The 116563-nt window shown below is 57.7% G+C and overlaps 4 protein-coding genes across 9 annotated transcripts; 2 read left to right on the forward strand and 2 right to left on the reverse strand.

Moving 5' to 3' along the window:
• Positions 1 to 21910: 21910 nt before the first annotated feature.
• On the forward strand, positions 21911 to 27291 carry GPR37L1 (G protein-coupled receptor 37 like 1). The gene is made up of 2 exons (XM_027665744.1): positions 21911 to 22789; positions 26007 to 27291. The coding sequence occupies exons 1-2, from the start codon at positions 22106 to 22108 to the stop codon at positions 26814 to 26816; spliced, it is 1494 nt and encodes a 497-aa protein (XP_027521545.1). The 5' UTR covers positions 21911 to 22105; the 3' UTR covers positions 26817 to 27291.
• Positions 27292 to 29017: 1726 nt separating this feature from the next.
• ARL8A (ADP ribosylation factor like GTPase 8A) lies at positions 29018 to 44886 on the reverse strand. Its single transcript, XM_027665745.1, has 7 exons — positions 44674 to 44886; positions 35352 to 35432; positions 34319 to 34392; positions 33267 to 33360; positions 32041 to 32108; positions 31025 to 31095; positions 29018 to 30911 (listed from the first exon to the last, which is right to left on the reverse strand). Exons 1-7 carry the CDS (start codon positions 44794 to 44796, stop codon positions 30862 to 30864), a joined length of 561 nt encoding a protein of 186 aa, XP_027521546.1. The 5' UTR covers positions 44797 to 44886; the 3' UTR covers positions 29018 to 30861.
• Positions 44887 to 48763: 3877 nt separating this feature from the next.
• PTPN7 (protein tyrosine phosphatase, non-receptor type 7) lies at positions 48764 to 62275 on the reverse strand. Of its 4 annotated transcripts, none has more exons than XM_027665735.1 (10): positions 61975 to 62275; positions 56162 to 56389; positions 55617 to 55800; positions 55102 to 55186; positions 54406 to 54482; positions 52417 to 52554; positions 51564 to 51674; positions 50820 to 50977; positions 49828 to 49941; positions 48764 to 49294 (listed from the first exon to the last, which is right to left on the reverse strand). In XM_027665735.1, the coding sequence occupies exons 2-10, from the start codon at positions 56290 to 56292 to the stop codon at positions 49201 to 49203; spliced, it is 1092 nt and encodes a 363-aa protein (XP_027521536.1). In that variant the 5' UTR covers positions 56293 to 56389; positions 61975 to 62275; the 3' UTR covers positions 48764 to 49200. The 4 variants fall into 4 exon arrangements, with proteins under 4 accessions (XP_027521536.1, XP_027521534.1, XP_027521537.1 ...); XM_027665733.1 differs by having other exon boundaries at positions 56162 to 56452; XM_027665736.1 differs by lacking the exon at positions 61975 to 62275 and adding an exon at positions 61168 to 61316.
• A 7701-nt stretch (positions 62276 to 69976) lies between these two features.
• Positions 69977 to 109563, forward strand: LOC113957902 (receptor-type tyrosine-protein phosphatase V-like). Of its 3 annotated transcripts, XM_027665764.1 has the most exons (40): positions 69977 to 70001; positions 75871 to 75950; positions 76922 to 76985; positions 78891 to 79157; positions 80589 to 80858; positions 81403 to 81669; positions 83158 to 83430; positions 84157 to 84417; positions 84892 to 85164; positions 85600 to 85869; positions 86399 to 86668; positions 87117 to 87389; positions 87648 to 87920; positions 88341 to 88610; positions 88986 to 89258; positions 90101 to 90373; positions 90849 to 91121; positions 92149 to 92418; positions 92872 to 93150; positions 93381 to 93515; positions 93627 to 93831; positions 96024 to 96091; positions 96443 to 96569; positions 96837 to 96884; positions 97311 to 97404; positions 98251 to 98341; positions 98829 to 98905; positions 99722 to 99856; positions 100397 to 100519; positions 100965 to 101125; positions 101480 to 101615; positions 102181 to 102260; positions 102991 to 103078; positions 103552 to 103642; positions 104295 to 104371; positions 104705 to 104839; positions 105348 to 105470; positions 105978 to 106135; positions 106598 to 106733; positions 108977 to 109563. In XM_027665764.1, exons 2-40 carry the CDS (start codon positions 75885 to 75887, stop codon positions 109034 to 109036), a joined length of 6813 nt encoding a protein of 2270 aa, XP_027521565.1. In that variant the 5' UTR covers positions 69977 to 70001; positions 75871 to 75884; the 3' UTR covers positions 109037 to 109563. The 3 variants fall into 3 exon arrangements, with proteins under 3 accessions (XP_027521565.1, XP_027521567.1, XP_027521566.1); XM_027665766.1 differs by lacking the exon at positions 81403 to 81669 and having other exon boundaries at positions 69978 to 70001; XM_027665765.1 differs by lacking the exon at positions 69977 to 70001 and having other exon boundaries at positions 75542 to 75950.
• The last annotated feature ends 7000 nt before the right edge of the window (positions 109564 to 116563 follow it).

Raw genomic sequence — 116563 nt, forward strand, 5'->3', positions numbered from 1 at the left:
CCCTTCCCTCTCCCGTCAGGCTCCCTGGGAGTCTGTACCCCTTTCCTTTTGGTTCCAGCTCCTCTGGGGCTGCTGGAGGCTGTGGTTTGCTTTTGCCTTTGTCAAAACAACACATTGTTCAGTGGCAGCAGGCGTGGGGACCGGTCCGGCGAGTTCCCTTGGTTGGGACAGTTTTTGCTGGGGTACGAGGTAAGATTTTGACTGGATGAGCTCCAAGGTCTGCTCCCTGAGGAACAGGGTGTCCCCACAAGTGCTCTGGGAACACACACTGGGGACACACACTGGGTCCAGTCTGACCCCCTTGGGCTGTGCTTGGGTGATGATTTCATCCGTGTGCACCCGATGGAGCGTGGCTGTTCCCAGCCTGAGGAATGAAACGAGTCGTCCCCCGCGAGGCCAGCGGCGTCAGCCACTGTCTTCTATGCTCCAGCAGAAACTGGCTCCAGTGCCATACACCAGCCCACCTCTCTCCTGTATCCATGGAAGCTTGACAGGTGCTGTGGGATGGGGCATGCTGAAGCCAGAGCTGGGTGGCAGCTGCTGTGGAGATCTGTGGCGGTGGTGGTGAGTGCCTGGCTGATGGATGACAGGGACAGAGCCAGCAGTGTGCCATTTCTGTGTGTGCTTGTTGCCCTCTCCTTGTGCTGGATGTCACCTCCTGGTTTTTCAAAGCAAATCCTGTCTGTGCAGGGTCAGTGGAGCGGGGACATCTGCTTGTTTGACAGATAAATTCCCCAGGGCCCAGGGCATGAGCTGGAGTCAGCAGCCAGCCCCTCTGTCAGTGGGGTGTGGGATGTGGGGGCCCATCTCCACACACCCCACCCTGCTCTCTCTCCCCACTGTGCTCTAGCAGAGCTATCTCCAGGCAACCCAGCCAGAGCAAGGAGAGTCTCTCCTCTGCCAAGGTGAGCTGGTGCCACACATACCTCGCATAGCTGGATGCAGGCATCACCAGGAACACTAACCCTTTCCTACTCTCTAGGTAGAAACTACAGCTGGGTGCTGGTCCCCCAAGGGCACTGCTGGCCTCCTGACCCAGTCCCAGCACCCTGAGGATCCAGCACGATGTAGGCAGTGCTGGCACCCACCCAGGCAAGGAGTCAAGGGCCTCCATAGTGCCAAAACTTGGCTTTGCTCCCCGTGCATGTGTCCTTCCAGCCATGAGCAGACTAAAGTGCAGCTCGCCATGCTTGAACCCTGTCACCTGTATTCTTCTATCACCCCTCTGGCACTTTGACTGCACCTCCCTCCAGCTTCCCCTGGGACAAGGATGCTCCCACCTGCCCCAGAGAAGCAGAAGTTATAGAATCATGGAATGGTTTGGGTTGGAAAGGACCTTAAAGATCATCCCATTCCACCCCCTGCCATGGGCAGGGACACCTTCCACTAGCCCAGGTTGCTCCAAGCCCTGTCCAACCTGGTCTTGGACACTTCCAGGGATGGGGCAGCCACAGCTTCTCTGGGCACCCTGTGCCAGGGCCTCCCTACCCTCACTGGGAAGAATTTCTTCCTAATCTCTAAGGTAACCCTGCCCTCAGGGTTTGAAGCCATTCCCCCATTTCCTATGTCCTAAGTCACAAGTATATCATGATGTATAGGGTCCACTGCAGGTGGGGGGCTTCCCAGAAGATCTTTGTCTCCCCTAAGCAGTGCTGAGTTGGATCAGACTGGATTTCTGCATGTCTCCAGGATGCTGAAAGGTCCACCACGCTCCCTGCAGCATCTCCCACTCCCAGATGCAGCATGACCAGCTATCCACTGGCTCTGGTGGCTGCTCCCAGCAAGCACCTTCCCCGTGCTCAGGCCGGGGGATCTGACTGATGGCCTGCACCCAAACCTGGGACATGCAGGGGTGTTAAGAAGGGAGCCTGGGGACACCTGAATCCCAGCCCCAGCAAATGTGGCTCTTCTGGTTCAGTGCAGACCTCCCAGCCCACCCTTCACATCCCTGGAGGAGGAAGGTGTCTTTTCTGCTGGAATCTGAGGTCCAGCTGAGCCCACGTCAGAGCAGACACGAAGCTCTTCATGCATATCTGGGACTGCAGGTGCTGTGTGCCCATTTTGGCACATGTGTGCCTCTGTGTATATCCCTCAGTGAGTGGGAGTCTGCATCTAGCTGGGTGCCCAGGGTGCTTTCAGTTGTTAGGGTGTTGTCCTGGCCCTGGGTGCTCTCTGCAGGGATGGATGCATGGAGAAGGGAATTACATTATGCCTCTCCAGAAGCTGCAGAAGCTCTTCCACCACCAGTTCTCATTGCAAGGACTCACACGATCTCCTTTGCTCTTCTCTCTGTCAGATCTTGCTTTACCCACACTATGAGCTCCTCCTGCATCATCCAGCCTGTCCATGCTGCAGAGTCTGACACCCAGGCACTGCCTGAGGTGAATCTTCCCCCTGAGCCAACCTGCCCATCCTGACCATGTCCAGAGACTCATGCCATCCAGGTCCACGTTTCCAAGAGTCGTCTATCCAAAGCCCAAACAATCACAGGGCTGTGGGGGGTGGTCTGGATGCCTTCAGCATCCCTGTGCAGCTCCAGCTCTCCACAGATCTGCTCAGGCTGTGGTGGAGCAGGAGGTCTACAGGATGGAGCAAAATCAAGAGCAGGATGTTCTGTGCCTGAGACCAGGGAAGGTTGTGCTTCCATGGTCCCAAGGTTTGAGCAATGTGTTAGAAGCAGGTGAGGCATGGAAGAGAGAGCCTGAGCATCAGGACAGTCATGGCTCTCAGGGATACTGGGCATTGAACTCACAGCACAAGCAGTGATATTTTGAAGAAAAGGGGATGGCCAACCATGAAGCATCCCATGAGATCGTGCAGGTGCCTCTGGAGGACACTAAAGGTGAGCTACATGTACAGGCAGTACCCAGCACACACTGTGCTCCAGGTCCTTTGCTTGGTAGAAGGGTGGGATGGAGTCTGAGATGTCCAGGAGTGCCAGGAGATTTGTGGTTGTTTCCTGGAGAGGTGGATCCCAGGAGACTTAGGGGACTGCTAGCCCAGGCTCTCCTTGGCTGTGGGTTCTGCCCACCAGCCCTGTAGCCCAAGAGGCTCTGCCAGTTGCTGGCTGGTCCAGGCTGTGCCAGCCTGAGCACAGCTCTCACCACCAGCACACTCTGGCTGGTGGGTATTTTGCAAGAGTCTAATAGCAAGTGCCCAGCTGACAGGGCTGGCGCTGGTCCCCGAGGGCAAGCTGAGTTGACCTGAGCTGGGGATGCAGCTCTGAGTGACAGAGCTCTGCTACAGTGCTGAGTCCTGGGGACATGGCAAAAAGGTGAGCAGGGAAAGTCAGGCAGGGAGCTCGGGGCACCTGGAGCAGAGACAAGTCTGGCACCTATACCGTGTTTCCATGTCCTCAGGTGTTACTGCTCTTCCAGTATTGCCTGCTCTGGAGTGAGAGGAGTTCAGGGAAACCCCAGCTTGGTGACGAGACCAGATTTAGATCTTGTGGCTAATGAAGGAAGCCTGCTCCAGGGCATCTTCCAGCACCATCACCCAATCTCAAGCAGGTTTCCAAGCTGAGGGGCACCTTGCTCAGTCCCAGGCAGGATGGCTCCTGCTCAGCAGGGCTGCTCACAGCCACGGGGTAGCCCTATGCTGGGAGAAGCAGTGGGTAGAAGGACCCAGGGTGATACACAGCAGCACGTGCAGAGCCAAGGGATATGGAGATTCTCATGGTAAGCAAACCAGTACAGCAGAGGAGGATGTGACTGTGGGATTCACCTGCCTGAGACAGAAATGCCTGGCAGCCCCAGGAGCTGAGCTGAGCCTGCCCATCACCTCCACCTCTCCAGGGCTGTGCACACAGGAGTGAGCTGGTGGCTACATGGCACAAGTCCCCTTAGGCCCTGCTGGGTGCTGGGGTGAGCCAGTCCTGACTGACCCCAGTGATGAAGGACTGGGGGCCCAGCTGAGCACTACTGCCAGGGAGGGTGTTCCTGCCGGCTCAGAGCAGCAGAGCCAAACTCTCCAGGCAGAGCAAGCAGCATGCCTGCATTTTTTTTCTGAGCTGAACTTGGAATGTGCTTGAATAAGAGTCATTTCCCTCTCCCAGCAGCATTGGCTGACCCTGGGTGCAAATCCTGGGGGAACTTGGGAGGGATGTGCTGCCAAACTTTTGCAGGGTGGAGAAACTGCTCCCAGCTCTGAGACCCCTCTGGAAAGCTGAGGGGTCCTGGACATGCTATCCTCCCCATGTGGGAGTAGTGTGTGATGTGCTCAGCCCTGACGAGGATGTGTCTGATTGGCCTGTCCTCTTGTGGTAAACTGAGTCAGCTGCCTCCTACCCGGCAGCCTTTCTGCCATGGCTGGGGAAACTGAGGCACATGGAAGCCATGACTCACTCCCGTTTTCGGGCAGTGCTGAGGAGGGGCTGGGCCCTGGCACCCCACAGGAGAGCAGACCCGCAGTGGTGGCACTGTGGAGAGGAGAGGGCAGGATGGCAGTGAAAGGAGCAGCCTGGAACACAGGGTGACTCAGCTGTGATGTGTGGGGGGTGAGGCTCAGCCCAGCCTTTCGCAATGTGTTTACCAGCACCTGGGCGGCCACTGCCTTCCAGGATGTGCAGCCCATCCTCCCCAGCCCCGGAGCTGCCAGCCAGGCTCAGCCGGGCAGAGGAAGGACCTGTAGCCACCCCAGTCTGGCTGGCTCACGGTGGGCAAGGAGCCTCTGGCCAGCCCTCTGCTCCATCACTGCTGCTGGCACACAGCCCCTGCCCAGGGGACAGCGATGCCCCACGCTGAGGTCAAGCAGTGTGCTCCCAGGGCAGCCAAAAACCACAGGATGCACTGAAACACAGCCCCAGACCACAGTAAGGTGGTGACATGTCAGAGCAGTTGTATCCACATGACGTCGGCCCAGGGAGAGGGACAGAAATTCCTCTGTGTTCCTTACGCCGTTTGCTGACTGCCATCCCAGCCACGTTCTGCCAGCTGCCTCAGGATACGTGTCCTGCATGGGCAAGACACAGAGAGTGGGGGGGGAAACTCCCTTTTTATGGATGGTTTCAGAGCTGAACGTGCTGTTTTGAGAAATTTCCCTAGAGGAAAGTCAAGGACAACAGACCCAAAAGATGTTTTGTTTTATTTCATTTCAGCTTCTTGTGGAGCTTGAGATGGGAAATGCCGGTCAGAGGCAGAAACACCAACATTTCCTTCTGCAAGGGGCTGGGAAGGAGGGTGGCAAGAGGGAGGCAGGGAAGGAGGCCCATCTCCCTGCTTTCTGCTGTAGGTGAACTTGGCTTTGCTGCTGCAGCAGTGCCAGGGATGGACACTCAGCACGATCAGTGCTCCTGCTGCAACTGAAACCACTTGCTGTGCCATGGGCAGGAGCACCTGGCACGTGACGACTGCAGACAAGAGGTCCTGGAGCCGTCAGTGGAGGTCTCAGGTGTTTTCAGCAGGTCCATGTTGGTCCCCACCACAGGGGACATAGGGCACTGCAGAGCAATGCCTGCTGAATCCTGCTGGTGCCTGACCAGCCAGGACCCTTGGCCACGCCGAGCAGGTGACCTGTGTGCAGCAGTTAACCTCAAAACACCGTTCCCAGTTAACCTAGTTTGGCTCTGGGCAAGGCTGGGCCTTCCAGAGAAAACCACGTGCGGGCTTGTCTCCTGTTGGCCTCTTTGCTGGCTCGTTTCCATCGCATGATTCATGTCAGTCCCCGATGCCAACGGCTGAGAAGGGACCTGTGTCACTGCATTGTCCCTGGGATATTTACTGCTTGGTTACTGGTCAAAGTTCAGCCTGGCAGGAGCTCGCACGCAGGGCAGAAACCGGTGTCCCCAGTGGGGCAGGAGCTGTGGCGGGGTCACAGTGGGCAGCTGGTGCTGGCTCCTCCAGCATCACAGGGCTGTGGGGCTGGGTGGTGAGAGGCAGCTGTGCAGTGCCACGGCTGGGCATCACTCTTGCTGCCTGGGGGAGGCTCAGCCTGTCTCGCTGCCCTCCGGGCTCCTGCCAGGCACTTACTCCACCCCGACGGTGCCCCAGCGTTCACCCTGACTGCTTGGCTGCCCCAGCTCCACAGCAGGAACATCAGAGAGGGCAGGGCCCACACATGAAAGAGAAATATCTTCACCCACCCCATGCCAGGAATATCTGCCCACAGGGTATATGCACTCATGGGCACAGCAGGTTTTGCCTCAGCTGATTCTCTGATGGGTCCCCAAACGCATATCCAGCCCAGCCTCTCACCCTTTCCTCTCTCAGGCTGACCTGCTGCAGCAGCACCTGGCAGATATCAAACTCTTGCCCCCATTCCTGGGTTCAGAGGGTACCCAGGGAGGTGGGGAAGGTGCCACATGGCACATGCAGGAGCCACCCATGCCTGTAAATCAGTAACGAAGCGACAGGTCCTCATGTGACTTCGCAGTCTGTGGCCTCTCCTCTCGATGGCGGGCAGGAACAGGTGATGATGTGGCTATTGACTGCCACACACCCCTGGCTGGCACCGCCCTGCAGTGCCAGGCACTGGTACGTGCACCAGCGGGTGTGTGGAAGCGGGGCAGGGGATGGGGCAGCTCCTCTGCCCCGGGGGTTGTGCTCACCTAGTACTCCCAGTGCTGCAGAGCAGGCAGCCAGGGCTGGGCATGCTGAGGACGTGGGCTCAGCCCTGGGACACACACCTGAGCCTCTTCTCCTTCTCACAGTCCTTGTTTAGGGATGCCCCTTGTCTGGGACCTGCTCTTCCCTCACCACGTCTCATCACCCTGTGTGGATGTGATGGGAACCTACTCAGCCCCTTGGTGGTCTCGGGCAGATGACACCCCCGGGATACACCCAACTCCAACAACCTCCAGGGCCCAAAATGAAGTTTTATTTCAATTATTGTATTTATAACAGTGAGAGAGAGACAAGGGTGGCACCAAAACCCCCAGTTTCTATGGCAACCAGGAATAACCTCCTTGGAGACAGTGCTGTTTCTGACAATCTCCAGCCCAGACCCTGCTGATACAGGGCCTTGTGAAGAGACAGCCAAAGCAGGGTCCCTCAGCTTTGGAGCCCTCCCATCCCCAAAATGCCTTTTCTGCTGTCTCTAGCTGCTTCCTTTGCTCTCTGCCCTGTACTGCTCTGCAAAAAAACAGAGCCAGGAGGGATTTCTGCAGTTTCACAGCTGGAGGAGCAGGACAGGGCCCTGTCCTTGCAGAGCCCAGCCTGCATCCCACCAGCTCTTTGCTGCAGGTAAGTGCTCCTCACCAGCAGTCTTGCCCTGGATCAGGAGAGCCTCTGCCCCATCCTGCACTTCTCCAAGTTCTGATGGCAGATGATGGGGCACTGTTCACCCTGTCACACAGTGGTAGAGGTATTCCCACATGGAGATCTCACTGGGAGTCCAGCAGCCCATGACTTCTGGGAGAAGGCAGCCTGTGCTGCATTGCCTCATACCTATGTGGGACAACTCAACCTGGGGGTGCAAAGGGGTCTATCACCCATTCCTGGAGCAGCAGAGACTTCTCTGCTCCGAGGTAGCTCATGACACTGCATGGCATAGAGTCCTCCATGCCCACAACTGGAGAGAATCCTGGAAGGGGTGACCCAGGGAAGTTGTGGAGACACCATCTGGGCATGTCCTGGGCAACCTCCTCTGGCTGATCCTGCTCTGAGCAGGTGTGCTGGACTAGGTGATCTCCAGAGGTGCCTCCAGCCTTAACCTCCAGGGAGGTTTCTCCCTGCCCACTGTGTCCAAGGCCACAGAGTTCCCCAGAGCCACGTTTGGGGTGGGGGAGAAGCAGCCCAGACACCCCCTCTGGGCTCCAGGTGTGCCACAGGTCAACCATTTCAGCTATTCTGATGTCATTTTTTTCCCCAGCAGTAGGAAATTCTTATCCCGGCCCTGGCACACGTGTCACTGCTGCAGGAGCTGGGGTCACACCTTTAGGAGGCTGAGGTTGTCCCTGCTTCCTTCCTTGGGATCACCATCTGCTGGGAATGGCCATCGATGGCCATCAAGGGCCTGGGCCAAGTTTTAAGCATCAGTTCCTAGTCTTTCCTGCTCTGGTCTATGATCTCAGAACAAGCCCTGGGGCCTGGGAAAACAAAGCAGTACAGGTGGAAAATGATGTCTGGCTGCAGTCTGAGAGCTTTGAACAATATCTCTGTTTCCTTAGGAAAATAGTGGGAGGGAGGGATTCCATCTGTGCAGCAGAGCGTGGAGCAGGGCACAGAGCATGTGGGCAGAGGTAGCAGGCAAAGAGAGATGGGTGTGAGGCATCACTTGTGCTCCTTCCTACCTTGTGCTTGAATCTCCCTTCGTGGCACCAGGTGCCACAGGAAAGCAGGTTGGTCCTTCTCTGCTCCATCACACGGGCACAGGGGGTTCCTGAGGAGCTCTGTCTGAGGCACTGTCAGACACACACTGACCTAACTGCTGCTCCTGTGTCACCATAAGGGCTTCTGGAGCTTTTAATGCCACCAGCAGCACCAGCTCCAGAAAGGATCCCCCAGAGCTCCTCAGTCTTCAGGGGACATTTCACTGCCGAAATCACTCTGACTCTCCCCCACAACTTGCTGCTAAGCCGCATGCCATGGATCCCCTGCTAGGCAGCAGCCCCACCTGTGAGTCCCCAAGCCTCTGGGTGAAGACATTTCTCCACGTGAAGGTCCTGGCACTTTCCTCTCCCTTCCTGTAAACTGTGTTCTGCAATGTTCCTCTGCTGGCATCCCCATTTCAGAGACCTCCTCAACCTTCTTCACTGTGCAGAAAGAGCCTGGGAAGCCCCTGGGTGCCTCATCGAGGGCAACCATGTGAGGGATTCATCTCACTTCTCCTTACAGCTTATTTTCATGACTGCTCCTGTTGTACTCCACTGTTTGTTAATTCCAACCTCTTTGGCAGGCAACCACCTTTTGTCTACTCACAAAAATGTTTGAGTATTAGTTGTCATGCCTTTAGCAAGTTGTTCCTCAAAAAAAATGTTGGCTTGTCTGACCACGGTTTCACATTTCACTTGCCCAGGTTTACACTCCTCATTGTTTGGACACAGTTATGGCTTATTCAGAGATATCACTTTACTTCCAACAGGCTCCCACATTTGCTTTTCCAAAACATTTGCTATAACACTGCTGAGAATCTCTGTGGACAGACACGCACGTTTGCTCTCTGCCTCCAGTATCATATTTACAAAACATCCCACATGTAATAAAATATAAATACAAGATATAATGCTATTAAAGAGCATCCAAAGGAGGGCTGTGAGGATGGTGAAGGGTGTGGAGGGGCCATACCAGGAGTGGCTGAGGTCACTTGATCTGTTCATCCTGGAGAAGAGGAGCCTGAGGTCAGACCTCACTGGGGTCTGCAGCTTCCTCAGGAGGGGCAGCAGAGGGGCAACTCTGATCTCTGCTCTCTGTGACCAGTGATAGGACCCCAGGGAACAGCTGGAGCTGTGTCAGGGGAGGGTTAGGCTGGATATCAGGAAAAGATTCTTCTCCCAGAGGGTGCACAGACTCCCCAGGGCAGTGGTCATGGCCCCAAGACTGCCAGAGCTCAGGGAGCGTTTGGACAACGCTCTCAGGGACAGGGTGGGATGGTTGGGGTGTCATGTGCAGGGCCAGGAGTTGGACTCAATGCTCCCTTCCAGCTCAGGAGATTTTATGATTCCGTGATCCTCTTTTGGTTGCAAATTTTAATTTCTTAATTTCCTCTCTTTTTTTTTCAGTTTTTTTAATTTTAATAATGTCCCTGTTTTTTAAACATAACTATTGCTGCAGGTTTTATGCTGCTGGTTTCCTGTCCAAGAGATCACTGTGGTCATCAGAAGAACATTCTGGACTAAGTTTGTTGCCCTGCCTGTAAAACCACGTAACAGGTACACTGAGACTGGGATGAAGGAAGTGTGTGGGGGACTGGCTGTTGTTTGAAAGTACCAGGAGAAACTCTAAAGATGAAATTGTGAGCGTGTCCTGCACTGGGCACAATCAACACCAGGAAGATGCTGAGCAATCTGGTGTTTACATCAGCCCAGATGGCTGTGCTTTGATAAGGGCTGGAGTGCAGGAGTCTCATGCTTTGGTAGTGGAAGGATGGCAGCAAGATACAAACACATCCCTTACATCCTCCTCCTCCCCCACACCACCATGGCACCTCTAAAAACACTCGCAACAAGGACACCCAGACAAAGGCAGCAGTCCAGCCTGAGGCTCTTGGAAGGTGGATCAGAGCCTCCATGAAAATGGTTGATTCTACACGTAAAGAGTGTAGAAGACCTGTCAGCACTGTTTGCTGTAGCCAGTGAAGAGGAACCCGTGGGACACAGTGAGGATCAGCATCCCTCACACCAGTGCTGCACGTGGTCAGACCCCGTGTGGGTGAGTGTGAGGATGAGTGAAACCAAGAGGAACACAGAGGGAGAGACTCAAGCAGTTTATTTTAATAAAAACCCTCTTCCCAAAGGAATTTTTATAAATTAACACTGTACCTGGCCCAATGGAAGCACAGGCTCCAGCCTTCACCCCATTGACATGGCCTTGGAGGGCTTTCCAGGAGCTGGTCCACGGTGTGGTCTTGGGGGCTGAGGTGCCAGTGGTGTCTGAGTGCATTCAGCCTTTGCCACACACTTGTGCCTTGGCTGAGCCTGTGCCTGGAACTGGGATCCCTTTGCCCTGTGCAGTTGCCTGTGGGCCAGCCAGGCTGGTGATGCTGCTTCCAGCAGCTGTTGGGGACACACTCTTGGAGATTAAGGTTGGATCCCACAGTGGCAGGACCCTTGTAAAATCCTGGAGAGCTGTAAAGAGCCACCACAGTGGCTGTGAGCTGGGAATGGTGTGCAGAGGATGGTGGCTGGTGCTGTTCACTTCTCAAACCTGCCCAGACACACAGAGGTCAACAGAGAGGGGGTCTCTGAGGGCAACCAGGACTGTGATTGCAGTTGTCCAAATGCTCCTTGAGTTGGGCAGCATCTGAGCCTCAGAGCTCGGAAGGGATCTCCTTATCCTGACTCCAACACTGCAGGAGGAGAATAATGCTCGAGAGGATCCATGCTGGTGACCACCCTGACCCTGCTGGAAGCCAGCAGATCCATGGCTGGACAGGCTCACCCAGGAGAACATCCCTGAGGTGTCACCCCAGTGCAGGGAACTGTGGCTGTCTGTGACAGGGGTGCTCAGGGGGTCCCACTGCCCCAGCAGAGGTGGTGTGTGTGTTCACTGCCACGTGCAGGTGTGGGCATGAGGGCTTGTGACCATGTCATCTGCAGGGAAAGACATCACCCACAGGCTGGGGGATCCCCTGCACCGCACCGTGGGTCAGGTTGTGCTTCCTCACCACCCCATCCCGACTGCATTCCTGCAACATGACTCAGGGTTTGCAGATACTGCCTACTCCTGCCCAGCCACCGGGGAGGGCTTGGCCCCTCCTCCTGGCAGAGCAGGTTGGCAGGACTCTGCCATCCAAGGTCAGAAAGGTGTTTGGAATCAGGGAAAGGGGGAGGCAGGAGCGTGGGTTCCATCATGGGAGGCTTGGAGCTACAGTAGAGGCACTTTGCAGTGCTCCTTCCTCCTGAGGGAGGAGACCTGGTCCCTCTGCAGTCACCTGTCAGCACGATCCCATCTGGACATCCCAGGCTCAGCACCCCTCCAAAGCAGACTCCAAGGAAACTGCAGGAACACCAAGTGGCTGGCACCCAGCAGCTGATGCTCCTCATCACTTCTCAGTCACTGAATGGGAAAAGACCAATGGGAGCAGAAGGGTCCTTCCATCTTCCAGGCTGAGGTTAGAAAACTTCAGCTTCTGTGAACACAGAACAAGAAGAAAAGTGAGAAAATGGTGACAGGGAAAAGAGAAAAGTAATTTCAGCAAATTGAGCCATTTCAACAAATCTCAGAGGAAGAGAGGCCTGAAGATGGGTCCCCAACCTGAACATGGGTGAGGGACCAGAGGTGTCTCTACCAGCAGCAGAGGAGATGAGATGGGAAGGGAAAGGCACTATAGGCTAAAGCCATGTTGGGCAGTGGAAATAGCAGACCTTTCCCCAAGTTCCATGAACAGTTTGGGACTGAAACTCTACCTCAGAGTAGGAATTTTCCCCAGTGAACTGGTGACCTGACTGGGGCCATGGCACTGATCAAACTGGGCTGGTTTGATGGGAGCAGAGGTGCAGAAGGAGCAGTGACTTCCTTCCCAGCACGTACCAAAACTCAGGGCCAGCCCTTGGCGAGAGGGGATTTCTATTTTAAACGGAACTGACTCAGTCTCTCACACTTCTCTCTGGTCTCTGTCACCCTCACAGCCACCCCCACCCCGAGGTGTTTGCACAAGGGGCACGGCTGGGCCTTCAGCCTGACACACACAGAACAACTTCAAGTCTTCTCTGCACAGGGTCCTCTCAACTGGCAATGACAAAACACTTTTGGGGCAGGTTTTTGATGCACCAACAGATACTATTGCAGGATCTTTCCTCTCCAAATATTGCTCTCCTCACCTTCCACAAGACTCAAGCAGAGCTGCTGCTTTTTATTGGTTCATTCTTATTTTGGGTGGGTGTTTTGGCTGCTGTCTGTCAAAGTGTTGGGAAAGGAGGAAGATATGGGGTATCTGCTGGCATTCCCTGTGTTACAGGAGTGGGCTGGCACTCTGGGCTGGCAGCAGTGCCCTTACACCACCTGGCAGAGTTGCCACCTGCCTGGCAGCCTGCCCTTTCCCCAGCCCCGGAGCCTGACACGGCACCAGCTCAAATATCTGCCCGTGGTATCTTATCTGCCAGCCTGCCACGCACTGGGAATGGGGAGATGGCCCAGATATTCCATTTCATGGGTTTCCTACGTCCACAGCCATGGGCTTGCCAGAGCACAGGCATGTAGGGCAGGAGCCCCCTGGCTGTGCCCCACTGGTTCTGCTCAGCACTGGCCCTCTGCTCTCCCCTCCCTTCTTTGGGGCTCCCTCAGCACCCCACAGACACAGGGATGTAAGGTGCTGGAAATCCTCCAGAGCTTTGCCATGTGATGCTCACAGGGTGTTGCCATTTGGATCCTACTCTCCCACTGCCCCCCTCTGCCCTTGCTCCCCACTGGCAGCCCCAGGATTGCTCCTATAGAAGGAGAACAGAGACACTGTTTTGTGTTCTGAGTGTCCCAGACAGGAGGCACAGACCTGCCAGCCTGGGCAGGACACAGTCACCTGCATGGCTGTGACTAGGACCATGGACTTAAGACACCCTTGTAGGACCAAGGGACCATCTGCCCCAAGCACAAATAGTCCCCAGGAGTGTGCTGGGACTGCAGATGGCCCTGGGTTGCTGGCTGCTACATTTGAAGGGACCCACAAGGATCATTCAGTCCAACTCCTGGCCCTGCTCAGGACACCCCAACAATGCCACCCCATCCCTGAGAGCATTGTCCAAACGCTCCTGGAGCTCTGGCAGCCTTGGTGCTGTGCCCACTGCCCTGGGGAGCCTGTTCAGTGCCCAACCACCCTCTGGGGGAAGAATCTTTTTCTGATATCCAGCCTAACCTCTGCTTACACAGCTCCGTGCCATTTCACTGGTCACCAGAAGAGGACGAGGGGTGCAGGGCTGTCTCTGTTCCCAGCTGGTACTCCTGACTCAGTGGAGTAGGCAGGAAAGGTCCCAGCATGATGGTCAAGGCATGCAGGCAGCAGACCATGCCCATGACCACACTGTCAGGGACAGGACAGAGGGGTGAGGAGGCTTCCTTGGAGCTCAATAGCTTCTCCCGGGGCACAACAGCAGACTTTGGACATCTGCCAGCTAAGTGATGTGTCTTACCAGCTCCTCAGCGATTGCCCAAAGCTGTGAAGAGCAGAGACATCCCCCACCTACAGTCACGAGTGCTATCAGCTCCAGGCTGCAGTTGCTGCTTCATCACCACCTCCTCGGCGCTGGCCTCACGTCACCCGTCACTTTGCCACACCTGGGAGATACCAGCAGGGTGTCGTCACCTGGTGACTCAGGGCCACTGGCTTTGGAGCTTGATTGGAGCCCCTGACCTGAATCTGGGGTAATCCTGCAGGCCTTGCTGTGGCACTGAGGAGCCCCAGCCCCCTGTGGGTCGCTGGCTGGGGGCCGTGTGGGTCAGAGACTCAGTGCTGAGCAACTCACCTCATGGGACTGAGTCATGGGAGAGTGGGGAAAACTGCACTGGGAACCTGAGGCTTTCTCCATCCTCTCCCTCTCTCTGTCCTGCTGCCACAGCCATAGCTAACAAACAGCTCTGCCCCGCAGGTGGCAGGTCTTGGAGCCTGGGATGGATGGTGCCACTTGCACTTCTGTTCTTGTGACTGGCCTTGCTGGTGCTGCAGGTGTTGGGGTAGAGCAGCTCCAGCACTGGTTGGAGTACATCTTTCCCAGCTGTGGCTGTAATGTGGGCATCTCAAGGTGCAGGGAGTCTGCAGGGTAACAAGTTTGGTAGGGAGGTTTTTCCCTCCCTGTGTCATCCTTGGAGCACGCTGGGCAGTACCACAGCCATGGAAAATAGGACTTTTAAGGTAAAGGCTTAAAAGATTATTATCTTAAAAGATTATTATCTTAAAAGGATATTCCCGTCCTGTCCTACTCCCTTCCCTGAGCCTGGTCTGTAGATATCCATGTGGTGCTGATGGAGTGAAGCTCTGGGACCTCGGGGGGGGGGGTCCTGGCCCCCCAGTCCACACAGCACCAGCACAGTCCCAGCTCCCCAGTGCCCTGCAGTGGGCACAGGTACCAACCCTGCATGTCAGAGCACAGGCAGGTGCCTGTCTCCTCCCACAACCTCCTGCATCTGAGGACCCTGGCACAACTTTTCCCCCCACTTCCTTCTCCACAGCACTGGGGATGTGACCAGCTCCAGGGGACACCCCTGGTCCTTGGGGTCTCTGTGTGGCCCTGACTGTATGTGGCTTCAGCAAAGGCTTCTCTGGCTCCAGAGCAGGGGTCCATTGGGAGGGGCGTCTGTCTGGCAAGACAAGGGCACAGCCCACCAAGGTGCATGGACAGGCTGTGGGCAGGGAGAGTTGACCTGGGGACACAGGTGTGCCCTGCGACCAGGACATCTCCAGGGGGGAGAACAGGTTTTGGGGGGGGCCAATATGTGTGATGGTGACCTCAGTGAAGGTGGTATGGAAAACCCCCAGCCCTGCTGGGGACTGGAGAAGGGAGGGGAGCCCTCATTTGCATGTGCACAGAGCAGGGAATTTTCCATCAGCCAGCAGCCGAAATTTCTGCCCAGTGACCTTTGTCCCCACCCAGGGTGGGGAGCCCACGGCAGCTGACAAATGTCCCCACTGGCAGGCTGGGGACCAGCCTCTCGGTGTGTGGGACAGCCTGGGCTGTGGCAGCCAGAGGGGGCAGAGCCAAGGGGTCTGGATCCTGTCTCCAGCACCCTCCCACTGCCAGCAAGGTGCAAAACAAGCAGGACCCCCCAGAGCTCCCTCAACATGTCCCCAGGGAGGGCAGTCCCCAGCCACCTCTGGGCATCAGTGGGGGACCAGCACCCCCAGTCCCTCTGCTCACCCTGCTGCCAGCTCCTGGCGTTGATCCCTGGCCCCACAGGAAGGGATGAGCTGTGGTACAGGCTCTGGCACAGGACCTTTATGGGGTTGCTCAGCACATCCCAGCATCAGGCCCTGGCCGCTGTGACCAGGTGCTGCCCATGGATGCAGGATGAGCAGTATCTGGTCAGGATGGTCAGGGTGAGCTCTCTGGTTTGAGGGCAAGCTGTGGGTGGACCAGAAGAGGCCGTGGAGACGATGAATATGGGCTGTAGGTCTCTGAATGGAGTGCCTGCAACAGAGAAACTTGTGGTCACCACTCCTGAACAGCTGACAGCCCCTGTGAGCAGGGCTGCCTGCACACAAGGACCCCCTGGATGCACCACAGGCTCTCCCAAAGCTCCTGGCCCACCTGTGCTCAGTGCTGGGCACAGATCCCCTCCTGGAGGGCTGTGATGCTGGCCCACTCTGCTGCCAGGCTTGAAGCCCAGCAGCCTTTGTGGGGTGCAGCACACCAAGCAGAGACTGCCCACACATCACCTCCTTCCTCACAGCTTTCTAAGGAAACACAAACCACAGTATTCCTGGTAAGCACAAGTCACCTTGACTTTTGCTCCAAGCCCTGGAACAGCTGGAGCAGAGAACGGCCCAGGGGCCTGTGCCTGGCTCGGGGCTCCACTGCTCTGTGGACAGGTTGTTTCCCACAGCTGCAGGAGGAGCTGGGATTCACTCACAGCAGCCAGGGATGGCAAAGCATCCCGAGAGTGGTGCTAGGAAACAGGGGGGATGAACCCATCACCTTCACCAGGATGGCATTCCCCAGGGTTTAGGGGACCCCATGCATCCATCACTCCACACAACACCGGAGCCCTGACCACAGCATTTGATGGACACAGCAGCAAGGGAGCATGAGGTTTACTCACAGTAGGGAAAAATGAAGGATTTCTTGCTCAGTCTCAGCAAGAGAGACTGAATTGAGCTAAGTGGAGAAATACTCATCCTGAAATAAAGGTGGTGAACTTGAGGATGGTTTGTTTTCTACACTGAACTTAGGAGTGGTTTTGGTCCAACTCATATTTTGCATTTGTGACTTCTCGTGCATTTGCAGGGAACTTGGGGGTGAATTACCAAGGGGGCTCCACCACAGGGGAGAGCTCAGGGTCTCTCCCAAGGGCCTTTTGCTGCTTCCAGAACATCTCTCATTTAGTTCCATGGCAAAATACTGCCTCTGCCCTAAGCTGACCTTGCCATGGGTTCTCAGTTCCTCCTGGAACATGTGACCACCCCAGTGCAGACAGAAGCACAGCCCCTGCTCCCAGGGCTGAGAATGCTTCCCTGCACACCCAGGGCTGCATCCAGTGCCCTGACACCAACCCACAGAGTGCCTGGATGTCCCCATGCTGCTCCCTGCAAGGCAGCCCCAGGAACTCTCCTCCTGCTGTGGCTCAAGGAAAATCCCATCGTCATTTTGGTTTTCTCACTGTAAAACGGGTTTGAGTGTTCATGTCATGCTTTACACCGGTGACCCCTGGGAAACCCACCCACAGGAGCAGAGCTGACATCCTGCAGGAGATCAAGAAGGTCACAGGCTGTGGGTTCAGTCTGGCAGTGCTGGCAGCAGTGAGCTCAGTGCAGCGTGGCGTGGTCAAATGGGAGCAGCTTTCCATGAGCTCCAGGGAGCAGGGGAGGGGAAACTGCAGCTCCAGAGCCTGCCATGGCTCCTGGCCTGCACCATGGTATGCTGGGAACAGCTGGTCAAACCCTGAGGGTGCTTCACTCCCCAGATCCCCAACTCCCATTACACACAATCCCCCCGGGGAGCAATGACATAAAAACTGGGACTGGAGTGGGTGAGTTTCTCTGACTCCTTTCTTGCCTCTGCAGGAGGTCCCTGGGACCCCCTCTCTGGTTCTATCATCACCCCCATGGAGGAACCCAGCAGGGTGGAGGTTCAGTGCCACTGGGACACTGCTGGGAACACCCAGACTGAGAGGGGCAGGCTCAGCCACACACGCTGCTGACAGGGGGCTGGGGTGGGCACAGACACTGGGCTGGCCTCAGCCCCCAGTGGGAGGGCTAGAAAGTCCCAGGGGAGTATCAGGACAAGGGGAGACAGCAGTGAAGGGGAGGTCCTTGGCAGTGCCCACCACCTGCAGCCCTCCAGCAGAGCTGCCGGAGCGCTGGGTTTCCTGCACCAGCCGTCTGTGTTTGCCATGTCCCCTCCCTGCCCTCTCTCTCCTTTCCCGGGCAAACAGGCGTGTACCAGCCTGGCTATTGCTTGGCTCCCGCAGTCAGACTGTTTGGTGGAAACAAAAGGGAACGTTTTCCTCCTCCCATCGGGTTTTTGGGTCTCGCATGCCCTGAGTCTCTCCAGCAATAGGGGATTTGTGAGGTGGCACGGGGTGAGGGGCACCTCACAAGTGGCAGGGGGTGGTGGGGGTTGGAAGCAGTGTCCCCTGCTGCTCTGTGCTGTCAGAGAGAGCTTGTGGCCACCCTGAGAGCTCACCAAAGCTTGCCAGAAGGCAGGCTGGAGCCTCACAGGGTTCTGACATTGATTCTGATTTAAGAAAGAAAATGTTCTCATCAACAGAGACAAACCAGGCGTGAAAGTGAATGTGAGCACGACCCTCCTTCAGTCACTGCCTGTTGTTTGTTGGTATGGGGGGGTCTCGCCCTGCAGGGCTCTGGGAGACCTGAGCTGGGTGTGTGCTCACTGTTGGGGTCTGATGAGGGACAGGCTTCTGACAAGAGCAGAGGTTCTGGCATCCCCAGAACCCGGGGTAAGGATGCTCTGTAACACAATGGCCATGTGGAGAGGAACCTGAGCCAGAGCCTCAGTGCAAAGGTGTGGGGGTTGGCACACACCCCACACACCATGGGGGACAGAGCAGCTTGTCCTTGCTGCCCCGCTGCCCTCCCAGCCTGAGACAAACAGCTCAGCATTACTGGGGCTCTCACCTCCTGGAAAAGATGCTCCTCATCCTGCACACAGTCAGTTCCAGGTCTCCTCAGGTGACCTCCCACCCCACTGTCCCTCTCAGCACAGGCATCACACTTGCAGGCACCTTATTACCACCCAGACTTCAAGCTTCCTCCACCTCAGCCATTCCACTGGGCTTGGATTGGAGTAAATGGCACAGAGCAATTCTCCTTTGCCCCAGAAATCCCCAAGCCAGTGAGCAGTGGCAGAGAGACCAGGCACAGCTTTAAAAAAGGCAACAGCTTTAAAAAAACCTCAGAACAGGGCAGACAGTGTGGTGCAGTGCAGGCTCAGGAATGCTCCTGACTCTTGTCCCTCTTCTATCAGAGGGTTTGGAATGTGTTACTGAGGGGGTATCCCTGTGGGCCCCAAGGTGGCCAGATGCAGGTCTTAGGTAGGGTATGATTTTTATGCAGACTTGTCCAAAACATAGATGGTTGAATGAAATATCTGAAAGGGCAGTGCAGGAACAAACCTCCCCTGGGTCACTGATGAAGTACCTCCCAGACTGCAGACCTGCAAAACACACACTCATCTCCCCAGAAACAGTCTCACCCATCTGTGAATTTGAGCTGGAGAAGATAAATGTGCATTTCCCAAATAGCCACTGGGGCTGTCTGGCCCCAGTCTGGGGACAGCCAGGGACCCTCGCTGGCTGAGAGCCCCTGGACAGAGTGAGGGAAGGAAGAGAAGCATCTCAGAGAGGCATCTTGGACAGTGATTCTGTGGGTTACAGAACCAGCCTGAGGTCACTCCCGTGCCACTGAAGTGTCACCTTGCCCCAGTGAACTCTGCTGTTGTCTTCAGGCAGCTCCCCGGCACACCCGGCCCTTGTGCAAATGAAACAAGACTAAAAATAGCTCCGGCTCGCTACAGAACAACACCTGGCTGCCAGCACCTGCCCAGACCCGTGCTCCAAGGGCTCCCTCCTCCGAGCTGATGTGGTCACTGAGGGAAGACCTCAGCCTCCCTCTCTCCTGCCCCAAGCCCTGCCTGCCCTCTGCTTGCCCTTCTCTTAGCAAGCTGGGGGATGCTGGGTGATGTTGGAGGATGTTCAGGGTATGCTGGGGGCTGCCAAGCTGCCCATCCTGGCCACTGGCACAGCGTGGTTTTCCCCCAAGCCTCACTAAGGTGCAGTAGCATCACTCCCTGAGCATAACGTGGGGACTGATGCCACCATTTCTCCTTCCTGGCCTTTGAAGAGGGAACTGGGGTTGGCACTGGGAGTTCACGGAGGAGGAAGTTCAAGTTATCCATCCTTCAGTTAACCAGACTTAGTTAAATCATTGGCAGTGCTTGGCTGTCTAAACTGCCCATGCCCTGGCTCTGCTGGCACCCCTGTACCTGGGCACAACACTGTGCCCCATTCAAACTGGACACAGCTCAGCTCTTTCTGGGGTTTGTTCTCCACTAAGTAAAAACTTGGCTCGTTTTAGGTATAGGATAGATTCCCTGCAGTCCTTGCCACCAGAGCACCTGAAGCCATTGCCAGCCCACGGCAGCCCTGTGGGATCCTCGGGCTGTTAATGAGCTCAGGCTGAGCTGTTCTTCCTCTGTCACACTCAGGCTCTGCCAAGATCAGGCCAGTGATCACTTAGAGGCGCTGGTGCCTCTGCCCCCAGGCCAGACCTCAGGCATTGCCACTGTCTGCTCCTGTAGAACCCAGCCAGAGCTAAAATCCTCCTTTTCTCATGGGAAGTTTCCAAATGATGCTCCAGAGCACTGTTGAGAGTTGGAGAGCAGCATCTGGCTGCAGAATCAGCGTGAGAAATGAGAGTATGTGGGCTCTGTGGCTGTGTCTGATCCTCTCTGTCACACACAGTGGAGGAACAGCTCCAAGTGCAGGAGTGATGAAGAGCTTGTGCTTCGCTGAGCCCACTGATCTGGGAGCAGAAACTCCTTCTGCCCCAACCAGAGTTTCTTCCAGCCCAGCTGTGGTGGCTGAGCACCAAGTGCCAGCTGAGCACAATGTGACTTTGAGCAGAGCAGGGGGCATGCCACCCTGTCATCAATGTCCTGCATCCCAGCACTGAAACCCCTGCCAACCAGTGTCCTGCATCCCCCTGAAACCCCTGTCAGCAATGTCCTGCCAGCTGTGGCCACACACACACACCTGGAAGGAGGAACCTCTTAGCCCTGGGACTCAGTTTCCCGTGCTGGCTCTGGTGGCATTGGCTGTGCCAGTACCCAGTGATGCTGCAAGAAGCCCGTGTCCCCCAGTGCTCTGGAACATCAGCTCAGAGTGCCTTGTGGCTCGGGGAGGAGCAGGCACAGTGCCAGAAGGAAATGGCAGTGGGGTCCCAGACAGGGGGAAGCTGGTGTTCACTGCTGCTGCCCTGTGCAGGACAGGAACACACTCCTTGAGCTCCTTGGGTGTGGGGCACCTCTGCAGCTCCAGGCCTTGCAGGCATCCATCCCCATGGGGCTGCCTGCATGCCACAGGGCATGTCCCCCTGTCCCCCTGGTCCCACAGGCCTGGGGAAGGGGTGACAGCATAGGGAGGGAAGTAGGGAAGCAGGAGATGAGGACAGAGCAGAGGAGGTGGATATGTGGAGAGGAGATGAAAACAGAGAAAGATGGTGGGTGTGGGAGAGACAGGATGGGTCTGGGGAGGAGTCAGAGATACAGGGATCAGGCACCCCAGTTCTGTTCAAAGTGTTGTCCCTGGGGGAAGTCAGTAGGAAAAGCAGCAACAAACCTTGGGAGAGCTGGACCATCAGATCTGACCCCTCATTGTGGCAAGAAGCATCACCTGGGGCGACCTGCCCTTCCTCTTGCCAGGGGCAGCCCCGATGCCCCTCCAGACCTGGGGTTCAGCCATTTGAGAGTGTCCTGAATCCAAGCTGAGAGTGCAGGGGATGTGCCACGTGGTGCCCAGTGCCAGACCTCAGGACTCCTGAGTGCTGCCTGCTCCAGGGAGAGAGTGGAAGATCTCCTGTGGGAAGAGCTGAGCTCATCAGGCCATGCCCAGTGCCAAGCTGTGGGCATCCCTCATCTGGCTTGTTCTGCAGGGATGTTGGGGGTGCCTGAGGGTGCTGGGGAAGACTGGAGGAGCTTGGGGGATACTGGGGGATGCTGAGGGATACCAGGAGGTGTTGGGGGATATTGGGGGTTGTTGAGGGATGCTGAGGGATGCTGGGGAGATGTGAAGGGATGTTTGGGGATGCTGGAGGATTTTTGAGGGATCCTGAGGGACGTTGGGGGAATGCTGGGAAGACGCTGGGGAATGTTTGCGGATGCTGGGGGATTTTTTGGGGATGCTGGGGGAATTTTGGGTGATACTGGGAGGATGCTGGGGAATGTTTAGGGATGCTGGGCGATTTGTCAAGATGCTGGGAAGATGTTTGGGGGTGTTCAGTGGATGCTGGGCGATGCTGGGGGGACGCCAGTGGGATGCTGGGAATATGTCTGGGGATGTCAGAGGGATGTTGGGGAGCGCAGGGGGATGCTGGGGGATGCGGAGCTGCCCAGCCTGGCCGCTGTCCCATCTCCCGGGCGGTGGGTGACCAGCAGAGGGCCCGGCTCCCCTCCCGCAGCCGCTTTATCCTGCCCAGCTCTCCCCGAGCGCCCAGAGCCGCGGCCGGAGCCGGACCGAGCGGCTGTGCCCGGACACAGCTCCCGTGCAGCCCCGGGGGCCGCGCTCGGGGCTGCGCCGCCTCCGCCACACGCGCTCCCGGAGGGTGCGGGGACCATCGCGGGGGCACCACGATGCCTTCGCCGGCGCTTCTCCTCGTCCTGCTGCTGCTGCTGCTGGCCCCGGGGGCCGCGGGGATGCGAAGCGGGGCTGGGACCGGCAGCCCCCACCATGGCCAGGGTGTGGAGGGAGGCAGGACCCTGCCCACGGTTTCCCAGGACATCCCGGGGGCGCAGGTGATGAGAGAGAGGCCGCGCCGGGGGACGGAGGAGGACTCCAAGTCGGTGCAGCAGTACGTGCCGGGGGTGCGGGTGGAGTTCCCGCGGCCCCTCAACTCCGGCAGCCTCCACCCGACCAGGGCCCTGCTGCCATCCAGCACAGACCCCTCGGAGCAGCAGCCGGGGGTCCCCACGGACAGGGACAGGCTGGAGCCCCGAGCCAACCTCACCACCGTGTCCGACAAGCGGCTGCAAATCCACAACCCCTTGTACCCAGTGACCGAGAGCTCCTACAGCGCCTACGCCGTGATGTTCCTGTCCCTCATCGTCTTTGCCGTGGGCATCATCGGAAACCTCTCCGTGATGTGCATCGTGTGGCACAACTACTACATGAAGAGTGCCTGGAACTCCATCCTGGCCAGTCTGGCTTTCTGGGACTTCCTCATCCTCTTCTTCTGCCTACCTGTGGTCATCTTCAACGAGATCACCAAGAGGAGGCTGCTGGGGGACGTGTCCTGTCGCATTGTGCCCTTCATGGAGGTAAGGGGCTGCACGGGGCCCTGGAGGGATCAAGGACCCAGCTCCTCTCTTCCCTCCTGCTCTGGGGCAGTCTGTGCTGCTGGTGGCCTGGCACAGGGACTGTGCACCAGAGACCCCCACGGTGAGGAACAGCAAGGAGCCAAGGGACAGTCCCAGTAGTGACCTTCCCTTTGCCTCTGTCCCAGGCCATTCCTCAGGCTCTGCAGCCAGCACCAGCTCTGCCAGGGCTGGGAGGAGCCCATTAGACCCTCTGTTGTCCAGCCAGCATGGGCATTTCTGTCCGCAGGGTCCCTCCATTTGTCTGTCCTAGTCCCAGCTTGACTCCCCCAAGCCTGGGGGCTCAGCCTCAAAGTGTGCTGGCCCAGAAACTGCCCACTGTGGGCTGTTGAGGGTGGCTCTGGGGCAGAGGGGTGCAGCTGGGCAGCAGTGGGGTGGGACAGCCCAGGAATTAGGTTTGGGACCTGAGATCTGTGTTTGTCCTCAAGCCTCACGCGTGACAGGCTGGCCGTGCTTGGGGAGAGCCAGGCACCCACTGAGAAGGCCACAGGGACTGGGGTGACAGAACATGGCAGAATGAGCAAAGCTGCCTCAGATGGCAGGATTTGGAATGATCCTGCTCTTGCACTGGAAACAAACCCTCACTGTGGGTATCTCCCATCCTCAGGGGAGCCTGGGGTCCAGCTGTGCCCCTCTGTGCCCTTATGGGACAGACAGATCCAACCTGCCTGTGCTTGTTCTGTGGGGTCAACGTTTATCGAAGGGTGCAAACATCTGGAACTGCTCAAAGACAGTGTCAGGTCACTGGAGACCCTCTCAGGCTTGGTCAGACTAGAGAGGGTTCAGGACCTGCCTGTCCCATGGAGCATCCACCCCAGTGTTCAGGGCTCCCAGCTGCTCCGTGCCCTGCTGGCTATGGGACAGTCACCTCCCTGTGCCCCAGTGCCTTTGTGCAGCACCTGCAGTGGCACAGGGGTCTCTGGCTGTGCACAGGGTCCCTGGCAGTGCACAACCCTAGCAGGGGATGCCAGCAATGCCCCTGAGGCCTCTGGGTGCAGGGTGATGGACCTGCACCCTGCATGTCTCGTTGGGCACAGCCCCAAACCTGCACAGCACAGCACAGCACGTGGATGTGGTGTTTGCTGGGGGAGCTGTGCAGCCCCCCTGCTTCACTATGTCCCTGCCCAGCAGGCAGGAGCTGCCCCTTTCCAAAGCCCAGCCCAGCCTCTCAGTAAATGGAGTGTTTGCCCCATCCATCCTCCACCACAGGCCTCCATCTCTGCAGCTGGGTGGACTCAGAGAGGGGCAGGAATTTGCCCAAGCAGGCTCAGTGCTCTGGGGAAGGATGGGAAGGGAAGGGAAGGGTGATACCCCCAAAGCAGACCCCAGTCCTGAGGAGGATCTGCCATGAGCTGCTCATGGGCTCCCTGTCCCTGTGGGAGAACCCTGGGGATGGGACCAGCGGGCACAGGGATTCAGCAGCACCAGAGAGCTCCTGGGACAGCTTGGTGCTGGAGGAGGCAGGAAGGGACAGGAACGATGGGATGCTGGTGCTGTGGAGGGACGAGCATGGCACAAACTGGGAAGCACAGTCCTGGGGGGGGCTACTCCTGCTCAGCCCCCCAGAACCCAGCCCTGTGCTGCCCTCCTGCCCCTCAAAGCACAGGCAGAAAGGGGCTCCAGGTCTTCACCTGGGACTCAGCTGCAGGGAGCCACAGGAACAACAGAGCCAAATCCCTGGCAAAGGGTCAGCCATGAGAGGGGGACCTGTCTGCAAGCCAATGGTTCATGTCCACCTTGAGTGGCTGAGGCCACTGAACAGACACTGTGAGAACTGGACCTCCTGGCCTCACTGTCTGGACCTCCTGGCCACAGCTGTCCAACGCCCTGTGGGGGGGCACAGAGACAGGTTTTGGGAGCACAGCTGGTTACACGGGCTCCTGGGGACAGCCCATGTGCAGGGATGTGCTTGGGATGACCAGTGGCTCTGGTCAGCATCCTGCATCCCTGCCAGGGCACTGCAGAGCATCCTATGCTCTGCAGGACCAAGGGGACCAGGAGAGATAGAAGACCCTGTGGAAGGGTGTAGAGGGAGGAGGCAGTGGCACAGCAGCACCAAGAGTGAGGGAACTGGGCCAATGTGCTGGGTGCTGGCTGTGGGGCAGAGCAGGGTACTGGGTGCCCAGGGTGGCTTTGGGCTTTGGGCAGAGGAGTTGGGACATGCTGGGAGGTGGTGCTGAGTGCAGGATGCTGGTGCTGGGCACAGGATGTTGGTGCTGCTCTGGTGCCCTGATGCTGTGTCTGGGAAGATGCTGCTGTACAAAACCAATGGTGCTGCTCAGTGCTGGCATCACCCTGATCATCAGCTGCTGGAGGGACCAGCCCAGGACCCAGGAAAAGGCTGGAGGGGCCAAGGGGGTAGTGTTCTGGGCTGCTCCCCAGGCACCACGTGGAGCCTTGGGATGTTTCCTGAGTGCTGGGAAGGTCTTTCAGCATAGGGTGATGTTTGATGGCTTCGTGAGGCCAGGAATGGCCACAGCACGAGGGGCACCAGCATGTGACTCTGCCATCATCCTGGCCAAGGGCTGTGGAACTTGGCTCCCAGCTCTGGGGCTGGGACTGGGAACGCTGATCGTGACCCTCGGTGCCTGGCCAGTCCTCCCAGAGCCACAGTGATTCCTCTGCCTCCTTTGGCCTCCTCCTTTGGCAAAGGGGATGTTTTTCCTGCCATTCTCAATGCAGCGGAAATTGCCCCAAGCTGATTTGGGACAACGGCGCCTTCAACTCCCTTGGCCTGTCCAAGGAGAGCAGGGCAGGGACGAGCCAGCGTGGGGGGGCCTTGAGAACCCTGGGAAGGTGCTGGTGGGTGTGATGGTCCCTGCTTTTCCTCTGCAAGAGCCATCCAGAACAGAGGAAGAGCCTGAGGGACAATCGTGTTGTTCCCACTCTGGCTGGATGGACAAACATCCAGCAAAGCTTCTCCCTTCTGCAGACAGGCAATGGCTGTGGGTCAGGGGACATATTGATCCACTGTCATTTCAGGAGTCACAGAAAAGTGGCTCTAACCCTGGGATGCAGCCACAGGCTGTGACCTCCCTACAACCTTGGAGGAGGTCTTGCGGTCTTGGGTAGCCAGGGGTTTGCCACAAGCCTGGTAGAGCCAACCTCCTGGTGATGTCCCTGCAGCAGGGCTCACCTGTTCTGCCTCCTCCCTCGCCAGGTATCGTCGCTGGGAGTCACCACCTTCAGCCTCTGTGCCCTGGGCATCGACAGGTTCCATGCAGCCACCAGCCCCCAGGCCAGCACCCGGCCCATCGAGCAGTGCCAGTCCATCATTGCCAAGCTGGCTGTCATCTGGGTGGGCTCCATGACACTGTCGGTGCCAGAGATCCTGCTCTGGCAGCTGGCGCAGGACACGTCACCCGTGAATGGTGTGGTGACGGAGTACTGCACCATGAAGCCCTCGTCCAACCTGCCCGAGTCTGTCTACTCACTGGTGCTCACCTACCAGAACGCTCGGATGTGGTGGTACTTCGGCTGCTACTTCTGCCTGCCCATCCTCTTCACCATCAGCTGCCAGCTGGTGACGCGCCGCATCCGCGGCACCGAGAAGAGCGAGTGCCGGGGCACCAAGCACGGCCAGTGTGAGAGTCACCTCAACTGCACCATCATCGCTCTGACCATCATCTACGGGCTCTGCACCACCCCCGAGAACGTCTGCAACATCGTGGTGGCCTACATGTCCCCCGACATGTCCAAGCAGACCTTGGACCTACTCAACCTCATCAACCAGTTCTTCCTGTTCTTCAAGTGCTCGGTGACGCCCGTCCTGCTCTTGTGCCTCTGTCGTCCCCTGGGCCAGGCCTTCATGGACTGCTGCTGCTGCTGCTGCGAGGGCTGCGGCCCCGACACCGCCTCCAGCGAGGGCAGCGCCGACAGCAAGCTCAAAACCGAGATGTCCTCCTCCATCTTCTTCGACAAGCCCCGGGAGACACCCCCCCCGCTCCTGGCCCTCGGCACCCCATGCTAAGTGCCACCGGGGAGCTGTAGAGATCGTTCCACCACCTCCTCCCAAGACCAAACGTTGTTTTGCCGTTAGTGCCCGTGTCTGGATTGTGGAATAAGCAGAAGAGACGGCTCAGGGGGCTGCGTCGTGGGCTCCGAACCCAGCACTGGGCAGGTGGAGCTTGAAACCCTGTGGCTACGTCGGTGACCTTCTTGCCTCTGCCCAAAGGCCAGTGAGGACATCAGCACCCTCCCAGCTGCCCAGCTGGGCTCTGTGGGGTTGCTGCTCTGGAGATAGAATTGTGCCGGAAAGGTCCCATCTGAAACCACGGAGGGTGGCCACGGTGGCTCGCAGAGGACACAGCAAACACAAACTGCCCTCGTCCTGTCCCCTCCCCTCCTGCCAGCCCCTCCACAGTAGGAGAAGGTCCCAGTGACTGTATCCCATGGATCCAAGCCGTGCCCTGTATGAGCTCAATAAACCAGTAACCTAGAGCACATTGCAGCTGCAGCCGCCGGCACCGCCGGGCTGAGCCCCGGCAGCCCCTTGGATGGCTCTTCCCTAAACCTGGGGGGCTCTGGGGTGGGCATGAACAGCTAAGGGGGCATGAGGGTAGGGAAGAAGCTCTGCCAGGGCAGGCAGCAGCTAGAGGAGGTGGGGAAAGGCCCCTTTGCCCCCTCCCTCTGGGATGACGCTGAGCGGTGCCTGCAGGAAGGTTCCCTCTGAAGCATCAGGCTTGGGGTGGTCTGTAGGACTTGAACTGGTCCCAGTAAAGCCCTGCCAGCCCAGCACTGGGCTGTGGTGCCCCACAGCCTGCAAGGTAGCTGTATTATGCAGGACCAAGGTGCTGCAGCTGCACAGTGCTGCTGCCTGGGGGGGATGTGGGACCATCACCCCCAGCACCCCTTGGAGAGCCTTGGGGTGAGGACATTTTACCCAAAGCGTCCCACGCAGGGCTCCTGGCCCTCATCCACCTGCCCACTGCAGGGACAGGATTGTCCAGGGAGATGGTTTCAGGACATAAGGCTTTCCAGCCCCACATCCACCCCCTGCCCACGGCTCCTCTTTGGGGTGGGGGGTGGTGGCTCGGGGAGAAGCCGGGGCTGCGGATCTGCCTGAGGGCAGGCTGGTCACGGCGGCCCATCCACCGGAGCTGTTAGAGCTCCTTGTCCCAGCTGCTGGCAGCCGCCCCAGCCCCCGAAATGCCGGGGCAAGGGAGACGGTTGCTACGGGCAGTGAAAGCGAGGGGCTCACTGTGGGCTTTGTGCACAACACCCACCGGGCTCCGCTCGGGCTTTGCTTTCACAGCTCCGTTTCCAGGGAAACAAAAGCCCCAGTTTTCTTCCGAGAGCACAAAACTGGGTTTTTCCTTTCATCCTCCTCCCTCCCCCCCCCACCCAGCGCTGGGTCCCACAGTTTGGGAGAAGAGGGGTCTCACCCTGGCACAGGGATGAAGGGGGGTGCAGAGCCCAGGCCGTGCTCCCATATGTCCCCTCGGGGTGAGCGGGGTCCCCATGGGGGTTCGAGGGCAGTGGGGGCAGTGGGGGGGGGCATCTCTCATGTGCCTGGTCCACGTAGCTCAGTCCTGAGCCTGGGCCAAGGGCGAACAAAGCTGGGCTTGTGCTGCGGCCCCGCGGGGCTGGATGGGTGGGGAGGGGGAGGTGCAGGCAGCACCATCACCATGGGCAGCACGTGGCCCCACAGCAGGCACAGCACCCCACAGGCTGGGCTGAACCCCAGGCCTGCTGCCCGGGCACCTGCCAGGCCCAGGGCAAAGCCCTTGGGAGGGGCAGGCAGGGGGCCACCCCCTGGGGACACAGAGTGGAGGGACCCCAGAAGCAATGGCCACAGCCCCCAGGGCATATGGGGCAGGAGGCCACCCCCAAAGGACACAGGGAGGGCAGGGGGACGCCAGCAGCAGGAGGGGGCAGGAGCACTGCAGCCCCCCCTCCAAATCCAGTCTGGCAGCAGGGTCCTGCAGCAGTTCTGGTACCTGACAGGGGCAAAGGAAGGTCCCTCAGCAACAATGGCCATAGATGGAGTCTCCGAGCTCGTCTTGGCACCCAGGCCAAGGAAATGAGGCATGCAGAGGTGGCTCCAGCCCCTCTTGGTGAGCATGGCCACACAGATGGTCCTGCCTGGGGGACAGGGACTCCCATCCTGGGCAGGGCTCTGAGGGACAGGTGGCAGTGATGGCGAGGAAGTAACGTGACTGCAGCCACACCCCCAACGCAAAATTGTTAATTTATTATTAGGAGGCAAAAAAAAATTGTACAGTTACAAGAATCATTCCCCAACAGAGGTCAAATCTGAGACAAAATACCTTTTTAAAAAAAAAGGGAGGAGTGGGGGGTGACAACACTTTACAAGTCATTAAATTAAAAAAAAAAACAAAACAAAAAAAACCAAAAAGAAACCTCTCTTTGTGCAATTCTGCAAAAACAAGAACAGAAGATAAACCCCTGGCCTGACGCCCCAGAGCTGAGTGGGAAGAGGCTGAGAGGGGCCCTGCAGCCACCCCAGCCACCCCCACCCTGTGCCTCAGTCCTGCACTGGGACTGACAACTGCCTCCCCCCTGCACACCCACCCTCCAGCAGCCCCTCCCAGCACAGCTGAGTCCTCAAAAACTGGCCCCAAACAATCTGGCCGGGCCCCCAGGCTGCACCTGCAGAGCCCCAACAAATCATCACACAGCACAGATGGCCACAGCCTTCCTCACCCCCCAAAACCTCCCCTCATCCTCCCGCCACCTGCAGACAAGGACCCAACTGTGGTCCCCACAAGCCCTGCTGTCCCCTGCCCCACGGCCCCCATGTCCCCCAGCCAGGGCAGCACAGCAGGAGGTGGCATGGGGAGTAGGGAATGGGGAGCAGGGCACAGGGAGCAGGGAATAGGGAGCAGAGCACGGGGAGCAGAGCACAGGGAGTAGGGAATGGGAACACAGAATGGGGAGCAGGACACAGGGAACAGGCACAGGGAGCACCTCCCTGGCTCCAGTGAGCAGTGCTGAGGGTGCACAGATGCTCTGAACGTGTCTCCAGGTGCCTCCATGTGTCCCTCCCTCCCCAGCATCCCCACGGGATGTCCCCAGCCAGAGCAGAGCCAGCAGCCCCAGCCAGGCAGAGGCGATGCCATTTGGCACATGGGGAACCAGGGCAGCCACCCCAAGAGGCTACAGGGGGCTGAGCCAACTGTGGGGCAGTTGCATGGCAGGAGCCAGCCCCCCAGGCCCCCAGGGGCTGCTGGCATTGCTGGGCCCCCTGCACTGGCACCAGTCCCCCAGATCAGCCCACCCCGAGCGTCCAGGCTGGGCAGTGGGCAGGATTTGGAACAGGCACAGGAGCAGGGGACATGTGGGGCAGGGGGACAAACGGCCCTGGGCCCCAAGGAGGGGTTGGGGCAGTGGCACATCAGCCAGAGACAAGGGGGGGAGGCTGATCACAGCGGCTTGTTACTAATCCCTGTCCCTTGGAGCCCAGGGGCAGCATCACCCCCTCCCTCAAACCCTGCCCATAGGACTGAAGCCTGAGGCAGGGCACCTTCTGACATCCCCAGCGTGGTCTCTGCCTGGAGGTAGCAGCAGGACACGCAGGGAAGGGAAGATGGAGCCCCAGGGGACCTGCCTGCAGCTGGCACAGTCCCATCCCCAAGGGCTGCCTTCTGCTACCACCCTCCTCTTCTTCCCAGCACTGACCCCCGGCCGGCCTCGGGGAGCCCCAGCTTTCCTACTGCTCACAGGGCCCAGTTTAGTAACAGCACTATCCCTTAAATTAAAAAATTAAAATATATATACATATATATATATACTGTATACACAGACAACAACAGAACAGTGCCAAAATGGAGGAAGAGAGGGAGAGAGGGGAAGGGAAGAGAGGAGAGGGGAGGAGAGGAGGGCAGTCGGACATTTTCTTTACAATAAAAACAAGGACTCTGCCCCAACATGAGCAGAGTCTGGGGTCCCCTAAAAATACCCATCTAGAGAGAGAGCTGGAGGGACAGAGCAGGAGAGAGGGGCATGGGCTTGTACAATGGCATCTTCCCGATCCGAGCCAAGCCCGCGGGATCTCAGCTTCGCCTGGACTTCGAGTGCTGGATAAGCCACTGTAGGGTGATGTCTGCAGAGGCAAGGGGACACTTACAGCCTCTCCCCCTGGCTGTCACCCCTCCTGTACCAACACCTGGGCACAGGCTGCCCTGCCCTGCGACGCCCCCAGCCCTCGGCACTCACCGATGTTGTCCTTTTCTTTGCAGGAGATGGAATAGCAACAGATCTCTCGGTCCTGGATCGCGGAGAGGTTCCTGTGGGAGAGGAGCAAGTGCTGGCTGCAGACCCTGGGCTGTGTGGGGCAGCCATGGGAGACACCTCTGGGCAGCCCTTGGGGAGGGCTCCGAAATAGGGCACGTTGAGGGAACAGAGGCTCCCCAGGAGCTGCATGTGTGTCAGGAGAGGGCACCAGCACTCCATGCCTGAGGGGCAGAGGTGGGCTGAGGGGAGCTGTGTGATGGGGCAGGAGGGACCTGATCCCACAAGAGAGCCTGGCCACAAAATTTCACAGCTACCCCTCAAGCTCTGCAGCCAGACAGGGCAGGGAGATTTTGGGAGCAGCACAGGGTTGGCAGCAAAGGAGCTGGACGTGTGCCCACAGTCCAGGGGGTGGCTGGAGGGAGGAGTTGCTGTGAGTCAGCGAAGCATCCCAGATCCCCTTTGTGGGGATGGGCAGGAGCAGTAACAGAGGCCACATGCTGGCATGGCAAAGGGTTAAGGGACAGGAATGTGGATGGTGTCACACACCAGAGCAGGGTCCAACCTCCCGGCCCCCAGGGCTGTCAGGTGAGCAATGCCTATCCCATGAGCGGTGCAGAGCCATGGGAGGGTGACCAGAGCAGCACCCCCAGGGAACCCACCCCCAGTGCCCACCGTGATACCCCTGGGGAGCCTGGTCCCACTGTCCCCAGCTGTACCCCTGGGGAGCCCAGCTCCACCGCCCAGCACCACGCTGTGCCAGGCCCACACGCCACCGTGTGGCACCCGGGACCCAGCCCTGGCACTGGTGGCTCCAGCTCCTCCTTGTCTCCACAAGGTGTCACCTCAGATGTCCTCAGCCACCCGTCTCTGGCAGCCCACTCCGGACACCACAATGTCACCCCAGATGGGCGACTGTGCTGGCAGGGACATGGCAGAACAAGGGGGTTCACACTGTGTCACAGCCCCATTGTGGCTGCCTGGGCCACCAGCAGACTCACATCTTCTCGATGAGCTCCTTCTCATCCAAGGCACCGGGCAGGTCCCGCTTGTTTCCCAGGACGAGGACCTACAGGGACAGGACACACCTGAAGCTCCCAGTTGCCAGACCAGGCAGGAACCTGCTTCTGCCACCCAGAAGCAGAGTCTGCTTGCGATTCAAGACAGCCCTAACCACTCCACCAGGATGTCCCAGCTGGAGAAACCCCCTTCAGCAGCAATCAGGAGGCAGAGCACTTCAATTAACTGCCTTAATTAGCCTGTGTACAGCATCTCCTGTGCATTCTCTACTCCCACTGTGGAGATGGCCCCATAGCAAATCCTCCCTGAAGGGCACCAGCATCTGTTGTGCCATCTAGGACATTCTCCCAGGAGCCTCTTGCTGTCTTTGAGCAAAAAGTCAAGTGACATGGCTAAACCTGACGTTACCAGCACGAGCGAGCTGTGTGTGCCGGGCAGAACCCGCTCCGCAGGCAGCCAGCGCCAACCAGCACCAGCTGCTTGCACCATCCACTGATCCCTCCTGATTTCAAGGCTGTTCACATCCTCAAAGGCATTCTCAGACCGTGCAAGGAAAATAACCACCCGGCAGGACTGGTTTGTCCCTCCGGAGCGCCCACACGACTGTCACCTGACAGGGGCAGTGCCGAGGCTGCAGGTCCAGGGTGAGCCGGGGCTCTGCAGCAACACAGGATGCAGCATCTCTCCCTTTCAATCCTGAGGCTCGTTCTCCCCAAGGAGAGCATTCAGAGGGCTACAACTGCAGCCTGGTATGTCAGGAGCTTAATTTAGCTGGCAGCGGACGTTTGGGATCTGTGGCGAGATCCTCAATTAGCTCCTTTCAAAGGAGGCTGGTTTGGGATGCTCTGTGCACATCCCACCCTGGCACGTGCAGCGTGCCTCATGCTGTGCCACGTCCCCACCTCCTGCACATGTCACAGCCCAGGAGCCACTCTCCCAGGAGACAGGACCTTAATGTCACACCATAAATTAGGTGCAAGAGGACAGACTGAATAATACATGGGGGTCTGGTCTGTGCTCCCTGCCCTAAAGCTCCCCCTCTGTTGCTTGGCCTAGCTCTGGCCTAGAAAGCTCCCTCAGGAGTGCAGCAGGGAAGGGACCCTCCCAAGAAAGGGGATCCCTGCCCTGAATCTGCTCTGCAAGCCCTGGCAGTCCCCAGCCTTGGGATGATAAGTGGCTGTGGGCACTGACTGAGGCAGCAGCTCACCGGGATGCCCTGGAGCTGCGGCTTATCCAGCAGGTTGTGCAGTTCGTTCTTGGAGGCCTCTATCTTCTCCTGGTCAGCAGCATCCACCATGTACCTGCAAGGGAAGGGACACCCCTGAGCACAGGTGCCCAGGTCCCCATGCCTTGGTGCTGTGCCCAAGGTCTGTGCCACCCCCAAATCTCCTCCCATGGCAGCTCACTGCCCCCACTGGAGACTGGGCCATGGAGGTAGTGGATAACAGGATCCTTCTGCCAGGACCCCTCTTCCCAAGGATGGCTGTGGAGCTGAGAGCCCCTCATGTCTCCCAGAGGAGTGGAGGACCACCCTGTCCCCGTCCCTGCAGGTGTCCACCTGCTGACAGCAGGGACAGTCTGGGCAAGGGAAGCCTGGGCAAGAGAAGCTGCAGGACATGTGTTATCCCCAAGCACCCAGTGAAGCTCATGTGCACATGGCAGCTCCCATGGAGACACCCAGGATACAGGACAAGTGGAGAAGGCAAAAGGAGCTGATGATGGAGAGGAGACATTGACCCAAGAGGGGGAAGGACCTGATCATCCCATCAGTGGGGTAATCTTGGGAGGGGCCAGAGAGAAAATGGATGTGAAGCTAGCAGTCAGCAATGCTGCTCTGAGCAGACAGGGAGATTTAGGGAAGGATTTCGCTCTTATGGGCTGACACTCATCCTGCAAAGGATATTAGAGAAAATTTGAACCCTGAAAGGGTGGTCAGGCACTGGGACAGGCTGCCCAGGTCAGTGGTGGAGTCACCACCCCTGGAAGGGTTCAAAAACCATCTGGGGACATGGTTTAGGGGTGACCATGGCTGTGTTGGGTTAACGGTGGGACCTGATGATCTTAGAGGCCTTTTCCAACCTTAATGATCCCATGATAATTCAGTGGTTCTAACTCAGGTGTCCGGCACCACCAGCAAAGGCATCGCAGCTCCCCTCACAGCCAGCCCAGTATCCTGGGGTGGGGCTGTGCCCCCACCCACTGGTGAGCTCAGCATCAGTGTGTGTGTGACAGTGGAGCTCTGGCTCCCAGGATACTCACACGATGGCACTCACTCCACGGCAGTATCGCTCCCACATGCTGCGGAACCGTGGCTGGCCACCAATGTCCCAGAGCTGTGACAGGGAGATCAGGGTTACTCCAGTGTCCTGTCCATTACCCCAGTGCCCCAAGTACCCCAGTCCTGCCCAAGACCATGTGGCCACCCAGGGTATTTTGTCCATGCACCAAACCCACCCCCATCCCGTCCTCTTCAGCTCAAACCTGAGGAGGAGGCTCCCGGCTCGGTAAGGCAAGGAGACACCTGAGGAAGGGCAGCTGTAGGATGCTGAATCCCCCTGTGGTATGCCTGTGCTGGCATGGAGGGACCCCCTGGCCCAAGCTGGGTGCTTCTCCCCATGTCCACCACACCTCCTGGTCTATCCCTGAGGCATTTCCCATTTCAGAACACTCAGCACACTCTCAAAAGTGTTCCTGCAGCAGCCCAAGATCCTCAGCCATCTTTTCAAGCATGTCTCACAGCTATTTCCCAGTTTAACTCAAGGCCCTTGAAAGATCCAGAAGGGGTAGAACCTTCCTCTCCCTTTGCTTCCAAGGCAGAGACCACCACTTGAAGCCATGACCTGTTTATTCCAGCACTCCCACCCTCAGCAAGGTGACCACATCCATGAGTCCCCACCAGCAAGCCAGAAGTATAAGGAAACCTCCAGCACTGCAGCCTGGACTGGCTCTTACTGCACAAGTCTGAATCTCCCACATCTCACCACCTCTTCTGGTGAGACCTGCAGGACCCTGACAGGGCAGATGGTGGAATCACAGTCCCTGGAAGCGTTCAAAAAACATGTGGATGTGGCACTTGGGGACATGGTTCAGTGGTGAACATGACTACCATGTCATGGGGGGAACAGCTTAGAGGAATTTTCCAACCTTAACGATCCTAGGATTCCATTCTGTGATTCCCAGCTGCAGTTGCATTCCCTGGAATCCTTCAAAGTCCTGCAGAAGAGCCACCAATCTCCCCTCCCTCCACCTTTCGTCCCAGTAGCCCTAGCCAGCAGTAACACCTGCATCTTACCTTGATGGTAACATTCCCCTTGGTGATCTTCCTCATGTTGAAGCCAACCGTCGGGATCATGTCTTCATTGAACTGTCCTGACTGTGAGGAACAAGGTGAGACAGCGTTAGGGGGCAGAGGAACATGGCCAGCCAGCCCACCCCAGCAGGGCAGCGAGGCTGGCAGCCTGCCTGGGATAACCCCAAAGGCTCTGCCAGCCCTGCCCTGGGCACAGCACAACCTCCAGGTCCATGCCAGGAGCACAGAGCCCAGAGCCAGGACACTGCCAGGTGGGAATGGTGTGTATCCTGGTTCCAGGCCAGATCAGCGGGATGGGGAATGGCCAAGACATCTTGTTATTTGATACCACCTAAGATCATTGCCATGGGCAAGGAAAAGGGACACTTGCTTGCTTCCAAGAAGGGCATTCCTCTCCTGTCCCTTTCCTGTAGGGAGAAAGTGGTGGGGGGGAGGGAAGTCATCCACCATTGTTTCATTGTCCCGGGCTTGGTGAGCATTTTGCATGTTAATCACCCTCTCTTTGTACACTTTTGTTATTAGTATTGTTGCTGTTACTGGTCGTTTTCTTATCTCATTGCTGTTACCAGTAAATTGCTCTTATCTCAACCCCTGATCTTTGCCTCTTGTGCTTCCAGTTGGAGGGGGAGGGGGAAGCAAGTGGTGGGAGCACTAAACTGGGGGAACACCATTCCTAAACCAGGACACTTCAGCTGCTGCTCGGGGTACAGTGAGCTCTCAGCCTCAGCCCCAGACACACTGTTGTCCCAGTGGTCAGGGTCAGGAGACAGGAGCTGCCACAGCCCTTCACCTGCTGCCTCCAGCAGCCTCCTTGGGACTCACATCAGGTTTATTGCCTGTAAAAGCACCCGGGAGGCCACACTGTGGAATGCTGGGGAGCCAACAGGGAAGAGGGTTTGCTAACCAGGTTAACATAGATGTGGGGATTTTGGCCATCAGTGCCAGAAACTTGCAGGAACTACCAACCATGGCCAAACTCATCCTAGCAGCTCTTAAAACCTCAGTTTCTTGAGGGCTTTTCTGGTTTTTCTCTTAGTTAACACGAACCTCAAAACGGGAAGGCAATTTATGCTATTTTCTGATAAGCAGATTTTTGAGCCAACGGCTCCTCCAGACCCACATCACCAGGTCCCCAGGGTTTTCCTGACCTCTTCCAATGTCTCTGCAAAACACACCACTTCCCTTTTTCATTTCCCTTTTGCATCCAACAGCAAAACCCAGCAGCCAAGGGCTGTTCAGGCCACACTGCACCCAGAAACCACCATGGGGAATGGCAGGGAAGGGTGCAGGGAGAGGAGGGGAAGCAGGCAGAGATCTGCAGGGGATGTCTCCTGTGGACTGAGGTTCAATACACAACTTGGCTTTATGAAATTAAGAAATTCACAGGCTTTGATCGGCAGACACGGAGAGCAATTGCTGAAGAGCTCTAGGAAGCTGCAGGCACCTCCCTCAGGGATCCCAGACCACATCACGGCATCTGCTGTCTGAGCAAAAGCCATCCAAGACATAGTTCAGGCAGACAGAAGCTTATTCCAGAAGGGATGGGCTGCAGGAGCCAGGAGACACCTCCTCTTTCCTCCATGGGGAAAGTGAGGCACAGCCTTGCTCCCTGCCTGAAATCCTCTCCCCCCTGCAGCACTGGTCTCCAGGGGCCAAAAGACCAACAAAAAAACCACTTGAGCTGTCCAAAACAGGCTGGGACCGTGACACATTGTGGTCCAGGATGGCCTGCCTGTGGTCCCTGCTGTCCCAGCACCCACAAAAGCATCTTCAACGTGCTGCAACGTGCTCAGCTCCTCCTGCATCAGCTGCTCTCTGAAAGCAACTCTCAGTGGTGGAAACACAGTGTCTCCTCTTTCCTCTCCAACTATCCCTGATGGTGGCACCTTTGGCACATCTTCAGCTCCCTGCAGGGTCCAGCTATCCACAGCTCCACTGCCAGGAAAGCAGAGACCACCTAGCTGGAGACATGCAAAAGCTTCACCAGACACATCCTTGTCCCCCCAAATTTTGGTCATGCAAGGGACACAGCACCCATGCTGACCCTGGAGATGACACCAAGCCACACCAATCACTTGGGAATGCAATTCCACTGGGATGCACAAAAGTCCTTGCAGGCAAGATGGATTTCGTGGCCACAACTGGCAGATCAGGTCTTTACAGGCTCCAGTTCATTGCTGATTTTGCCAGGGTTCCCCAGCACTCTGCCCAAACCACTCTGCCTCGTTGCCCTGCCTGGAAGGCAAGTGACCCAACACTTCCCAGTTGAGTTACTGGGAGAGGTGGCCAGGATTCAGCTTTTGCAGGGGCAAGCAGTCCCCCCAGCTTATGATGAGCCCCATCCCCTGCCACAAGCACAGGGACACCACATCACTTGCCACTTCAGCCATCATGCCCCACTCAGCCAGCAGCCAGGCCCTCGGCTCACTGGCACATGCAAAGAGGCCACCTCAGCCTCCACACTGCAGCCACCAGCTCTGGTGAGCAGTGTGTGGGTGGCCAGGTCCTGCTCTTCACTGTGGTCTCCACGGGGCAGAGGCAGCACCCCAAAGCACCACAGGTTGGGTGTCTCCCACCAGTGCCTGGACCATTCCCAAAACTGCCCAGCCTGGCACTCCTGAAGGATCTCCTGCCATTAAGCACTTGAGACCCTGACAAACCCTGTCCAAGCTCCAACTCAGGAGGAAATGTGGGTGGGCAGTTTCTCACCTGTAACCTCCACATCCATCCTCTTCAGCTGGTCCTGTGCCAGTGCAGAGTGGGAGTGCCTGGCAGCCCGAGCTTTGCTTGGTCTTCCATTGCTCTTCCAGCTCTTCTCCAAGAGCTAAACCAGCCCAGCTCTGCCACACAGGCTCCCATCCCTCAGCACATCTCTATCAGCCAACAGACACCTGACACTGAGCACTTCATTCAGACAGGAAAAAGCCAAATTCAAGCCAAGCCTTTACCCTTCAACAGTGGGCTTACAGCTCTCTGGGGCTCTGAGTACCACAGGGCACCTATGGCACAGAGATCCATGCCCCTGCAGAAGGCACTGGAGGGGACAGGACTGAGAACAGGGAAGAGGGGCTGCCACCTGGGCCAGGCAGGATGGAGCTACCCCAGGGGCTGGCAGCAAGAAGGAAGTGCCACATGGGTCCAAGAGACAATCCCAACTCTTGCCCCAAATCCTCAGCACACGCTGATTTCAAAAACTTCATGCAGAAGGATCCTATTGAAGGGGCCTGTGTTGGGCAGCCCCCACCAATGCAGGCAGCAGCCCCAGCTGGGCAAGCAGGGTGCTGTGGGACAGGGATGGGCCCCTCCATCCCAGGCAGATGGTCTCACCACCACCACCACTACCTTCATTACCACACATGGTCTGGTTCCACAGCACCCCTCAGCTTGGAGATCCAGCATCCCAGGCCACGAGCATGGTGGGAAACCCACAGGCCCCTCCTGGCCCTGCTCCCTGCAGTGCTTCTGCATCTGAAACAGGCTGTGCTGCCCTCCCTGATGCCATGGGCCCCATCTCCAGGGCACTGGGTATCTCAAGAGCAAAAATGGGATCTGGGGACAGCAACCAGGCCATGCATGTGCTGACCCTAGAGCCCAAGTGACAGTGGCATGGTCAACACTGCTGTAAGCCCAACTGAGCCAGGCAGGACAATCCATCCCACTCCCTGCAATGCAGCTAATGCACATATTTATTTTTTTTTAAGAGCACAGTATCACTGAAGCTCAGAGGTTTTTTTCATAAAAATTAGGTTCCTCAGATGAAAGGGAAAATCCTTGGGCTGCTTTTGCTTCTTCAGCACTGCATCAGAGCCCAAAGTATGCTGGACAGCAGCGCTGAGGCTGCGCTGACCCAACTCTCTCTGTGAGATGCTCCCAGCAGCTCCCCAAGGACAGGCAGCACAGCCTCAACTCTGAGGGGAAGCCAGAAGCTCTGTGTAAGATTTTCAGCAACATCTGGTCCCACCTCTGTCCATAGAGACCCCACAAATGCCTATAACTCTATCAGTTGCTGCCCTCGTTCAGATGTGCCTGCAGTGGGGCAGCATCTGGACAGAGGTGGTGGCCACACGAAGCACTGGTGACTCAGCTTGCTGCTGGCCTAGATTTTGGGGTGCTGGACATGTGCAGCCCCCACTGGCATCAGCACTACTTGATGGCAGCACAGAGTCTGTTACAGAAACCCTGGAGAACTGGCTGGATGGTGTTGTGGTCCACAGCTCAATGTCCAGGTGGAGGCCAGTGATGAGTGGTGTTCCTCAGGGGTCGCTGTTGGGACCAGCACTGTTTTAGAACAGAATCACAGAATGGTTTGGGTTGGAAGGGACCTTAAACACCATCCCATTCCTCCCCCTGCCATGGGCAGGGACACCTTCCCCTAGACCCAGTTGCTCCAAGCCCTGTCCAATCTGGCCTTGGACACTTCCAGGGATGGGGCAGCCACAGCTTTTCTGGGCAGCAGAGATGTCACCATCAGACACCATCCCATGACAGAATGTTGTATCTCTGTCGGTGGCATGGGCAGTGGGATCAGGGTGCTGAGGACACTGAGCTGTGTGGTGCAGTCGACGTGCTGGAGGGAAGGGGTGGCATCCTGGACCTGGACGGGCTTCGGAGGTGGGTCTGTGCAAACCTCGTGGAGTTCAAAAAGGCCAAGTGGAAGATCCAGCACCCGTGTCAGGGCAATTCCAAGCATAAACCCAGTCTGGGTGGAGAAAGGCTGGAGAGTAGCCCTGAAGAGAAGGACTTGGAGGTGCTGGTGGATGAAAAGCTTTAACATGTCCCAGCCATGTGTGCTGATGCCCAGAAACCCCTGTGCCCTGGGCTCATCCCACAGCGTGGGCAGCAGGGGAGGGTGGGATTCTGCCCCTCTGCCCCGCTCAGGTGAGACCCCACCTGCAGAGCTGCCTCCAGCACTGGGGTCCCAGCATCAGAAGGACGTGGAGCTGCTGGAGCAGGTCCATAGGAAGCCACAGAGATGCTCTGAGGGCTGGAGCCCCTCTGCTCTGGAGAGCTGGGGTTGTTCAGCCCAGAGAAGAAAAGGCTCTGGGGAGACCTTAGAGTCCCTTCCAGTACCTAAAAGTGGCTTCTAAGAAAGATGGGGACAGACTTTATTTAGTAGAGTCTATAGTGACAGGACAAGGGGTAATGGTTTTAAACTAAAAGGGAGATTCAGACTAGATAAGGAGGAAATTTTTTATAATGTGAATGGTGAGGCCCTGGCACAGGTTACCCAGAGAAGTTGTGTCTGCCCCATGCCTGGAAATGTTCCAGATCAGGTTGGACAGGGCTTGGAGCAATGGAATATGTGCCTGCCCATGCCAGGGGTGTTGGACAAGGTGACCTTTAAAGGTCCCTTCCAACCAAAACCACTCTATGATCCTATGATCTTGGAAAACCACCACTTGTCCATTTTTCCTGGCTTATGTTGACAGAGATTGCAGCAGCAAGACAAGACCATGCCCCATCCAGATTCTTCTCCTTTTCTGGAAACACAGGAGAAACCCCCCCAAAAACCTACCACCTTCTGCATTATGAAGCTGAGGTGCAAAGACACACCTGTGGAGGGCCCAGGTGCTGCACCTGGAGGCAGAAGGACCACAATGCAGCATGAGGACCCACGTCCACCTCCACCACACTCTGGCCCTGCCAGACCCCATGCCAGGGGCAAGGCCCGAGTTACTGGGAGAGGTAGGGGTCAGACAGACTGGCACAAAGGCATCAGAACAACATCTCCCTGATTCTCCCTCAGCATCTCCACCAGCATTTCTACCTCTCCAGCAAACCTTGGAGACCTTGCAGACCTGGAGCTGCACCTCCCCTCCCATGCTGAGGCACCCGAACACATCCTGCTGAGGGGGCTCAGCTGGCCAGTGAAGGGGTCAGTGGCTCTCCAGGGATGGTTGGGAGCAGGCACTGAGCTCTGCAGTCCTCCAAGACACTCTCAGGACATGCCTCCATCAGCAGTGCTGTCAGGAGAGCCACGGCATCCATCATCCTACCTGATGCCACACACGACGCTGATGTGGTTTCACAGAATGGCTGAGGTTGGAAGGAACCACAGTGGGTCATCTGGTTCAGCCTCTCTGCTCAAGCAGGATCATCCCAGAGCACGTGGCAAAGGATTGCATCCAGACTCCACACTCGCTCTGGGCAGCCTTTTCAGTGCTTGGTCACCCATGCAGTAAAGAAGTTCTTCCTCATGTTCAGGTAGAACTTCCTGTGCATCAGTTCCTGCTTGTTGCCTCTTGTCCTACTGCTTGGCACTATCGAGCAGAGCCTGGTCCATCCTCTAACAGCTCCCTGCAGATACTGACAGACTGGATAAGGTCCCCTCTCAGATGACTCTTCTTGAGGCTGACCAGGCCCAGCTCCCTCAGCCTGTCCTTGTAAGAGAGACGCTCCAGTCCCCTCATCATCTTCACAGCCTCTGCTGAACTCACTCTAGGAGCTCCATGTTTCCTCTTGCAGCACTGATCTGAATCACTTCCTGAGCAGGGCTAAAGCACAGGATGATGCCCCAGACTCCCCACCACCCAGGTCCGATACCCCGGCACCTGTGGCTCAGCTCCCCTGGAAGGCTCTAGCACAGGTAGAACGTGTGTGGTGTTAAAAAGCAGCAACACACTCTTTTGTTCTAACCATGGCCTGCACTAACAGGTTTTGGGCCCCAGCACCTCCTGAGGAGCTCTCAATGCCCTCGAGTCACCCTCATCATCACCAGACTGGGGAAAAGGCAGCTAAAAGCCCACTGGCTTCAGGTTAAACAAAGACCGGGTGTGTTTACAGCTTTCACCCCTCCTTGCAGGCAAAACTTCAAGTCTCAGCTCCCAAGAGCCAGGAAAAGAAAAAATAAGCCCTGGAAAATGAAGGTCCCCAGGCAGGTGACCCAGGAGGATTCAACCCCCGGATCATCACTGCCTTCAGCAAAACCCTCGCCTGGCACGACCACAGCTCTGACTGCTGGAGGGAACCACCCACCTTCCAGGCAACCAGAGTCCATTTCTCAGTCAGGTGCAGCTAAAAATCCTGGAACACGAGGATGGCGCCGACCCCTCCAGAGCAGCTCCAGCCCCAGCATCGCTCTGAGGGAAGGGGAGCACCTCTTGCACCCACAGAGATGTCTTGTGAGATCTCTCCAACAACCCCAAAATCCCACACTTCTCGGTTCAGGCTCTCCCCCTCCCCAGAGCCCAAACTACAGCCCAAAGCACAAATCACAGCTATTTCCCCTTCCAACACCCCCATTGCGACACCCTAAAGCCAGGCACCTCCAACCCTTCTCAGGCAGTTCCTGTCGAGTCGGCATTTTCTGTGTCACGCTGCTACTTCACTGTCCCCAATACCTTCTTTCCAGGATGCTTTCTCAAGGGCTGGTGCCCCTTTTTGTGTGCATGTGCCACAAAACATGAACTTTCCAAATTAACCGAGCTCAGCCACTAAGCCTGACTGCCCTGCAAGGGTGTCAAACCCCCCACCACAGACCTGTTACACCGGCAGGCCATGGTGGGTGCCAGCTCCAGCCGCCTCGAGAGCTCCTGTAATTCCTCGAAGTCCCTTAGCCAGCAATCCTGGCTGAGCAGAGAGAGTCCTGGTGCACGGGTCTTCCAGGTGGGGTTTTGCCCACAGTAAAACTGCCTGTAACAAGGTGTTTACTCGCAGGAGTAAAGCCCACGAAGCCCACGCTCAGACCTGTCTGTGGATGCAGCTGGGTGAGGAGGAGGCACGTGGGGAACAGGGAGCTGGGCAAGATGAGGAGCAAAGCAGCAGGAGCCTGGAGCACCAAGTGGTGACTTCCAGCAAAACAGCTCGAGACCTGGAGTGCCATGTCTCCAGGGTGAAAAAGCACTTTAGACTGTCCTTCCTCTGCCCCCAGACACTTCAGGAAGGACATTTTTGTCCCTCAGCACCTGGCACCAATGGAAACCTCCCGAAGAGCACAGCTCCAGCGCAAAGAAGCCTCCAAACAGGCTGAAAATCCCCTCTGACAGCCCAGCACCTTCCAGCACACTGAGCAAGCAGCAATAATTCCCTGTGCTTTCAAGCCATGGCACCGAACAAGCAAAGTGCAGGGACAAGGAGGGCAGTAGGGCAGCCAGGGCAGCTGGAAGATCCACATCCTCCTCCCTCCATGAAACCCTGCAGGAGCGACAGCCCAAACCTGACCCTCCAGGATCCGCCCACCTCGCAGCATCGCATCTGGAGAGGGCGAGAGCAACCCAAAAAGCAAGAGGGGAAACTCCACCAAGCATTGCCACGGGTGAAACCACACCCTGGGCTCTGGGATCCCGCTCCTGATCTGTGGCCGGATCCAGGGACCCCGTGGACAAGGCAGCACAGCCGGGGACAGGCCGGGGTCGGAGGGGCCCGAGGCGGGTGTCACTGCCACGCTGGGGTGTGGAGCGTGTGCTGCTGCAGCACCCGGCACCCACGGGACACTGCTGCCGGTGGGTGCTGCCCCAGGAAGGTCTCCGGGCAAACACCTCCTACACCAGCCCCTGGGCAACGAAGGCTGGTGGCACAGAGCCCAGCAGGGTCATCCCGAGGCCCCCCACCTGCGCGTCCCGGCAGTGGCAGGGAGGATGACAAAGCTCCTGCTGCAACCCGTACGAGGGCAGGAGCTTCCCGGCTCCCAGGGCCGAGGCTCCCGCAATCCTGGGCGGCGGCAGCGCCCACCCAGGGCACCAGGACCGGCTGCTGCCCACTGGCAGAGCCCCGGCCGGGAAGGGCAGGGGTGTTCCGTGATTCCTCCCCAGGGCCTGCTCCGGCTGCGGCTCCAAGAGCCGCGCTTCGTTCCGGGGATGTGGGGAGCAAACGCTGGGGTTTGCCTGGACCCCTCCCGATGCTGCTGGATCTGCAGCCTGCACCCCACACTGCACCCTGCACCCCAGAGTGTGCCCCACTGCCTGCAGTTCGCAGCCCACCCCACCCTGCACCCCACTGCCCAAATGCATTTCCAGGCTGGGGTGTGATAGGGCGGAGCCATTCTGGGGAGCACCCAAGGGGTGCAATTGGGGGGCTGCAATGGGGGGGTGCAAAGGGGGTGGCAGTGAGGGGATGCAATGGGTGAGGTGCAATAGGGGGGTGCAACGGGAGGATGCAATGGGAGGGTGCAATGGGTGAGGTGAAATAGGGAGGTGCATTGGGGGTGCAATGGGGGATGCAATGGGGGATACAATGGGGGATGCAATGGGGGATACAAGGCGCGGGGGTGCTGCCCTGGGGTGGCCCCGCTGCTCCCCGGGCTGCCCGGGGATGGGGGGGATGCGGGTGTTCCCCGGGGGGATGCGGGTGTTCCCGGGGGGCTCACCGCGATAACGTTGACGAAGGTGGTCTTGCCCGAGTACTGCAGCCCCACCAGGGTCAGCTCCATCTCCTCCTTCCAGAACAGCGCCCGGAACCAGTCCAGCAGCTTGTTGAAGAGCGCCAGCATGGTGCCAGGCCGGGCCGCGCCGCGCCGAGCGGGGCCGAGCGGAGCCGAGCGGAGCCGAGCCGGGCCCAGCTGGGCCGAGCCGAGCCGAGCCGAACGGGACCGAGCGGAGCCGAACGGAGCCGAGCTGGGCCGCGCCGAGACGAGCCGGGCCGAGAGGGGCCGAACCGAGCGGCGCTGAGCCGAGCGGGGCCGAGCGAGGCCGAGTCGGGGCGGGGCCAGTCGGGGCGGAGCCGGGCAGGGCCGAATCGATCCGAGCGGGGCCGAGCGGAGCCGAGAGCGTCCGGACCGGGCCGGTCGGTGCCGATGGAGGCCGAGCCGCCGCCGCCTCCGGTATTGTCCGAACGCAGCCCCCCCGAGCCCTCCCGAGGCACCGGGTGGGGCCCGAGCGCCGCCGCTGCCGCGCCCTCTCCCGGAGCGGAGGACCCGCCGCACCGGGCACGGGACATCCCGCCCTGCAGGACACCCCGAGATACACCGGGATACACGGGACACGCTGGACACCCCGGATACCCCGGGATACCCGGGACACGCTGGACACCCCGGATACCCCGGGATACCCGGGACACGCTGGACACCTCGGATACCCCGGGATACCCGGGACACGCTGGACACCTCGGATACCCTGGGATACCGTGGGATAGCCGGGACACCCCGGGATACCCTGGGACACCCTGTGACATCTCGGGACACCCAGGGGCACCCCGGACCCCCCGGGACACCCCTGGACCCCCCGGAGTACCCCGAGACACCCGGGACACCCCGAGATACCCTGGGACACCTTGGGACACCCTGGGGCACCCCGGACCCCCGGGATGCCCCGGGACACCCCCGGCCATCCCGGGCGCAATGTGCAGAGGGTGCTGGGGGCACAGCGGTGCTGAGTGGGGGTACTGAAGGTGGGGGTGTGCAGGGTGCACGGGGTGCAGAGGTGCTGGAGCACTGCGGTGCAGGGGGCAGGGATGGTTCGGGGGCAGGGATGGTTCGGGGGCGGGGATGGTTCGGGGGCAGGGATGGTTCGGGGGCAGGCTGCAGGGGTACTGCAGGGGTACCGGGGGTACTGGTGCGTTAGGGGTGCAGGGGATGTGGGCAGTGCTGGGTGGGGGAGATGCAGGGCACAGGGGTGAAGGAGATCGGGGTGCAGTGGTGCTGGGGTTGCAAAAGTCCTGGGGTACTGAGGGTGCAGGGATGCAAGGTGTGATCAGTGTAGGAGAACTGGGGGTGCAGGGGGGCGGGGGGTGCTGGGGTGTGGGGTGTACAGGGGTGGATATAAATCCTTGGTGTCAGAAGCAGGGTGGGGAGTGTGGGGTGCAGTGGATGCCAGGAGCCCCGAGCAATGTCCCAGGAGCTGATGAGCAAATTTCCACCTGGAGAACGTGACACAGCCCAAAGGCACAGACAGCTTCCTCGAAGGATGTTCCTGTGAGACCTTTATCCAGCCTGCTGCCACAGCAGCCTGTAGCCATCAGGTTGGGCCGTGCAGCCTTAAAACCTCCTTGTTTTCCCCCTGCTCAGCTCTGCTGGGTTGGGAGGCACACGATGCCTGTTCTGGCCACACCTTCACCCCGCTGTGCCCTCCCATGCCGTGCTAAGCGCTCAGGGCAGGTGCTGCCTGGCTGTGCCGTGCCAACAGGGCTCTCCATCCAGGTGGGATTTGAACCAGTCCTAAAGTGAGGACTGACACACAGGGCCATTTGCAATTCCCTTATGCTGGATGCTTTATTCCAGCAGTGGCTGGGGAGAGCCCATGTGCTTATGCTCCCACGAGAGACAAGGATACCGAATCCACTGCTAAAGCTGCCTGAGACAAACAGCAGGGAAACCGAGATGGGGTTGGATTCAACTCATAGGGAGTATCTCAACCCCTGACAAGCAGTGGTGGGAGGGAGTTTCCACCATGTGCTGCAAGTCACTGGGAAGCTGCCTTTGTTTTTGGAGACAGAAACCATTTTGCTTTCAGAGCTGCTGCAGCGTGCTCAGGATCCCCATGCTCTCAAGGGGAGGCCTGAGGAAGCAGGAATCTCATTGCTTTCTGTAATTATCCCATCACAGCTCCTCCTCATACCAGTGAAAAATTCTTTGTCCCCCAGTTCTTGCATGTAATTTCTGATTGAGGATACATTTTTTCATAGAATCACAGAATTGTTCAAGTTGGAAAAGACCTTTAAGATCATCGAGTCCAACTGTTACCCCAGCATTGCTGTGGTCACCAGTAAACCATCCTCCAGGGATGGTGACTCTACCACTGCCCTGGGCAGCCTGGGCCACTGCCTGACTGCCCTTTCAGGGAAGAAATTTTCCCAATATCCAACCTGAACCTCCCCTGCTGCAAACTGAGGCCACTTCCTCTTGTCCTGTCCCTTGTTCCCTGGGAGCAGAGCCTGACCCCCACCTGGCTCCACCCTCCTGTCAGGGAGTTGCAGAGAGCCAGAAGATCCCCTTCCATTCCTTCTCTGGACACGCTCCAGCACCACAGTGTCTTTCCTGTCATGAGGGGCCCAAAACTGCACACAGGATTTGAGGCGGGGCCTTATGAATACAGGGGGAAAACAGATTTTTGTTTAACATTCCAGCCCAGGGAATGTCCCTACACCAGTTTGGGGCTTCCCCCTCCAGCATTCCTGTAGCACTGGAGTTGTTAGCAGAGACTGCCCATGGATAGCATGGGTGTTCCTGCAGTCCCTGCTACAGAAACTGCCCATCCAGTGCTCAAACCAAACCCACCCCTCACAGCAGAGAACACAGCTGGGCCAGACTATCCCCACGGAAAATGAGCAACATCGACCCTTTTCGTGCAGTATCCCTGCTCCACCCACACTATTTACCTTATCCCCGGCAAGGGGAGGGTCTCACAGCAGCCCTGACAGGTTTGGGGACATCTGGCTGTTTCCCACTGCTTTGAACCAGGGTCCCAAGCTCTGCTCCTTGCAGGGGAGCTGTGGTGGCCCACGTGGAGATGCACACACCAGATCCACTCCCCGGGGCTGCACCCCTGCAGCTCTGTCCCCCATTGTCACCCCATGGTCTCCATGCTAGGAGTTTGGGACTGGGCAGAGTCTTGTGCAAGGCTCCAGGGCCTCTCCAGACAAGAGCATGTTTGACATTCCCAGGAGGTTTTGATGTGGTTGCCCAATCAAGTTCCTTAAGGAAACTGAATGGTCAGGGCTGTGATGGGTGATGGGTGGCTTATCCTCCTGTTCCCTGATTCAGAGTTTAACCCCTGGGCTACTGAGGACCAGCACAAACAGATGTCATGTCCCACAGTGTCCCTGGTGCTCCCACCCATCCCTCTGCTGCTGGGTCGGCCTCATCCTCTGTTGGGTTCCACCTTCTGCAGCTGCTCTCACAGGGCCTCCCTGACCTCCTGGGACCCCAGTGCTGCCCTGGAAATGTCCAAGTGTACCCTGCAATGTCTCCTTTCTGGGTGATGGCCTGGTTAGTGATCACCTGGAGTCCATGGATGCTGTTGGAGACTCACCTCTCCAGGGAAGGCAATTGGGAATCACTTGCAAACTGCAGATGCATTTGGGAATCTCCCCTGCTTGGGAGAGGGGAGGTTCAGATATTAGGGAAAATATTAAGGATATTAGGGATAATTTCTTCCCTAGACCTGAAGGGTGGTCAGGCACTGGGACGGGTTGCCCAGGGTGGTGGTGGAATCACCATCCCTGGAGGTGTTCAAGAAATGACTGAACATGATACAGTTTAGTAGGCACAAGGCACAATGGGATTCAGTAAAAGGTTGGATTTGATGATCTTGGAGGTCTTTTCCAACCTTAACGATTTCATGATTCTACTTTAGGGCAGTTGAGAAGGTGTTGGCTGAAGGTGGAGAGAAAAACAAGCCATGGAACAACAGTAGCTGACAGTGCACCTGTTGTACTAACCCATCAAGGTGTGTCTTTAGCAAGAAGAGCCTCATGGTGTGTGTTTGGAGCAAGCCCAGCCCTGTTCACAGACGATGCACAGCCAGGAGAGAGGCTCCATTTATTTCAGGGTAATTCTACCAGCGCTGCATCTAACAGAGTGAACACTTCTGTGCAGATAAAAGGCAAACTGCACTCCCCAGGCATGCAGTTCCTCTGCACAGCTTGCTCTTCTGGTTCAGGATCTTGCACCTCTCAAAAGCCAAAGCTTCTTTCCACGGGTGAAATCTGCCTCGAGGCAGCAGCAACAGCCACCTCGAGCACCCAGTGCACCCCTCACGTGAACCCACCACACCTTGCTCGTCCCCAGGGTCCAAGGCCACAGTCCCCGTGGGTTCCCTCAGCTGTGCTCATCCCGAGGGATGTTTGTGCTGCTTTTCTGTGGCCTGGCAGCATCAGGAGAGGTTTTGGTGGAGGTGTCCCCGAGGCTGGTGCAGGAGAGGTTGGAGTGGGGAGCTAGAAGCCTGGTGGGAGCCCTGTGCTAGTGGCCTCCAGCCTCTGGCAGCTGGGAAGCGTAGAGAGCTAGTGTGTGATGGAGGAACTGGTACTGCTCACTCGTCTGGATCATCCCACCTCTGCAAGGGAAAGGCAGGGCCCACTGACACTTAACCAAACCCAGAACCCCATTCCCGGCTCTCTGCTCCTGGGGCACAATATTCCTGCATCACCAACCATGTTTAGATGCCTCTGAAACAGGCACCAGAGCTGCCCAAAGAGTACGGGGGCTCAGAAGCATTGCTGGGCTGTCCAAAATGAGATTAGAAACTGATTTGGCTCTAGTATTTACCAGTACTTCTTGAAAAGTGGCCAGACGGAGTGTTTCTGGATTTAATGGCTGAGCTGGAAGGGAAGGAGCAGATGGCTGCCAGATTCAGAGCCCCTCTCCTGTCCCTCATATCCTCAAGGTCAGATCTCAGCAGAACCAGCCTGGCACTGGGAATTGTTTGCTTTCCACACATCTGCATCCTCCAGCAACCTTTCTGGTTTCCACCAAAAATAGTCCCCGTGCCCCCTTGGGATGCCCATGCCCACGCCCCTCCCACATCCCTCCTCCCAGGCTTGGCACCCAGCAGGACCCTCCAAGGAGCCTCCTGCTCTGAGCACCCACCTGTCTATGCGGAGATGGCACACGATTCCCAGGATATCCACCTCCCCCTTGTCCTTCAGCTGCTGGCACCCCATCCTGGTGGCGATGAAGCAGCCTGTGCGGCCGATGCCTGCGCTGCAGGACAGACAGACAGAGCTGTGCTGAGCACCGACAGCATCCACTGCATGGACCTCAATCTGCCTGAGCTGGATGCACTCCTGGATTGGTTTGCTGCCGTGATTTCTTCCTAGAGGGATGCTGGGGCCCCAGTCCCAGCTGCCAGACCAACCTCCTTAGCCAGGCACCAAAAGGCATGGGCTGGGGTCACTCTGCCAATGGCAAGGGGGTCTTGCTGCATTGCACAGCATGGCTGAGGCTGCTCTGGAAGCACAAAACCAGCCCATGCCCCGTCCCTGCACAGTGCAGGGGGCTCTGCAGCCCCTTCCCCTCCCAGCTGGGCTCTGACCTCCAGCCTGCAGCAGCACATGATGGCTGTGTTCCACAGAGACAATCAGGTGCTCTGCTCTGCTGTCCCCAAATTCACTTAGCAGGGGGAGAAAATAGGCAGAGGCCACCTCCTGCAGGAGGGCTGCCCTGAAACACAGCTCCACAACCAAGCTACAGGCCATGCTCAGTGGCAGAGTGAGCAGGAATCACAGAGTCACAGAATGGGTCAGGTTGGAAGGGATCACCCAGGGGTCATCTTGTCCCAGGTCCCTGCTCAAGCAGGGTCTTCCAGAGCCAGAGCTGTGGATGTACCATGGGGCTGGGTCCCAGCTGCAGACCTCTCCTGCAGCCTGCTGTCCATGACCCAGGTGCAGGATGTGCCAGGCTAATGCCTCCATCCTGCTGCCAGGACAGGGCCTGCTGGTTGACAACTCTGCTGTGGGGTTGCTGTGCCCTGGGATTTCTGCACAGGACCAGCACATGAGCATTCACATGTGGGCTTTTCTCTGGCAGGCTGACCCCAAAGTGAAGCACAGACAGGGATCAGGTGAGGTGCAAGCTCTTACCTGCAGTGCACCACGATGGGCCCTGGGCTGGCTGCAGTCTGCAGAGTCTCCTCCACCTTGGACACCAGGTGCAGCAGAGGCTTGGCTGACTCAGGTGTTTGCTGGTCCGGCCAGGAAGGGAAGAGGATGTGTTTGACCTCCCGACGTTCTCCTTCAAGCTTTTTCAGCACAGAAGAAAGAGAAATCAGGATGTAGGAGCACTGGCCAAATGAAAGCATAGTCCTGCTCAAGCAGAAGCCAAGCACCCTGTATCCATCTCAGCTGCTCTCCTCCCAAATCCCTCTTAGAGCCTCTGCCAGACACCCAGGAGAGACCCCTGGGCCAGGGAAAATGGGACGTGTCCCATCCCAGAAGATGGGAGCAGATGCAGTGTCCCAATACTGTACCCAGAGTCCAGACAAAGCAAACAAGATCCTTTAGGCTAGTGTCAGCCCAGGGTGACCACAGGGAGCCCATGGGGCAGAGCCCAACAACACAGTGCAAACAACAGTGGGCTGGTAGCACCACTCTGCCCAGCTGACTCCCTCTCCTCCACACCCCAGGGCTGGGTCCTGCTCCCTCCCAGCCCCCCTGGGCAGGACCTCTGCAGACCCCTCCTCTGGCAGGGGGCTCCTGAGAACCATGAACTCCCCTCTTTCCTATCACACAGCATTGCCATCTCACTACAGATCCCCAGGGGTGTTAGGGGCACAGCTGGGCCCCGCTGCACTGCCCCTCTAACCCCAGAGTGGGGCTCGAACCCACCTGGATGCAGAGATCCCGGACCACGTACTCCGTGCCCTCGCTCACCCCCTGCACGCGCACGGTGAAGGGGCCGTAGGTGCCTTCCTTCTCAGGCCAGTAGTGGACACATTTCTGGAGGACAAGTCAGGTTTTGAGGCTGTGAGATGCTCAAGGCACCTGCTGGATGTTTGAGCTGTGCTTGGCTCAGTGCTCTTGGGAAGGGGCATCACCTGGGGGGACGTGGGGGAGTGGGGAAGGTGGATGTGGAGTGATACAGAGGGGAAGCAAAGAAGGGATAGATCCCTCTCCCTGCATCTGCTGCCCTGCTTTCACAGCTCTCCCCAAACCCTGGGAGCTTCCAGGCCCAGCAGGACCCAGCACAGGGAGGCTGTCAGTCAGGAGAGAAGGGAGCAAGGACATGGCCATGAAAGAGAGAGTGAGTTTTCAGTTCTCAGTTCCCCCAGGCTGGTGCTGCTTGGATGGGGAGCCAGGGTTCCCAGCAAAGGCACAGGCTCCCATCCCAGCTTAATCTCCTGGCTGAGAGCTCCCAGCCCAGGGGAGAGCTGTGGGGAGCCAGAGGGGCACTGCTGCCTGCTGCTTCTGCCCCCTGCCCAGGGGTTGCTCTAATCCCTTTAGCCTATAATCCAGCTGGCAAAGCGTGCCCAGAACACGAGGCCGTGTGAGGAAGAGAAGCTTTGCTGTGTGGAACCAGGGCTGCAGCCCTGGGACCCTTCTCCTCCACCTGATCCATCGGGGAACCCTCGGAGACCAAAGCACAGCAAGCGGGTGCACAGACCCCACGCTTGGTCTCACACAACCGTTCACTGTGGCCCTGGCTGGGGGCGGTGCCCGGGCCTGGGAGGGGCGCTGGTACCTCCTTGCGCTCCTGGAGCTCGGTGATCATGACGATCAGGGGTGCCTCCTCCTGCCACACCATCTCCCAGAAGTCGGTCACGGTGTGCACCATGGGTCCCTGCGTGGCAATGTACTCCCGGGGCCGCCCCGCGTAGCCCTGCCGAGCACATGGAGAAGCTGGGGGGACCCCGAGGGCAGGGGGGGTCTGTCTCCAGACCTCTCCAACCCTTACAGGCCTTTTCTGCCTCTGCAGGTGAAAGCCTGAGCCACACACACATTATTTCCTACTAAACCTGTCCTTGAAATGCTTTTACAGACCTGATGAGGGCATACCAGGCATCCTCACCATCCTGCTGGTCCCACCATCCAGGAGCAAGTCCAAGGAGCTGGCCTTGTGCACCCAAGCTCCTGCAAGCACCCCTGGTGAGGACAGCCAGCGTGGTGGACACCTTGGCAAGGCAGAGCCCTCGCAGGGACCTGCACTCCTCACTGTGGGCATTTCCACAAGGACAAGCAAGAGTCCCAGTTTCACAGCTCCAAGAGTTCTCTGCCTGCACTGCCACTTCCTCCCCCAGCATAAAATTACTAAAGATATCTAAAAGCTCCGAGTCCTGCTCATCTCCTGCTTCATCCCCCAGCCCTGGACAGTGTGCAGCAACAGCTGGCAGGAGCTCGATGTACAAGCAGAGGTGTAGGAGATCTCTCTCCCAGGGTCAGTAACAAGTTACTCCAGCTCCCAGCTGGACATTCCGTTTGGCAACACATCAAGGAGTCTGGCACCCAGCTGATGATGCCACAGAGATGCTGGGGGAGGCACCCTCAAGCACCCCAGCTTTTGGAAAAGCGAGGACACAGGACTCCAGGCAGAGCTGTAAAGCTGTACAGCTTTGTCAAAAGAGATCTCAGTTTAAAATTGTTAAGGACTGTCCTATGAATCCTCTGAAGAATTGATGTATAAGTTCATTTGCTTATCTGCATTTGTGTACTGCCCTTAAGCCAGGCTTAAGGTATGTGTGTATGGTGGATCTCCCCAGGGAATTTAATCTAATCACTGAAGTTCAGGGCTAACTTTAATAAGACAATTGTTGATGACTGCCTTACCTGCACTACTAGGCGAGTTAAAAGACCTAAAATCTCATACTCAGAAACACTTAATGGAACGCCATCAGCAGGGAAAGCATCAGTCCCAGGTGGGGCTGATGTGATCAGGGGTCTGTCCATCACCCCAGAGGGCACTTTTTGTGGGATATTTTTACAAGTCCCACTTTCCCTTGCTGCCATGCACTCACAGTGTCTGTGGTCCCACCTCTGCTTCCCAGCACCCTGGCGAGTCCCAAGGGAAGAATGCCAAAGTGAGATGAATTGCTCAGAAAGAAGCCTGCCCTCCAGGCACCTGGCACCTGGCTGACACAAGATCCCATTTAAGGGTGATATGTGGTTCAGCACAAGTGAGGCTGCAGCCTGGAAGGGTTTGCACAGGGATGGATATCAAAATCAGGTTGTCTAAGTAACACCCTTGGGTCTGGGGATTTCTCAGTCTCTGGAAAGGGATCCAATCAGGTGCCAAAAATAAGTCATGCCCCACCTTCATTAAGCTTTCCTCTTGGGAAATTGTAACAAACCCCCTGAGCAGAGAGAAATCCCTGGATGTGTGAGGGTTGAGGATCTCTGAGCTGCCATGCTCTACTGGCATAGCTTGCCTCCCATGGCCTTGCCAGACAGTGGGCCAGTGTGTGAGGAGGAGATGGAGAAGCCCCTACAAAGCAGCCTGTCGAGGGAGAGCTGAGAGCAGCCCCCTCATGAACCTCTACCAGCAAAAGGAGCAGTGTGTCTGCCTTGCTCGGGCAGAGCTGCATCTCTCCAGCTCCAAAAGGGGTGGCAAGTTAAGACTGCTGCCCCAGGGCAGGCACAGGGCAGTGGGTGACAGTGTGACACCTGCAGACTGCCCCGAGCCATGGGCTGCAGGACCTGGGAGCCCACCCACGCTCTGCCCAGGCAGAACACCCACCGTGATGTAGTTGGCATTTATGTAGCTGTCCTCCTCCTGCTTCCCTGCCCTCCGGAGGCAGACCCGGCTCTCAGGATCTGGAAGACATGGCAGGTATTACCCCAGGGACTGACCCTACCCATCCTCCCTGTCTCAGCCTCAGGGACTGCAGGCTGAGTCCTCCCACTCTGTGCCATACTCAGAGCTGTTTGCACCCTCCCTCAGGCCCATACTCGCCCCACTTCACCCTCACTGCCCTGGCAAGGCACAGCCCAGGTATGTGCCCAAACCTGCACATACCACAGCGAGCACATGGGTTAGTTCACCTGCCGGGCACGACCCCCCCAGGACATTCCCACAGTGCCTGACTAGAGCCCAGACGAGTCCTTCCATGACATCCTCAGCCTTTACATCCCTAGGGGCATGCCCTTGGCACATGTAAGACTGCAGGGTGGCAGGTGCAACCCAGGGTGGGCTATCCTGCACTGTAGGCAGGACATCCCAGGGAGTGTCTCCCCATGTACCATCCCTAGCACTGTGTGCACCCCCTGCAACACCCAGCTCCTGCTACCTGGGAGGTAGGAACAAACACAGCAGGAACACCAAGAGCACCCCCAGGCATGCCCACCCCCGTGCCAGGGCTGCTCCGAGTCATCCCTCTCCCATGAGCAAACAAAGATGGGCAAATGGGAGGCAAAGGGATGCAGTGGCACGTACTGGGGAGGATGGTTTTGTATCTGTCCTTGAAGGCACGTCCAGGGATCTCCAGCTCCTCTGGATTCACGAAGTTGGGTGGGATTTTCTGCAGGGGAAAGAGAACAGGTGTGAGGAAAGGCTCATCGCTGCCACTTGTGTACCCTGGTGGTGGCAGAGCTGGTCCCCCAGAAATGCACAGCTGGCCCAGGGACCCACTGGCATCACCAGAGATGCTCATCCTGGGATGAGCCCTGTCCTTACCCCAGATGATGTGGGACTTTTTCCAGAGAGGCCACCTTGGGAGAAGAGCTTGTCATGGGAGGGCAGGACCCCAGGGACCCCAAGGATGTGCACCAGGGAGAGGGTGGTACCTCGAGCACCCCTGCCCTCTGCTTGCCCACTCTGCCTGCCCTGCCACCGGGGCTATGGGGCACAGCTGGGGTCAGAACCTCCCTCAGAGTTGTCCACTCCTGTCTGTCCCACCACCACCAGCCCCTGCCAGCCCTGCAGTGAGGAGGGAGAGGGAAGTATCGCACCGAAAACTCCTCCTGGAGCTGTGCCAGGCACTGGGCATGCTGTTGGAGCTCCTGTCTCCTCAGCACATGGCTGGATGTCCTCAGGAACTTCAGCGTGATGTCCCGTGGCGTGCAGACAGGCTGGATGGGCTCCACGCTCCCCAGAGAGCTCATGTCTAGCACCAGTGATACGTTGGAGCCCCTCCTGCAAGGCAAAGGGGTCTCTGGCTGACCCACTGCCACCCAGGGACAGAAGGAGAGCCCATCCCACCATATCATCAGTTAAAACCACCCCACACTGAACAAAAGCCAGGCAGAGACCCCAGTAGATGGGAGGATTGAGAAACAAGGAACGTGAGCTGATCATTTTGCCTTTTTGCTGGGAAGCCCCTGGAAGGTGGTGTTGAGATTTATCCTGGGCTGGGTGGGGGGTCACGGCTGCCTCCACCTTCAGACCTGGCACCTGCACATGCTGGTAGGTGGAGAGCTGTAAGGAGGGAAGTCTGGGGGAGCCCTGGGGATGAGCAGTGCTGTGGGTATCCCCATGAGGGCTGAGCCACACTCACCTCTCCTGGAGACGCACGTGCTTCTTGGCAGAGGGACTGGGCTTGTCCCGTTTGTCCATGTCTGCCGCAGCTGCCTGGGCTGCCAGGCTGCCCTTATGAACTCTGGAGCACACCAAGCAGGCTTGGACCATGCTGCAGCACCCACAGAGCCCTCGTCCTGAAGCACAGGGTGGGTCACGGTGGGCCCTCAACTTCTGGGGAATCACAGAGCCATCAGAGGAGAAGAGGCTGGAAAAGAAAAGGCAGATCTGGGACATACAATGAGGCTGGGTGGACTCCCCAACAGATGGTCTGCAAGCAAGAGATGGGTTTTAAGTTCTCAGTTGTCCTGGAATCAGGACCCCCAGCTCCTGTATCCAGGTGGATGGCAGAGGGAGAGCTCCCAGCACATTCACCCTCCGGGATGCTGCAGCACTGCAACCCAGCAGACACCACTGGTGACCCTGGGGATGGCACCAAGGACCACTTGCTTCCCCCAAGGGCAGGACACCCACTCTCTGTGCTGGAAGCCCCAGATGCTCTCCACCTCCATGGGAAGCCTAGGCTGCCCTATGTTTCCAGCCCTTCCCTACCATGCCTGCTTCAGCCTGGGGAAACAGTGGGAAGTGGGAGAGCTGGAACACATGAGCCCAGCAGTGTTCAGCAGGTGACACGAGGTGGGCTGTAGCCACTACAGGGAGCCTGGCCAGCTCCTGCTGCAGGGAGACACAGACCAGGCTCCCTCAACAGCCTCATGACTCTGGGAGGGAGGGATGACCCTGGGACAGCCTCCTCCATCCTGCAGGTCTCAGCAACCGTCAAGAGGAAACTGCTTTATCTGGGTGGTTGAGCAAGAGGTGATGGGGCAGCCCAGCTGGGGGAGGTGCCAGGGCTCCTCCATCACCAGCCCCAGCAATGCAGGACTGGAGACTTGTGGGTGACACTGGTTCACCTCTGAGAACAGCTCCTCATAGTGCATGCAGCACACTGGGATCCTAAGGCTCCTTCTCATCCCCAGCTCCCTCCATGAGGAGACAGGGAATGATGTAGAATCAGAGCTCTTGGTGGGCAAAGAGTGGGATCCCTGTTAGCCCATCTGCTCAGGGAGGTCTTGTGGAGAGCCGAGTCCACATGGTGGTTGGGAACACAGCTAGGGCAGGAGATGTTCTCCAAGACTCCCTGCTGCCCAGTGTCATTTCTGGGGGTGGCAGTGCCACCACTGCCATGCACACCAGCCCCATGTCCTGTGCCCCGTGCCCCATTCAGTGTGTCCCAGTATTCCCCAGTCAGGCAGGGCATGAGCAGGAACTGCAGCACCAGGAGAGACCCTGACCAGAGACAGCCCAGGCTCCCACCCCAACAGCTGTCCCTTGTGCTCCAGCCAGGAAACACCTGGGAGATGCCCTGGCCAAGCCCCTGGTTGGCAGAGAGGCACCCTAGGAAGAGCCCCAGCTGCCACTACCTGCAGGGAGGTGCTCCTATCACCCTGTCCAGCATCCCAGCCCTGCCTGGGGCTGCCTGGCTGCAAGCACATGCCCACCACCCCTGGGCACCGGGGCCGGGTGCTGCCCATTGGGGGTCTCGTCTCCAGTGGGTGGCAGGGGTGGGCTGGGGGGCTGCCTACCTGCTGCCCTGCGCTGTGGGCTCGTCGGTCCCGGCACAGGCCCGCGGGCACCGCGCGTCTCGGTCTGACACCACGGTTTAAAATGTTCAGGAAGCTGCTTATCAAAGGAGCTGCTGCCTCTGCTGCTTCCTCTCCCTCCTTCTCCCCCACCCTGCCTGCCGCCCACACACATACCGGCCACATCTCTGCAGCTCGGCTCCGCTGGGCCGCCTGCAGACCCAGCCCTGCTCCCCACCGGCGAACCCCTGTCCTGCATCTGCGTCTCCGGGCACAGCCTGGCCTCCCCCGAACCCCTGGGGTGCCTCCACGGGCATCGCCGGTGTGGCTGGTGGGGTGTGCTCAGTGCCCTCTGTGACAAGCCATGGCCAGCACTGGTGCCACCCATGGGGCACAGGCAAGACCTGGCCACAGGAGGCCGCTGGCAGAGGTTGAGGTGGGATGCTTCATGCGGCGCAGTGGTGCTACTCTGGGGGCGCCAGACCCCACCTCCTCTCCTGCGGGAAGCCAGGATGAGTCCTCCCATCCCTGCTCTCCTGCCCATATCCCCTTGCCCAGCCTGTGCCCCAGCTGTTCCTCATCCCACTGTGGGATGAGCCAGGGCTCGCTCAGTGCCTCCTACCCTCAATGCCTGGCCATGTGCAGTGTGCTCCTGGTGCCACCCCACCATCCCCCAACCCATGTCCATGTGGGGACCCAGCACCTCTCTGCACCTGTGACCATCCCTGGCCCCCTCAGGGGAAGACATCCCTCTCCAGCAGGGGATGTTTTGGGGGAAGAAGGTCCCTGGAGAGTCTGACTCAGGTAGGACAGGTCTGCCCTTATGGCACTGCACATCCTTCCTGCCGCATCCCCATCGCTCTTCCTGTTTGCTCTTGCCCGGACTCTGCTCAGACACTGCTGCTTCCTTCCTCCTCAGCCCCCACCCTGCTGGGCTGCAGCAGCTCCCACTGCACCCCCCAGCTCCCATGGACACCACATCCCAAACCCCCTCCAGACACCATGGACACCACATCCCAAACTCCCCTCAGACACCATGGACACCACATCCCAAACAACCCCCAGACAACATGGACACCACATCCCAAACACCTCCCAGCTCCCATGGACACCACATCCCAAACACCTCCCCAGACACCATGGATACCACATCCCAAACACCTCCCCAGACACCATGGACACCACATCCCAAACACCTCCCCAGATACCAAGGATACCATATCCCAAACACCCCCCAGCTCCCATGGGCACCACATCCCAAATACCACTCAGACACCATGGACACCACATCCCAAACACCCCCCAGCCCCCATGGACACCACACCCCAAACCCCCCCCAGACACCATGGACACCACATCCCAAACAACCCCGGACACCATGGACACCACACCCCAGTCGCCCCCCAGACACCATGGACACCACATCCCAAACTCCCCCCAGCTCCCATGGACACCACATCCCAAACAACCCCAGACACCATGGACACCACATCCCAAACAACCCCCAGACACCATGGACACCACATCCCAAACCACCCGCAGACACCATGGACACCACATCCCAAACCACCCCCAGACACCATGGACACCACATCCCAAACACCCTTCCCCTCATCCGCTCTGCCCTGGAGAGCTCCCAGCCTGGGCCACCTCCATCCTGGGCCAGCTCCAGCCCAGCTCCTTGTGGCCACTGTCCCATCCCTGGGATGTGTGGTGCCAGCACTGCTGCTCACTGAGCTGGAGAGCTGCCTGTCTGTGCACACCTGTGTGTTTGCAGGAGCGGGTGTGCAGGGGGGTGCTAAGGTGCTAGAACATCTTCCCTGGGAGACGCTGGCAGTGCCACCTTCTACCCAAGACCCAGGATGGGGGGAACGCAGGAGGGAAGTAGGGATGTGGTACAGGGATGTGCCATGGCCCAGGGTCCCAGGGGCAGAAAAGTCTGCACTGCTGGGATTTTTTGACCCCTACATGCCTCTGATGGTGCACGAGTGGAACCCAGTGTGCTCCCACCCACCAGCATAGCTCCTCTTCCTCCCCTCTGCTGAAGCACCAGCAGACTGAGGAGGTTCATTTGAGGGGGGAGAGAGCATGGAATGGGACACAGACTGGTGGAGACCCTTGAAAGACAAGGTGCTGGTGGGAAAAGAGGCGTGAGGAGAGGCTGAGGGAGCTGGGGCTGTTCAGCATGGAGAAGAGGAGGCTCAGGGGAGACCTCATCACTCTCTACAACTCCCTGAAAAGAGGTTGTAGCCAGGTGGGGGTTGGTCTCTTCTCCCTGGCAACTCTCAGCAAGACAAGAGGGCATGGTCTCAAGTTGTGCCAGAGGAGGTTTAGGTTGGATATTAGAAAGAATTTCTTTCCAGAGAGGGTGGTCAGACATTGGAAGGGGCTGCCCAGGGAAGTGGTGGATTCTCCGTCCCTGGAGATTTTTAAAAAGAGACTGGATGTGGCATCAGTACCATGGTCTGGTAACTGCAGCAGTAGTGGATCAAGGGGTGGACTTGATGATCTCAGAGATCCATTCCAACCTGGCTGATTCTATGATTCTATGAAGTGGGGGAGACAGACTGGATGTGAGGGAGACCAGGAGCAGATGGGCCCAGAACACACTGCTTGACCCAGGGCACTTTTCAGCTTTCAGTGCCCACTCCTGAAACAACAACCTGCCCCCTGCACCTTGTTGCACCCAGCCACGTGTCTGCTGCCCCCCTGGGAATGGCCCCTGCACCCCCAGGCTGCACGTGGTGGATGCACATCCACACGTGCAGAGAGAATGTCCCTGGTCACTCATCGGTGTCGCCCCAGCAGGCGGAGGGTGGGCAGATACCTCGAGCAGTGAAGTCCCAGATGTGCCCACACTCACACACACACACAAAAGCACTTTTGGGCACATCACTCCTGACCACCTCTGAACACCAGCTTGGAACATGATGCTGCCAGTTGGCTCCTCCAGAGGGACCCAGCTGGGTCCTCAGGGGGGTACAGCGGAGAGCAAAGAGCTGGGACCTGCTCTGGCCAGTGGTGCAAGGCAAGGGACTGTGCTTTTCACGTGCAGCCACGCTCATCCCATGTCATACCAACAGCTCTGCACCAGCTGCATCAGCCTGGCCTGGGGTGCAGAGGGGGAGCTGCTGGATTCTACAAGCAGGGACTGCTGGGCCTAGGAATGACTGGGCTTTGAGGGGAGAGAGTGTCCAGTCTGAGGGCAGATCCCAACCCAAGGACAGTTTGCTCTAAGGACAGGACCAGGACACCAGGGCAGCCACCCCCATTGCAATCTGCCTTGGGCAAAGAGGAACCTGACAATCCCCAGAGGGCAAAGCCCAGGAGGGGATGGGGGGAAGCAACGCTGAAGGAAATGGCTCTGAGGAGGAGGGTCCTATAGGGTCACAGCTGTGCCCCTCACCTTCCTGCCTCCCTTGTCTTGTGGGGAAGGAGGGGTCAGGACCCAGAACAGGAACATCCCTTCTTCCCCAGCTCTCCTCTCTGCTCTGACCTTGGTGGCAGTGGGATGTCAGGGGTTATGTGATGTCCAGAGTGGTGCTGAGACAGCAAAGCCTGGTGATGGAGGGGCAGACATTGGGGGAAGGGTCCCAGCTGTTACCACACCAGCCATGCACCCTGACCCAACCAGGGATGTGCCAGGCTTGACATCTCCTGTGTCCTGCGTCCATGAACACTTGTGCATTAGGATTCTCTGTTGGGATGTAGGGACTGGAGAGGTCTGTGCCAGAGCCTCAGAGGCCCTGAGGTATGGCTGTGGGTTTACTTTCAGCAACACGTGGGGACCCTACAGAGTTGGTGCTCTGGGAAGGAAAATCTGGATTTATCCCTGGCTGGTACTTGCTGTTGTTCACTTGCATTTTACAACTCCACTTCCATGGGATCATCTTGCACCTCTGGCCATGATCTCAGAGCCAGGTCCCCTTGTGCAAAGGGCACCTTCTAGCTCCAGGCTGGGAGCTGTTCTTCCCACTTCCCTAGCCAGTCCTTACGCCCATTTCTGCCCCCCGACCTCCTCAGCATGGGCCTCCTCACCCAGCCTCCCTCCCTTGATTCACACACCCCAGCACCTCTCCTCACCCTCTCCAAACAGCAGTGTAGCCCCAAAGTCACCTCAGCCCCGGCAGGCACCGAACTGGCACCCAAAGCATAGATGCTGCCCCACAGCCTCACTCCCTGGGATTGCCTTGTCCCGCCAGGCCCCCATCACCTTTGGGTCCGGCACTCAGGAAGGGCTGCTCCTGCTTCCGCTGGCACGACTGGGACTCAGGACGTCCTGCAGGCTTTTGGAAATGAGCCCATCTCCTCCACTGCCTAAACATCGCTCACAGGCTTGAAGGTGAAGCAGCTGCCTCGGGACTGAGCAGACTCTGTGCAAACGGGGCGATCAGCTCCCGGCAGGCGTGAGGAGGACGGCGCGATCACCCGGAGCATCCCGCAGAGCCGGCCGTGGGGGTGTGAACAGCCCAGGGACGGCACCTTTGTCGGGGACTCCGCCGCGCCGGCCCGGGGACAGCGAGGACCCGGAGCTGAGGGAAGCACCTCCGCAGATTGCTTTTCCGGAGAACAGCGTCTCGCTATTCCGGAGTCCTCCACGGGAGCGCATTCCCAAGGACAGCCCCGGCACAAGCGTCCTCCGGGCTGCGGGAGCTCAGAGCCCGCAGCGCAGCGCCGCAGGCGAGCCTGGACCCTCGGGCATCCCACCGGCGTGGAGCTGATCCTGGGCACCGAGTCAGAGGCAGCCGGTGTGTGACCTTTCTCCCCGTGGCTGATGACAGTCTGTGCAGCGTTTGCTCCTGCCTGGCTCGGGCTGGGAGCAATTAAGCAATTGCTGGTTCGTCTTGCCAAGGCATCGCCGCTGATCCTGCCAGCCCCTGTGCTTCTGCCCTCTCCTCAAGGAGAACCGGGAGGAGGGTTTAGCACCTGGATTTCTTGCTTAACTGCTGGATTTTTTTCTTCTTTCAATCACTTGATTTGTTCAGAGAAGAGGAGACTGAGGGGAGACCTCATTGCGGTCTCCAACATCCTCATGAGTGGAAGCAGAGGGGCATGTGCCAATCTCTTCACTCTCAGGACCAGTGACAGGACTCAAGGGAACAGCAGGAGCTGAGTCAGGAGAGGCTTAGATTAGAAAGGAAAAGGTTTTTCACCCAGACAGTGGTTGGGCACTGGAACAGGCTCCCCAGGGAAGTAGTCACATACCCAAGCCTATTTGAGTTCAATAAGCATTTGGACAAGGCTCTCAGGCACAGGGTGGGATTCTTGGGGAGTCCTGCATAGAGCCAGGAGTTGAACTCGATGATCCTCACGGGTCCCTTCCAACTCAGCATATTCTATAATTCTATGACTGCTGAGTAGAACCACTTTTGGTTTCTGGAATTAGATATTCTCCCACAACTCCTGCAAACAAGCTGAGCTTTCCTCCAAATTTGCCAGCAGAAAGGTAGAGCAGGTGAACCACCAGCCCTACCAGGGTGGGCTAACAATGATGCAAAGCTGGTGCTGTTGTGGACTAAAGAGGGTGCCTTGGCACAGGAACAGCTCCCCTGGGATAGGTCTCCCAGAGTAAAAGTGCTTTGTATCAGCTTGGTTTATTCCTCTCCTCATGTGGAAACAAGCTCTCCAGCTTCATTTTACAATGCAGTAATTGCATAGGGGATTGTTCCTAAGTCAAGTGCATAGAGCCACAAAATCACAGAAATATTAAGGTAGAAAAATCCCTCTGAGATCGAGTCCAACTGTTAACTGAGCACTGCCATGTTCACCACTAAACCATGTCCCTAAGGGCTGGTTCTAAGTAAAGGGGATCTAAGCCTACACGTGAGACCAGACCTCCAAGGTGCTGAGACTTTGACTCTGTAGCCAACAAGTACCAGTGGAGAAGCCACAGAAGCACAGCAAGAGCCATTGAGTGACTTGGTCACTCAGGACACACTGCTGGAGACACACCTGGCACCTGTGGCATCACCCAGCTCATCCATCTGTCACTTGGGCTTATCCTGTCCTTCCCTGTCTGCCTCTAAGAAGGCTTTGCTTTTAGAAAGGCTGCCTGGAAAACACTGTGTGCCTCAGTTTCCCCTGGGGAGTGAGCTGTTGCCTTTCTTGGGACACCTGTGGGGTGGCAGCAAGCAGCAGCTACTCCAGGCCAGGAGACACACACACATGTCCCCTCAGGAGGCTCCAGAGCACAGCACCTGCCTGCAAAACCCTGTGAGTTGTGTGGGCAGGGAGAAGTCTCCCAGGAACAGGAAACCCCCCCCAGCTCCTCCCCACAGCACACAGGGCAAAGAAGCTCTCAATGAAAAAGGCACAAAAAGGCCTGAAAATCCTGAAGACCCATCGTGTTATTCCTGTCCTGGGTCCCTCAGCACCCTGTAGCAGTGGGGACCTCAGCAGCCAGCACACAGGCTGAGCCTTTTGCCCAGCCCAGCTGGATTTGCCCTGCACGGCCCTGCTGCCCCCAGCCCAGGCTGCTCCTTTTGGGAGGACACTGAGCCCAGTTACCTCTCATCAGGTGCAGGGGCCATTACCAACAACAGGAAATGAGCTGGGCAGGAGGGGCAGGAGGGAGAGAGAGAGACTCAGAAAGAAAGGAAGCGGTTAGAAAGCAGTCACTTCCATTTTTATTGCAAGAAAGCCTGCACCCAGGCACCACTGGGCAAGGGCAAACAGTGCTGGCTTTTCTGGTCTGGGATCAGCAGTGACTTTTTATGATGAAGGCAAAGATCCTCTTCTAGCCCTCTTCTATCCTCTTCTGATAACAGCTAGAAAGAAGATAGTAAGCAGGGATGGTTAAAGCAGCCATCATCAGCCAACATCCACTGCAGAAATACCTGTGGTGAGTCCAACCAATGCTGAGTTGGTCACTGCACAGGGGTTAAGTTTCTTAACCTCACCTTGGACAGACTGTGCACTAAGGACTGCCTGTACCCTCTGGCCCCAGCACAGGATGGATCTGTGGATGCAGCTGCCTGAGGCCAAAGGGCCAGGGAGAATATACCAGCAGCTTTAATTTCAGGGAAAATATCTTCCCTGAATGGGTGATCAGGCACTGGCACAGGCTACCCAGGGTGGAGTCACCAACCCTGGAGGTGTTCAAAAGGTGTGTGAATGTGGCACGTGGAGACATGGGTTAGTGGTGAACATGACAGTGCTGGGCTAATGGTTGGACCCGATGATCTTAGAGGGCTTTTCATACCTGAACAATTCTGTGATGGTTCTTGCATAGCAAGAGGCAGAGCCCCTGACAGCCACGGCAGGTCCCACCTCTCCAGCCGAAGGACTGGCTGTGGCTCAGCAGAGGCAGCCAGAGGGCAGCAGTGCAGAGGCAGAATGCAGGTCTGCCCAGTGCTGCTCCTCCAGCTCACGCCCATGACAGAGCGTGGGCCTGTCCACTCTTGAAAGCTGTTCTGGGTTGTGCTTTCTGGCCTCAGAAATTCAGGAAGCTGCCACCATGCATTGCTGCTGCTGGGAGATGCTGTGTGATGCCTCTGAGTCCCCTTTGTCTCACTGCAGCCATAGGTCTGAGCCATGGAAGCTCACAGCACACCTGTTTTATCCCAGTTCCAGGCATCAGAAATACTCCTGTTAGCTCACGGTGGGGAAACCATGGTGCTCACGGCCACAGATGGCCCAGATCTGGAGGAAAAGCAACTGTGAGCTTTTTAGTTTATTTCCTTCTGCTGTCGGGGCTGAGGGGGGTCCCTAACTGCTGTGGGACCAGGGACACCTTTCCTGCCAGAGAGTCGAAGGATGGAGCCATGGAGCTTTTGACTCTGGAGGAGAAATCAAGGCAGCAACTGGTGCCACCAGAGCCTGGGATGCAGCACAAGCGTTGGGCTGCTTGCCTGTGAAAGCCATGCCTTGCCAGACAGCAGCTGTCTCCATCACCCAAGGCTGCTGAGCACCCTGTCCTGCTCCTTGCTGGCAGGGGCACAGGGTCGAGCCATGGGGCTGGCACCAGGGTGGTGTTTGTAGTGACCCTGAGTAAGGCACTGGGTCTGCCACCATGGGGAACAGCAGCAGATCACAGACATGGTGCCTGGTGGGCAGGTCACTGTGCAGTTCTGCACAGTCCACTGTCATTCTCTCCCCATACCTCACCTCTGTTTGTGGGGGGCATTTTGGGACAGGGTGGGTGCCTCTGTAATGCAGGATACAGCCACCACCTGCCTGTGGTGCTGGGGCCCAGGTCTGTGGCACCAGGAGAGGGTAGGAGGGATCTGTGCTGATGGCAAGAGGGGAAGAGAATGGGGAAGCACTGACAGAACACTCACAGGGGTGCAGAGAGGGGTGCAAAGCCAGTAAGCTCTGCTCTCAGCTAGGCCAGGCCATCCCTGCCCTGCCACACCACCAGCCAGCCTGGCATCACGACACTGCAGCAGATCCTGCTCCTGCTGGAGAACATGATATCTCCACCTCCTCTCACAGCCCCTCAGGCCTGTCCTGTTCCTGTGGGTCTCCTGAGCCTCTCCTCAGAAGCACTAGTGGGGATGCCTCAGCAGGCTTTGGGGTTGCTCCACTCTGGGGAGCTGGAGTCCAGCCAAAGGACCCCAGAGCCCTGGGGCAGCGGCCTGAAGCAGATGCCAGGCAGGGACCTGCTGCCCACACCAGCTGGGCAGGAGATGTCATGTGTGGGGCCATATCCTGCAGAACTGACTGGCTCTGGGGCTCTGACAGGACCCCCATGTCTGCCTTTTGCCCCATCCCTGCAAAGGGCTGGTTTACGTTTCTGTCATAGTCAGGGAAGGCTGAGCCTGTGAGGATCCAGGATGGACCCTGGAGAGGTCCAGATGGATCCTATCTCCCACGAAGAGCCAGGATGGATTCAAGCAGTGACAGCCACCCTGTGTGTCAGCATCCTCTCTGCTGCCTCTTCCCCAGTGATCAGACAGGCCCCAGGGGCTGGCACAGGCTGTCAGCTCAGACTCTGCCAATGGTCTCTTTTAACAACATGCAGCAAAGGAGGGCAAAGGTGATGTTTGTCAATGGAGAAAATATCTGTGTGTTTCCCTGGAGACCTGGTGGGATGGTCCCACCAGCCCTGGTACCCTCCAGGACACAGGGGAGGTTGGTGACAGGCAGAGAAGAAGCAGGAGAACTGGGCAGGGAGCAGATGAGTGGCAGCAGGAGCTGGGTGGAAACCACCAGGCAGGGTGACCTTACCTGTGTGCACCACTACAGACAGGCTCTGGGGGAGCAGGGATGGACTCCAGGCTGGAACAACACTGAAATTGCACACACAGGTGGGGTGCAGGGATGACAGTGTTGGAGACACTCACTCTGCATTCCCAGGAGATACAACAGGGATGTCACAGGCCACCCTGCCCTTGTCCCTGCCTTCAGCAGCATCCTGTAGAGTGCTGAGACATTCCTGACCCCCACAGCACCTACCAGAGCACACTGAGCCCAGCAATGCCCACTTCCCTGGCAGGGCAGCCTGTGGAGCCACTGGCCAGGCCTGTGAGGAGTGTCAGGCCGTGGGAAGGGTCTGTTAAGAATCACAGCCAGGCTGTGTATGCAGGTGGTATCCTTGTGCTGGGTGCAAGCACATGTTCAGGGATGCTTTTGGCCCAGAGGAGAAGGAATGGTGCTGTCTCCTGCTGCAGGTCTCCAGAAAAGGTCACAGCTGATCCTGGAGATTATCTTCTCTGACCTCTTCTTCTGCCAGGTGCCTCCTGGGTGGGGGTCTGCTCTGGGACCAGGCTCTGTACAGGCAAGTCCTCTGCCCAGAGGTGCTGGAAGGGCTCCTTAGAACACAGGAAACCACTCAACCAAAAAAAGCAGTGAAACATTCCCTTATTCTGTGATGTTTGTTGTTTTAGGCTCTCCTAGCTGAGCGACTCAAGCCAAACAGCAGCCAGGCTGATCCCACCGAGCCTTCAGGCTGTCCCTCTGGGCCCCACAGTCAGCCCAGCCCAGCTGCACTGCCCATGGGAGATGCAGGACAGCGTGGCTTTGCAGCCCAGATGACAAATGCACCGCTACTGAGAGCCCAGGAGGGGATGAGAAGGCTCAGAAGAGCTTGATGCATGCCTGTCACCAGCCTGCTCTCCCTCCCTCCCTCCCCTCCAGCAGCAGAGCACCTTTGCCTCCCAGCATGTGGATGGTAAACTGAGGCACAGCAGGTGTGTTCCAGCTCAGAGGTGAAAATAGCTTCTGCCAGTGCCTTGGGTAGGGACCAGCTCTCCAAGTCTGGCATCTGTGAAGGTCTCCAAGCCCCACAGACTCTCCATGCCCCCAAACCCTCAAACCAGGATGTTCAACTCAGTGGACACTTCATTGGGGACCCCTGGACAGACAAGGTTGAGCTCTGTGTCACTCTACAAGACCCAGTGAATGGTCCCACCATCCCAAGTCAAGCAGCAGAGGCCTTGGCTGAAGGGACAGACAAAACTGTCAGCAGGCAACAGTGGAGGAGGCTGATGCTGCATCCCTCTGCAAGCATCTCACCCCTGCTCCAGAACCGCAGCACCTGCCTGGTGAGGCCGAGCTCCTGCCAGCAAAGCCTTTGGCAATCGATGGCTGTAGGACCTGTGCCTGCAGCCAAGACATGTACCAAGCAGCAACTACTGCTGGATGGCTACAACAGTGCCCTGGGGAGCAGCCAGGCTGTGCCAACCCCAAACGTGCCTCTGCCTGGGGAGGGTGGCACTGGGGCTCCCTGCAGCTGGGCTGGGGGAGTAGAGCCCAGAGGAGTTCCCCCAACTGCTCCTGTGAAGAAGCAGAGTTGCTTCTGCTGGGGCTGGATGCAGAAAGCTGCAGGCACTGCTGACAGCGGACAAGACGGGCTCATGTTGTGTTTGGCTCCAGGAGCTGTGGGAAATGCCAGGGAGAAGCTGAGAAGCTGTATAAGCAGGCACTGCCAAGGCTGCAGCCATTCTGTGGGGACAGGAGCAGCCCTGGGTGCCACACAACAGCTCCCCGGGACTGCCATGGTGCAAAGACCTGTCCCCATGCCCTGGGACCCTCCAGCTATGGGGGTGGGCGTGGACAGGCTGTGCAAGCCTCAGTCCCGGGCTTGCAGATGGGTATGGTGATGGTGGTGTTGGCATTGCAGTGGCATTGGCATTGGCAGTGCTGCAGGCAGCAGTCTGCTCACAGGAGACGCCAGAGAGGGACAGCAGCCAGGCAGCAAGACGGGACAATGCCCTGCTGGCGACCTGATCTGCCGGGTCGATCTCCCTCCCATGCGGAGACATGGAGGATGGGCAGGCTTTGTGTTTACTCCTCCAAAAAAAGAGACCTTCCTCCTGAAAACAAAGCCTTTTGTGTGTAAATGAAGCCATCAGCAGGTTTGTTTTTATACAGGAAACTTTGAACCAGAGGCTGGGTCTGGTTTCGTTTTCAGGTGGGATTTTCAGCAGTATTCGGAAACTGAGCTGCTTTCCAAATTTGAAGGTTGGATTTTCACAGCACTGCTGAGCATGGCAGAAGTGCCCAGGGCTTCCTGTCACTGTCCCTCTCCCTGCTGTCTGCAGAGAGCTTTAGGCTGGCTGAGGCAGGGGGGACACCAGCAGTGACAGGTGCCTGTTTGCAGAAGGCTCTTGTCTGGTGGCTGAAATATGTGTGACCCTCCCTTGTGGGACCAGCTGCTACACATTCACCAGGGTGAGGATAAGAGCCATCCTGGACAAGCTCTTGGGATGCTCCTGAGCCAACACAGCAGCTCCTCTGAATCTCCTTGGATGTGGGACTGAGGAGTCAGGATGCTTTCACTTCAGGACGGTGCCTGGTCCAGTGGGGCTCAGGGCAGCAAAGCCTTAAACAATCACAGTTCACAGACACCTTCAAGGCTGGTGCACGTGCTGGATACCTGTGCTGGCTCCATCAGAGACCTGGGGCTCTCCCTGGCCCTCTGCAGCAGCAGCAGCAGCACGAGGGGCCCCTGGCACCCAGCTGAACCTGCAGCATGTGGGGCAAACCCCAGCGAGGTGCGGGGGGGTGTGAGCTGTGCTCAACCTGCAGTGTGGCAGGCAGCTCCTGGCCCCCAGGAGTGCAGACCTCTGCTCTCAAGGGGCCACAGGAGACATCCCTGTCATCCCTCCTCCCCAGCATCCTGCTGCTGAGAGCTGGGCGAGCCCAGGCGGGCCTTCCCGCCGGACCAGCCCAGACTTGAGCGTCAGGGCCGTGCTCGAGCAGAGCAAACGGCAAGTGGGAGCGTGTCAAGTTGCCATCGCATGCGCCAGGCGCACGGGGACGGGCTGTGGACCACGCCGGGGACACCCACCAGCTGAGGTACCGCTCCCATTCCTTGTCCCCCTCCCTCTTCCCAGATGCGCCGTCAAAGCCGGGATGTGTGCGGCAAGGAAAGGAGCGCGGACCCTCCCGTGCCCTGGCACAGCGCGGGCAAACCCGATGCCACAACCCCGGGAGGGCGGCAGGGGATGGGCAGCCCTTGAGTGTGGCTGTGCCAGGAGCAGAGTCTGGCACTCCACAGCTGTGCCTGCACGGGGGTATCTCATGCCTGGGCTCTCCAGCGTGGTGAAGCATGAGTGAGCACTGGGAGCTGCTTCATAGCGACTTCTTGGCTCTGTGATTGTGGCATCCTGGCACCACCAGCCACCTTTGCTGGCACCGCATCACAGGGTGGGAGCAGAGCCCCACAGGGTTCCACAGGCTGTTGACGATGGGGTGGGTGATTTTGGGACCATCCAGGTGCTGCCCCAGCACTACTTGCAGTAGGTCTGGGGCAGGCACTGTCCAGGCTGCTCTCAGCCCTCCCCACTGAGTGCCTCTTGCCTGGCCAGGGGAAGAGAAGCCCTGAGCCTGCTCAGCCCCAAGGGCGGCACCCGCGCCCCGGGGGTGCAGAGCAGGTCTGCCCGGCTCTGCCGGCTTTGGGCGTGCCCGAGTCACCGCAGCCCTGCGCTTCCCAGCTCTGCAGGCGCCTGGCTCGCACCCACAGGCATCCCGGGCTCAGCTGCCAGGGCTTCAGCAGCGAGCAGGGGGAAGCGAAGAGCATCACCCAAGAGACGGTGACAGAGTCACTGCTGCCACTCCTGGCTGTCCCCAGCCCAGACAGTGTGGCTGTGCAGGCAGAGGGGTGACATCCCCGACTGCCTGCCCACCCTCCCCCCCTGCAACAAAATGGGAAGAGCTCCAAGGTCTGGAAGCGTGGGGCAGGAGGCAGCAGCAGTGCTGGCAGGGCTTCACGTGGGAATGATTAAACGTTTGCAAGAAGGAGCATCCCAGTGCTCTAGGCTTTAGGGCTGGAGAACTACAGCGTGTGAACCTTGCAGAGACAGAAGTCCCAGCAGCACCTGCATCCTCTGCAGGCTTTGCCCTGGGAGCAGCCTGTTCCCCTTGTTCCTCACTCTCAGCCCCAGGCAGCACTAGGCACCTCAGAGGTGGCAGAGGGGAGAAATCATGACCTGGGGCAGTTCACAGTGCTGATGGACACCAGGAGATACCAAGGGAGAGGGACTGAAAGGATGTTGTTGTTGGGCTGAGGCAGGACAGGAGCCCCAGAGCTGCTCCCAGCCCAATCCCAGTGGCACCAGTGCCCCATATCATGGGAACCCTGGGCACAAGTTGTCACGGGGTGCCAGATTGGATGCACAGGGTCCTGCCCAAGGACGGATGGCAGAGCTCCCATGGGGCTGCACATCCAGACAGGGGTAGAGGCTCCTCTGTGCAGTGATTGCATTGCTCACAGCACCAGGTCATGGCTGTACCCTGAGTGACAGGTTGAGTCCCTCTGGGAGTGTCCTTACCCACATGCTGTCCTCCAGCAGGGACCCTGCAAGGCTCTGCCCATGCCCAGCCCTGGGAGCATCACTTGCCGATGTCACCTCGCCAGACCTTGTGGCACAACTGGGACCCTTGGATGCCACAGGCACGCACTCTGCTGCCCACTCTGCCCACCCTCACCCCAGCAAGTGCTTCCTAGGGAGGCATCCAGTTCCACCAGGCATGTGGGGCCATGCTCAAGCCCAGGAGATGCCTCAGTGGGGACAAGCCCAGTGCTGCCAGTTCTGAGCACCTGGACAGGAGGCCAATGCATGGAGTGCCAAGGGGGTGGACCCTTATCTGCTTTGGAGTTGGAACTGCCCAGGAGGACAACCTGGAGCCTTTGCCTGGCAGGGCCTTTGCACTGTGGCTGTTGTCCCTTAGCATAAACAACACCTGACACCACAGTTGTCAGGGGTCCCCTTTCCCGTCTCTGCTCCTGGATGATCCCTCCAGGGCATGGGGCAAGGATGATCTCCCATGCTGGGGCTCTGCCCCTTGCCAGAGGTGGTGGCTTGACTGCACAGTGCCATGGTCTCCTCACAGCTCCCAGCTCTGGCCAGCCAAGCTCTCCAGTCCCTGCAGTCGGCGGGACGTCCCCACCCCCCTGCGCCTTGTGGTAGCATTCGCTGCTTCGCGGAAAATGTGATGACTCGGCAGCCTCTGAGTTTCCAGGCCTGGTTCCAGCTGCTGGGTGGAGAAACCTTCTGCAGTCGTCTTTGGGTTTGGCACAGCTGAAGGCTACACTGTTGGGGGGACCGAAGGGGAGATCTGGCATCCCCAGCTCAAGGAGGACTCTCTCTCTCTCTTGCTGTCCCTAGCTGTGGTGTCACGGTGTCACTGGGGTGGCCGTGGCGAGGGCAGTGCTGGCATGGGATGAGCAGCTTCTGTCCCCCATGGAGGCTGCCAAGTGCTGTGGCACCAGGGATGGGGCCTGGGTTTGGCTCCCAGCAGTGCTTTGGGCTGTTTCCACTGCAGGCACAACCCAAACTCCCTGAGCTCAGGGAGCACAGCCACTGGGATCCAAGGTTAAATAAGTGGGGCTAGTTTGGAGGTGTGTTCCCATGGCAGGGGCGTGACAGCTCAGTGTGCCCTGTGACGGGTCACCAGCAGCATGCAGAGGCTGAGAAACCTGCTGGGACACCTCCTGGTCCATGCTCAGAGGCCAATCCCATCCTGGTGGGCAGCAAGGCATCTCCCAAGCCCATCCTCATGCCAAGTGGGGGGTCACCTCTCCTCCTGGATGGGGAGATGTGGGGCAGTGGCACAGCATGGCAGCAGGATCCAAGGGGACAGAGACACTGTGCTTCAGGAATCCCTGCTTGGCTGCCCAGCCCAGAGACCAGGGAGAGTAGAACAGACCCTTTGCTCCCTGGCCAAGCCAGTGTCTGGAGAAACTGCCTCAGTGGGGAAGCTGTGCCCCCACGCAAGGCTGTGACAGTAGAGGTTGGTTTCCAACAAGCTCTGGAGATGCCACATCCCACCATTGTGACTCCATCAGAGTGGCTGGAGGTAGAGATGGCCAGCTTTGCAGACAGGCTGGTGCAGGGACACCGAGGCTGTGCCCAGGCAGGTGCAGTGAGTACACAAGGGCTCAGCTTCTCCCCAGCTGGGCAGGGCAGGCACAACCCAGCTGGAGTTTCCCAGGACTCCAGTGACTGGGTTTGCCCTCTTGCTGGCCTGGGGCTGCTCTTTGGTGTGCTTTGAAGCTAGAGGAGCCCCACCTTGATGCTGTAGCCTGGAAAAACCTCCCGTCTGTGCCACTACTGAATGGGAAGTGGCCTTTGACACTGGGGCATGCAACACCTCTTCGCAGGGTTTTCCTTGATAATCAAGGGTCCCTCCTGCCCCATGCCCCTGAATCACAATTCCCAGAGTACTAAGGCCCTCCATCCTCACCTCCAACCCCTGCTTCATCAGCCAGGGACTCCTCCAGTTCAGCTCTGCCATCACCTGCCATGCTCCAGGGACACCACATGATCCCCAGCCTTCACTGCCTGCACTGCCTCTGCCCCAACCATCCTCCAGGTGACCCTCCAGGCTGCTCATGGCAGCAAACAGCTCCATGCTCCCCATCCAAAGTGGGATCACCTCTGCTGACAGCCTCTACCCTGCCATGCACCCCTGTGGGGACATCCACCAAAAGCCTCTTTGCGAATGTGTTTTGGGGACCAGCCAGCTGTAACCTCCTCAATCCCATTCTGGGCCCCTGGGTAAACCTGGCAAGCCCTCGCTGCAGCGGGGAGCTCCAGCCTCCTCCCAGCTGGCTGCAGCCACCCAGCTCTGGAAAGGGGCCTTTAAAAACAGTCCCCAGCCCACTGGAGACAACAGCAGCCAACTCCAAACCTCCCCTCGCCTGGGTCCTGGAGGGGGACTCCCTCCCCACTCATCTCAGTGGCTGGAGGACGTCGCCCCCAGTGCCCCTGAGCACCCACCTTGCACTCAGCTCCCTGTCACGCCAGTGTCTGGCAGCAGGGATGGGTGTCTCCAGAGCTGGCTGTGCACTGGTTCATGGGTCAGCCCCATCACCCCAGCTGCTGGTGGACCTCAGTCCCAAATGCTTATTTCTGAGAGGAAACCCCAGGGACTTCCAAGAGCCAGAGCTCTTTCCCGCAGGCATCCATCCATGGGAGAGGTGCACCCGTGGCATTTTTTGCATTCAGCCCTTGGGGCTCCTGGCATTAAGGGTTAAAAATCCTGCGTATGCTGGAGCCAAGGCATCACATTCTGCTGCCTCCATGATCTCTGTGTCTCTCACTGCTGAGCTGAGCTGCAGGGCCAGGGTTCTTTTACCCTCAGCCTGCTCCAGGCAGGGGACTGGACCTCTGCAGAGACGTGACTGTGACCACGGACCCGAACTCCTGGCACCAGTCCCATTTGGCCAGGACCTGGGAAATTAACTGTCACCCATGCAAAGTGAAGGGGCCTCATGCTCTCTAGGCCCTTTCCAGCTGGGTCTATCAGCCTGGGGCCTGCCAGAAGGATTGGAGGATGGACCTGGGGTTGGAGATGGGTCCTAGACCAGGTTCCTTGCGTCCCACTTGCTTCTCAATTGTGTGCAAGAGCTGAGGCTTTCCATGTCTTTGTCCAGGCACTGTGGGTTGCTCTGTCTATCACAGATCCCACTTGACAAACCTCTGAGTTTTTTGGCGAGGGATTCTGCTGTTCCAAAGAGCAGATGGGGGATGTGACCCACCCTGACAGCTTGGTGGTTCAGAGCAATGAGCAGAGTTTGAATAGCCCCTGTTGGTGGCCGTGCTGGCTACTGTGACAGACTCCCACGGCCACAAAGGCTGCACTGGCTTCCGGACTGATGCATCACTGAACCTCTTCCAGCACTGTCCCAGATCTCCAGCGCTGATGTGAAGCCAATGGCATCTCTGCTCTGAATCAGAACTGGCATCCTGCCATGCATTGCACAGACACTGCACAGCACCGCACAGCACAGCCCTGCCCGCAGCAGGGCAGGCACAGACTGCTCCCCACAGCAACCCCCCAAAGTACAGTGCCTACACAGCCCGGGCACAGGGCACGGCTCACCCCAGCCACCCCCTTAGATGGCCAAAGAGTGGTCCAGGCGTCTCTGTGCTCGCGGGATGCAGGGCCCAGGACCCCACAGTGTGCACCCCCTGTCCCAGCCTGCAGGCCGCTGTGTTAAGGGCATCGCACAGAGACACCCCCCAGTCCCTGCCCCTCGACGTACCCAAACCCCCGTTCCACAGCCGCAACTGCGCAGGAATTGATGCACACAGAGCTGAAAGCGCGAGCACAGAGCGAGCCCAGGGTGCACAGCACGGCCACACTCGTGCCCTCGCTCCCTCCAGCATCGCAGCCCGGGGATGCGCCCTCCTCCCCTCCCTCCCCGCGCCGGGGGCTGGTTCGGGAGCTCCCTCCCAGCCCGGAGCCGCCGTCAGTCCCGTCCTGTCTCCTCCCCTGCCGCTCCTCCCGCTCCAGCTCCCCCAGCTCTGCCGAGCTCCTGCTGATGCCAGAGCGGGCTCCAGCCCCGCAGAGCCCCCGCGAGCCCCCCCGCCCCAGCCCCCCGGCCGGCAGCTCTGCCCGCAGCCCGCACCCGCCCGAGAGTCACCGCAGAGGGACACGGACCCGCGGGGACAACAACAAATGCGCCCGGCGAGAGGCAGCCGCCCCCGCCGGGCTCCTCCCGGGCCGGAGGCGAGCTCTGCCCCTGCCCAGGGACAGCGGGCCCGGCCGAGGTGCCACGCTCTGCCTGGTCCCCAGTGATGTCATCTTGTCACCCGCGCTCGGAAAGCATGTGGGGACGCGGCTCCTGGCTGCCGTGGGAGAAGGGGCTGGCTGGGGACAGCCGCTGCTAAGAAGCTTGACCCCACCCCCGCCGACTTGTCATCCCTCTCATCTGCAGCCACCCAGGTCCCCATGAGGCCACCGCTGCTGCCGCTGCTGGTGCTGTTGGTGCCGCGGCTCCCGGGGACCCCGGCAGAGGTAAGCGCTTGGCTGCCCCAGCCCCTCTGGCTCCGCAGCTCTCGGGTCCCAGCTCGCGAGGGGCTCAGCACAGCCCTGCCCCGCCGGGGGCACCGTTCTGGGCTCCTCTCACCGGTGCAGCTGCGCCACATCAGCGGCGTTCGCGGTCCCGCTGCCCCCCCGCTGCCCCCCTGGCCGCAGCGCCTGGGACCGCAGCGTGTCCCCGCTGCCATGGCTGCGCGGCTCCTCGCCCGGGAATGGCCCGGCTGCTGTCCCGGGGGTCCCCCGGCCCTTTGTTCTCCTCTCCCAAAAGCCCCGCAGTCCGTGGGGAGCCAGGACGAGCCTGCCCGTGGAGCCGAGGGGAAGGAACGCCAGGAAGACGATGGCTTTTTGCGGGACAAGGAGTGGGCAGAGACATTTCCTTTAACACGGGGGGAACTGACGCCAACCCAAAGCAGGGCACACCCTGCTGGGAGCAGGCTGCGAGCAGACGGGTGTCCCCGCTGCTGGGGGAGAGTACTGGGGGCTCCGGGAGCTCTGTGCAGCCCGCGGGGGTCTGGGGTCCCTCCATCCTCCCCCCATGGTGGTGGGAAGGAGGTGTGCCTGTACAGGGAATGAGATTGCCAGGGCCTGTCCAGAGCTCACTCCCTCCCTCTCCAGACCTCCGTGTGCCCTGGCTGGTTTGGTGGGGTCTTCACCTGTGGGCATGGCCTGTTGGTCTGCAGCCCCAGGCCCCACACAAAAGGCAAGGGCAGCTCACAAGCTGTATCTGTTGAGTCTGTCTCCCTGCCTTGGCTAGGGGAGGCAGGGTGACAAGTAACACAAGCTCTCCTGGGGAAAGGGGTCCCAGCCCACAGATGCCATGTCAGGGTGGGACCTCTGCCTGGCCAGCCTGACCCCTGGCCTGGCACAGGACACCTCTCCCAGGCACTGGTCTCAGCTCAGCCCCCCTCCCTTTGCCCCTCTCTCACTTGACACCTTCAATCCCCCAGGGTGAGGGATGCAACCGGACAGCACAGGCATGGCTGGAGGGACAGGACACACGTGGTGACAGAGGTGAGTCCCAGGCTGAGGAAAGAGGAATGGTCTTTGTGCCTGGAGCAGTGAGATGAGCAGATATGCTGGGCCAGGACTCTTGAAGTTGAGAGTAGCTTTGTAAATACTCTGCTTTAGGCTTACTACAGGCTGCAGATCATGGCCAGGGAAGGGGAAGAGTCAGCCCGATCCCCCTCCAGCAACCAGCCATATGGGGGGCACTGTGAGAGATGGACAAGGCTCCAAGCTCTCTCCTTCCACAGAGCATCAGGTGGGTTCAACAACAGCACAGACATAGGTGCCCTGCTCAGAGCCCCTGCAGTTGCCCAGGCAGGATCATAGTCCATAAGGCAGCTCCTGTGGGCCTGGAGCCAGTGCGGTACCCACATGGCACCAGCCTGTGCCAGTGAGAACTCTCCTAGATGAACCACAGGCACCTGTCAGGGCACAAGGTGTACCTGGGTGAGGCTGTCTGTGATGTGGTTAGTGGAGCTTACCTGTGGAGTCAGGGGCCTTGGGGCCACAGGGTGCCTCTTGCCCATTCTAGGTACATTTGTGCTGCAGATGTGAGGAAGGTGACAGAGGGAGGCAGGCAATGAGTCTGGTGGAAACTCAGGAGAAGCAGAGAAATGTGGGTGGAGAATTCATACCTTCATAAATAAGATAAGAAAGAGCCCGCAGTGACAAACGATCCCTGCTTGAACTCCACAGGGCAGGGCACAGTCCTGTGGGCTGCCTGAGAGAGGAGGTCAGATGTGCCCTGTGCTCTGGGTGTCTGCTGACAGGGAGGGGAGCCCAGGGCAGCTGGCCCAGGTATAGATACCTGACCCATGGGCACCCAGCTACATTCAACTAACCCTTCCTGAGCAGTCTGATCCTAAATCTGTGCTTGAACTGCTCAGGGATGGCGCTGAAAAGGCCTTTCCCAGGGGCACTACCTGCTCCTATTTGTGTTCATCTTTGCCCTCGCCTGGTGAGTGAAGCTCTCAGCATTGCAGCAGGCTCCAAACCACAGGATTGCATGGAAGAGAAGTGGAACATAGTTCTGGAAGTGTTCAGATCAGTGGGAAGGACACACACAACTCCTGAACTGTGCCAAAGGTGCCCCTGCCCCGGGCTCACCCCACACTGCTCCTCCCTGACTGTGTAAAGGCCACCCCTGGGGCGACCTCTGGGGCAGTCACTGTGCTTGGTTCGAGCTTTCTTGCTGCACCAGACCCCATGTAAACCTGTCACAACATGTTGCACACCATAAATTTTAAGTGCTAATTATTGCACAAATGTCGTATTAGCACTTAGAGCTGTTCTGTCATTTTCCAAAGGCTGAGAGCAGTAGAGAGTTCATGGATGTGGCACTTGGGGACTTGGCAATGCTGGGGAAACGCTTAGAGGGCTTTTCCAACCTTTGGAAAAGTGATTCTGTGACTTACAGCTAGGCTGGGGATGGGGGTGCCTGAAAATCTGCTAGAGGCAGACATGGAGCCGTTTCCATCTTGCCCCCTTACTGGCCACTGTCTTACTTCTCCGTGGACACAGAGCCCTTCAACATCTTTTTTGGGGGCTCAAGCCAACTGAGGTGGCAAGCAGTAGATAATACCCAGCCAGGGAACTTCTCTGCCTTAAATCAGGGCTCTCTGGACAAAACACACGATGAACTGAAGCCTTCTGGTCTTTCTCCAATGGAGCAGATGCTCCACACTTCAGAGCATCTCTTTCACATCTCCCTTTGACCTTGGTCCATGGAGGTTTCTGAGCATTCTTGTGTTTTCCCAAAGGCTGTTCAGAGCCCTCGGTGTCAGGGGGCCTGATCAAAGCAGGACAGCATCCATGGTGGTGGCTGGTGCCCGTTGTACCCCAGTGAGGGTGGGTGGGCTGGGAGCTGGCTCTGCAGGCTCCCTGTTGACAGTTTTGGATTTGCCTCTACAGGCACCCTCCTGAACGTCAGCGTGAGTGACCATGGCCGGTCAGACTCCCTCCTTGTGTCCTGGGATGAGCCAGAGGAAGGTGCCAAGGGATATTCGCTCGCCCTCTCCTCCCTGGGGTCAGGCAGGCAACTGCAGAATGGGTCTGCTGGGCCCAACACCACCAGCTTCTGGTTCCACGAGCTGACCCCTGGCACACGCTACGAGATCGAGGTGACAGCCACGCTGGCCTGCATGGAGACTATCAGCCAGACCATCACAGCTCAGACAAGTAAGGACTCTACAGGGACTGCAGAGGGTCTCAGGGCTCCTGCCAATACCACTGTGCTGCTTTGGAGGGTGCCGAGCCCAGATCTGTTTGGAGTCCCACTAGTTCATGGGGAGGTTGGGCTTTTTCTCACTTCCACGAGAACTAGGGTCCTTTTGTGGTCCCCAGAGTCCCAGGGGTCATTCCCTCATCCTTGTGGAGGAAGGGTCCTGTCCCTGCACCTTGCATGGGCAGGGTTTATGCTGTGATTTCTCCTGGAATAATGTAGCTAATGATGAGCCAGCCCATAATGTGGCCTGCAGAGAGCTGAGGTGTGGAAAATGTCATGCCTGGAGGTCTAGAAAGGGCTGTGAGGAAGGAGCATCTGCTCTACAATTTTAGCACATCTCCATCATTTACAACTCACCCCTCAAGTCTTGCTCTGCACCCTCCCTGGCTGATTCCAAGGACTGGGGAAGGGAACAGGGCTGGTGGCTCAACAGCTCAGGTGAGGATAGCAGCCCTTGCCTGCACCTCTCCAGAAGATCCTTGAGTAAAGCAGTGCAGGTAAAGGTGGAAAACCTAGAAAAGGAGGGTAGAGCTGAAGGAGATTGGACAGCGGAAGGGCTGGTGTCAGGCAACAGTGGAAGGAGCAGGAGCTGGTTCTCATGGGAAGGCAGGTGGCAGGACCCACAGGGCCAGCAGGAACAGAGGACCTGTTAGCAGATGAGCTCCCAGGTAAGCAATGATGGCTTCACTGTGTGTGTTGTCCCTGACTAAGCCTCCCTGCTCAATTCAAAGTAACTGCTGAGACTGATCCAGAGGGGATGGTGCACCCCACACCACCCATGGGAGGTTGGTGAGAGGTCAGGGAGGTGATAGGGCTGTGCTTGGGGGATCCTTGCTGGAGTCCTGCTGCTATGGAAGACAGGCCGAGAGAGCTGGGGTTGTTCAGCCTAGATAGGAGAAGGCTCCAGGGTGACCTTAAGTCCCTTCTAGTAGCTAAAGGGAACTTTAAAATAGAGAGAGGGACTTTTTACATGGGCATATAGTGGCAGGACAAGAGGGAACAGTTTTAAACTGACAGAGAAGAGGTTTAGGTTAGATGTTAAAAAGAAATTGTTCACTGTGGGAGTGGTGAGGCCCTGGCACAAGTTGCTGTGGTTGCCCCATCCCTGGAAGTGTCCAAGGCAAGGCTGGATGGGGCTTGGAGCCACCTATTCTAGTGGAAGGTGTCCCTGCTCATGGCAGGAGGAGGCTGGAACGAGCTGAGCTTTAAGGTCCCTTCCAACCCAAACCATTCCACAATCCTCTGATCGCATCCTGCGGAGCTGGCTGCCAGGACCTCACCAGGCAAAGGCCAACGTTCCACCAAGCCCGTGAGACAACTCGCCAGGTCAGGCACTCCCAGGCAGCCAGCCAACACTGTCTTGTGCCATGTCATGTGTGATGCAGGTCCGTCACCCGTCCACAACCTGAGCCTGAGCAGTGGCGGGAGCTCGGCCTCGCTGAGGGCGGCCTGGACGCACGGCCCGGGGCAGCGCGAGGGCTACGGCCTGGCCCTGTACCACAGCGACTCCCAGGCGCTGGTGAGGAACGTGTCCCTCCCGCCCAGCGCCTCCACCTTCCTGTTCAACGGGTTGCTGGCCGGCAGCGAGTACGCCTTGAAGGTCAGCACGCTGACTGGGTCCAGCCAGGCCAGCACCAGTGTCCACCAGTGGACAGGTAGGGAGCGATGGGTGTGCCTGCCCCAAGGGGGAAGGGGTGGGAGAAAGGCAGGAGGCACGCAGAGCATGTGCTTGCTGGGCTCGCAGAGGTGGGGAGGAGGCTTGTGTAGGATGGCAGCAGCTGAGTGTGTTCCATGTCCCTGCTGTGAGCCCAGTGTCTGGGCCAAGGGGAAAACTTCACACCTTGGGCCTGCCTTGCAGTGCCCACAGCTTGGGTTTGTGTGTTCCCGAGGGAGAGGGGCAGTCTGGTGGATCCTGGATCTCTTGGCTAGCGAGAGCTGCAGGAATGCTGCATTGCCCAGGCTGCCACCCCCTCAGCCCTGCAGCCTGAAAGAGCATGACAGCATGGAAGGACCTCAAGAGCCCCCCAGCGAACCTGGGAGGGGACATGAGAGGGACATCCCTCAGCCGACCCCTGCCAGACCTTCAGCCCCCATGCCATAGAGAGCAGCTGTGGTCATAGTGGGCCCCGGGGAGAGAGGAGGGTCCAGGGAGGCCCAGCTCCATTGCTGAACTTCGCTGCCTCCTGCTCTTCCCCTCAGCTCCCTCCATCCCCACCCAGCTGAGGCTCAGCCCGGGCTCCAGCACCAGCCTCGTCGCCTCCTGGGCAGGGGCTGCGGGGGCTGCCTGGCTGCACCTTGAGCTCCGCAACCTCCTCACCCAGACAGTCACCACGACCCTGTCAGCCAGGAGGGGCCTCACCAGCTACACCTTCCAGCACCTCCACCCCGGCACCCAGTACTGGCTGGGGCTCAGCGCCACAGCCGGGCCCTACACTGTAGTGGGACCCAATGCCACTGCCTGGACATGTGAGTATGATGGCCAGGGATGGGGGAGGACCTTGGTGGCCCCGGCTTTCTCCCTGTCTCTGGTCCAGCCTCTGAATCCAAAGGTCTCCTGCCAGAGCCCTGGGTGCACAGGGTGATTCTGCTTGGACTTGGCCTAAAGCAACTCCAGGACCCAGCTCTGGGATGCTGCTGTCCTGGGGCCAGTGAATCCCTGCAGCAGGCGGATTCCCAACGCTGGCCTGCTTTTCTCCCTGGGCTGCAGTGGGATCAGCCTGTGGTCCCTCCCCAGGAGCAGATCCCACTGGTGTTCAATACAGCTGAGCCTGGGCTCTCATTGCCTCAGGGCTGTACAAGGGCTGCAGAAAAAATGAGGCAAGAGGACAGCAGTTGAGCTAGTTTGAACTGGAGGCTTCTGGAGGGCCTTATAAAAGAGCAAGAAAGACTTTTTACATGGGCAGACAGTGATAGGGTTTGAGGGGAATGATTTTAAACTAAAATAGGAGAGATTTAGATTAGATGTTAGGAAGGCATTCTTCCCTGTGAGGGTGGCGAGGCCCTGGCACAGGTTGCCCAGAGAAGCTGTGGCTGCCCTGTCCCTGTAAGTGTTCAAGGCCAGGTTGGACAGGGCTTAGAGCCATCTAGTCTAGTGGCAGCCCTCCCAGACCCTGCTATTGCACCATTCCCCCATCCTCCTCCTGGCTCTGTCCTCAGGCTGACAAGGGCCCTGAGAGAGGGGGACTTCCACCACCACAGCCCTGGTTTGTTGCCAGCACCACGTCCATAGCACTGCAAACAGTTCCATTCCCAGACTTGCTAACCCAGATGTTCCCAAGAGAACCAGGGGGGAAATGGAGAGGGCAAGCCCAGCCTCCTGGGCAGAGCAGATTCACACCAAACGCCGAGGAAGCGCTGGCCCTCAAATGATGGAGGTGCCAAGCTGCAGACTCAGAGCTGCTGTGGCCAGTGACTCATCCTGGCCCTGGTGAGACAGGGGTCAGGTGTACCCTGGGAGGACCTGGGTGCCCCCAGGTGTCAAGACTCAGCTTCTTCCTGCTTCACCTGGGAAGCTGGAGCCTGCTCCTTGCTGACTCTGCAGCTGGGATTTTGGAAGGCCTCTGCAGCTGGTTTTCTTCTGCTGTTAAGTGAAGCTGGTTCTTGCTGTTGCTGTCTGCAGCTCTGACCTGCTCCACTGAACAAAATTCCCCTGTGCCAGACACATGAGCCAGGGGCATCTGGCCAGGAGTTCAGTCCAGGCCGGTTCCTGAGAATATCAGCAAGCTCGTGGTGGGATGAGAGTGGAGTGGAGCGGACTTTTAGGAATTTCCCAGAAGGTTTGCCAGCTTTGTCTGGACTCTGCTAGTCCAGGAATGCTTGTGCTGGGGAGTGGAGACGGCATGCTCCAAAAAGATGTCTAAGGCTGGACATAACCCTGCAGGGAATGAGGCTCAGGGTTGTGTGGGGTACAGAGCACCCCATAATCCTGATGCACACAATCCCATTCCCTTCCAGACCCCTTGAGCCCTGGCAATGTGACCCTGAGTAGTGCAGAGGAGCAGAGCTCCTTGCAGGCTCGCTGGAGCATCCCAGTGGGACACAGGGACTTCTACCTGGTGATGCTGCGAGAGGGAGAGGATGGTGTTGTGACGAGGAACATCTCTGTCGGCGGGGACAATGGTCACGTCACCTTCCATGGGCTGAGCCCTGGGAAGCAGTACTCTGTCCAGGTGATGGTGGTGGCAGGGCCATACCAGGCATCAGCCTTCAGCACAGCAGCTTGGACAGGTGAGCAGAAAGCCCATGCAAGTCCCTTGAGGCCATTCCTGCTGCCTGATGGAGGGGGGCTGGGGATGAGCAGGGGGATTGTGGCAGGGACAGGGCTGTGACCTGTGGCACCTGGTCTTAAGAGTAGGTTGTAGGTCAGAGCGGCAAAATCTGTCTCCCCACAGTTCCTGGTGAGGGTGGGCTCAGAGATCCTGGGCAGGCTTGTGCCAGCAAGTTTCAGGCAAAAGTCAGGACCAGATCCTGCTCAGTAGCCTCTGGACTCAGTGCTTGGCAGGTTTCAGGCAGCTTCCCCTCTTCCCCTTACTGCAGCTGGGTGGGTGGGCAGAGAAGCACCACCAGTCCCCCCAGAGCAGCATCTACCTGCGCCCAGTCCTTCCTGGGTGACTTGTGGAGCCACGGTTGGTGCTATCCCAGAGCTGACACCCTGGGAAGGAACAATTGGAGCTGTGCACAGTATGGGGAGGCATCCACCATGGTGTTGGGGGCACTAAGAGCTCTTCCTGCAGCCACGGCTGCCCCCGTATGGGATGGAGACAGCTGCAGTGTCACAGAATCACAGAACTGTTAGAGCTGGAAGGGATCTCTGGAGATCATCTAGTCCAACTCACCTGCCAAGACCGGGTCACCTAGGGCAATCTGAAAAGCAAAAAAAAAAAAAAAATCTCGTGAAAGCAACCTGCCTGCCTGATGCACTGCCCTGTGCTGGCGTGTCCTTGTCCCTTGCAGAGCCACTAGCACCATCTGGCGTGCGCCTGTCCAGCCAGGGCAGCCCCCACAGTCTGCTGGCCAGCTGGGAGGAGGCGATGGGGGAGGGCTATCTGCTGGCCCTCAGCCCTGCCGAGCACCCCGTGAAGAACAGCTCGTTGCTCAGGGGCGTCACCAGCTTCACCTACGAGGGCCTCTACCCTGGCACCCTCTACACCTTTGAGGTCAGCACCGTGGCTGGCCCCTACACATCCTCACCCCAGTGCGTCTCCAACTGGACATGTGAGTTCCACAGCCCCGGGTTCCCACCGGATCTTGCCCTTCCCCATGATGTTGTGCCTCAGGGCACGTGACAGCGAGTGTCTTCTGCAGCTCCATCCAATAACCGGGCAAAAGGCTCAGGAGGAGGCAGAGCTGCTGCTGGATGTGTCTGACCCTGCTCTGTTTCCCAGTCACCAGGCACAAGGGTCAGCAGAGCCCAGTGCCCTCCTCCCCCTTCTCCTTGGTCTATCCTCTCCTGGCACTGCTCAGGCTACCTCTGCCTTGAGCCACCTCTCCACCACCCACCACCTCGTCCAGCACCAGAACAGTCCTCTCTCTGTGCCACTTTGAACTCTGTGCTGGCCCAGTTCCTGCCAAACAGGTGTCAGCACGGGTGACGGTGGTCAAAACACCTGGATGTGGGTTTTCCCAGGGAAAGGGCTTCACTTTGGGGTTTCACTTCTGCCAGGTGACTCTGGACCTTTCCTTTCCTAGACCCTTTGCCCCCGGAGCAGCTGACCCTCAGCAATGGGGGCCACAGCACCTCTCTACAAGCCTCTTGGAGAGCAGCTTCCTCTGGCAGCACTGGCTACACAGGGACCCTCCTGGAAACCAAGTCCCAGGAGAGCATCAGGAATGTGACTTTGGGGAATGACTGGACGAATGTGACCTTGGAGGACCTTGTCCCCGGGCGACAGTACACACTGGAGGTGGCTGCTGTGGCTGGACCTTACAGATCCCCTGTGCAATCAGCCACAGACTGGACATGTGAGTGTGACAGTCCTTCCTCACCCTACTGCAAATTTCAACCATGTTCTGTCCGTGAGAGCAGAACCCAGCACAGGAGCAGAGGGTGACCCATGTGTGGGGAGATGGGGAACCTGGGACAGGGGTGCATAGCCAGACAGAGTGAGAGGACAACTGGAGCTGCATTGAGCCACGTTGGACCTAAAAGGGTCTGCAGTGCAGGAGGAACCCATCACTGAACAGAAAACATTTCCAAATGTCACCCAGGGGGAATGGGGGGACCTGCTCCCCTGTTTGCTGCGGAGCAGGAGCTCTGGTTGTTCTGGGGTTTGATGTGCCAGGGCTGATTCCTGACCTAACCCCACCAGGTGCAGGCAGTGGAGCAGGACAAGTGTGTGCAGCTCCAACTCCACGCCACAACCACCTCTCACTGCCTGGGTGTCTCTCTTCTCTCAGACCCCCTGGCTCCGGCTGGCGTGACCCTGACCAACACTCGGCGCCCACTGGGGCTCTCAGCCTTCTGGGACAAGGCTGCTGGTGATGTGGACCAGTTCCACCTCCAGCTCTACAGCAAGAGCCATGCAGCACAGAGGAACATCTCAGTGGGGCCAAACACCCACAACTTCACATTCCTGGGGCTGTCCCCTGGCACTCAGTACTTCCTGAAGGTGACCGTCCTCAGTGGCCCATACAGATCCTCATCACACTTTGCCACTGAGTGGACATGTGAGTGAGAAGCATCCCCAGTCTCCTGCAGGGATGGGACATCCTGGCACTGCGTGCAAGAGTAGCAGTGACAGGGACTTGTCTGGGTGGAGGGAGGGCTCCATTGGGACGTGCAGGCTCCCTGTTTTGGGAATCAGAGCACGTCACAGGCTGTGTGGTGGCTGTTGGGCCCCAAAAGACCCTTCTCCCCAGCTTAGGTTTTCCCCAGTCAAGCTGGGGATCTTAAGGCCAGCCAGGGACTGGTGGAGAGGGATGTGAGAGAGGAAGCACAGAGACCCGTATGGGCTTGCTGCTCCCTGTCCATGGAGCAAAGCAGCCCAATGGGAGCTGAGTGCTGTCAGCACTTACCTGCTAACAGCACCCTGGGGACATGCACAGGCAGGTTGCCTTTCTCCCAGGAGAAGAGGAGAGCTGGCATTCAGCTGCCACCACTCCTCCTTTAGCCCTGTGCAGAGATGCAGGCTGTGCCCTGGCTTCTCCAGGTGGCTCATCCACCAATTCATTGATTTCATGCTGTGCTTTCCTCCAGATCCGCTGTCTCTGGCTAATGTGAGCGTACAGCCTGGCCGGGGACCCCAGGAGCTGCACGTGAGCTGGGTGGAGTCCGGCGGTGGCAGAGACCACTTGGTACAGCTCTCGGTGGCTGAGTCCCTGTCCGTCATCAGGAACGTGTCTGTGCCCCGTGGAGTCACCCAGCTCGACCTGGAGGGGCTGGTGCCAGGGTCCCGGTACCGCGTGGAGATCATTTCTCAGGCTGGGCCTCACCGCATCTCCTCTCAGACTGCCATTGGCTACACCGGTAGGAACACAGCTCCCCTGTTCCCATCCCCTCTCCACCTCTGGCACCCAGCCTGGCTCTGACCTGGCGAGGGGCTCGGGACCACAAGGAGGGTCCCAGGGCTGTTCTGCAGGAGAGTTCTGAGACTGTGTCCCTGCAACCCCACCGGAGCCTGTCTCCTACTCAGGGTGCTGGGGTCTTTTGTGGGACCTCTCATCCTGAACCCAGCAGCTCAGTGGGTCATACTGTGAGCCACTGGGACAAGGGGGACTCAGGCCGTGGTGGTGGTGCACTGTTGTCACCTGGGACACAGGGAGCAGTTTTGACCCGGGAGCAGCCTGCTGCTCTCAGCAGCCTCAGATAGTGTGCTGGATGCCCACAGTCCTTCAGCTCCCAGCTTCATTCCCAACCTAGAGTCAGTCCTGACCACCCCAGGTTTGTCCCCAGTGACCCTGTTTCTCTCCCACAGTCCCACTGCCTCCTCGCTCCCTATCTGCCAGCCCTGTCAGCACTGCCTGGGCTCTGGCTGTGCACTGGGAGACTGCTCCTGGGCAGAGGGATGGATACCTGCTCAGTGTGCTTGAGGAGGGCTCTTCTGCACCACCAAGGAACCTGGAAGCAGGGAAAGACAGCACCAATGTCACTGTGCCACAGCTGGAACCAGGAACATGCTACCTTGTTGGCATCTGGGCAGTGGCTGGACCCTACCGCTCCCTCCCCAGGAATGTCACCAGCTGCACAGGTCAGCATGCATGACACCCAGGGGTGATGGGGGTAGAAGCACTGTGATGAGCTCTGGAATGGGATGGGATCAATGCTGGCACCCAAAGAGGGGAGGGGAAGGAAGGGAGGGGAGGAGAGGAAGGCACCTTGGCCTGGTTCCTGGTGAAACTGACCTGTAGTCATGTCCTGTGTCTCACAGCCTCTTTGTACCGACATGTCTGCTTGTTCAGAACTGGATCTTTTTCTCTCCAAGTGATGTGTCTGTTTTTCCTCACAGTTCCTGCAGCCCCGACAAACCTGAGCCTTACAAACCCAGGCAGTTCCTCAGAGCTTTACACATCCTGGAATAAGCCCCCCGGCAGGAGGGACCACTACCGCATTACCCTGTATGGCCTCAGCACCCAGAGCAGGGTTCAGGTCCAGACCTTGAGTCCAGATGCCCAGAACATCACCTGGACTCACCTGGAGGCAGGCAGCAGGTTTGCTGTGCAGGTCACTGCTGTGAAAGGCTCGTTAGAAGCCTCTTCCATCAACGTCACCCAATGGACACGTGAGTCTGATTGTCTGGGTTGGGCATAGTGCTCCAGTGTGCCTCAGAGCTCCCCTCCCCCTGAGCCTTGCAGAGCACCCACCGCCACCTGCCCCATCCCAAACCATCCCTGCTGTGTCCCAGAGCCTCCACCTGAGCTTTCCAGAGCATGCAATGCCACCTTCCCCATCCCAAGCCATTCACACTGTGCCCACAGCTTCTATGTAATGGTGCCACCTTTCTGCTCACTGTCCTCACTCCATCCTTGACACGGAGCCAATCCCCCCCACCCCCCTCAGAGGCTCAGGGCATCTCCACTGTCATGTCCAGCTGCAGATCCCAAGGATGCTGCGCTCAGAGCCATGTGCCCTGCCTGCCTGTTTGTGCCCAGGCTCCTATTCAGAGGATCTCTGGGCTGACTGTCTCCCTGTTGCTTTCCAGATCCCTTGGCCCCTGTCAACCTCACCCTGGGCAGCCCCTCGGCCTGGGTGCTGTTGGCCTCCTGGGCAGCAGCAGGGCGAGGGGCAGAAGGCTTCGTGGTGGATGTCTATGACACAGCCTCTGGCACTCACATCGGGCACACGGTGCTGGGAGGCAATGCCAGGAGTCACATCTTCAGGAGCCTGAGCCCTGGCACCCTCTACAGCGTGACAGTGAGAGCCACAGCTGGGCCCTTCCACGCCAGCGCCCCCAACCTCACCCACTGCACACGTGAGTGTGATGCTCTCCTTGCAGCCAGGTGTCCTTCACCAGACCTTTCCTTCCCAGTTTGGTCAGAGGCTATACTGGTGCAGCCCCCCCGCTTTCCTCTCCCACCCACACAAGCACCCAGTGCTTATTCCCTGCCTGGATGCATCATGAGGAGCCTGTGCATGATCCTGTGCCACCCCCACCCCTGGTAGCCACCCACAGCGACCCACAGTCTCAGGGAGGAGGCAGCTGCCACAGAGTCAAGGGCACAGCCAGCCCATGGGACCTCACAGAGCTGACCCAGCTCCTGCAGCACAGGCTTGGCACAGACATGGAGCATCTCCTATCCCTCAGCTCAGATGTGGCCCTTGGCAGTGACTTGTGCTTCCTCCCCAGGTCCACTGCCCCCGACTGCCGTGCGCCTGCTGAGCACGGGACACCCCGACAGGCTGAGCGCGGCCTGGGGCACCGCGGCCGGGGGGAGAGAGGGGTACACACTGACCCTGTTCCACACACGGCTGGGCACCGTGGCAGCCACAGCCTCACTCAGGAGAGACACCCACAACTTCACCTTCACGGGACTGGCCCCAGGACACGAATACTCCCTGGAAGCCAGTGCCACAGCTGGACTGTACCAGGCAGCAGCACCCAAAATCAGCGGCTGGACACGTGAGTGACCGGAGCAGTACCCTCTGCAGAGGGGTGGGAGATGTCACACCACTGTGCAGTCCTGGAGAGGGCTGGGATGTTCACTGGGGACCTGGTGCCTTTGGAGATGTGCACACACACATGCACAGGGGTGACACACAGCAGTTGGTGCAGGGGCACACTGTTACCCTCACAGCATGTGGATGTTCACCTGAAGGCTTGCACAAGCTGATGATGTAGGCTTGACATGCTGATGACACACAGGGCTGCCCAGCTGTGTCCCCTGCCCGTGCTGACCCATCTCCCCATGTACAGGAACACAGGAGTGTACAGGTGACCTGTACACTCCCTGTGTACAGGAGACTCAATGAGTCTCCAGCAGGTAGAAACCACGTTACCATAAAGGTTCATGAAATGAATCAGTGTAGTACAAGAGGCCATTCCACAGTCCTCCCAGGAGAATGGGTTTTTGCTCTGGAGATGAGCTAATCCAGCACTTCTACCCATCTAGAAAAATTTTAGGGCTGGGCAGAGTACAGAGGCTGTGCCAGCACTGCCTGGGCCCTGCACTCCAGCTGGGTGCAGAGCATACGTGTGCAAGGGTGAAGGCATTCCCACTGGGCTGTGGGGATGAGGGTGACCTGGGTGAGGAAGGGTTGACATGTGAGGGACCAGCAAGGGTGAGCATCATTAAAGCTAGGTGGGATGGGGACAGAAAAAAGAGGATGAAGAGGCATGTGCCAGAGGGGATCTATGAGTCCTTGCCCTCGGGGACCACCTGTCCAGCTACACGATGTCCCATCGAGTGTCTGTTTCCTCCTGCCCGGGGTGCAGTCCCTGACCTCAGGTCTGATGCTCCCCAGGTCCACTGCCCCCAGCTGCCGTGCGCCTGCTGAGCACGGGACACCCCGACGGGCTGAGCGCGGCCTGGGGCGCCACGGCCGGGGGGAGAGAGGGGTACACACTGACCCTGTTCCACGCACGGCTGGGCACCGTGGCAGCCACAGCCTCGCTTGGGAGAGATGCCCACAACTTCACCTTCACGGGACTGGCCCCAGGAAGCAAATACGTGCTGGAGGTGGCGTCCATGGCTGGGTCCTTCAGGACACCCGCAGGGAATGTCAGCAACTGGACATGTGAGTACCCTTTTGGGGGGCACGGGTGCCTCGCTGGGTAGTCATGAAAGCTCATGGCAAAGAACACTGACCTTTGTGGCAGCCCCCAAGCCCTGCCTGGGGCATGTCAGTGCCATGGCACTGAGCAGAGCTCTGCCCACCCTCATCACCAGCTCCACCAGCCTGGGGGAAGGCAGCTGGAGCTCCAGAGCCATGCTTCAGGGGAGAGCCACAAAGAAGGGAGCATCAGATGGGGCATTCACCTTCCCCACTCCTGTAGCTGGCTGTGTGTTGCCTCCTCAGCCCTTCTCAGCCTGATCAGGCAGGCACAGAGAAGCCTGCAGAAGCTTTGAGCTGCCTCCAGGCTGGTGGGTGCAGCCACACAGCCGAGGCTAAATGCCCTGTCCAGTGTGGCACATCCCTCCTGATGGCACTGCCAAGAGACCCAGGCAATGTCCTCAGGCCCTTTGTTGATGTGTCTCTCCTGTCTCTCCAGACCCCTTGGCACCCCGTAACGTGTACATGACGAACCAGGGGTATCCCAACAGGCTGAGCGCGTCCTGGCGAGCTGAACCCCAAGGACAAGACAGTTACAGGCTCCTCCTGTATCATTCAGGATCAGGTGTTTTGGCAGCCAATGTCTCTGTCGGGAAAGGCACCAGCAAGTTCACCTTCTCTGGCCTGGCTCCAGGACACAAATACCTGCTGGAGGTGGTGTCTGTGGCAGGGCCCTACACAGCATCCGCGGGGAACATCAGTGACTGGACAAGTAAGTGCCAGAGCTGCAGGTCCTGCATCATGCACGAGGCTCAGCCTTCCCAGCTGGGTGGGCTCAGCACCTGGAGTGGGAAGGGGCAGGGACATGGCCAGGACAGCTGCCTGGGAGCTGTAGGATCAGAGAATGGTTTGGGTTGGAAGGGACCTTCTAAAGGCCATCTAGTCCAACCCCCCCCCCCCATCTTCAACTAGATCAGATTGCTCAAAGCACTGTCTGACCTGATTGTCAATATTTCCAGTGATGGGACAGCATGGCATGGGATGGCATGGAGTGGGGTGGGATGTACCACCACAGCAATGGGATCATGGGCTGGGCAAGCCCCCGGTGGAGGGGAGAGCCAGGCAGTGCTGCTGGCTGTAGGAGAGCCTGTCAGCCACAACTGCTGTTTCAGGAGGCAGACTCTGGGCTGTGGCCCTGCTGGCTCCTCCAGGAATGGGTGGCTGAACAAAAGCATGGGATCCCACTGCAGTAGAGCTGCTCTGGTAGATGACACCCACAGCCTGGGAGACCACGAGACCTAAGCCAGGGGGATACACTCCACCATCCCCACTGCTGTTCCCCCAGGCAGTCAGAAAATTCCTGGCATAGGGAATAAGGGGAGGATGGGCTTTTTTTTTTTGTTTTAAGGAATGTGGAAATTGCAGATAAGCACAATAAGCCTTTTCATGTGCGTGTCCCCACAGTCCTTGCACTCTGCTTGGGGAATCCAGCGGTCCCTGCTCCCACGCTCAGCCATCCCCCAGCAGGGTGCTGGAAGTCATGTGCAGAGCCCTTTGGGCAGGTCTCTCATGAAACTTGCTCATTAGCTAGAGGAAGAACCCATCCCCTCACACTCCTCACTCTGCATGTCCTCCAGCTGCCATTTAGAGGTCATTTCTGGCAACCAGCAGCAGCAGGAATGTTATCACTGAACATGTGGAGTCTCCTTGTGTGTCACCCATCTCCTGCTTGTGCCTCTGTAGGATGGAAGGGAGCACATGCATGCCAGTAACTCTCGTTGGTGTGTTTTTTGTTGTAGCCCCCTCAGTTCCCAAAAATCTCTCAGCGGTGGCTGAAGGGAACAACACGATGCTTATCTCCTGGGGCAGTGTCTCTGGACAGCAGGACGACTGCCAGCTGTGGCTGCGGGACCCCCGGAACAGCTCTCTGCCCTGGCGGCACTCCCTGGGCAGAGGGCAAGTCCAACAGCTCCTCCAGGGGCTGATCCCAGGCAGGAACTACTCTGTGTCCTTGAGCTGCGTGGCTGGGCCGTACTGGAGCAGCACCAAGTCCTTGGCAGTGCCAATAGGTGGGTACACACTGCCACGGGGAGGGAGCAAGGCAGGCTGGAAGGGGCAGAAACATGTGAGTGGCCTCAAGACTGGATCACCCTTGGGTGTCAACAGAGGCATGGGAAGTGTTTACTGTGGGAGATAAGGAAAGCCAGCAATGTGACCCTCTGGTAGCCATTGGTTCTCTCAGCTAGCCCCATGACAGATATCTCCCATCTCCTGTGAAGCAAAGCAGACTCTGCAGAGATCTCCGCTGGTTGACTTCTCCTGTAAGACACCAGCTCAGGCCCTGGCCATTCCCATTGTCCTGTGGCCCATGGCACAGCAGGCTCCCAGGTCACAGCTGTCCAGCTGTGCTCCTCTCACTGACCTCAGGAGCAGATACCAGTGCAGGTCCAGGCTGACACAGGGGTAGAAGTTGGGATTTCCCTGATGCAGTGAGTGCAGAGCCTGCCCTATCTCCTCTGCAGAGCCAAACCCCGTGGAGGATGTGCAATGCCTACCGCAGTCAAGGAGCCTTTACTTGAACTGGACAAGCTCTCCTGGAGATGTGGAGGCTTATGAGGTGGTGACAGAGAGACTGTCTGATGGACCTCCCACCTCCAAGTATGTCATGACCATCCCTGCGAGCGAGGCCAGTTTGGAGGGGCTGGAGCCAAACTCCTCCTACCAAATCATTTTGAGTGCTGTGGGCATGAACACACTGAGGAGCCAGGCTGTGACTCTGCTATGCAGCACAGCAGTGGAGGGTGAGTCTCCTGCTTTCCCACAACCTTGCCACAGACCCAGGAGAAGATACCCAGTGTTGCTACTGGGGACTCTTTCAGGTGCCTGTGAGCCCCACATGGTCCTGCACTGACCTGCAGTGGGCCAGGGCTCTGGCAGTGCTGCTGGGACCAGTCACAGGCTGAGCAATGTGTGGTGGGACTGTGGGAGCAGGGACACACTAACAGGCAGTGCTTGCTGGTTCCTCTTCCAGCCTTGCCCCCACCCCTGCGTGCAGACGTCTTCCAGGTGGAGTCCAGCTCCACAGTTATCATTTCATCCGACCTGTTCAGTGAGGAGAATGGCCAGATCGAGTACTATGGTGTCATTGCTACCACTAATGACTCATGTAAGTGTCCCTGCACGTCCCAGTCTGCTCCCAGTGTCTCCCTGGAGGTGTAGCTGGTTCCCCAGAAGTCACTTTGGGACTGCCACTGTCGCCTTGTACATTCTCCTCCAGTGCTGAGGCCCACGCAGGAGATCATGTCCAGCACATGGTATGACCACTATTATGGGACAGAGGACTCCTACCTGGCAGTGCTCATACCCAATCCCTTCCACCAGAGGAGCTCCCTTGAGACCTGGCGAGTGCCAGTGGGAACAGAGGAGTGCGGCCAGTCCAGGGCCACGTGCAATGGGAAGCTGAAAGCCGACAAACAGTACAGGTGAGAGATGTCAGCATTCCTCCTGAGGGGAAGGGGCTGGAGGAGAAAAGGGACTGCACGTGTCCCTGCAAGGTGCCACCTGCAAACTCCATGTCATCTCACCCTTGTACCCCTCAGATCCCCAGGGGCTGTTCCACCAAGCAGCGTTTGAGGGAGGCAGGGGCTGGAATGCAGGGAATATTAGGCAGTGCAGTGGGCAGGGAGAGGGAGAGCTGAGGCTGCCAAGGGCTGTGTGTGTGACCTCGGGAGCTGGGTGGATGTCCACCCTCAAGGTAGGAACTAAACCAGATGTTGTTATTTGTAGGATTTTTGTCTCTGACTCAGAGCCAGGTGCAGGTGGCACAAAAATAAAACCAATTCAGAAACAGTAGTTTGAGTGGTGCCTACTCAGTGGGGGGCTCAGGGGTTAGGGGTAGAAAACGCTCAGGCTAAGGTCCAAGTTCCCCATGAGACACACAGATGGATCCCAATAGTCATAAATTCAGAGTCTTATTTGACACTAAATAGAATCCAGGAACATGAAGGTACATATTTTGTTATAGGGTACCTTTAAACATTTGATTTTAAATCAGGTTTTCTACTGTTAACGAAGAATGATATCTTTAGCCAGTCCCGTTAATTTAGCAGCTCACAGTTTCATCAAGTGGTAGGCATTTCTCTGATCCCCCAGAATCTGGAAGGTTGTCCCATTTCAGTTTAAAGAAACTTGCAGCAAGGGTGGCTGACAGGTCACTGAGAGGGTTGGGAAAAGAGAATGAAAGTCTGTGAGACAGCGTGTGCATGAGGGAGCTTCCCTTTCCCCCGGGAGTACAGGCAGAATTAAATCTAACCATAAGTTTTGTGGTGAGTGGGCAGAATTTACTGCTTCACCCCTCAGCCCCAGGTCTGGGGGGATAGAGAGGGGACAGCTGGGGTTGGAGAGGGGACAGCAGGGCACAAGCCTCAGACCGAGGTCTGTAAACAGCCTCGAGGGGACTTTAACAACAGCACAACCACACCAGGACACCCCTCCACACCCGGGCACTGCCGAGCCGGGCTCAGGCTCTGTACCTGCCCTCCCGCTTCCCAGTTTTCACTCCAACACGGACCTCCAGGGGAGCAGCTCGTTCAGGGCCATCAGGCTGTCGTTAGTCCACCTACTATGATTCAATAACTTGTACTTAACTGTCCTGTTACTCAGGACTAAGAGATCCTTTCGCACCTCTTCACAGCTTGTTTTCAGTTTGGCTGCCCTAAACAATCTAAATGTCCTCAGTACAAACAGCACTCAACCTAAATACCCTAAATAGCCAACCTGAATATTTTCAGTACGTGCAACACTCAATCTAAGTACCTGAAGATCCTCAGTAGACTGTGCTGCTCTCCTAATGATTCTGAGGGCAGTGAAAAGCTGGCAGCCCATCCCCACCCAGAAATTTCACCCTTGTTTCCTGTGTTTCAGTGAGTTCTTTAACCACAAGCCCTCATCTTTCACGCCATGGCATCTGCAGGCTCACTTTCAAGGAGGTCAGTGCCCTGGCAGCTGGGTGCGGGGGGCTGCCAGAGGGGACCCACACACAGCTCTACAAACTCCTGGCTGCTAAAATCCAAAGCTACCTTTGAAAGCCTTGGCTTATATTTAGGGCACAAGAAAACCTGCCCTTGCAAGTCACCTGCTAGGAAGGAAGGCAGGTCTACGGAGCTGTGGGGATTGGTGTGCCCGCTGCCAGGAGAGGGGTGAGGGGCAGATCTCCACAGGGAAGAGGACACACCAGCCACTTCTGAGTGTGTAAGGAAGGATCTGGGTCAGTCCTCCCAGCCGGGGTGCCCCTGTTTCAAACAGAGCTCAGCTCTTTCCAGTCAATCCACTTAATCAGTCGACATGAACTAAAGTGTTTTTCCTTATTTGTGTCCTAGAAGAGACCAGACACTTATCTCTGCAGACAACCCTTTGGAGGAGAGCTGCTTTCCATTTGTGCTTACTGGACATTTTCTCATGTTGTCCCAAGTGGAATAAACTTGTACAAGAGGCAGAAAAGGGAGGAAAGACCATTTCCACACATCCCCTAAATTCCTAGCAGAAAACCATCTTCTTCCAATTCAGCATTTCAGGACAGAGGCAGTGGTCCCGTTCCCCCAAGTCCTCCCTGCTGCGTGCTGGGTGCTGTACTCAGCTCAGGCTGCCCCTGACACAGGACTCTGCTTTGCCCTAGGTTCAGCATTGCTGCCTTCACCAAATATGACCCAGTAGCCCCTGCAGTGGCATTCACCATGTTCTCAGGTAAGACAGAGAATGGCATCTTCCCTCCCTGGCTGTGTAGGTTAGAGGTAATGAACACCCTGACAGCAGCCAGGCAGAGGGAGCTCATAGGCTGTAGCAAATATAATAAATAGAATAAATGCAGCCACATATCATAGAATCACAGAATGGTTTGGGTTGAAAGGGGCCTTAAAGCTCATCTTGTTTCACCCCCTGCCATGAGCAGGGACACTCCAAGCCCTGTCCAACCTGGCCTGCAACACTGCCAGGGATGGGGCAACCACAGCTTCTCTGGGCAACTTGTGCCAGGGCCTCACCGTATTCATTGTAAAAAACTTCTTTGCTAACTCTTCCTTCTCTTTTTAATTCCAGCTGCTGGATCTGGTGCAGATACAACTCCACTCTCAATGCCAATAATCGCTGGAATCATTGTGGGATTTCTCCTAACACTTGCAGCTATTTTTGCTTTGGTTTACTGGAAACAGCTCAGAGCAAAGAGGTGAGCATGAGCCATATCTTACCTGCCGAGTGCAGGCTGAGATACCCAACCTTCACTGCCGAACCAGGAGGAGAGCGGGGACAGGGTTTAAAAAACATTTAAGGTGTGGGCTGGTGGACTTGTGCCTGGCAGGCTCAGAAGCCAAAGGCAGAGGGGAGATGGGAGCCGTGCCTGCCAGGAGCTCCATGAGCCAGCAGCACACAACACCTCAGGGCATCGACCCCTGTGCTGCAGGGGAAAATAACAGCTCCTGTGCTCTGGTTCTAGAACCAAGAAGAGCAGCCTGCCCCAGGAAATGGTGACCTACAGCTTGAGGTGAGTGCTGGAGTCTGCCGTCTGTGTGTCCCCACTGCAGCTCCCACAGTCCTTCACCTACTTCCTTTTTAATGCTTTCACTCAGGAAAAATCCATCTGCCTCCTCTGCTTCAGTTATTGTATAAATCAGTCTTTCCCAAATGCAGTATTTATTGCCCAGCTCCATTCCAAAGTCAGTGCATTGTCCAAACTTCCTCCCAGAGTCTTCTGCAGCAGAAGAATATCCTCATCAGCCTGAAACCCTTCCCACTGTTTAAACTGTTGGACCCACTCCCCTGGGCAGTGATGTGGGCTATAAACCACCCCTGTGTGTGTGCATCCAGGTACCACAGGTCTCAAGGCTGGGTTGTCTCAGTGGCACCTGACTGGCCAGCCAGACTTCCCAGTAGCTAAGGCAAGTTTTCCTCTGGACTTAATTTCCTGCAGAAATGTCCACCGGCCAGTTCCTCTACAGAACTTCAAGCAGTACTATGAGATGAAGACAGCAAGTGCTAACCACGCCTTTTTCCAGGAATTTGAGGTGAGATGAGACTCCTCACAGAGATGACACTGGATTTCCCCACTCATGCTATTGGGTGCCCTGCATGGAGTGCTCCTCTCCAGGGACAGTCACCCACCTCTAGCAATCCAGCCACCCTATGAGGCAGCCTTGGAGGCCAAAGACTGGCCAAGTGATCAGGCAGTTCCTTTGCTGAAAACCTGTTTTGTTTGAGTTCTGGTCTAAACATATGTTACCTGTGGTGTGAGGTGAACTAGGACAGGGCAGAGGGCCCCAGCCCTGACTGGAGGTGAGGATGAGTGGGGTGGCAATGAGTTCCACCCTGACAGTGTTAGAAGAGAGCCTGCAGCCAAAGGGAAGGTTGAGCAGCACTCAGACCTCCAGGGCCAGGCTGTGAGCTTCACCTTGGGCTGCCTTCCCTGGCTCACACTGTCAGCATCTGCAGGCTCTGGGCTGTAATGCTGCAGCACCTTTCAAATTCCCATCAGTGGTTTCAAACCTTCCTCATGTCACCCTTCTCTGGCCCTCCTGAGTGAGGACAGGGGCAGAAGCAGATACAGCACAAGATATTTCTGTTTGCCCAGCAGAAAATCCTTTGAGCTTCTTGGTAGATTTCTGAAGTTTTTTCCCCCAGTACATGTTCTTGGGCTTTTCTTTTAAATATAAATAGTGCTGTTGGAAAATGCCATGGGAAAAGCCACCATGGCTCAGAGTGCACAGGCCATATGGAGGGAGGAGTGGAGCATTTCCCTGTGTGTGGGTAATCCTCTACCCTCCAGGCAGAGCCTCTGGCCATGAGCAGGGAGCTGAGCTGACCAGGAGCTCTCCATGGGAACATTTGTGCTTGTCCTTTTCCCTCTCCTATAGGAGCTGAAGGAAGTTGGGAAAGAGCAATCGAAGGTGGAGGCTGAGCTACCAGCAAACGTCTCCAAGAACAGATATGCCCATGTGCTACCCTGTAAGTGGTGTCTCCTCCCTCCTCCCCCAGCATCCAGGGTGGGAGCTCACAGGGCAGTGCACAAGGACAGGCTCACCTTGAATCACTGCAGGGTTCAATGCTTGGAAGCAGAAGGACTCTTGAAGTGGGCCTTGGTTTCCTTTTTCCTGCTGGAGATTCAAGGCTTGATGGTTGGGCCAGGTCTGAGCCACCATCCTGCCCAGTTCCTCCAGCGGGCTGCTGGGTGAGCCCTGCTCAGGATGGGTCCCAACTGGAGACCAAAGGGGGTCCATGAGTGTCCCATGGCTCCTCTGATGAGCCTCATGACACCAGCTCTGCTTTCTGATCCCCTGGCAGCCCAGCTGGCAGGCAGTGCTCACCTTCTTAGGGAGAAGGTGCCTGGCTGAGCACGAAGCCTCCCTGATGGAGCTGCTGGGGCTCCTCCCACCGTGTTATGTCCTGGTGAAGGGGCTGCCATGGGGGTTCACCTGTGCATGGTCTCTTTCAGATGATCACTCGCGGGTCAAGCTGAGCCAGCTGGGGGAGGATCCACACTCAGACTACATCAATGCCAACTTCATGCCTGTGAGTGCCCACTCACCTTCCCCACAGAGACATGGCCACAGGGCACTGTCACAGAAACTCTACCTGGGTCGAGGCAGAGTGCCCTCCTCTGTGAGGGCTGGTGGGCACGAGCTGCTGGTGAAGGCTCAGCTGGCACAGCTGTTCAGAAGCTGGGGGTCAGGCAGAGATGTGTAGTTGCCCTTCAGCAGGAGTTGATGGAGCCTGTCAGATGACAAACGCTGTGACACAGAGGTGTGAGTGTGGGGAGACTGGCAAGGCTCTCTGCTTTCTTCTTGTGGACTATCTATCCTCTTCCCTCACCTCCCAGCTCACTGCCCTGTGTCTGCCTGCTCTTTCTCCTTCTGGTCTGTGCAGCTGCATTTGAACAACCCTGGAGCTGTGCCCTCGCCTCCCATCCGGGAGTTGTTCCCAGGTAACAGGCAGGGCACGCAGCATGCACGTGCCAGTGTGTGAATCCTCAGAGCATGTGTGTGTTCAAGGGCAGAGAAACACCCTGAGACCTTGCATGCTCACCCTACCCTCAGCTGTGAGTGGGAAGCACAGGGAAGACCCAGATCTGTCTTTCTCTGGTTAGGCCAAAATGAGGAACTGCTTGGAGGGAAGCAGTGTGGGTCACTTCTTTATCCCAAATATGTAGAGAGCACGTGCTGGGCAGCACATGCTTTCTGTGAAATCAGCTGCTTCTGAGATCAGCTGCCTGGGAACTGTGCCCATGTGGACTAAGGGCAACCACAAAAGCAGACCAGGCAGGCACTGACTGTCCACCTGCCTCAGTGACCTGCCAACTCCTCTTACTCTTATCTGCCTCTCACCCAGGGCTACACATCCCAGCAGGAGTTCATTGCCACCCAGGGGCCCCTCAAGAAAACCATAGAGGACTTCTGGAGGCTGGTGTGGGAGCAAAATGTCTGCAACATCATCATGCTGACAGTGTGCATGGAGAACGGGCGGGTAGGTCGGTGCCAGCCTCAGCCCAGCCCAGCCCAGGGGTGTGAGCTAAGCCCAGAGCTGGGTTCATTCCCTTCACAAAATCCCTGCTCCAGTGCGCCTCCAGGGTGAGCATGGACCACACAGCTTCCCTGACAGGCAGTTTGGGGGAACATCTGTGCAACTGAGCCTTAGTTTGGGGCAGGTGGGGCCAGAAGTGGAGCTTAGCTAGGACCATGCCCGTTGCCCTCAAATATTTCTGCAGAATCTGAAATTGCCACATCCCCTGGATGAGCCATCGCACATGGACCATTCCTTCAATCTCAAGGGATGATGAGACCTGCACAGGTCCTTTTCTGTGGAGGAGGCTGAGATCCAAGCAGAGGGCCGGTGGGGGGAGAGCCATGTAAAACTCCCAGTGGGGAGGGGAAGTAGCCCTGTCTGCTCCCCAAGACCTGTCCTGGCTCCCTGCACAGCTGCTGCTCTCCAGATACTCCCAGGGAGCCAGAAGGTCGTCTGGGCCTTCACTGGCCTCACTGGGCCCCTGTTCTGCCTGTGCTCTAGGTCCTCTGTGATCATTACTGGCCGTCAGAATCCGCCCCAGTCTCCTACGGGCAGGTGCAGGTCCACCTGCTGACACAGAGCAGCTCTGAGGAGTGGACCATGCGTGAGTTCAAGCTGTGGCACGTGAGTATAGGCTCAAGGGGACACGGGGACCTGTCAAGGGCTGGGGGTTTGTGTGGGAAGTGCTGGTCTCATTGGCAGTGGCATAACTTCCTTTCCCTGCCATTTTCGGGGCTCGGAGAAGGCCCAGGCCCCGGGGAACAGGCTGCTGCTTCAGGTGGGTGACACAGAGGTGTCCAGCATGTGTCACCCTGCTCTCCACATGCTTCCAGGGCATGTTCCCTGGCAGTCAAAGGCAGACCTCCTCCCTCCCACTTCCATGTGTCCCAGCGTGGCAGGGGGCTGTGGGGGAGCAGGAACCACCAGGCAGTGCAGCAGACCTGGTGTTGGCTGTTCCCTGCAGCTGAGCCAGGTGTCCTCAAGCACCCAGGTGCTCCCAGGGATGCAGGGTGTGAGTCTGCCCCTGTCCCAGGGGGCTGCACACCCACCACCAACACCCCCCCTGCAGGAGGGTCTCCGGGCAGAGCGATACGTGTCCCACCTGCACTACACAGCCTGGCCCGACCACGGCATCCCGGAGTCCACAATGTCCATCATGACCTTCCGAGAGCTGGTCAGGGAGCACATCCAGAGCACTAGGGATGCAGGGCCAACCCTCGTGCACTGCAGGTGAGGCTCTGTCCCAGGGGGTGGTGGGAGGGGACAGTGGGGGAGAGCAGGGGCGGATGAGGGTCCATCTCATGCACAAACTGTGAGGGAAAGCAGTGCCTTGGAGACATAGCTGATCTGTGGAGTCTCTTGCTCAGGGTGTTGGGGAATATAGGTCTGCTGGCTGCCTGCCCACAGCCCCAGGGCATGGAGATTGCGAGCACCAACCCAGGGCAGCCTGAATGGGTCCTCAGCCCCATACTGTGAGACCTGGGGGTGCTCGGGCAGTGCCCAGGGAGCAGCCTGTGGGAGCGTGTCTAGCTGCCAGAAGGGTGGTGTCAGGCCATGTTTAAGCTTTACTGTTTGTTCTTTCAGTGCTGGCGTGGGCCGCACTGGCACCTTCATTGCCCTGGACCGGCTGCTGCAGCAGATGAAGCAGGAGAAGATGGTGGACATTTTTGGTGTTGTTTACACCTTGCGGATGAACCGGTACCAGATGATTCAGACGCTGGTGAGACCTCTGTTCCCTCTGCTCCCTCTTCCCCCTGGCCCCTCGCTCCATGGCATTGAAGCTCACCAGGCTGGCAGCTGGATGAGCTGGCTGGCCAGCCACAGCACCCCCAGGCTGGTCCCCAGCCTGTCCCTGTGTCATGGTGCCTCTCTAAGCAGCAGCTCAGCTGGAGTGGAAATTGCTGACTTGGGGTCTTCAGTGGCTTCATGCCCTGCTAGACCCACAGAGTCTCAGAGATCTCCCAAGGGGCTCAGAAACACCCCAAAACACTGAGGAACAGGATCAGGCCCTTTGCAGGCAATTTTTAACCCACACCATGTTGTTGGCCTGTGATGCTCCCCAGTCTGTCTCATATCTCCAGTCCTTGAGGCTGGGACAAGGTGTCAGAATGGACAGAGAGACCTGACAGGATCATGGGATTCTCAGACTGCCTTCTGGGCATAAATCCTGGGCTTTTAGGGCATGAATGTAGGAGCTCTCTGCCCACCAGGCAGTGCCATACGCACCCTCTCATGCTGTCTGTGTAGTGTGATGGTCTGTGTTGCTGTCTGCCTTTGCCTTCCAGTCCCAGTACATTTTCCTGCACAGCTGTATCCTGGACAAGATCTTGGAGGAACCTCTCCTGGGTTTATCAGGGACAGAGAGGTAAGGGCTTGCTGTTCTTTGCCACTCTATCCACCCCAATCCACAAGCCCTCCAGACAGCAAGCTGGGATCCAGCCCCCAGCTTGAACCTTGGCTACAGAAGGGAAGGACAGGGAAGCCCAACCATCCATCCCACCTGGTGTTTTGAGTGGAGTCAGCACAGGGCTGGTTGTTCCCTGCAGCATGGGGAGCCCAGTACAGAACAAAGGGCCAGATCTTTGCCAGTGCCAAAGATCTGCAGAGCTGTCCTGGGGAAGGCATTTCTCTCAGCCCCTGCCTTCCCAGCCCACAGGGTTTCCCTAGAGATAGGTTCAAACTGGAGAGGCTCATGGCAGCTGGTGGCCTTGGGATGTCCCTCCTAATGGAGGCCAAGAGGATGGAGCAGTGTCCATCTGGGCATGGCTTTGGCCACCTACCTCATTGTCTTGGGGGCTACCTCTGAAGGTCATGTACCTATCTTTGTGGTCAGATTGTCTCCTCTCTCATGCAGAACAGGATGTCTTTGTCCTTACTGCCTCTTGGGAATGAGCCCTGGGCTGTGCCACACCTGAGACCTACCTTTGTCTGGGGGAGAGCACGTTGTCACGGGCCACAGTTGGGCTGGGGATCTGGGAGACCCCTGGCATTTGAGGGGTGCAGGTCTGCTCACAGCCCTGTCCAGCTGCTGCAGACACAGCCTGGGTGCTGCTGAGCGAGCTCAGCCTCACTGTTATGCCTCGGTTCTCTTCCAGGTCCTGCCCCATCCCACTGAAGAACTTTGCCCAGCACTATGCCCAGAAAGCAGCCAAGTCCCACCTGGGCTTCCTGAGGGAGTATGAGGTGAGAGCTGTCCTGGGCAGGTACAGGGAGTGCTGCCATGGCTATATGTGCTGGGGGAACCTGGGGAGTGATTGTACCTGGTCAGGGTGGGGGACACCCCATAAGTGCTTCCTGAGTGGGTCCCATGCCCCGGTTTCCAAGTTTCCTGGGTGTCCTGGCAGTGTCCCCTCTCCACAGCATTGCATCCCCAGGCAATTTATCCCTCACACATCCTGCACTGATCACTGTCAGTCCATGACTCACTCCTTCCCAGTCCAGTGCCAAGTAGGGACCTACTTGGACACCAGCAGCCCTCTCCTTACAGCATGGCACAGATCTGGCAGCCCACCCCAGAGGTGGTCTCATGGCACCCCTGCTCAGGCTTCTTCATGTGCAGCCATGACCAGTGCCAAGTCCAAGTGTCCTCAGGAGTCCCTAGTTCCTCCTCCTGCTGACCCTTCCCACTCACTGCTCCCTCCACTTTCTCCCTCCAGACCCTCCTGGAAGTTGTCAAAGAAGAAGCCAGCTCTGCATCACCACCTTCAGGCAGCCAGCAGACACAGCCCTCTTCCAGCATCTTCCCATGTAAGTGCCATGACACTTTGCATCCTCTTCCTTCTTGTTCCTCTTCCTCGTGTGTGGAGCCAGGCTGGAGCAGGGCCGGTGGTCCACAACATAAGAAAGTACTTTGAGACTGTGGTGACTCCACCAGAGGAATACTGAGGTGCTTGGGATGGAACACGTGGTTTGGGATGGGGATAGGTAGGTTTGCTCAGCCTGGAGGAGTGAAGGCAAAGGGGAGATGTTATTGCTGATTTCAGCTCCCTGTGGGAAGGCACGGGGAAAACAGAGAGTCTTCTCAGAGGTGTGCCATGGAGGGACAAGAGGCAAGGGGGATGATTTGGAAGGGTAATCCAACTCAGCAGGAGAAATGGTGAATTCCCATGAAGGTGGTCAAACACTGGAACAGAGGCCCAGAGCAGGGTCTCCATCCTTGGAGACAGGCAGATTTCCATTGGCTCAGACACTGCACTACAGGTGTTGGCTTTGAGTAGGAGGTTGGGATAGAGACCTGTCTCTTGGGAGCCAAAATTCATCGGCTGGAGACAAGCACTGCAGAAGGGAGTGCCTTCGCCAAGAAATGGTGAAGGGGGTATTGGATTTCTGCAGTCAATCTGCAGAAGCTGTCTGAGCTCAAGAGTGCCCTGGATCCCTCCAGCTCCCACATATTTTGCAGATGATCGTTCCAGAGTGAAGTTTTCCCTGCTGGAACAGAGTCCTTCCTCAGGACTCCTGCAGGTGTGGCGTGTCCCGGTGAGTCACACTCCCAGCAGCAGTGCCCACCCTGGTGCCTTGGTCTCCCATCCTCGCCATGTCCCTGCTCCCTGGTGGGTCCTGCACTGCTCCACTGGTCACTGTGGTCCTCTGTGGACAAGAGAGGACTGAAAGCACTGAGAATGTGTCTTCCCTCACCTGCCCAGTTTGGGCTGTCCTCACTTCCCTCCCTCAGTGCTTTCTTATCTCTTCTTGCTTCCTGACCTGCTGAGCTTCCCTTCTCTTCCTGGCCTCTCCTGCAGCCACCTGGGCTGACAAGGCACCTGTGCCATGCTCTCCAGCAGGAGAGTGACATTCCCATTTCCCACCCAGGGCTGCAACCCCAGCAGGGACTATCTGGCTGTCCAGGGCCCTGACAAGCTGACCATGGAGGATTTCTGGACCCTGGTGTGGGAACAGGATGTTCACACCATCCTAACACTTCTCCTATGGCAGGACAAGGGGGAGGTAAGGCACTGTGCCCACTTATGCCATGGCCCAGCAGGGATCTGTTCAATGGAGTTGGAATTAGCATAGCTCCTGGAACTCTTCAGTGCCTCCTGAGGCCTGGGTGCAAATCCAGCTTAGCTAAAGCTGGACCTTTCCTGTGTCCAGGTGCTCCCACAGCTTGTCACAGGAGACAGGTTCTGCCTGCCCCCCATGCCTGGACTCGCCTGGTGCCCTTCAAGCTGCATCTGCATGGCACCAAGGGCAGCAGCTCCTGCTCCTGCTCCTGCTCTGCCCAGCCAAGGTGTACACATTGTCTGAGCAGGTTCCCACTGCCAGGCAGCTCTGGGTTCTCAGAGGAGCTGGCTGAACGTGCTGGTGTTCCCAAAACTCCTTGGTCTCAGAACGAACTGAGATGGAGAGATGCTGGGGGTGCTCTTGGTCCAACCCCACCACAGAGCCCTAAGACAGTGAGTGGTAGGACAGAAAATGGCCATCCACTGGAAGCCAAACTCGCTGTTGCACACAGGTCCAAGGGGAGGCGTGCTGGCCCCTGGAAGGAGACTCACTCTGTACAAAGACACTGACCATCCAGAGTGGCACAGAGAAGCTTGTCTCGGGATGGAGATGCACCCAGCTCAAACTGAAGCACGTATGTGTCCATGGGGCTGTCCTGGCTCCCACCTCCTGGGATGGAGTGTGTCTGTAGGGCCCTGTAGGGGTTGAAAGGTTTGTGGGGACTTCTCTGGGCTGCAAGAGCAGAGTGCCAGCAGTCCAGAAATGCAGGAGTGAATCTGGATTGCAACATCCAGAACTGAGTGGACGCAGGAAGTGCACCAGAGAGGCCTTGGGGGCTTTCCCCACCCCTTGCTGATAGGTCTTTCTGACCTTCTTTGAAAAGGCCCACACAGTTCTCAGTCCCCTCACCATGGGCAGGTTGGGGTGCCGTGGGGAAGGAGAACAGGTTGCCAGAGTCACTGTACCCACTGTGTGGGTGGTGGGCAGTGCCCCAGCAGAGATGCCTGGACAGCTTTAAAGAAGCTGGCAGTAAGCTCAGGAAAGCATCAAAGAGCCTAAGGATGGGAGAACTGGGACCCCTCAGCATCCAAAGTCGCCCATCCCTCCCCAACAGACATGTCAGCTCTTTGTGTCTCACCAGGAGAAGAAAGCAAAGGAGAGGCAGGTACAGATGTTCCTGTACACACTCTGGAGCAGCAAGAAGCAGCCTGATGTCCAGAGCCTGGTGGAGCTGCTCACGGCTGTCAGACGGTGCCTGCCCCACCGCAGGAGAACCAGTCCTCTCCTGCTGCACTGCAGGTACCCCTGCTTACCCCTCCATCCACGGGCAGCCTCCCTGAACTGGGAGCTACCAGGCTTTGTAGCTCCTTGGTGTGGTGCCAGCAAGCCTTCCCCTCCACCACAGACCCTGAGGCTTTGGGGTATGTTGAGAATAGGCCCATGGGAGGCTGGGGAAGTTCTGAACCTGGGAGGTCACAGGGAGCAGTGTTCTGCCAAGGACTGGGACAAGGCAGGGCAAACAAGGCTGGGCCAGGGGTGAGTGTGGGTGGAACAGGCACTCCCAGGCTGAGGTGCCCAGGCCATTCCTGGACTGACTGCTGGGATCCTGCAAGCAGCAGCACTGACATCCTCACCTGCTTGCACACAGAGAGAGCTCACAGTCTTACAGTGCCAACACTGTCTCCTTGGACTGGTGCCCTCTTTCAAAGAGGTTCAGCTCAGCCTGGCCCAGCATCAGTGACCCTCCCTTGTCCCCTGCAGTGGTGACATGAGCCAGATAGGGACACTGATCTCCCTGGATTGCCTGTTGCACCAGATGAAAGCTGAGAGAATCGTGGACATCTATGGCGTGACCCTCCAGCTGGCCCGAAGCTGCTGCCTCATGACCCCGACTCTGGTAGGTGGGAAGGAGAAAGGGTGGAGGGCTGGGCAGAGCAGAGCCTTTGTGCTGACCTGCCTGGAGCTCATGGCATCCTGCCCACTCCCAGGTGCTCCCTGTCCAGCCTAGGCAGGGATTTACTTCATGCTTCCTCCCCACCCTGTGGCTCTGCTGGCTGCTGAGGGCACTGTCTTCTCCCAGGGCAGAGTTTTCCATCTTCTCAGTTCTGGAGTTAAGATCAGTTAAATTTTCTGTGAGCTCACAGTAAATGCAAGGCACTCTTCCCATTGTATCCTGGGGAGTGTGGAGCACTGGTGTCATCCCACATGACAAACCTGCCTGCTCGCCCTTGGTGCCTGGACGTGGCTGTCAGCCTGGGGACCCGGGACCTGCTGGCTCTCCCCCGGGCCAGTGCCTTTCCTGCCACATCCCCCACACCCAGAGCCTGCTGTCACAGCCAGGGCTGCCTGCCAGGGGGACAGTGGGACACACTGCCACAAAAGCAGGTGCCCTGTGGGCCGTGGCACTGTGATGGTGCCACAGCTGTGCCCTGGCAGCCCAGCCTTGCAGGCCTCAGTGTGCAGCTCCTGACGGGTGCCCGTGGCACCAATGCCTCTGGACAGTGCTTCAATTGCTGCAGCTGCTGAATGAGCTCATGCACATCCCTAGAAACACTCCCCACAGGGCACAGCACAACTGGGCCTGATCTCCCTTCGGCTTCCTTCAAGAAGCTAATTGCATTCTTAATTAATGTGAACCATGTGCATGGCGGGAGCCTGAGGAGGGCGAGGCCTCCGCTGCCCCTGCCTCAGAGCTGCTTTGTGTTCCCACAGCGTCTGGCCGTGCAGGGACACAATGTGCCCATAAAGGCACAGCAAGTGCCCATCAAACCCTGCTGTCCCGCTGAAGGGGGGCAGCAGAGGAGCTGCCTTCCCACCTCCTCAAGCAGTGGTCACTCGGATCACGGCACGGCCAGCGGGGGGAGCGGCGGGGCTGCCCTCCAGCCTCCTCCATCCCTGCAGGGGCTTACCAGCACCCCTTTATCTCTGGTGCTGCATGCTGCTCTTGTGCTGGGGGCATCAGTTGATTTTTTCTGGGAGGAAACAAGGAGGACGATGAACCTTTGATGGATAATCCATGGATACTAAGCACCAGCAGCTCCAGCACAGTGCGTGTCCCGGGGGATGTGCTCTTGCATGTAGCCAGGCACTGAGTGTGCCTGGGCTGAAGTCAACCCTGGGCTGTCGCTGCAGATTTCACAATCAGACCCAGCGCATTGAAAACATGCTCTGGTGACCTGGAGCCTCAGCCATTGTGTGATCCATGGAGTTCCCAGCCCTTCGTGGGGCTGAACCCGCCGCTGCAGGGAGGAGGCTCCTCGTGACTTGTGGCTCAGCCAGAGCATTAGCAGCTGTTCAGAGGCCCCTCCGTGAGTCCCTAATCCCCCCTGCCCACTGCCATGTGATTCCAACCCACACCATTTGCTGGCTGGCCCTGCCCTCCAGCTCTGTCCCCTGAATACAGCTTCATTCACCTTCCCCACATCTCGCCCTCCTCAGAGCCTGCCTGGTCAGTCCTGGGTGTTTGTAGCCTGCTGTCATTTTGGAGCAGCCTGGCATTTGGGCAGAACTTCGTATCAAACCCACAGGGGACTTGAGACCTCTGAAGCCAAATTTGGAATGGATAGATCATTTTGGTGATCTTAAAAAGAGACAAACAATGCAACTGGCCTAAAACCACACAGATCTTTTTGTGTACCTCTGAGAGCCTGCAAGCATCTGCCCTCATCTACTCTCAGCACCTGACTGAGGTGTGCTGGGACTACACCAAGGGAAACTTCTGCTCCAGGGGTACTTCCCTTGCAGCCTTGGGAGTGAATCCCATGCACTCCACCCAGCTCCATGCTCGGCAGCATCACTGGAGTTGCTCTTTGCTCTTGTTTTGGATGCAACCACAGCACATCCGAAAGCCACTGGGGCACTTGGACTGTTCCTCCCCATCTCAGATGGGGTGTTCCTCTCAGCTCCATTATGGGGGGATGAAGCAGGGGGAAACCAACACGGTGCAACAGGCTTGATTCTTCCTTTCTGGGCAACAGCAGTGACACAGGACCATCATGGACCACTTGGGAGAGCAAATCCTGCTCTGCTATCAAACACTGCTCCTTAATTAGGATTTTTTTAAGGCAAACTGCAGAGTTAGTCTGTGAGCAGGAGGTCTCTGTCAGAAAGCTGACTCTGACTCCCCTTTCTCTCTTGCAGGACCAGTACATGTTCCTGTACTCCTGCATCCAGGACATCATCACCCAGAACCAGCTCTAACACTGCTCGGCCCTTCCTGGCACGATCCTGCCCTCCCCCTCTCTGGGGCCCTGGATGGAGCTGGGGTGAGAGCCCTGTGGGACTCCTGGCACAGAGTGAGCCCTGCAGCGAGCAGTGACCTACCCTGGCACTGTCACCAACTCACCCCATGTGATGTGAGCAGTGACACGGGGCCTTCTGGACAGACAGACAGTGTCCTGCCACACACTGCCACTGCCCCTCGGTGCAGACACAGCAAGGGGCTGGGCAGGATGCTCTCCTGCTTTGGACATCTCCAGGATTCCTGGTGCCTGGAAGGTTTGCTAACCCCCCCCCCTGCAGTTCACACAGCAGCTGTGGGGCTCTGTGGTGCCCCTGAGGTCCAACAGGAGCACAGAGCACTGTGGTCTCCATGTGCCCACGGGCACAGGGATGTCGAGGTCTCAGATGTGCTGTGGACAGAGCACTGTGGGACCTGGCTTGTCTTGGCTGATGGAACAGTCTTAGGTACAAACAATAAACAGCCCTAGGAAAGCGTGTGCTCCTAAGGGTGGGTTGGCTTTTGTGGGCTCTCAGTGGTGTGAAGGCTGCAGGGTAGCAGCTGTTCCCAAAAGGGCAGCTGTGTCCCCAGCCATGGGAATCAGCAGTGTCCCTTGAGCACTCCAGATGCTGAAGTCCATTGCACACAGCAGCTTCTGCTCACTTTCATCTGCTCCTGCCCCTGAGGCAATATGTCTGCAGTGAGTCTCCAGCCCACCCACAGCTTTGTGAGGAAGGGACACGTTTTCAGATGAAGCCTGGGCTCGAAGTTGTGAACCTGCTGGCTGCTCAGCACCAGGGACCAGGGCAAGGCCACATGGTCCAGCTGACATACTGGCAAGCAGCTGGCAGCCCCAGCAGTCCTGCTGCTCTGGGTCACCAATGCGGGGACATGGCTGTTCTGCAAGCAGGGGTGGCCATGCACAAGCTGAAATCATAAGCAGCAACTCAGTTTGTTGAGCTGCAAGTGCAGGACAGAAGAAAGAGTTTAAAAAAAAACAAACAGATGGTTTCACTAGCATATTCCTGGGGTAGAAAAAACTGTAACTGGGACCCTGTTTATCTTCCTTAAACTCTTCAAGCAGCATGGGGCTATAGTGCAGTCTCAAAGGAGCACTCCTGTCCCAGTGTGGCCCACACCCCTGCTCGTAATACTGTGCCCAATGGGAGCCCAATGGAACAGGGTGAGGAGACACAAAAGGTATGATGAGGGGGTCCCGAGACCTGTTATAAGGAGCAGAGAGCCCCAGATGGGTGACTGAAGTTGGCCAGTCATCCTACCATCCCTAGGTTTCCACAAGCAGCTTCTTCCTCTTCCAAAGCAAGGATCCTGCTGTCTGCACCCTGGAATGGGACACCCAGGGCACATCAGCATTCCCAGCACTGGGATGATGCCTCTTTTGCAATGGGGTATCCCTTTTCCCCCTCTCCTAAATCACGTTTTCAGCACTTGCTGTCCCCACCCACCTCCTGTTCCCACCACCCAACGTCCATCCCCACCACCCACCAGTGCTGTGCAGCCCCCAGTCATGTGTCCTGCCCATTGTCCTTTGCACCCACTTTCCAGGTGTGGCCACAGGCAGGGTGGGAGCAGTCTCTCCCTTCACTCAACATACCTTCCCTACTGCAGGCACAGCTGTTCAGTTCCCTGTGCCACCCACTCCTTCCCTGCATTCCATGCTCTAGTCCCAGCTCCAGGCTGCAGCACTCGTGGGCTGGAGGAAACCCAGACAGTGCAGAGCCTTAGCCCTCTACAGGGCTGGTTTTCCTCCCACCCTGGACATGCTGTGTGCACTGTGCTGGCTTCACCACAGCCCAGAGCATCCTGAGTCACCCATGGCCACCCTCACTCACACTGACCTGCATTGCCCTGGGTCCAGTTGCTGTTCAAAAATGTTTCCATGTCACTACATCTTTGTGCCAGGGTCACCCACCAGAGGGATGTGACCCATCACTCACTGCTCAGCCTGCACAAGTGACCATCCAGTGACTTGTTATGTTCCTGCTTCTGGTGGGATGCCAACATGCCAGGGGCTCTTCAGGAGGATGAGCGAATACTTTCAACATGAAAAGGGCCTGTGAAGCTCAGTGGATATTCTCATGTGCACAAAAGGATTTATGATGTTGCCTTGGGAGGAGCCTGGCACTTCCCATTGCTCACATAAAGCCTGATGGCTTTATGACTTTTATATAACCAGTAATTCCTGGACCACACTGGTGCTGTAGGATGAGGGTCACAGCAGGGAAATGTTTGCTTCCAGTGATCCCCAGCCCCATAGCCAGGTTCAGTGGGGTTGGGCTGTTGGCTGTACATGAGGTTTGCAGCAGCAGCCACCTATGTGCCTCTGGGCCATCACGGGAGGACATGGTGGTCAACATCAAGCAAGCAAGCTGCAGAATCAAACCTGGTCCAAAGAATGGCATGCCCCTTGTCTGTCCAGAGTTTGGAGCTGACAGGCTGGGGATTTTGCCCCAAGAGCCTCCAAGAAGGAGCTGTCCTGCTGACACATGCACATAGCCCCATCCTCCTCAGACCTCCACTGGAAACAACCCTGATGTCCAGCTTTCAACCTCCAGCTGCATCCAGCCTTGAAAATAGTTTCTAGGCTACAGGACAGCAGCCTTTCTGCCAGGACCTGCAGATCCACCCTAACAAACCCCTAGGACAGTGAGAGTGCTGGTACTTTCACTCCAGAGGCTGAATCCCACCCACTTGGAGCCCTCTCCTCACTGCCTCACCCTCAGCACAACCAAGCTGCAAAGCACATGAAGGCAGAGGTCCCTGTGTGGGAATGAGAGAGCTGCTGGTGTGGGAAAGGGCTGGTGCTCATCCCCTCAAACAGGGGAGAGGTGAACCAGACCTGGATCTAACCCCAGAATCACCCTGCTGGTGCTGTTGGACACAGCCTGTGGCTCTCCTGGCCATGTATGGCCCAGGAATCCCAGGTGCTGACCATGGTTACATCTCCGAGGTGTGTGTAGACACAAGGTTTAGCCTGGTGCCCATCAGGCTCTTATTCAAGGTGTGCAGTCTGCACTGAATGCCCACAAACCTTTGTACCTGTCTGTCCCTGCATGGTTTATGACGTTAGAACACCTGACCCTCATCTCAGGGGATTTCAAGAACATCTGTGGAGTGCCCTGACCTGCAAAGCAGGGCCAGTCACAGTGACAGTGAGGATGCTATGTGACAGCCTTGTGAGTGGCAGAGAAGAAGGTTGACCAGGAGTTTTGCTCTCTAGGGCCTGGTAGCCAGTGTGTGAGACTTGTTCTGCTGGCTGCCTCTCCTGGATGGGTGGGCATTGCCTCTCTGGCTGTGCATCACCCCTCAGTAGCCCAGGGGTCTGCAGGGGCAAGTCTCTCTCTTGCTCTGCCAAATGCAGCTCCCAGGTCTCCCCACAGCCCAGTCAGGTCTGCTCCTCCAAAAGGGGCAGCTGCCAGGGATAAGGAGGGGCAGGAAGTACCCAGTCTCCCTTTACTGTTTCTCTGCAATCAGAGCTACCCTATGGTTTTCAGTGTCATTATGCCTGAGGATTTGCTCAAAGCCATATTCCCTCTGGAGAGGGTCTGCATCTTGCTCTACAGCTGACGGCACAGGAGAGAGGCCTCAGGATGGGACAGCATTCCCAGGGACAGTTTGTGGGCTCTTGCCTTTTGTGGAGAAGAGCAGAACATCATCCCCATGAGACAACCTGGCCACTCCCCAGTTCACCCTCAGCTGGCTGCGACCAAGGAAGGGGTGGGGTGAGTTCTGCTGCCACCTGCCTCACTGGAGCTCAGTTCAGCACATCACTGTCCATCTGCCTCAGCAGATGGGCTGTGCACCAGGATCTTTCTACAGTCCCTTGGGAAAGTGCTCCTGGGTCTGCTGTGCATCTGTGCACAGAGATAGCAGTCCCTGCCACTTAGGGCTGGTGGCAGGGAGCTACAAGGGGCACCAGCTCCGAGTCACAAGGAAGGAAGTGGAAGCCATGGTGGGAGAGGCATGTTGCTGTCTGCAGAGCTTCCATAAGTCCAGGAGCAAGTGATCCCTCAGCCCTCACATCTGGCTAACACACCACCATGGTGTTTGCAGCAGAGCCACTAGCCAAGGTGAACCTGCAGACAACTGCAGCTAAAGCACAGCTGTTCTGGCAGCTATGGTGGGACCTTCTCACCACCAGGACAGGCACAGGACAGGGATTTGTCACACAAACTGGCCAACAGGTTCTGCCCATTGAGTTCAGTGTGGCTGTGACAGTCACACAGTATGTGACTGTGGCAGAGCCCACTGCTCTGTGCTCCACGTCCTGCCTGACAGGAGGCCAAGTCGGTGACGATGATGAATTTACAACCTCCCACCCACTGCTGCAGTGGAGTCTGGAGCCACAGATGCTTCCAGAGGGTGTCGAGGGAGCTGTGGTTTGGATGAAGAATTTTCCAGCCCTGCAGCTCAAGCGCCACGAAACCCAGAGGGGGAGAGAGAGACAACAAAACACTAAAACAAAACAAGCCTCCGGCTTGGGCCGCCCAGTGAGTTCTGGACCGTGTCGTGTTGTTCTTCATATTTATCCTGCTCCAGTCAAGCAGCATCCAGCCACTGCCTTCCTCCATCAGCTCCTGTGCAGAGGTCAAAACACTGGAGATAAGCAAGACCATGACTATTTAGAACCCCCCTTCCCACCCCCAACAGTAGGGGCAGACTGGGTTAGGATTGCCAAGTGAGAGGAGAGCAGGGATGCCCACCCCTCAGATTTCCTTGGGATCCACAGCCGTGGGAGCTTGATGGTGGCTGCTGGAGCACCACATTTTCTCAATCTCACCTCGAGAGGTGCAGAACCTCTACTCCAGGGTCTCCTCTGTCCCCTGCTCTCCCCAGGGCACAGAGTCCAGCAGCTCCACATCTTCGCACAACACGGTAACGGGGCACTGCTCCCACCACAGGGAGCCCACAGCACCCTGCCACACCTCCAGATGGACACCTCTATGATATCAGCCCCTGGCACCAGTCACGGTGTGGGATGCCCACTGCCCACCGTCTCTTGCATCTGAGCTGTACCAGCACCAGGAGCACCAGGACTGCAGCCGGATCCCCCGCAGGATCTCCAACATCTTCTGTCATCAGCTGCCAATGTCAGCCACCTCCTGGGGAGCAGAAGTGCTGAGCCAAACAGATTGAAGGTAGGTCTGAACTAGAAGGGGAATTCACAGAATCACAGGGTTGGAAGTGACCTCTGGAGATCATCTAGTCCAACTCCCCTGCCAAAGCAGGGTCACCTAGAGCAGGTGTATAGCCCTGCCCCAGCTACCCCCCCACAGCAACTCTGTTGACCTTTGAACACCAGCAGCTCCAGAAAGCCTTGCCAGGTACAGTCTTCAGCCCAAAGCCTGCCTGGAATCTCATTTCTGGCCCACAGAGAGGATCTGTCCAGAGCTGGTACATGGAGTCCCGGCTCTCCTCAGGTCCAAGGCTGGGATCCAGAGCAAGACCCCTCTGAGCATGTGTTGGTGTGAAAAATGCAACCCACTCCCACCACCCCTGCCCCCTCTGTGCCCCTGAGCAGCTGAGGCCATGGCTGTGCTTACAGCTCACACGAGCTGCACCTTGTACCCCACTTAGGCTGTATTCTAAATTTTCCCAAGGGTTTTTGGTTTTCCCTGCTTTCAAGAAAGCTGTAGGAAGACTTCTCGGTGTGGGGCAGCAGGAGAAATATCTTCTGGGATATCACCTGCCACTCAGAGGTACCCCACACTCAGGGGTACACACAGCCACGACCCCCCAGTGTTTGGTCCCAGAGTCTCCGCCCCATCCTTTAAAAGCAGCCGGAGCGGGGTGGCTGTGGAGCAGCGCTCTCCTCCTCTCCCCAGACCGCAGGCTGCCGCTAGAGGACAACACACAAACACGGCTGAGCCTGGAGGAAAACATCCACTCCCGTTAATAGGAATGCGCTGGATCGGGAGCTCCCGGTGCCTTTAGTAGTGGAATGACACAGCCCACACTGCTCCCAGCGAGCTGCAGCTTCAGCGAGAGCTGGCTGAAAAGTGGCACTTCCACCCCAGAGGGACTTACTCAGAAATTCTGGGTTTACCACGGAAACATCAGAGCTCTCTGGTCCAAGTAACTTGATGTCCAATCTCTTGGTTTTGCCAGGAGCCAGGTGACATGCTGGAATAAGTGACAACTTTGAATATTGGCAGCTGTGATGAGGTCTCAAAGAAGCAAGACATGGATATGAACCACCACAGCCAAGCTGAAATAAAAAGCAAACAGAAAAGTCAAAGCAAAGTGAGGCACACAGAGAAAAGGTCTCCAACGTCAGGCCATGCTGCTCCAAAAACAATGTGAAAAATGTCATTGCAGTCAATGCCTTCCTGAGGAAATATCTCTGTTTCAGCTGAATGGCAGTTTTCAATAAGAAACTGTTCAGTGTGATCTATTTTTTGAAGAACTCTACTAATACTGTGCTCGCCCAGAGCCCTGGATCCCTGAGAAGAATTCACTGAGCAAGAATTTGCCAGGAGCTGGAGATGTGGTTGGTGTTGGCTGCTGAGGTTTGAGGGAGAGGGACAGGAATCACAGATAAGAGCTGCTGCTGCAGCCAGGAGCAGAGGCCTGACACTCTCTCCAGACTGATTCCAAATTCCCAGCTGCTGTAAGAGCAAATCCAGCCATTTCAGGCCATGCTAAAGCCCCATGTGAGAGCTGGAGGGGAATTGTGTTGAGGAACCCCAGGAGGACCCGTGTCTCCGAAGAGGGCTGCCCATCTCCCCACTAAGCACTTTTGGAGCTGTCAAAACACATTGCAAATGTTTAATTAATGACATCTCCAGCACTATTCATGATGGAAGGGGCTTAATTTCAACTAAACCAGTTCCTGTTCCAAAACCAAAATCCTCTGCACTCAGTGACAAAGTTTCCACTGACTGCAGCAGCCACAGGGAGTCCTGAAACTGCAGGATCTGAACGTGTTTGCAAGTGAAATAGCTTCAGACCCAGCATCACCCCACCCAGGAGCCCTCAGCCAGAGACTGTGCATCAGCCCTGAACCCTGAACTCTGTCTTGAGCAGTTTTTTGGGGAGCAGATGCCTGGTCTGACTCAAAGGCCTCAAGGCACCCCAGCCCCTGTGTGAGCTGGAGCTATTCAAGTCTCCCACAGCATAGGTCCACCTTCCTGACCCCAGATAACTCTCCTACCTCTTTTATCCTGAGATAATTGGGGACATCAACCAGGAAACTCTTTTGCCAGAAGGAAAAACCCATTCAGAGGAAGCAGGGCTGTGAAAGCATCTCCCAGTCTGTGCTTTGGCCATGCTGCACTTTACCAAAGCATGGTCACAGTCAGAGGGGTGATTCTGTGGGGATACTTTGCAGCCACCCAAACCTGGGCCCTTCTTTCGCTGCACCATCCACCTCCTCCATTCACAGCTGTGGGAGAGGCAGAGGGAGGAACACACCAGGAGTCCAGATCCACCTAAAGCCCCATGGACAGCTCTCTGTCTTCAATGTGAGACTCATGTTCAGCTGTCCC

Source organism: Corapipo altera, unplaced genomic scaffold (assembly GCF_003945725.1).
Source record: "Corapipo altera isolate COAL_440 unplaced genomic scaffold, ASM394572v1 202, whole genome shotgun sequence".
Taxonomy (NCBI): domain Eukaryota; kingdom Metazoa; phylum Chordata; class Aves; order Passeriformes; family Pipridae; genus Corapipo; species Corapipo altera.

Coding starts and splice junctions, on each gene's coding strand:
- GPR37L1 (XM_027665744.1), top strand. CDS start 22,106: ATGCCTTCGCCGGCGCTTCTCCTCGTCCTGCTGCTGCTGCTGCTGGCC. Junction 22,790..26,006: donor GCATTGTGCCCTTCATGGAG/GTAAGGGGCTGC, acceptor CTCCCTCGCCAG/GTATCGTCGCTGGGAGTCAC.
- PTPN7 (XM_027665733.1), bottom strand. CDS start 56,418: ATGTCCCAGATCTGCCTTTTCTTTTCCAGCCTCTTCTCCTCTGATGGC. Junction 55,187..55,616: donor AGCTCCAGGAGGAGTTTTCG/GTGCGATACTTC, acceptor TTTCCCCTGCAG/AAAATCCCACCCAACTTCGT. Junction 52,555..54,405: donor TAAATGCCAACTACATCACG/GTGGGTGTTCTG, acceptor TGTGCTCGGCAG/GGCTACGCGGGGCGGCCCCG.
- LOC113957902 (XM_027665764.1), top strand. CDS start 75,885: ATGAGGCCACCGCTGCTGCCGCTGCTGGTGCTGTTGGTGCCGCGGCTC. Junction 85,870..86,398: donor CTTTGCCACTGAGTGGACAT/GTGAGTGAGAAG, acceptor GCTTTCCTCCAG/ATCCGCTGTCTCTGGCTAAT. Junction 96,092..96,442: donor GGCATTCACCATGTTCTCAG/GTAAGACAGAGA, acceptor TTTTAATTCCAG/CTGCTGGATCTGGTGCAGAT.
- ARL8A (XM_027665745.1), bottom strand. CDS start 44,796: ATGCTGGCGCTCTTCAACAAGCTGCTGGACTGGTTCCGGGCGCTGTTC. Junction 35,433..44,673: donor CCTTCGTCAACGTTATCGCG/GTGAGCCCCCCG, acceptor TGTTCCTCACAG/TCAGGACAGTTCAATGAAGA. Junction 32,109..33,266: donor CGCAGCTCCAGGGCATCCCG/GTGAGCTGCTGC, acceptor CTGTCCCTGTAG/GTCCTCGTCCTGGGAAACAA.